Source organism: Camelina sativa, chromosome 6 (assembly GCF_030686135.1).
Source record: "Camelina sativa cultivar CO46 ecotype springtype chromosome 6, ASM3068613v1".
Taxonomy (NCBI): domain Eukaryota; kingdom Viridiplantae; phylum Streptophyta; class Magnoliopsida; order Brassicales; family Brassicaceae; genus Camelina; species Camelina sativa.
In genome coordinates, this window is record NC_141885.1 from 12,007,322 (window position 1) to 12,149,090 (window position 141,769).

The 141,769-nt window shown below is 38.9% G+C and overlaps 12 protein-coding genes, 3 non-coding genes and 4 pseudogenes across 22 annotated transcripts in view; 11 read left to right on the forward strand and 8 right to left on the reverse strand.

The window, feature by feature from the left end:
- Positions 1-10,260: 10,260 nt before the first annotated feature.
- LOC147942466 (small nucleolar RNA R71) lies at positions 10,261-10,367 on the reverse strand. Its single transcript, XR_015560581.1, has one exon. It is a non-coding gene; the product is annotated as a small nucleolar RNA R71 (small nucleolar RNA).
- Positions 10,368-19,934: 9,567 nt separating this feature from the next.
- On the forward strand, positions 19,935-20,040 carry LOC147942467 (small nucleolar RNA R71). The gene has a single exon (XR_015560547.1). It is a non-coding gene; the product is annotated as a small nucleolar RNA R71 (small nucleolar RNA).
- A 9,156-nt stretch (positions 20,041-29,196) lies between these two features.
- On the reverse strand, positions 29,197-29,303 carry LOC147942468 (small nucleolar RNA R71). The gene has a single exon (XR_015560552.1). It is a non-coding gene; the product is annotated as a small nucleolar RNA R71 (small nucleolar RNA).
- Positions 29,304-53,208: 23,905 nt separating this feature from the next.
- LOC147942469 (uncharacterized) lies at positions 53,209-54,017 on the forward strand (annotated as a pseudogene).
- A 1,275-nt stretch (positions 54,018-55,292) lies between these two features.
- On the forward strand, positions 55,293-56,824 carry LOC147942470 (uncharacterized; annotated as a pseudogene).
- A 536-nt stretch (positions 56,825-57,360) lies between these two features.
- On the forward strand, positions 57,361-59,055 carry LOC147942471 (uncharacterized; annotated as a pseudogene).
- Positions 59,056-60,917: 1,862 nt separating this feature from the next.
- On the forward strand, positions 60,918-62,206 carry LOC147942472 (MutS2). The gene is made up of 5 exons (XM_087456068.1): positions 60,918-61,097; positions 61,504-61,582; positions 61,666-61,724; positions 61,821-61,946; positions 62,042-62,206. The coding sequence occupies exons 1-5, from the start codon at positions 60,933-60,935 to the stop codon at positions 62,204-62,206; spliced, it is 594 nt and encodes a 197-aa protein (XP_087312194.1). The 5' UTR covers positions 60,918-60,932.
- Positions 62,207-71,304: 9,098 nt separating this feature from the next.
- LOC147942473 (uncharacterized) lies at positions 71,305-72,729 on the forward strand. The gene is made up of 2 exons (XM_087456069.1): positions 71,305-72,162; positions 72,271-72,729. Exons 1-2 carry the CDS (start codon positions 71,305-71,307, stop codon positions 72,727-72,729), a joined length of 1,317 nt encoding a protein of 438 aa, XP_087312195.1.
- A 478-nt stretch (positions 72,730-73,207) lies between these two features.
- Positions 73,208-80,955, forward strand: LOC104790663 (endoribonuclease Dicer homolog 3). Of its 7 annotated transcripts, none has more exons than XM_010516443.3 (24): positions 73,208-73,555; positions 73,667-73,838; positions 73,939-74,052; positions 74,526-74,660; positions 74,758-74,827; positions 74,981-75,018; positions 75,097-75,228; positions 75,341-75,493; positions 75,596-75,725; positions 75,842-75,929; positions 76,009-76,201; positions 76,293-76,453; positions 76,533-76,855; positions 77,047-77,318; positions 77,413-77,933; positions 78,013-78,107; positions 78,215-78,444; positions 78,537-78,746; positions 78,836-79,303; positions 79,400-79,672; positions 79,752-80,078; positions 80,167-80,299; positions 80,388-80,499; positions 80,585-80,955. In XM_010516443.3, the coding sequence occupies exons 1-24, from the start codon at positions 73,410-73,412 to the stop codon at positions 80,805-80,807; spliced, it is 4,719 nt and encodes a 1,572-aa protein (XP_010514745.2). In that variant the 5' UTR covers positions 73,208-73,409; the 3' UTR covers positions 80,808-80,955. The 7 variants fall into 7 exon arrangements, 4 of the variants coding, with proteins under 4 accessions (XP_010514745.2, XP_010514744.2, XP_010514746.2 ...); XR_015558902.1 differs by having other exon boundaries at positions 73,219-73,555; positions 75,824-75,929; positions 79,752-80,043; XM_010516442.3 differs by having other exon boundaries at positions 73,219-73,555; positions 75,824-75,929.
- On the reverse strand, positions 80,795-83,574 carry LOC104790662 (uncharacterized). Its single transcript, XM_087452911.1, has 10 exons — positions 83,140-83,574; positions 82,896-82,988; positions 82,680-82,781; positions 82,402-82,601; positions 82,167-82,298; positions 81,969-82,076; positions 81,763-81,885; positions 81,466-81,671; positions 81,212-81,365; positions 80,795-81,129 (listed from the first exon to the last, which is right to left on the reverse strand). Exons 1-10 carry the CDS (start codon positions 83,339-83,341, stop codon positions 80,920-80,922), a joined length of 1,530 nt encoding a protein of 509 aa, XP_087309037.1. The 5' UTR covers positions 83,342-83,574; the 3' UTR covers positions 80,795-80,919.
- Positions 83,575-90,501: 6,927 nt separating this feature from the next.
- On the reverse strand, positions 90,502-92,808 carry LOC104698802 (putative cysteine protease RDL3). Its single transcript, XM_019246298.2, has 4 exons — positions 91,603-92,808; positions 91,278-91,516; positions 91,014-91,151; positions 90,502-90,909 (listed from the first exon to the last, which is right to left on the reverse strand). The coding sequence occupies exons 1-4, from the start codon at positions 91,931-91,933 to the stop codon at positions 90,607-90,609; spliced, it is 1,011 nt and encodes a 336-aa protein (XP_019101843.2). The 5' UTR covers positions 91,934-92,808; the 3' UTR covers positions 90,502-90,606.
- Positions 92,809-93,736: 928 nt separating this feature from the next.
- Positions 93,737-94,514, forward strand: LOC147942474 (uncharacterized). Its single transcript, XM_087452912.1, has one exon. The coding sequence runs from the start codon at positions 93,737-93,739 to the stop codon at positions 94,508-94,510; it is 774 nt and encodes a 257-aa protein (XP_087309038.1). The 3' UTR covers positions 94,511-94,514.
- Positions 94,515-97,722: 3,208 nt separating this feature from the next.
- Positions 97,723-98,751, forward strand: LOC147942475 (uncharacterized). The gene has a single exon (XM_087452913.1). It carries the CDS (start codon positions 97,992-97,994, stop codon positions 98,523-98,525), a length of 534 nt encoding a protein of 177 aa, XP_087309039.1. The 5' UTR covers positions 97,723-97,991; the 3' UTR covers positions 98,526-98,751.
- A 2,932-nt stretch (positions 98,752-101,683) lies between these two features.
- LOC147942476 (uncharacterized) lies at positions 101,684-106,017 on the forward strand (annotated as a pseudogene).
- Positions 106,018-110,282: 4,265 nt separating this feature from the next.
- Positions 110,283-111,832, reverse strand: LOC147942477 (uncharacterized). Its single transcript, XM_087456070.1, has 4 exons — positions 111,367-111,832; positions 111,174-111,224; positions 110,759-110,888; positions 110,283-110,586 (listed from the first exon to the last, which is right to left on the reverse strand). The coding sequence occupies exons 1-4, from the start codon at positions 111,830-111,832 to the stop codon at positions 110,283-110,285; spliced, it is 951 nt and encodes a 316-aa protein (XP_087312196.1).
- A 13,513-nt stretch (positions 111,833-125,345) lies between these two features.
- On the forward strand, positions 125,346-128,047 carry LOC104790664 (cysteine-rich receptor-like protein kinase 10). The gene is made up of 5 exons (XM_010516445.2): positions 125,346-126,400; positions 126,482-126,790; positions 126,880-127,117; positions 127,196-127,346; positions 127,433-128,047. Exons 1-5 carry the CDS (start codon positions 125,464-125,466, stop codon positions 127,739-127,741), a joined length of 1,944 nt encoding a protein of 647 aa, XP_010514747.1. The 5' UTR covers positions 125,346-125,463; the 3' UTR covers positions 127,742-128,047.
- A 626-nt stretch (positions 128,048-128,673) lies between these two features.
- On the reverse strand, positions 128,674-131,483 carry LOC104790665 (cysteine-rich receptor-like protein kinase 14). 2 transcript variants are annotated; one of them, XR_015558905.1, is made up of 7 exons: positions 130,531-131,422; positions 130,314-130,459; positions 130,115-130,218; positions 129,819-130,029; positions 129,479-129,716; positions 129,226-129,379; positions 128,674-129,145 (listed from the first exon to the last, which is right to left on the reverse strand). XR_015558905.1 is itself a non-coding variant. In XM_010516446.3 (7 exons), the coding sequence occupies exons 1-7, from the start codon at positions 131,303-131,305 to the stop codon at positions 128,828-128,830; spliced, it is 1,935 nt and encodes a 644-aa protein (XP_010514748.1). In that variant the 5' UTR covers positions 131,306-131,483; the 3' UTR covers positions 128,674-128,827. The 2 variants fall into 2 exon arrangements, 1 of the variants encoding a protein (XP_010514748.1); XM_010516446.3 differs by having other exon boundaries at positions 130,314-130,448; positions 130,531-131,483.
- Positions 131,484-138,946: 7,463 nt separating this feature from the next.
- LOC109133394 (small ribosomal subunit protein uS14z/uS14y/uS14x) lies at positions 138,947-139,864 on the reverse strand. The gene is made up of 3 exons (XM_019246469.2): positions 139,704-139,864; positions 139,255-139,354; positions 138,947-139,169 (listed from the first exon to the last, which is right to left on the reverse strand). Exons 1-3 carry the CDS (start codon positions 139,763-139,765, stop codon positions 139,161-139,163), a joined length of 171 nt encoding a protein of 56 aa, XP_019102014.1. The 5' UTR covers positions 139,766-139,864; the 3' UTR covers positions 138,947-139,160.
- A 1,147-nt stretch (positions 139,865-141,011) lies between these two features.
- LOC104698806 (ASI1-immunoprecipitated protein 3-like) overlaps positions 141,012-141,769 on the reverse strand; it is a 2,966-nt gene continuing 2,208 nt past the window's right edge. The window contains exons 5-6 of the mRNA XM_010414197.3: positions 141,500-141,586; positions 141,012-141,331 (exon numbers count right to left, since the gene is read on the reverse strand). Coding sequence (XP_010412499.1) covers positions 141,305-141,331; positions 141,500-141,586 — 114 coding nt within the window. The 3' untranslated portion in view covers positions 141,012-141,304. The remainder of the gene's footprint in view (positions 141,332-141,499; positions 141,587-141,769) is intronic.

Sequence of the window (141,769 nt, forward strand, 5' to 3'; positions counted from 1 at the left end):
TTAATGGGTTTCCATATATAACTCCCCCTCTTCTTCCTCTAGCCATAGCATGCCACATACCCTCAAAAGAGAGAGCGAGAGCTTCAGAGAGAGATCTTGAGCGACTCAAACACATTTCTATTTTGTTAGGATTTATTTTCATTTCTTTTTGCTATTCTTTTAGATTTCGGTTCTGTACTCTTCTACTCTACTTCTATTTTCAATACGATGCAATTCTCATTTATCTATGTTTTTGTGCTTCTTTCCATGAGATCTGAGTAGTGAAGTAAAGTTTCTAGGGATGGGATAGACGATTTTGTGTTCTTGATCGGTTAGGATGTCTTAGCTTGAATATTTGTGTTTTATAAATTCCCTTCTAGATTGGTGTTCTTAATGCTATCAACAGTCCGAGAGGTTGAGATTAGATCTAGGGTGTTTTACTATCGAGAGGTGTAGATGAAATGCTTGAATCAATCAATGCTAGAGATTTACTTACTTAGCCTAAGAGATTAGATGAATAAGGGGTTTATTGACAATAATGAATTGGTTTGTATTGCTTGCTTGATCATGTTTCTCCAACGAGAGTTGGGTAGGGGAGTGATTAAGGTTTATTGTTTCTATCACGAGAGTGTTTTAATAAGATTTTAGAGATTCATTGTCTAGGGAATATTTGCTTGAGGCATGTAGGACATCCATTCTGGTCAAGAACGCTTAGGAGTCAAGTACCCCATCCTTAGGAGCTTTAGTATTTAGATTGTTTACATTTTATTCATAACTCAATCCCTTACCTGAACAGGTACACGATCACCTACTTCGAGTATACTTTCGAGCTGTTCTTACTCGTCTTGCTTACTCAACCACCCCACCCGATCCTGTACTCGAATGCTTGCATCGAGTGCTTAGGTCGTGTGGTTCTTATTTATTTGCTTTCTTTTGTTTATTTTAGGATTGTTAGATCAAACCCATTTATTGCTTGGCTTGACTTGCTTGTTTCTAATTGCATCTTATCTGCTAGCATAACAACCATTTGGATTGATAACCCTTTGTACTACAACTGCATAGGGAATTGATACCCTGGGCGAAAATCCTATTATCAACTCGCTTGTTGGCTTGTTTACTGAAGTAGGGGTCTTCTTGGAGTTCCTCCAGAGTATCTTGATCAGCCTCTTGATGCTCCTCCATGTCCTCTATGTCTTGGTCTTGATCTTCACTATCTTGATCAGAGGTGTAGCTTGTATCAAACGTCTCTTGCAGATCCAATATCTTCTCTTGGCTGCTTGAGGTTCCTTGACCTGCCAAAAGAGGTTTCATACCTCGGGAACTGGTTTGATCCAGGCTCATTTGGGTGAAGGCTTCAGCAAGCTCTTCCTCAGCAATGTGGTCATCTCTGTTGTGGCGGCATGATGGTGGTACAGACCAGTTGACGTCCTTCAGCTCTAGGGAGATTACAATGTCTTGAACAGCTAGGTTAAACCTCTTTCTTAGCTGTTTAGCCTTTGATCGTGTCACAGGGTCTTCTCGTACTTCTGGTACGGGATGTGGTACAGGATCTGGTTCAACGGTTTGGGCGATAGGGTTGATGTCCGGAACACTTTGCAAATATAAAATATCTTTGCACAATATATCTTTTGTAGCGACCTAAAGATTGAGAGGCACTGAAACACTTTTTGAAAGCAATAGTATGGCAAACAACTTCCTTAGTAACAGTCCAAAACACCATGTACTTGCCTCCTTTATAGCTAAAATATATTCTTTGTCGTCATCCAATAATCCCAATGCAAAACAGGCATCTTTTAATTCCCCGTACAGTTTACCTTTAATCGTCTTTAAAAATTCAAAACTTGTGGCTCCTGGAACTGTATTATGTAAAACTCTCAAGTAATAGGCCTGCCTTATAGAAGGTGGTACATAAGTAACTCTACCTACTGCAAAAGTCTTTCTTTTCTTAGATCTTGGTTATCAGATTCTTTTACTCTTAACCCACACAAACATGTTAGGAAATTCAGCATAAGTGAGACTTCTACCTTCCGAGTATTTTTTATTGCATTCCATCCAAGCCAACAATTTAGATCCTCTGGCTGAACGCTTCATAACATCTGTGATAGGATCATCTTCGTTGTAAACAACCAATTCTTGTCCATGAAGATGAAACGTAAGTATTTCTATGGGTGTAGTACGATAACAAATCGGAAAAGCCAATATTCGCCAAGCTGCTTCACATGCGGTGACATATCTAATAAAAATAACAAAATTTTTACGTAAGTTTAATTTGGTTTTACATTTTTAAAATTTTTATAAATATACATACCTGCAGCTATAATATTTCTTGATCTCATTTTGCTCGTCTTCCTCTCCTACAGTAGCACTAATGTAATCCGGCTCTTTGGTGATGTTCGTGAAAAGATATTTCACTGAGCGTGATTGATTACACCACTCAACATTAATAAGAGCACGATAACGGATAGACAAATCCCGGTTGTACGCAATAACAAATTTGTTATCACAATCAAAACCTTTTTTATGCACAAATCTTTCGTCTTGTCTCCGTTTGTATATTGGATAACCAGCGTCGTCGACGACAGTGTTTTCCATTAATGGTTTTGGAAAAAATTTAGTGCACTTACCATTATTCATGCAAACATTTTCTTTGTGATGAATACCACAAGGTCCATGAATCATAACATCAGAAACAACTTCATATAAATATTTGTCCAGTACTTTATCAGGAATCTTAGCGCTAATGAATCTATCAATGTCTTCTGGTGTACGCATTTTATAGTCTGGATGCAGGAATAAAATCATGTGTGCATGAGGCAGACCTCTCTTCGGGAATTCTATTGTATACATAGCTGCACACACACACACACACAAAAGGCATTGTTAATAAATTAAGGTTTTAATACATCAACGGACAAAAAGTTCAATCTATTAATAATATGAAACATACCAGAATTTACAACACCTGTTCCATTAGTTTATATAGCTTCATCTTAAAGATTCGACAACATATATCTGGTCTATTTTTTTGCTTAAGACGATGCCTTGTTAGATAACGGACAATTTTGAGCCACTTGAGGTTGCAATTAATCGTTAGCACGTATGCATTAACATTGTTTTTGTTTGTACGAATGTATTTATGTGTTTCTATATATATTCTAAATTTCAATGTGATTGACCAAGTAATTTACGTTGTCAATTCATATATACATATATCATTCAAAATATATCAATTTCGTTGGTGTGATGTAAAGCGAACATGTGAAACTACACTTAATTCGACATATTAAAAGAGTATAAACCTATTACATGTACTATATATATAATACATCTACAATATGCTATAATTTACATATTGTTTACAATGTTCGCTTAAATTGAGCGTAGCACGATAAAACATCCCATATTCAACAAGATAGAGCGGACAAATTATTATTATTATTTTTAATTATTATCTCTTTTTTTTGAGCGGGTAAATTAAATACGAGGTAAAGTGTATAAGTCTATCTTTCCATCGTTAGGTAGTGATGATTACTTAAATCCACCGATATATACAATCTTTAATCTCCACAACATTCAACCAACATCTTCCCCTATATTGAAGGTGATAACTAAGTTGATTGGCCCTGCACAACCATGTTTTATTCATGTGCTAAGTAGTATTGTAGTGGTCCAGGAAGCAGTACATTCAATGAAATGGAAGGAGGGTCGCAAGGGTGGGATGCTGCTCAAACTTGATTTTGAGAAAACATATGATAGGATAACATGGGATTTTTTAGAAGACACGCTTATTGCAGCAGGTTTTTCTGATATGTGGATTAAATGGATCATGAGATGTGTTATTGGACATTCGATGCACTTGCTATGAAATGGTGAAAAGACTTTGCTGGCAAAATCTCAGGCCTAGCATCGCAGTCAGCTGTTTTGGGAGAAATTATTGAAGAATCAAAATTGGTAAAGAAGTTCTTAACAGGACTTCCAAGACACAAATATATTCATATCGTTGCATCGTTGGAACAAGTCTTAGATTTAAGGACAACTGGATTTGGAGACATAGTTGGTCGTATAAAAGCTTATGAAGAGCGTGTAGGGGAGGAGACCCAGAGTGAAGACCAAGCAAAACTTATGTTCTCAAATTCAAGCAATCAAGGAAGCTACGGTGGTTATCAAGGAAACAGAGGAGGCTATAAGAGAGGAGGTTATGGAAGAAGAGGAAGTAGTCGAGGAGGATATGGCCGTGGTGGATATGGTCGAGGTGGTTTTGGTCGTGGTAACTACAATGGAGATAGCTCTGGCAGAGGCAGGGGATGAGGAAGGTTCAATGGCCAGGGTCGTGGAGGAGACAATCCAGATCAAGTACAAAACCAGAATCAAAATCAGAATCAAAACCAGAAGAAGGATCTATCTAAAATAATTTGTTGGAGATGTGATAAACCGGGTCACTACGCATCTTCATGTCCTGCGAAAGAAGTTGCACATCAAGAGACAAATCTAAATGAAACTCATGAAGCTGATGCACTTTACGTTCATGAGGTGGTGTTCTTGAATGAGGATAAGGTGTTTCCCAAGGATTATGATACCAACAATGAAAGTGTATGGTATCTTGACAACGGTGCTAGTAACCACATGACGGGAAACAAAGAATTCTTCTCTAGTTTAGATATGAATATCACAGTGAAGGTTAAGTTTGGTGATGGTTCATTTGTCAACATAATTGGAAAGGGATCAATCGTTTTTGTGGGAAAAACGGGTGAGAGGCGATCACTCAAGGAGATTTACTACATTCCCAACCTGAAGCACAACATTATCAGTCTAGGACAAGCGACTGAGTTTGGATATGAAGTGAACATGAAGGGAGACATGTTAACTTTAAGTGATCCAGTTGGACGGTTGTTAGTACAAGTCAAGAGATCATCAAACCGTCTCTACAAGACGCCAATGGAAGTTGAGTTTCTTAAGTGTCTTTATATCCAAGACAACAACACTACTCTAACATGGCATGCACGTCTGGAACATGTAAGTGTTGGAGTAATGAACAATATGGTGAGACACGGTATGGTTGTAAGAATGCCACAATCGATTCATGAGAAGAATGTGTGTCTTGCGTGTTTAGTCGGAAAACAAACTGAAACAAGAATTTTTCTATCTTAACCTATGAATGAATGAATGATGACATGCAAACAAACAGACTTAGGCTAAGATGATCAAAATGTATGCAAGGTGTTTCAATACCCTTATGATGTTGTAGCATAAAGGATGTCAATCCATAAAGAGTGTGATATGTAAGCAGTCAAGATGTGATCAATGCATTCAAGTTAAGCCAAATATAATTATGATTTGTTTCTAACAACCTAATGACAATAATGAAATGCAATGAACTAAGGCAACTTAAGACAATACTAATGCTGAATTAAACTGTAGAACAAGTGCAATAAACAAGACTAAGCAGAATTAAGTAATAAGCAGAAGAAAACATGAATAGAACAATGCATAAGCAAGAAAGTAACATGGAGCTCGACCTAGCACTCAGTCGAGTGCATGGTCGAGTGGGAGGTCGAGTTGATAAGCGAATGAACAGAAACAGAGCAAATAATGAAAACTGAGCAAACAACAAGCAATTAACAATACTTAAACAGGGAAATCAATAAACAAATAAAATCCTAAGGATGGATTCATGGGATGGACTCAAGCTATGGCTATCTAAATTGGTCAACAAACCTCAATCAACAATGAGCTATCTCTAGACAATGATCTTCTAATACATGTTAATCCATTCTCATGACAATAACAATCAAGCCAAGATACTTCTTAGACCTAGTTCTCACTAGCTATTACATATCAAAGCAGGCATTAAAACCCAGATCATCAATTTTAAAAATCACTTTAAACATCTAATCTCTTAGCATGCTTCATGATAATCTCTAGCATTAAACTTATCTAACAACTTAGACATTGGTCTGATGCTAAGAAGCTTAAGATCTATCCTTACCCTCTCAGTATAAGAATAGCATAGAGCATATCTAATCTAGAAGAGATATATAACAATCAAGTTTGACCAATCTAAACAACCATAACCTTTACCCAGCCTAATCCATCCCTAAGATCCTAAGCCACTAATAAAATCTAAAAATCATCATGAAGAACACAAACCCAAAAATTAATGAAACTATCATGATTAGAAAGATGCGATAAAGATGAACAATATTGAACAAAGAAGTGAAAACAAATATACAACAGATTCAAAGTTATGAAGGTTACAAATCTATGAAAATCTAGAGAAAAGTAAGAGATGATGCAATAAAGTAAAAGAAGCTAAAAATGGCAAAAACTAGGTTATGAGGTGTCTACATGGTCTCCAGGGTCTCTATCTTCGGCCACAAGTGCCAGTACACATATATATAGTAAAGAGAGAGAAGTTCTAGTTAGCTAGAGGACAAAACAGAGAGGCGGCGGTCAGCTCGACCATGTGCTCGGTCGAGTGCATGGTCAAGTGGTTGGTCCGTCACGTAGCTCGAGTCTTCGATCTGGGATGATATCCGTTCAGTAAAATCGGGATAACTCTTGCACTACACCTCTGATTGCCTTTAAACCATCGACATTAGAAAGTTATCTCAATTTCCTACAACTCTCATGAAGGATGCGGAAGCTGAACCGCAACGGAAGATCTTTATTTGGATCGATCTTTGAGGAGCTCGTTATGAATCCGACCGAGTACTCGACCATGTGCCTGCTCGAGTGCTATGGTCGAGTTGCCTTGCGAATCCACTTCCTGATACTTTCAGTCCTCTTGTTTAGCTCCAGAAATAACACCAAGTCCTTTCTTACCCTTTTAGAGCTCCATAATACCTAATAATACTCCAAATGCACAAATGTATGCAATGCATGCTTCTAAACATCCTAAGTGTATATTTGGACATAAATGGCTATAAAACCTAAGGAATCATTTCTATATGATGCAAAACATGAACTAAACAAGGCCTTAAATATGGTAAAATATAGTAACATCAACACCCCCAAACTTAGTCTTTGCTTGCCCTCAAGCAAATAAACAAGACATAAGTAGGAAGGTGAGGTTTGAAAATGGGATCTTAGAACCTAACAACTTACTAATGAGCTACCTAGAATGAATGTCCAAGTTACTAGTACTATGATGCAAGGTGAATGAGCTGTACTTAAAAACTTTAGACAGACCTATCACAACCTCTACTCATTCAAGCCTTAGATATCCACATGCATTCAGATCAATCATTTTCTTTAACATTCATTAACCAAGAACATGAATCAGATTGTGCAATGTTTAAACTCATTTGTCTTGGAGATAAAGGTTTAGAGACAAGGATGGTCTCTCTTTAGAGTGGGGCTCATTAAGTCAAGGTTCTCTCATAAAAAATGGATTGAACTTTAGAAGAAGGCTAAAGGTAAGAACTAATAGACACATACAAGAACAAAACCTTGTCTACCCAAAGGCACCCAAAGTGTTTGATCCTAACATTCTAATCCCAAATGGTCCTAGTTCTACCCTTTGTCTTCTTCTCTTCTCAAGTACCCTTTTTCTCTTTTTGTTTTTAAGCCTTAGGAGAGGTTTCTTATTTGAATCAACTAGTGGAATGGGGACTTCTTTCTTATTGCTATGATTCCCTTTTCTTCTTAATCTTTAAGACATAAAAGCTTTTTGCTAGACTCTTCTTTTCTTTCTTTCTTTTCTTTGGTTAGAACCATCTTCAACAATCTTTATACTTCTCATTCTTTCACTAGAGGTTAAATTCTCTTAAACACATTCCCCTCCTAAAGACTCTAACCTTTTCTTTCTTTTTTTCTCTTTTCTTTTCTTTTCTTTTTCAAAACAACCAAGTCCCAAACCCAAGAATTAAACCACCGAGTCCTATCTAGTTTGAAAATTGCAAACTAGAACTACACAAGGCTTTACTCTTGTCAGCTCAAACCTAACACTTTATACCAAGCTCAATCCCAAAAAGGCCTTACACACTCAAGAATAAACATGGCTTGAAAGAAGGGTTGGTTAAGGGTTGGAGAAACTGATTTAAAAGTGAAATCAGCTACTTGGATCAACAAGAGTGGTAAAAAGGAAAAAGATGATCCAAATATGTGTATGGTATCCATGAGTTTAAAACAATACACAACCAGATAATTACAAGTCAATATTAGGTTCTTATAAGTAGGAAATGACATCAAATCACAACATGCTTCAATTTAGACCAAAATGCAATATAGGAATTCAAGGCTTGGTTCAATCTTATGTTTCTAGCTCACTCAACTAGCATCAAAGTACTATTAACTTGGGCATTGATCCTAGTCTAGTGATATGTTACGGTTTTGACTCACTTTGACCCCGTTTATTTGATAGTTTTGTAGTTGTTTGAGTCCTTTTCAGGTTATAATAAGAGGCTAGGAAGCTAAAAGCAAGGATTGGAACAGCAGGAGCAATCGGAGCAGAAAGGAGTTGAATTGGAGCAGAAAAGCTGATTTTAAACCCAGGAGCACATGCTCCCGATTTCCGAGCACATGCTCCCAACTCTACGGTTTCATGACGACACGTGGCAAGCATCTAGGCGCCGATTCCCTGCCTAATTCCCCTTATTTTAGGCGATCCTTTGTGAGAGAAAGAGGGCTGAGATCGCTTTTTAATAGGGAGATTTGAATTTGGAATCTTTCCTTATTTTTCTCTACTTGTATGCTATTTAACCTAGGGTTTTTAGGGGAGATAATATACCTTTTCTTTTGGTTTTTTGAGCGACGTTTTTGTGAGAGGGAGAAGAGCGGCTACCTTGTGAAGCATTCTCTGAACCCTTTTTTATTTTTATGTCATTGAATTTCTCATCTTTTGCTATGATTCATTTCTCTATGTCTGAGTAGTTTTCTTTGCTAGATTAGGGGTTTCAAAAGGGGTTTCATGGGTTAGCAACAGAACACAAATAGGGCTTTATATAATCGATTGTCTTCACTATTGTTAGACTTAATGCTTAGGTTGATTTGATCACCCAATCTATGATTCTAGGTTTATCTATTCATCAAAAGTGTAATAGGTTGCTAGAAAAGACATTAGTGGGCAAATTATCCTAGACCTGCGAAAGTTGATGTGTAGGTGATTTGTGAACTTATCATTCATGTTCTTTAATGCTTGTCTGCGATTCTGGGCTCAAACGACAGTTTAGGGTTTATGGACCGCCGAGCATGTGCTCCGGATGTCTGAGCATGTGCTCCGCGTTTCCGCACAGAATCGATCAGATAGAGTTATTGATACCACGACAGTGGATCAGTTTATATTTATGTTTGAGTTCTAGACTGATACTTAATCTATGCCCTGAATAGTTGTTTAGTTGTTATCTCTGAAATTCTCGAGAATTACCCCTGATCTAGTGTTTTGCTTATTGCCTTTTTATACCGTTTTAATCGCGTTATTGTTACCAAACAAACCCAACTTTGAATTGTCTTAGCTTGAAATTGAACCAATAGAACCATAGAGTAAAACTTGGTCTTCATGGGATTCGACCCCTAAGTACTACTTCTTTGCTGTGCACTTGCAGTAGGAAAATAGGGTTTAAAACTCTGTGTATCAAGTTTTTGGCGCCGTTGCCGGGGACCAAATTTTTACCTTTGGTTTTCGGCGAAATTACTAGACTAAGACCTTACTGATTTGTCTTTCTGCTTCTTCTTTGCGTGTGTTTCAGGTGCATGTCAAGAAGATCTACAAGAAGAAACAACACCGAAGAACTAGTTGCTTTGTCAGCCGCAGAGCTCTCTTTCGCAGAAAGAACAAACCGCAAGAACAGAAAGTTTCAATCCGTCAACATGGGTGACAACAGAAACAATGAGGATATGGCTGCCGAGTTGCAGCAACTTCGACAACAGTTGGGGCAGTTGCTCCGTGCTCAACACGAAAGAGCCGCGCCGCCACAACCGTCCATTGGGGACAAGGACAACCCGCATGTGTTCTACACCAACTGAGCGGCGATTGTTCCTCCTACCATCCCGAGACAAGATTTTGAGATCAAGCCACAGATAATCTCTCTAGTGAAGCAGCACCTATTTCACGGTCTCCCAGCTGAGATTCCGATGGACCACATCGAGAATTTTGAGGAGATATGTAGCACCACTGGTTCAAATGGGATACCGCAAGACTTTCTGAAGTACAAGCTCTTTCCCTTCTCTCTTGCGGATAGAGCTTCACGTTGGCTGAAGTCATTGCCACCTGGGTCTCTGACATCATGGGAACAGTGTAGATCTGCGTTTCTGGACCATTTCTACGCCAAGGCTAAGACCGCTGCCCTGAGGAACAAGATTTCATCGTTCCAACAGCACATTGGAGAAGCCTTCTGCGAGGCTTGGGAGAGGTACAAAGAGTACCGTAGAGAGTGTCCGCACCATGGATTCAGTGATGAACAGATTCTGGGCATTTTCTATGATGGAGTTAACTGGGACTACAGAAACGCTCTCAACTCGGCCAACAATGGGGATTTTATGACAAAGTCTAAGGAAGGAGCATATCAGTTGATTGAGAACCTAGCTGCAAGCTCCAGCAACAAGGCTCCTGAGTATGACAGGTCCGTGAAGGTCAACAGTGTCGATACGCAAAAGATCGACGAGTTGACAGCCAAGGTGAACCTTCTTCTGAAGGGAAGCCAGAAAACTGTCCATTTTGTCGATGAGACCGGAGACATGACGCTAGCTCAGGAGATTTGTGATGGAGAGGATGAAACGATGGAGGTTAATTATGTAAGTGGGCAAGGTTTTATGCAGAACAGGGGTTTCAACCCGAACTACAAAAGCCATCCGAATTTGTCCTATAGAAGCACCAACGTGGAGAATCCTCAGGATCAGGTGTATCCGCAGCAAGGAGCTCAGAATCAGATGGGTTATCAGAAAACCTTCTCAAACAACTTCCAAGGCAAACAGTTTGTGCCCACTCAAAACCGTTTCCAAGGGGGGAACCAGCAGGCATATACAAGCGCTCAGCAAGCACCGCCTTTCACCAACCAGCAGTTGGGATCTTCACCTGCTAGCAGCTCTCAAGATGAGCTGAAAAACATGATGCAACAACTCTTGGTGAATCAACAAAAAGCTTCAGTGGAAATCAACGCTAAGGTCGATACCATGTACAATGACCTTAATGGGAAGTATGAGGCAGTAATATCACATGTGAAGAAGCTTGATCTTCAGGTTGCACAGACTGCTGAAGCCGTGAAAAGAACTCCTGGGACTCTGCCCGGAAAAGGGGAAGCAAACCCGCGGAACGACTATGTCAATGCGATTGAGCTAAGGGGAGGAAAGAAGTTACCCCCTAGAGAAGCACCATCCGCTAGGCTTGACAAGGGCAAGGGTATTGCTGAAGAATACCTTCCTCAACATGCTGCTGAGACTCCACCGTTTAGTAAAAAAGAAGCCGAAGCATCCGGCGAGCATGTGCTCCCACCCAGCGAGCACGTGCTCCCGACTCCCGATCAGACCGTTCCTACTGAGGTACCTCCTGCACGCGTGTACACCCCTAGGGTTCCTTACCCTGTTCCTCCTAAGAAATCTTGCAAGGATTTGGAGGATGCAAAGTGCTAGGAGATGTTGAGAGAATTGACGGTAAAACTACCCCTAGCTGATGCTGTTCAGATGATACCTGCTTTGAAGAGATATGTGAAAGGGTTAGTTTCTGGGAGAGTGTCAGAGGAAGAGAACGTGATGATGGTTTCAAGAGAGTGCAGTGCTGTGCTGCAAAACAAAGTGCTAAAGAAGAGAGATGATCCAGGGCGATTTGTCTTATCCGTGAGAATCGGTAAAACGATTTTTGCAAACTCCCTCTGTGATCTAGGTTCCAGTGTGAACCTTATGCCATATTCAGTGGCTAAAAGGCTGAGATACACGAAGTTCAAGTCTACACTGATTTTGTTAGTATTCGCGGATAGATCCACCAAGCGCCCCATAGGAGTGTTGGAGGATTTACATGTCCAGATAGGGGCCACGCTTATACCAGCAGACTTTGTGGTTCTGGAACTTGAAGAAGAACCACGTGACCCCCTGATCTTGGGTAGATCATTCTTATGCACAGCTGGTGCGATTATAGATGTGCAAGGGGGAGCGATCGATCTCCAGCTGGGGGATATGATCGCAAGGTTTGAGATGAATAAGCTGCTCAAGAAACCTATGATAGATGGTCAGACTTTTGTGGTTGATGATGGTTCAGAGGTTGCACATGAGGTTACCGATGAAGTTCTCACTCTCGACCCATTGGATGTTGCCTTGACAAAGGCAGAGGGTAAGTATGGATTCTTGAATGAAGAAGCTGATGGTTTTACACGCATTTTGGATGCAGGTACACGGTTCCAGCAACTGGTAGCTTACGCCAGCCTAGACGATGAGAACCAATCAGGGGAGGAATCCGCCGAGGGAGCACCTGCTCCGGATTCCGGAGCACATGCTCCGGAAAAGTCAGCGGACGGTCCTTGGAGCGAGTTAAGAGCTCCAAAGGTAGAGCTAAAACCACTTCCAGCCGGGCTAAGGTACGCGTTCCTAGGTCGTAACTCTACATACCCCGTGATAGTGAACTCTGAACTAAACAATGTAGAGACCGCTTTGCTCCTTTGTGAACTTAGGAAGTATAGAAATGCTCTAGGGTATTCACTAGATGACATCCCAGGAATCTCACCAGATCTTTGCATGCATAGGATACATCTAGAAGATGAATCAATGACTTCGGTAGAACATCAGAGGAGGTTGAACCCGAATCTAAAGGATGTTGTTAAGAAAGAGATAATGAAACTTCTAGATGCGGGTGTAATTTATGCTATTTCTGATAGTTCCTGGATTAGTCCAGTTCATGTAGTCCCTAAGAAAGGTGGATTTACAGTGGTTAAGAATGATAAGGATGAGTTGATTCCTACTAGGACAGTTACGGGACATCGCATGTGCATAGACTATAGAAAACTTAATGCTGCGACCCGTAAGGATCATTTTCCTTTGCCGTTTATTGATCAAATGCTTGAGGGATTGGCTAACCATCCTTACTACTGTTTCTTAGATGGCTATTCAGGTTTCTTTCAGATCCCAATCCATCCCGACGATCAAGAGAAGACCACATTCACATGTCCTTACGGCACCTTTGCTTACCGCAGAATGCCGTTTGGCTTGTGCAATGCACCAGCGACCTTCCAACAATGCATGATGTCCATTTTCACTGACCTGATTGAGGATATAATGGAAGTTTTCATGGACGATTTCTCCGTCTATGGGAGCTCCTTTTCCGTTTGTTTGTCTAATTTGTGCAGGGTGTTGCAGCGGTGTGAAGACAAACATCTGGTGCTGAATTGGGAGAAATGCCACTTCATGGTCAGAGATGGGATAGTGCTGGGACACAAGATTTCTGAAAAGGGGATTGAGGTTGACAAAGCCAAGGTTGAGGTGATGATGAGTTTACAACCGCCTAATTCGGTAAAAGGGATCCGCAACTTCCTTGGCCACGCCGGTTTCTATAGACGGTTCATTAAGGATTTCTCCAAGATAGCAAGACCACTTACCCAGCTGTTGTGTAAGGAAGTGAAGTTTGATTTCGATTCTGCTTGCTTGGAAGCATTTCACACGATCAAAGGAGCTTTGGTTAGTGCTCCAATTGTACAACCGCCAGATTGGGACCTTCCCTTTGAGGTCATGACTGATGCGAGTGACTATGCCGTGGGAGCAGTTCTGGGACAGAGAAAAGACAAGAAGCTGCACGTGATATACTATGCCAGCCGCACCTTGGATGAGGCTCAGTGCAAGTACGCTACAACCGAGAAAGAACTTTTAGCGGTTGTGTTTGCTTTTGAGAAGTTCCGATCATACCTTGTTGGTTCCAAAGTGGTTGTTCACACTGATCATGCAGCATTGAGGTATCTACTGACCAAGAAGGATGCAAAACCAAGGCTACTCTGTTGGATTTTGTTGCTTCAAGAGTTTGACTTGGAGATTAAAGACAAGAAGGGTATTGAGAACGGAGTTGCAGATAACTTATCAAGAATGAGGATAGAAGAAGAGCTACCCTTGGATGATAGCCTTCCTGAAGAACATGTTTACTCGATCAGCATCTTTGATCCCGCCGAGCACATGCTCCGCCTGGGAGCACATGCTCCGAAAACCCCGTGCAAGGCAATCGATACCAACAAACAGCCGAGTTTTCCCTGGTTTGGAGAGTATGCAAACTACCTAGCAGCAGAGAAAGAACCTACTGAGTTTGTGGGGAACAAGAAGAAGAAGTTCCTAAAAGACATAAGCCGGTATTTTTGGGATGAGCCTTACCTCTATAGGCATTGCTCGGATGGTGTTTTCAGGAGGTGTGTGACTGAGGAGGAGGTTCCTGGAGTCTTGTTTCATTGCCATAGCTCACCCTATGCTGGACACTTTGCTACTTTCAAAACCGTGTCCAAAGCTCTTCAAGCAGGTTATTGGTGGCCTACCATGTTCAGAGATGCGCAGCGGTTCGTGTCTACTTGCGACACATGTCAGAGACAAGGGAACATCAGCAGGAGGAATGAAATGCCTCAGAATTTCATTTTGGAGGTTGAGGTATTTGATGTTTGGGGAATTGACTTCATGGGACCTTTCCCGAACTCATTCGGCAATGAGTACATATTGGTGGCTGTCGATTACGTGTACAAGTGGGTAGAAGCTTTGGCCAGTCCCAATAATGGTGCAAAGACCGTGCTCAAGATGTTCAAGTCGGTTATTTTCCCACGGTTTGGTGTCCCATGGGTAGTCATTAGCGATGGTGGATCGCATTTCATTAACAAGGTCTTTGAGAGTCTTCTCAAGAAGAATGGAGTGAGGCACAAGGTCGCCACCCCCTACCACCCCCAAACAAGCGGCCAAGTTGAGATCTCTAACCGGGAGATTAAGAGCATTTTGCAAAAAACAATGAACACAACAAGGAAGGATTGGTCTCAGAAGCTAGATGAGGCTCTATGGGCTTATAGAACCGCCTACAAAACACCCCTGGGGACTACACCGTTTCACTTGGTGTATGGTAAGGCGTGTCACCTTCCTGTTGAGCTAGAGTACAAGGCTGCTTGGGCAGTGAAAATGCTGAACTTTGACACTAAGAGCGCCCATGAAAGGAGGAAGATGCAACTGCATGAGCTAGAGGAGATTAGGCACCTTGCCTATGAAAACTCAAAACTCTACAAGGAGCGTACCAAAGCCTACCATAAAAAGCGGATCCTCACTAGGACCTTTGCTCCTAATGATCAAGTCTTGTTGTTCAACTCTAGGCTGAAACTGTTTCCCGGAAAGCTAAGATCGGGATGGTCCGGACCCTTCACCATCAAGGAGATTAGACCATACGGGGCTGTTGTGTTGCTGGACACAAAAGGAGGAGAATTTGTGGTGAATGGACAGAGGCTGAAGCCATATCTTGCCGCCTCTGAGCACGAAAGGGGTGAAACCTTCGCCCTAGGCGACCCTCCTATTGCCTAAGGAGCTTTCGAGTCAAGCTAATGACTTAAAACAAGCGCTGGGTGGGAGGCAACCCACCAGGTATATATTGCTGAGTTTTTCTTTTTCTTTTTAGGGTTTGTTTCTTCTCTTTTCGGTTTCACGAATGTTGGAAGAAGACGCGGAGCACATGCTCGCAGGACGCGAGCAACCCGATGCACATGCTCGGCGAACTGAGAACAAAAGGAAAAAAAGAGAGGAGCGATTGGGCCAGGTAAGTTCAATACAATTCTTTGGCTCAGGCCCACCAGGCCCACTAGCCTACCAACTCGCAAAACCCTCCTCTCTTCTTCTTCTCCTTCTTCTTCTTGTCTAGGTCTCTCTTTGGCTTATTTTCACACCGGAGACGGTGTGAAGTAAGTCTGGGGGAGGGTCACCTATGACATTTGTTTTCTTTATCTTTCTTTTTATTGAGTCAGTTTGTCATGTGAGTCGAACCAAAACTTGTGGGAATTAGGACCGAAATCTGTGATGTTTTTAACCATTTGTGAGTTTGACCGTTTTTCCTTGTGACCATTGTTGCAGAACTAAGAGTACAGAGACGAGCTAATACCTCTTCACATTCGGACCCTTCTCCTGGCCAGAAAAGCTTCATCCCATTAAGGTTTCACCGGAAAGACTTAGACTCTACTTTATTGGAACATAACCGGATTTAAATTCTTCTCGTTTTGGGCATTAGGATAGGGAACGTGTCACATATTCAGGACTTCTTATTCATTTTGCCAATCTTGCTGATCCTGAATAGCTAGCTCATTTTAAGTAAGTACCACCCCGAGCCTAACCTCCTTTCAAACCACTTGCACTTGTATTTTTGTTTTCTCATTCTGTGCAGCTATGTGCAAAACGGTCGGGGAGAGCAGGACTGACACAATCTCTAACTCGCTCTTGCTGGAGAACCAAAGAGGAAAAAGCCGGACGGACAGAGCACGTGCTCGAACCCAGCGAGCACCTGCTCCGAAATTATATAAATCCGAGTCCGCGAGTTGTTTTGAGCAGAGAGAGAGCCTAGGATACGGTCCGCATGCTCCTGGGGCAATATCAGAAGAAGATCCCCCATCATCCTTCATATGTCTCATCAAAAAAAAAAAAAAAAACGTTTAAGGATGATGGAAAGGGACCAGAGCTAGTGTTACACGCCCCCGAGCATGCGTTGTACCCTGAGGAGAAAAAAGAGGCTGAGTTTGAGAAGACTGAGTTACGGTTTTGACTCACTTTGACCCCGTTTATTTGATAGTTTTGTAGTTGTTTGAGTCCTTTTCAGGTTATAATAAGAGGCAAGGAAGCTAAAAGCAAGGATTGGAACAGCAGGAGCAATCGGAGCAGAAAGGAGTTGAATTGGAGCAGAAAAGCTGATTTTAAACCCAGGAGCACATGCTCCCGATTTCCGAGCACATGCTCCCAACTCTACGGTTTCATGACGACACGTGGCAAGCATCTAGGCGCCGATTCCCTGCCTAATTCCCCTTATTTTAGGCGATCCTTTGTGAGAGAAAGAGGGCTGAGATCGCTTTTTAATAAGGAGATTTGAATTTGGAATCTTTCCTTATTTTTCTCTACTTGTATGCTATTTAACCTAGGGTTTTTAGGGGAGATAATATACCTTTTCTTTTGGTTTTTTGAGCGACGTTTTTGTGAGAGGGAGAAGAGCGGCTACCTTGTGAAGCATTCTCTGAACCCTTTTTTATTTTTATGTCATTGAATTTCTCATCTTTTGCTATGATTCATTTCTCTATGTCTGAGTAGTTTACTTTGCTAGATTAGGGGTTTCAAAAGGGGTTTCATGGGTTAGCAACAGAACACAAATAGGGCTTTATATAATCGATTGTCTTCACTATTGTTAGACTTAATGCTTAGGTTGATTTGATCACCCAATCTATGATTCTAGGTTTATCTATTCATCAAAAGTGTAATAGGTTGCTAGAAAAGACATTAGTGGGCAAATTATCCTAGACCTGCGAAAGTTGATGTGTAGGTGATTTGTGAACTTATCATTCCTGTTCTTTAATGCTTGTCTGCGATTCTGGGCTCAAACGACAGTTTAGGGTTTATGGACCGCCGAGCATGTGCTCCGGATGTCTGAGCATGTGCTCCGCGTTTCCGCACAGAATCGATCAGATAGAGTTATTGATACCACGACAGTGGATAAGTTTATATTTATGTTTGAGTTCTAGACTGGTACTTAATCTATGCCCTGAATAGTTGTTTAGTTGCTATCTCTGAAATTCCCGAGAATTACCCCTGATCTAGTGTTTTGCTTATTGCCTTTTTATACCGTTTTAATCGCGTTATTGTTACCAAACAAACCCAACTTTGAATTGTCTTAGCTTGAAATTGAACCAATAGAACCATAGAGTAAAACTTGGTCTTCGTGGGATTCGACCCCTAAGTACTACTTCTTTGCTGTGCACTTGCAGTAGGAAAATAGGGTTTAAAACTCTGTGTATCATCTAGCTAATTTAAACAAGTTAACAAGGCTGAACTCATCATAGATCCCTAATGCAAATATGAAACAGTCCTACATGAAACATACTAACAAGATCCTAATATGCAATGCAAACTACATGAACACTCTTTTTTTGTAAAGATTTTTGCAAAACTTTTCAAATTTTTAGGTTTTTCTATGCCATAGATGAAATACAAGTACTAACATGATTATGATAAAAATTTGAAATAAGAAATCAAAACACAACATCAAATGTCATCTCAAAACCTCCCCCAAACTTAAATTACACAGTCCCTTGTGTAAGAAAAATTTGGAAAAGAATTTAAGAATCAAGAAACAACATAAAAACAAGAAATGCAATTGTATAGACAAAGATAGAGTTAGAGTATTACTTGGGATGGGCTGAGGGTGGGATTCATTTATGAAAATGTTACCAAGTGCTTAAGCGCCCTCCCTAGTACCTGAACCATAATGCTAAAGAAAACAAGATCAAAATAACAAGAAACTTAAACCAATATGTACAAGGATACCTTTGGGACTTCCTCCCAAGTGAGCTTGTTTAAAGTCTCTAAGCTTGACTTTGCATACTTCTTATGCTTTGGAAGAGTCATAGAGAGGTGGTGAAGTCCCCTCAGTTCTTAGAGATTGTATTGCTCCTCTTATTCCTGGGTCAATGCTAAAAGAACTGTGTCTGCTAATAATACTCAGACCTTGCCTTGCTTTCTTTGGAAATGAACTTCTCACTCTACCATGAAGCTTCTTAATTTGACCCCTTATCTCCTCATCCTTAGTTGTTAACTCCATCACTGAATCATGCAGAATGTTGACAGTTTGAAGCTCAGACAAACCATCAGAGGAAGGATTTCTTGGCTCTTGTTGTTGGTGAAGCTTGGGGATGAAGTCTGGGCATTTTGGTTGACTTGGTACCACTCGGTCGAGTGAATTAAGGTGCTCGGTCGAGTGGTAGGTCGAGCAGTAGGTCCAGTTCTCTCTTTTTACCTCATTCACGCCCTCAAAGATTTCAGACTCAGTTTCATGACCTTTCTCTTTAATCCTGAAGGTCTGTCCATCAATAGTTGGCTTCTTCTCCTTTAGCTCTTTAACTTGTGGCTTATCCTTCATTTCAGCATCTTATAACAAAGGTTCATGACTCAAGACCATCATTTCTTGCTGATCAATAGAAGCCTTGTACTTTTTCAGCATTTGCTCTTTAAACCGTCCTGGAAATGGCAAAGGTGGCTGATAGGGAGGAGGAATGAACCGAACCGGCTTGCTAGATTCTTGAGCAATGACTCAATCAGGCACTCGACCTTGTGCATGGTCGAGTGTATGGTCGAGTTGTGTCTCAAGCTCAGTTCTCTTCTCATTCTGCAGCTCTGGTTGAAGAAAATTGTCCCCAACTTGGTTGTCACTGTCCTCAGTGAGCTTTGAAGGTAGTTCTTTGAGAGAGATAGCTTGGGCAGTGGCATCCTCCTTTAGATTTTCAATTGATGTCCCATTGAGTTGTCTAGAAGAAGAAGATTCACTCTTGCTCTCAAGGTGAAGGATTCTGCAAGTTAAAGCTTCAATCTTGATATTAAGGGCACCATATGTGGAGTCTATCTTGTTTTTCATCTTTGTGAACTTAGTACTTTTTTCCATATCTCCAATAGCTTGGCCTTGTAGCAGTTGTTGAAGCATACTCTTCATCTCTTGATCTAGAGCAGGAGCTTGTTGGAGTTGTTGTGGAGGATAGACTTGAACCATAAACTTCTCATCATCACAAACAACAGGTACTTGCTTTTGTTGGGTTAGAAGTAGTTTATCTAGCTTCTCATCTAAGGCTTGTAGTTCCTTTGTATGCCCTTCCTCAGAATCAACACCTGCCCTTAAGCTGCTATCATATTCCTCACTATAATCTCCATTATACTGAGCAAAGTTCTCTATTAATTCCAAACCTCCAGCTACATCTCTATTCATGAAGCTTCCATTGGAGGCTGTGTCTAGGAGCATCTTGATATTGGGAAGAACACCTCTATACAAAGTACACAACAAATATTCACTGCTGAATCCATGATGTGGGCATTGTGTTTGATATCCTTTGAACCTCTCCCATGCCTCACAAAAGGTCTCATTGTTCTTTTGGAGAAATCCTGAAATTTCATTCCTCAAATATGCAATCCTTGAGCTAGTGAAGAACTTTGCAAGAAATACCTTCTTACAATCAATCCAAGAGGTGATTTTTCCAGAATGTAGAGTCTTCTCCCACTGATGTGCTTTATCTCCTAGAGAAAAAGGAAACAACCTCAGCTTCAAGGCATCCTCACTAACTCCATTTATATTGGTAAGGCTACAGCGCCTATCAAACTCATCAAGGTGTGCAAGTGGGTCTTCAGTAGGCAGGCCATGAAATCTGCTGCTCTTAACCATTGAGATCAGACTAGTCTTGATTGTGAAGGTTGTGTTGTGGATAGGAGGAGGCACTATCCCATATCTCTGAGTATGAGTAGTGGGAGCATCATTATCACCAATCTTCCTTCTCCTTTGAGGTTCATGCAGATTCTGTGGAAGTTCCATTTCCACCTCTTTTTCTGTTTTTTTTGAGACTCTGAGCAGGTGCTCGACCAGGTGCTCGAATTTGCTTTGAGGTACTCGGCCGAGTGCCTAGTCGAGTGGTACCTGAGAATCAAAACACAACACCAGAGCAAGAGAGAGGTGAGTAATAGAATCAAAAGTAACATAGATTAATCTTGAAACAATGAAATCTCGACTGGAACATATAAACACCCTAATGGCAACGGCGCCAATTGAAACAAGAATTTTTCTATCTTAACCTATGAATGAATGAATGATGACATGCAAACAAACAGACTTAGGCTAAGATGATCAAAATGTATGCAAGGTGTTTCAATACCCTTATGATGTTGTAGCATAAAGGATGTCAATCCATAAAGAGTGTGATATGTAAGCAGTCAAGATGTGATCAATGCATTCAAGTTAAGCCAAATATAATTATGATTTGTTTCTAACAACCTAATGACAATAATGAAATGCAATGAACTAAGGCAAATTAAGACAATACTAATGCTGAATTAAACTGTAGAACAAGTGCAATAAACAAGACTAAGCAGACTTAACTAATAAGCAGAAGAAAACATGAACAGAACAATGCATAAGCAAGAAAGTAAAATGGAGCTCGACCTAGCACTCGGTCGAGTGCATGGTCGAGTGGGAGGTCGAGTTGACAAGTGAATCAACAGAAACAGAGCAAATAATGAAAACAGAGCAAACAACAAGCAATTAACAATACTTAAACATGGAAATCAATAAACAAAGAAAATCCTAAGGATGGATTCATGGGATGGAATCAAGCTATGGCTATCTAAATTGGTCAACAAACCTCAATCAACAATGAGCTATCTCTAGACAATGATCTTCTAATACATGTTAATCCATTCTCATGACAATAACAATCAAGCCAAGATACTTCTTAGACCTAGTTCTCACTAGCTATTACATATCAAAGCAGGCATTAAAACCCAGATCATCAGTGTCAAAAATCACTTGAAACATCTAATCTCTTAGCATGCTTCATGATAATCTCTAGCATTAGCCTTATCTAACAACTTAGACATTGGTGTGATGCTAAGAAGCTTAAGATCTATCTTTACGCTCTCAGTATAAGAATAGCATAGAGCATATCTAATCTAGAAGAGATATATAACAATCAAGCTTGACCAATCTAAACAACCATAACCTTTACCCAGCCTAATCCATCCCTAAGATCCTAAGCCACTAATAAGATCTAAAAATCATCATGAAAAACACAAACCCAGAAATTAATGAAACTATCATGATTAGAAAGATGAGATAAAGATGAACAATATTGAACAAAGAAGTGAAAACAAATATTCAACAGATTCAAAGTTACGAAGGTTACAAATCTATGAAAATCTAGAGAAAAGTAAGAGATGATGCAATAAAATAAAAGAAGCTAAAAATGGCAAAAACTAGGTTATGAGGTGTCTACATGGTCTCCAAGGTCTCTATCTTCGGCCACAAGTGCCAGTACACATATATATAGTAAAGAGAGAGAAGTTCTAGTTAGCTGGAGGACAAAACAGAGAGGCGGCGGTCAGCTCGACCATGTGCTCGGTCGAGTGCATGGTCAAGTGGTTGGTCCGTCACGTAGCTCGAGTCTTCGATCTGGGATGATATCCGTTCAGTAAAATCGGGATAACTCTTGCAATACACCTCTGATTGCCTTTAAACCACCGGTATTAGAAAGGTATCTCAATTTCCTACAACTCTCATGAAGGAGCGGAAGCTGAATCGCAACGGAAGATCTTCATTTGGATCGATCTTTGAGGAGCTCGTTATGAATCCGACCGAGTGCTGTGGTCGAGTTGCCTTGCGAATCCACTTCCTGATACGTTCAGTCCTCTTGTTTAGCTCCAGAAATAACACCAAGTCCTTCCTTACCCTTTTAGAGCTCCATAACACCTAATAATACTCCAAATACACAAATGTATGCAATGCATGCTTCTAAACATCCTAAGTGTATATTTGGACATAAATGGCTATAAAACCTAAGGAATCATTTCTATATGATGCAAAACATGAACTAAACAAGGCCTTAAATATGGTAAAATATAGTAACATCACAAACCAGAGCTGTGTTTTCAACTACAACATCTTTTCGAGCAGCTCAAGCTTTAAAGCTGATTCATGGTGACTTGTGTGGACCGATCTCACCACCAACACCAGCTAATAATCGGTATATCTTTGTCCTTATTGATGTTTTTCGAGATATATGTGGAGAATGCTATTGAAGGAGAAAAGCGAGGCTTTCGATCGGTTTAAAAGGTTTAAAGAAGGAATTGAGAAGCAGACCGGACTGTCTATCAAAACCTTTCGCACCGATAGGAGAGGAGAGTTTATCTCGCTTGAGTTTAACCGATTCTGTGAAGGAAGTGGAGTCTCTAGACATTTAACTGCACCATATACTCCTCAACAAAATGGTGTAGTTGAAAGAAGAAACCGCACAGTAATGGAGATGACAAGAAGCTTGCTTAAAGCTATGAAATTGCCGAATGAACTATGGGGAGAGGCTGTACGTCATTCAATATATCTAATCAATCGAGTTGCTACCAAAGCTTTAGCGGGTCAGACTCCATATGAAAGTTTCACGAAGAGAAAGCCTAACATCGAGCATCTACGAGTGTTTGGCTGTGTGCTTATGCTAAAATCATTGGACCACATCTTAAGAAGTTGGATGATAGGTCGAGAACTTTGATTAATCTAGGGACAGAACCAGGTTCGAAAGCTTATAGGTTATATGATCCAGTTACAAGAAAAGAGTTTGTAAGCAGAGACGTCGTGTTTGACGAGACAAAAGTTTAGGATTGGTCGAATGCAGAAAACTAAACCAATGGAAAACAAGGAAGGTTTAAGCTATCTCATAATGGGTTTGTAGAAGAAGGAAACGAAGATGAGAACAATCAGGATGACAATGTCGAGCATCAAGAACCGGACCAAGAACCTTTAAACCAAGAAGAAGAGATAGAAGATGAACAAAATGAAGAAAACGTGGATCAAGTAGATGAAAATCAGAAAGTTGTCACAAGATATGGACCTGATATCAACAAACCTCAATACCTCAATGATTATGTTCTACTAGCTGAGCTGGAGAGTGAACGACTTCTACTTACCATAGATGGTGAACCAGAGTCTGTTTCTGAAGCTTTAAGTTTGCAAGAATGGGTTAGAGCGATGAAGGCTGAGCTGGAGTCTATTGCTAGAAATAAAACCTGGGAGCTAGTTGAGAAACCAGATGGTGTTAAACCAATAGGGTTGAAGTGGGTGTATAAAATAAAGAAGAAAGCGGATGGATCATTGAACAAGTTCAAGGCAAGACTTGTAGCAAAAGGTTATGTACAACAACAAGGAGTGGACTTCAAAGAAGCGTTTGCACATGTAGCTCGAATGGAAACTATTCGACTACTCATTGCTATTGCAGCTTCGAAGGGATGGGAGATTCATCACCTTGATGTGAAAACCGCATTCTTAAATGGTGACTTAAACGAGCTGGTTTATGTGTGCCAACCAGAAGGTTTTGTTAAACGAGGACAAGATGATCAAGTGTACAGACTACATAAGGCGTTGTATGGTCTACGTCAAGCTCCTAGAGCTTGGAACGTGAAGCTTGATCATGTTCTGAAGAAGATGAACTTTAAAAGATGCATAAAGGAGCCTACTGTGTATCTTAAGAGTGACAAGAAAGAAAGTCTGATAGTGGCAATCTATGTTGATGACTTGTTTGTGACAGGAACTTCACAAAGAGTCATTGATCAGTTTAAAAAGGATATGTCAAGAGAGTTTGAGATGTCAGACCTTGGGAAGTTGACATATTATCTTGGTATTGAAGTAGTACAAGGAGCAGATGGGATACGAATAAAACAAAAAGGTTATGCTCAAGGGATTCTTATTGATACTAAGATGAATTCGTGTAATTCAGCTCACATACCAATGGAGCCTGGTATGGATATCTCAAAGGCTGAAAAACAACCAGAAATTGATGCCACAAGATATAGAAGAACGATTGGGTGTTTAAGGTATCTACTTCACATACGCCTTGACTTAGCTTTTGCTGTAGGAGTTTTAAGCCGGTATATGCAGAGTGCGAGAGAGGTACATGGACAAGCTCTTAAACACTTGGTAAGGTACGTGAGAGGAACCACCAACTTAGGCTTGTTCTACAAGCGTGATGGGTTGAGTAATGTTGTTGGATACAGTGACAGTAGTTACAAAGCTGATATAGATGATGGAAGATGTATTGGAGGTCATATGTTCTATCTTGGTTCATCGTTAATCACTTGGACTTCACAAAAACAACACACAGTGGCGATGTCATCTTGTGAAGCGGAGTTTATGGCAGCTACAGAAGCAGCAAAGCAAGCCATATGGTTGAAGGAGTTTCTAAGAGAAATACTTAGTCTAGATGAGAAGATCTTACTAAGGATTGACAACAAGTCAGCTATCTCTCTAAGTAAGAATCCATTGTTCCATGGAAGGAGTAAACACATACTCACAAAGTATCACTTCATTCGTGAGTGTGTGGAGAATGATCAAATAGAATTGGAACATGTTCCTGGTGAGGAGCAGAAGGCATCCTCACTAAACCACTAGCAAGGATAAAATTCAGAGAAATGAGGAATCTAATCGGAGTACAAGAGATTGAAGCACCCGGAATTCAAGTTGGAATTAACGGGAAGAATGTTGGATAATTCCAACTTGAGGAAAAAGCTATCTCCTAGGAAGTTGCCAAAAGAGATAGATTAGGAAAAGGAAAAGTTCCTATTATCATTAAGTTGTGTAATGGTAATTCTAATAAGTTTAGGAAAAGTGTAAACCTATAAATATAATAGTCCATGGAGAGGTGTTCCATAAGACTTGAAAGAAATAGTTATTTAGTTTTTGAAAGAATTTTCTAAATCTAATAAGAAAGGTGTTCTTATATTTTTCAAGTTCTTAATATTAGAATATAAAGTTGGGACTAAAAGATCGGGATGCGGAGGAGTGTTTCATGATATTCACAGCAGCTTTAAATGACGAACCTGAAAAAGTGATTCGAGAATGTTGAGTAAGGTGGCAAACTTTGCATCAAACTCTAAAATCATAGACTTGGCAGAGCTGAGAATAGATGCAAATTAATAAGTTGTTTTTCCTCGGTTTTACTATTTGAAATAGTAGTAACAAATCATAAACTAACAAACTAAACAGCCCTAAGTACATAATAGATTTAATTGACTTTTGAAGAAATGATACAGCTACAGATGGATGACGATCATCACATGACTTACATCTTGAGCTTGGATGAACCTATGGGAAGCTTCAACAGATCCTCTGTTTTTTTGGGACCTTGTGCCCAATTTTTATTTTTTTCCACAAAACTATAAGGTTCTATTTTGCAATATTTCAAAATTTAGGATCCTAAATTACAAATGCAAAAGCACCGCCCACACTGCCTCTAAGCCGACCCTTTCCATTGTAGGTGCAACATAAACTTTCACCAACTCCATTTTCAGTCAGAAATGTGTAATTTGTTTGAGCTCATTTCCAGTTCCTTGATACTCCATAATACTAAGCATATTTACTTGGTTATTTGGGGGGGGGGGGGGGGGGGGGGTGTATGTCAACCCCAACAAACCGATGTCTACGTCCAAATGTGTAACGATGATGCAGATCCTAAAGCATCAAGAGGATCAAGACAACTTTAGATATATTCATGCCACAGTAATACATCTAAATAAAAAAAAAAATTCACATATCACACTAATTTTTTTTTTCATTGATTGACAAAGTCAACATGACTTTGCATAAAATAGCCACTAAGTAAAATAATGACGAAAATATCTCTGTAACTAAGTAATTAGTTTTGGTTTGGTTATCAAATTGTTACAAAAGTTTCTATAAAATAATAAAAAAAAGAGATAAAATTAAATATTTAAAGTTAAATGTAAAATTAAAAACAAAGAAAAGTAAGAAAAGAGAGAGAGAGCAGAACTTGAACCGTCAAATTCATCGTCTCACCAAAATATTTTGGTTATTTGGGAGGAAACAAACCAATGCCTTCGTCTTCGTCCAAATATGTAACGATGATGAAGATTCTGAAGCATCAAGAGGATCAATACTACTTTAATTTCATGCCACAGTAATACATATAAATAAAAGAAAATTTCAGATAACACACTAAACGATCTTTTTCTTTCATGGATTGAGAAAGTCAACATGGCTTTGAATAAAATAGCTACTAAGTAGAATACTAACGAAAATACCCCGGTAATTGAGTAATTGTTACATTTTTTTAGTTTCTATATATATAAAAAAAAAGATAAAATTTAATATTTGGAGTCTCCATAATTTTCCTTACCCGAAGATTCTTCGGTCATCAAATCAGAAAGCATATTGTTTTGGTTGGTCTTCTTGATCGCTCTTTAAATATTGTTGGCCCAAATTTTTTTTAATAAAATAAATAACAATAGCAGATATAAATCATTATTAAACAAATAACATTCAATAACTAATAAACCAATAATAACTCATCCACACAATTCCAAATAACTAAGTTATCAATAACATTCAATAACTAATAAACCAATAATAACTCATCCACACAATTCCAAATAACTAACTGATAACTCTCTAATTTAAATGTTTTTAGAATCCTTTTTTGTCTATATATTGCATTGTTTTTATCTTAACCTTAGCATTTTTAGGTCATTTACTGTAGTATTCCACATTTAGGCCATTGGGGGTGTTGCATTCTTGCATTTGCATATTTTGGACGAAAACAGATACTTAAGAGCCGAAAATGGGGAAAAACAAGGTCAAATCCGAGCATGTATCCAAAGGAGCTATGGAGCAGGAAGAACAATCCAAACACCAACCCGATCGAGGAGGAACTAAGAACAGAAAGAACAATCCAGGGACCTACCCGAAAAGCAACCCGAGCACATCCTCGTGCACCTCATCGAGCAGACCCTCGGGCAGGTCTGGGAGGCTAGGAATAATGGGTTTCCAAATATAGCACGATGTAGACCCTCAGAACAGAGAGCGAGAGCTTCTGGGAGAGATCGAGAGCGACTCATACTCTTTTCACTTTTGTTAGGGTTATTTTTATTTCTTTTTGCATTTTCTCTTAGATTTCTACTCTATACTCTTCTACTCTACTTCTACTTTTAATATAATGAAATTTTCGTTTATCTATGCTTTTATGTTTCTTGCAATGAGATCTGAGTAGTGTAGTAAAGTTTCAAGGAATGTGATAGACGATTTTGTGTTCTTGATCGGTTAAGATGTCTTAGCTTTTATATATATATGTTTTATAAAGATTAGTGTTCTTAATGCTATCAACAGACCGAGAAGTTGATATTAGATCTAAGGTGTTTTACCATCGAGAGGTGCAGATGAAATGCTTGAATCAATCAATGCTAGAGATTTACTCACTTAGCCTAAGAGATTAGATGAGTAAGGGGTTTATTGACAATAATGGATCGGTTTGTATTGCCTGCTTGGTCTTGTTTCTCCAACGAGAGTTGGGTAGGGAAGTGACTAAGGTTGATTGTTTCTATCACGAGAGTTTTTTAACAAGATTTTAGAGATTTATTGTCTAGGGAATATCTGCTTGAGGCGTGTAGGACATCTGCACTGATTAGGAACACTTAGGAGTCGAGTACCCCATCCTTAGGAGGTTTCGTATTTAGATTGGTTGCATTTTTATTCATAACTCGATCACTTACCCGAACAGGTACACGATCACCTGCTTCGAGTAGCCCTTTGAGCTGTTCTTGCTTATCTTCTTTAGTCGATCACCCCACCCGATCCTGTACTTGAATGCTTGCATCGAGTGCTTAGGTCATGTGGTTCTTGTTCTTTTGCTTTCTTTTGTTTATTTTAGGATTGTTAGATCAAACCCAACTATTGCTTGGCTTGACTTGCATAGTTCTGACCATATCTTATCTGCTAGCATAACAACCATTTGGATTGATAACCCTTTGTACCACAACTGCATAGGGAATTGATACCCTGGGTGAAAATCCTACTATCAATTTGGCGCCGTTGCCATTTGGTTGACTTTAATTTGCTACGTTTAGGATTTCAGCACTTGCTAGATCAAGTTCTATTTTCCACTTTTGTTAGTTACTGACTTGTTTATTTTCGTATTTGTTTGTCTTGCATTTCAGGTACAACCCGAGTACCCACCCGACCCGTCACTCGACCACCTTGATCGAGTTGACCCTCGTGTACTCACTCGATCAACTGTTTGTGCATGCAAACATGATCCAAAGGTAGCCAACACTTGAGTCCTTTCATCGACAACATCAACAGACCTAGGCTACTACGACAACAACAAGTCCAACAACCATTAAGGAGGATATGAACGGTCCACCAGCTCCTCCAGCGAGGACCAACATAGGAGCAGGAGATGCTCCATCTACTCACAATCTAAGAAATGGCATTGTGCCACCTGCTATCCAGAACAACAACTTTGAGATCAAGAGTAGTCTCATCCAGATGATACAAAGCACAAGTTTCATGGATTGCCAATGGAGGACCCGTTGGATCATCTAGATGATTTTGATAGGCTCTGTAGCCTCACCAAGATAAATAAAGTTAGTGAAGATGGATTCAAGCTCAGGCTTTTCCCATTCTCTTTGGGAGACAAAGCACACATCTGGGAGAAATCACTCCCCAAGGAGTCCATCACCACCTGGGAAGCATGCAAGAAGGCGTTTCTAGCCAAATTCTTCTCCAACTCTAGAACTGCAAGGCTGCAAAATGATATCTCCGGCTTTGTTCAGAAGAACAATGAGACGTTCAGCGAAGCTTGGGAACGTTTGAAGGGATACACTACCTGATGCCCTCATCATGGTTTCAGCAATGCTTCATTGCTAAGTACACTATACCGAGGAGTGTTCCCAAAGATACGGATGTTGCTGGACTCCACAAGCAATGGAAACTTCATCAACAAGGATGTCGACGAAGGTTGGGATCTAGTGGAGAACTTGGCTCAATCTGATGGGCATTACAATGAGGAGTACAATCGCACTATGCGATCCACTGGAGAGGAAGATGCCAAGTACAAGAGGGACATGAAAGCCCTAAATGACAAGTTGGATAAGCTCCTAAGCTAGCAGAAGCATGTCCATGCCATCTCAGAGGAAGAGCAGTTTCTGCAACAAGATGGGGAAAATGCTCAGCTTGAGGATGTGAACTACATCAACAATCCAGGAGGATACAACAAGGGGTACAACAACTACAAACCAAACCCGAACCTGTTCTACCATAAACCCAACGTTGCTAATCCTCAAGACCAAGTCTATCCATCTGGAGTCCAAGGGAACCAAGGCCATCAAAAGCCTTTTGTTCAATACAATCAAGGCTACGCTCCTAAGTAGCAGTACTCTGGCAACTACCAACCAATTGCACCACCCGGATTCCGACCACAATAAGGCCCACAGAACCAATCCCAAGAAGCTGATCTACGCGGACTGATTCAACAAATGATACAGATTCAAGCATCGGCTGCAATGGACAATGCCAAACGTTTTGCCGAGAAGAGCAACAAGATCGATTCTGGATACAACGAATTGACTGCTAAGTATGACTCTCTCAACACCAAGCTGATATACCTAGAGGGCCAGCACAACAAGCAAACACCTCCAAAGATCAACCAGTTTCCAGGTAAAGCTGTTCAGAACCCAAAGGATTATGCCACTGTTCAAGCCATTTTCCTTGATGATGATTATGAGGACTACCTAACTGAGGACAGTGATGTTCAAGATGGGAAGGCTATGGATCACTATGAGATAAATGAGGCCAAGTACTACATATCCGAGCACGAACCCGAGTTATTTCCCGATGAGAGTGATCAAGTTGATTATCGAGCACTGGTTCGAGAATCACAATCTGAAGAACTATTTGAGGCTGAACCCGATGACACACCCAATAGTGGTAATCGGATGATACATCTTGTAGATGTTCAGATGGCAGACCAACCTCAACTGCTTGGAGCTGCAGAAGGGAAACTAGAGGAAAGTTTCAATGCTGCTCTTGACATCCAATTAGAAGCGCTTGCAGAACTTATGGCCAAGCGAAAGGCTCCACCTCCTAAGCTCTTGCCACCACATGAACTTCGAGAGGAAATCATCAAGGAGGTTGCTCAGCTGGAGATTGAGGTTAAGGAAGCTGTCAAGGAAATTGGGTATGAAATTCTCAAGAGTGGAGTGTGCTTAGACCCTGAGCTTCGAATCGAGGAGAAATTGGAGGATCCTGGCTCTTTTACTTTGCCATGCTCGATAGGACTTCGGATTTTCAAAAATTGCTTGTGCGATCCGATAGCTTCAGTCAGCATCATGCCGCTATTAGTTTCTAACAAGATGGGGTTCAGCAGTTTTAAACCGAATAGTCTGTATTTGGTTCTAGCTAATAGAACAATCAGATATCCGATTCGGATCCTGGAAAATTTGCCTCTCAGGATTGGAAGGGTGGAAGTCCCTACTGATTTTATGATCCTTGATATGGATAAGGAACCAGATGATCCACTGATCCTAGGGAGACAAATCTTGGCAACAGTAGGAGCAGTGATTGAGGTTAAATAAGGCAAGATCAGAATTGAGCATGGGGAGCATTTCAAGATGGAGTTTGATGTCAAGAAAGGAATTAAAAGGCCAACCATCGATGGTCAAGCCTTTTCCACTAAGACAAAGCAGAGAAAAATCAAGCATTTTGAAGAAGTCAACACTACATTTTCTGTGGAACCTGGACAAGCCTTGGAAAATCCATTGAATGAACCTCCTACATAGGAGATGATTCCAGAACCTCTCCCTCCCAATACCCATGCTTAAAGAGCATGAAGAGTCAAGCTTAGTGACTTAAAGCAAGTCCCAAAAGTATATTTTTATTTTCTTATTTTTCTTTTAATTTATTTATTTGTTTACTTTGCATTATTTTCGATTTTTACATATTTATAATAATAAAAAAAAGATGAAAGAGAAATTTTGGGGAACCCGAGGTTCTACCCGAATCCGTACCCGATGCGCCTGGTCGTGTTCCCCATCGAGTGGCGAGTGGAGTCGGAATTCCACAAAACCCTAGCCCAATCTTGGTGAAGCCCAAGAAGCCAACCTTCCTTATTTAAGGAGACTCAACCTCACAGCTCCATAACTCCCAACATTTTCTCTAAACCCTAAACTATTTGTCTTCCAAACTCCTTCTCTCTCTAGAAATCGAGTTTTCTTTGTTTTTGTGGACTAACCCTACTAATCTCGGCTTAGTCTATGTTCTAAAGTTCAAAGATCCGACAATGGCACCAAAGATGAAGACCTACCAAAAGAAAGGGAGGAGATCAACCTCTGCCGCTGCTAGAACCAGAGGTGATGCCGCCGAAGCTCACGATTCACAAGGAAGGGGAAACGTTCCTGATAACTCTCTAATTTACATGTTTTTAGCATCCCTTTTTGTCTATATCTTGCATTGTTTTCAGCCTAACCTTAGCATTTTTAGGTCAATTACTGTAGGAATCCACATTCAGGCCATCTAGGGTATTGCATTCTTGCATTTGCATATTTTGGATGAAAACAAGTGCTTTAGAGCCTAAAATGGGCAGAAACAGGGACAAATCCGAGCATGTACGCAAAGGAGACATCAAGCTGGAAGAACAGTCTGAACCCCAACACGATCGAGGAGGATCCAAGAACAGAAAGAACAATCCGAGAGCCTACCCAAAGATCAACCCGAGCACATCCTCGTGCACCCCATCGAGCAAACCCTCATGCAGGACTGGGAAGCTAGGGTTAATGGGTTTCCATATATAAACCCACCTCTTCTTCCTCTCGCCCTAGCACGCCGCAGACCCTCAAATAAGAGAGCGAGAGCTTCTGAGAGAGATCTAGAGCGACTCAAACTCTTTTCCACTTTTGTTAGGATTTATTTTACTTCTTTTTGTTATCATTTTAGATTTCTTCTTTAAACTCTTCTACTCTACTCTATCTTTGATATAATGCAATTTTCTTTCATTTATGCTTTTATGTTTTCTGCAATGAGATCTGAGTAGTGTAGTAAGGTTTCTAGGGATGGGATAGACAATTTTGTGTTCTTGACCGGTTATTATGTCTTAGCTTTGATATTTATGTTTTATAAATTCCCTTCTAGATTGGTGTTCTTAATGCTATCAACAGACCGAGAGGTTGAGATTAGATCTAAGGTGTTTTACCACCGAGAGGTGTAGATGAAATGTTTGAATCAATCAATGCTAGAGATTTACTCACTTAGCCTAAGAGATTAGATGAGTAAGGGGTTTATTGACAATAATGGATCGGTTTGTATTGCCTGATTGGTCATGTTTCTCCAACGAGAGTTGGGTAGGGAAGTGATTAAGGTTGATTATTTCTATCACAAGAGTGTTTTAACAAGATTTTAGAGATTCATTGTCTAGGGAATATCTGCTTGAGGCCTGTAGGACATCCTTACTGGTTAGGAACACTTAGGAGTCGAGTACCCCATCCTTAGGAGCCGAGTACCCCATCCTTAGGAGCTTTTGTATTTAGATTGTTTACATTTCTATTCATCACTCGATCCCTTACCCGAACAGGTACACGATCACCTGCTTCGATTATACCTTCGAGCTGTTCTTGTTCATCTTGTTTTCTCGATCACCCCACCCAATCCTGTACTTGAATGCTTGCATCGAGTGCTTAGGTCGTGTGGTGCTTATTCTTTTGCTTTCTTTTGTTTATTTTAGGATTGTTAGATCAAACCTAAATATTTCTTGACTTGACTTGCTTGTTTCTGATTGCATCCTATCTGCTAGCATAACAACCATTTGGATTGATAACCCTTTGTACTACAACTACATAGGGAATTGATACCCTGGGTAAAAATGTTGTTATCAGTTCCACATTCCCCATTGTCGGCTGGACGTTTCTCCCTAAACCGATGCACGACCCGATCCTCCACCCGAGAGGATGCTCCAGCAACCGATCGTGTAGAGACTCGTGTTCTCTGTCCCGATCCTGTAGCTGTCGCAGTCTGCCGATCTCCTTGACGTAGGGACCTGTCTACGTCCGAGAGAACCGTTACCGATCCTATGGAGGTCGATTCTGATGCCAATGTAGGAGAACCAGAGGAGATCCAAACCTCGCGGTTAAGGAGCAGAGCTGCGGTTGCAAGAGGGAAGAGACCAGCCTCTAAAAAGGCTGAGAAGGTAGCCGAGAGAGAAGATGAGGAAGAAGATTGAGATTGAGAGGAGGAGAGCCGTGAACAAGAAGAGGAGCAGAGAGAACTAGATTGCTTCATATAGGATTGTTGCATATGCATTTTAGGGGACAATGATTAAAACAACCTTGTTTAAATGCCAAACCTTAGGATTGAACCTATAGCCCTTAATCACTGTTCATTGTTGCTAGATCAATCTTTGGAAAAAAATGAAAAATATCTGTTTAGAAACTTGCATCTTTTGAAAGCTTCCTCCACTTTCTTGAACATTGCATCATCTCTATATTATTGGACTTAACTTGAACTTAAATTGTCTTGCTTATGGAATTTGAATACTTGCTCATGGTAACTCTAAATCGGGTTAACACACCATTTTTACCAACCTTTTCGTTTAACCCCGATTTGTTTTTCCGTACCCTTGAACCCAAACCTTTCTTTCAAGCCTTGTTGTGAATCGTTGAGTGAGGCCTTTTCATTGTGCTATAGGTTGTGAAACCTTGAGAGTATTGAGAACGACAAAGAACTGGCTCTTGTTTTAGCTAAGTTTAGAATCATTGGACTAGCTAATAGGATCGGTTTTGAAAGAGAGGTGGTTAGCATGATTATTTGAGGTTGGGTTGAAGAATAAAAGAGAAATTAAAGAGGAAAGTCTCTAAGAGTCGATTCAAGCAGCTCTAAGTCTCTAAAAAAAAAAAAATCTTCCTATAATCTCCTAAAAAAGAAAAAAATATTAATAGGAATATTATTAGGAGTTTAGCTAAGAAAGAAAAAGAGAAAAAGAAACAAAAAAAACAGGGAGAGAGAGCTAGATATCTAAAGATTAGACCTTAGGGATTATTATTAAAAAAAAAAAGGTTAAAATCAAGTATGTGGGTAGTTTTATTCTAGGGGGTTTGATTAAAAAAAAAAAAAAAAAAAGTGAATGAGAAAAGGGGTAGATTATCAAGAGCTAAGCTTTGTATGCTCTAATTGTTCTCAATCTTAGATAGTTTTCACAACTGTCTAGCATTCCTTCTTTTGAGAGTAAGCCACCCAAAGAAATTGCTTAAAACCACTCTACCAAAAGCCTTACCCTTGAAATCGATTGAGCTTGATTCACCTTCCATTTGCAAAAATTCGTCAAACACTTTAATGAATGTGAAAGAGATGTTCTTTAGAATTGCAAGTCTTTACTTTTAGTTCGGGGTTGAACTAGATCGATGCATGGTGATAAGCATAGAAAAATATTTGTAAGTATGTTGATTGATCTTAGCACCATTAAACTATCTTTAAGGACTATAGCTTGAATCTTTCGCTTAGCTCAAAAGGTTATGAGTCCCATTTTAGAACCGCACCCTCCTACTTCCTTGCTAGAGGACTAGCAAGATTTAAGTTTGGGGGTCTGATAACTCTCTAATTTACATGTTTTTAGCATCCCTTTTTGTCCATATTTTGCATTGTTTTTACTCTAATCTTAGCATTTTTGGGTCATTTACTGTAGGATTCCACATTTAGGCCATTTAGGCTGTTGCATTCTTCCATTTGCATATTTTGGATGAAAACAGGTACTTGAGAGCCGAAAATGAGGAGAAACAAGGTCAAATCCGAGCATGTACCCGAAGGAGCTATGGAGCAGGAAGAACAGTCCGAACACCAAACCGATCGAGGAGGAACTAAAAACAGAAAGAACAATCCGAGGACCTACCCGAAGAGCAACCCGAGCACATCCTCGTGCATCCCATCGAGCAGACCCTCGGGCAGGATTGGGAAGCTAGGGTTAATGGGTTTCCATATATAACCCCCCCCCTCTTCTTCCAATCGCCCTAACACACCGCAGACCCTCAGAACAGAGATCGAGAGCGACTCAAAACACTTTTCACTTTTGTTAGGATTATTTTTATTTCTTTTTGCATTTTCTCTTAGATTTCTACTCTATACTCTTCTACTCGACTTCTACTTTTAATATAATGCAATTTTCGTTTATCTATGCTTTTATGTTTTCTGCAATGAGATCTGATTAGTGTTGTAACGTCCGCGAACCAAAACTCTGTGTTTTAGGGGTGGGTGTCGATCGACACCCATGTTGGTGTCTGTCGACACCACTTATTTCTGGTTTGACCAGATTGATTTTACTTGTCGATTTTGGTCGGTTTGGTTTAGGGAAAACCATATAACCAAGGTATTTAAGTGAGAAAACGACCTAGGTCGTGTTGGATTTTTGTCTCAAGCTGTTTTTGAGAGATTACAGAGAGAAAAGGAGAGAAACTGTTCTTGAGGTTTTAGAGAGAGTTTGTGAGATTTGAAGGTGTTTTTGGAGAGATCTTGCAGTGAGAGTGAAGACCCAAGGCTAGGAACGAGGTGGGAAGGTTTCTGTGGTGGTAGCTTCGTCTTTTGGGCTTAGATCTCTTTGTTGACTGAGGTGAGTGCATGACCATGGCTTATCTAAGCTAAAATCTCTTATTCAGTGATATTGTGTGTTGTTTGGTTGTTTGTTTTAGTTGTATGTGAGTTTTTCGTAGCTCCTGAGGCTTGGATTCGTTCCTGAGATTGTGTGGGACGAAAAGGAGCAGTTTGGAGGCGAGATTCGGAGGTTATGTTCGAAGGAAATCATTGCTCGACGGTGGTGTCGGTCGACACTAACGAGAGGACGGCTCGGGAACTTAGCGAGTGTCGGTCGACACTAACGCGAGGATGGCTCGGGAACTTAGCGAGTGTCGGTCGACACCATGTGGAGGTGTCGGTCAACACCATGTGGAGGTGTCGGTCAACACCATGTGGAGGTGTCGGTCGACACCGTTAGGGTTTCGGAGGTGTCGAACAGGTGTTGGTCGACACCCAAGTGGTGTTGGTCGACACCAGATAACCAGTGTCGGTCGACACCTTCTGGTATCGGTCGACACTCTTTTGACAGTAACCGGATCGTGTCGGGTCACTTGTTCATGTTCCTGGTTTGCTTTGTTGTTGTTGTTTGTGGAATGAGAGATGTTATTGCTTGTGTGTATAGCCCAGTAGATGGGAGGATTGCCTCACTGAGTATTTATCAAATACTCATGCATCTCAATTTGTGTTTGTGGTGCAGGTAAAGGCAAAGTGTGATCTTGGAATCAAGGCAATGAAGAGGAAGATGTTCTAGGGACTCGATTGGATGTTTTCTGGCATTGCTAGGTTGCTAGAGTTGGGTCTTTAGAACTTGCTAGGTTGCCAGTTCCTTGGTTTCCTGTTGTTTGACATTGAAATGGTTAGGACTGGTTATTGGTTATTCTATTATGGATTATTCTTGGATTATTGGTTCTGGTTGTTATTTAATTGGTATTGTTATTCCACTGTTGTTTGTGATTGTGGTTAGGTGGCTAGCGGATATGGGACCACTAGTCATAGATATTTATTATTAAAAAAAACGGGTCAGGTCGTTTCAGTTTGGTATCAGAGTCCTTACAGTTCTAGGTTTGGGTTCACTAGGTTTCTGTTGTGTTGTCTGGGATTGCATGTCTTGATTGATTATGTGAGTTAGTCAATTGTGTGTGGCATGGAGTCCTAGAACATCTTCTTCGAGCCTACATTGTGATTCCACGGTGAGTTTTGTTTTTGTGTTTTGTTTATTGTGTGCTCAGCCTTCTGCTCATGGTAGTGCAGATGGTTAGAGAGGATGCTGTTGCTGATCGTGTTCGTGGACGTGGACGTGGCCGTGGACGCGGACGTGGTCGTGGTAGGGGCAGAGTCCTAGTGGTTAGTGAGACTGCGGACCAGAGTGTGACAGCAGAGGGTGTTGGCGAGTCGCAGGGTGTCCAGGGGGATTCCGTGAGTGTGGCCGGAGGGGGCGGTGTTGATGCTCCAGTAGCCGGTGATGTTAGGGCCCCGGGTGCGGGTGTACCAGTGGGTGGAGTCCCGGATGTCGACCTTGCGGGTTTGCTGGCACAGTTGTTTGAGCGGTTGCCACCTGTGGTACTGGCTCAGGCTCAGGTAGTGCCACCAGTGGTGACAGGGGAGCGGCAGCCAGTGGCTGCGGATGTGGGAGTCCATTCTCGTTATATCAGCATGCTGACAGAGATGGGCCGTATTGGTACCGAGCGGTTTTTGGGAGGTACAGATCCTACTGCTGCGGATGCGTGGAGGAGGAGTGTGAAACGTAACTTCCATACTCTGAGGTGTCCTGAGGGGTTTTGGGTGGACATTGGGGTCCACTATTTGACCTGTGATGCTCAGTTGTGGTGGAATTTTGTGGCAGCCAGGAGAGTGCAGAGGGAGATGCCTTAGGCTCATTTCGTCTTAGAGTTCAACTGCAAGTATTTCCCTAGGGAGGCACTGGATAGGTTGGAGGTGCAGTTCCTTCAGCTAGCTCAGGGGACTCGATAAGTGCGGGAGCTTGACTTGGATTTTAGTCGAATTTTGAGGTATGGGGGTCGAGATATGGAGTCTGAGGAGGCTCAGATCAGAAGGTTTTTGAGGGCCCTACGAGATGACTTGAGGGTTCATTGTAGGGGGCGGAGTTATGCTTCGCGTGCAGAGCTGGTTAAGACTGCAACAGGGATTGAGGAGGATATTCGGGCACAGTCAGTGGTGGCTAGCCCAGCAGTCCAGCTTAGTAGGGCTCAACATCAAAGGAGGTTCTAGCAAGGCGGTAAGCCTGCGCAGGGAACCAAGAGGAAGTGGGAGGCTAGGCAGACGTCGAGTGATGCGAGTTGCTTCAGGTGTGGGAGCAAGGATCACAAGTTTTCTAGCTGTCCCAAGAGGAGTGCCCCGTCGACAGCAGATCGTGTATGCTACTATTGCAGGGAGCCAGGACACATCAAGCCCTATTGTCCCAAGTTGCAGCCGGTAGCAGTAGCGGCGTTGCAGCAGGTGCAGCCGGGAGGGCAGCAGGTGGCACAGATTGAGCACGCACCACGGGTGTACACGACTGTAGAGACTGATGGGACTAGTGTCGGGGCGATCGCACGTATAATTTCTGGTACTGTATCTTTGTGAATTCTTAGTAAGTTCAGATTTTATGTTGTCCTGTGATAATGTGTTAGGTTCTCAACACATGAGGTTTGGGTAAGGACCTTGTTGGTGGGCTGGTTTAAGTCCCACGTTATGTTTGATTCTGGAGCTACTCATAGCTTCATTACCCCGGAGTGTGCAGAGAGTGCGGGTATCGTGGGAGATCCCGGAGAGCGTGCAGGAGTTATCAGAGTTGCTGGAGGCAAGTTTCCAAGACTGATTGGTCGAGCGAGCGGTATCGATATTCAGATCGCGGGAGAGTCTCAGCCTGCGGATTTTCTTATCAGCCAGTGGAGCTGTACGATGTTATCTTGGGGATTGACTGGTTGCATCGGCATATGGTTCATCTGGATTGTCATCGGGGTAGAGTGGAGTTTGAGCGTTCCAGAGGGAAGTTGCTTTATCAGGGGATTAGACCGACTTCGGGGAGTCTCGTGATCTCGGCCATTCAGGCTAAGAAGATGATCGAGAAGGGCCGTGAAGCTTATTTGGTTACTATATCTATGCCAGAGTCAGTGGGGAAGTCTATGGTTAGCGGTATTCAAGTTGTAGAGGAGTTTGAGGACGTGTTCCAGTCGTTGCAGGGAGAATCCTATGTGGTTTATACAGATGCATCCATAGTTGGTTTAGGATGTGTGTTGATGCAGCATGGGAAGGTGATTGCCTATGCTTCGCTGCAGTTGCGGAAGCATGAGGACAACTATCCTACTCATGACTTGGAGATGGGTGCTGTGTTTTTTGCCCTGAAGATTTGGAGATCTTATCTTTATGGTGCACAAGTACAGGTTTTTACAGATCATAAGAGCCTGTAGTATATATTCACTCAGCCTGAGCTAAACTTGAGGCAGAGGCGGTGGATGGAGCTGGTGTCGGATTATGATCTTGAGATAGCCTATCATCCCGGTAAGGCTAACTTGGTTGCAGATGCTTTGTGTCGGAAGAGCAGGATATGGATTCTCTGGTAGGAGAGATCAGTGCGTTGAGCTTGTGTGCGGTTTCTCAGGAGCCGTTGGGTTTGGTTGCAGCCGATAGAGCAGAGGGCGGTTGGCTTAGGAGTCAGATTTGGGGCTGGTAAATGCCTCAAAGGATGTTGACTCAGAGTATCAAGTTTCGGCTAATGGTACTATTCTGGTGCATGGGCGGGTCTGTGTGCCTAAGGATGAGGAGTTGAGGCAGGAGATTCTGAGAGAACCTCATGCTAGCATGTTCTCTATTCATCCAGGAGCGACTAAGATGTACCGAGATCTCAAGAGGTACTATCACTGGGTCGAGATGAAGAAGGACGTGGCTAGTTAGGTTACAAGGTGCTATGTGTGTCAGCTAGTGAAGGCTGAGCATCAGGTACCAGGTGGTTTGCTATCAACAGACCGAGAGGTTGAGATTAAATCTAAGGTGTTTTACCACCGAGAGGTGTAGATGAAATGTTTGAATCAATCAATGCTAGAGATTTACTCACTTAGCCTAAGAGATTAGATGAGTAAGGGGTTTATTGACAATAATGGATCGGTTTGTATTGCCGGATTGGTCATGTTTCTCCAACGAGAGTTGGGTAGGGAAGTGATTAAGGTTGATTATTTCTATCACAAGAGTGTTTCAACAAGATTTTGGAGATTCATTGTCTAGGGAATATCTGCTTGAGGCTTGTAGGAGATCCTTACTGGTTAGGAACACTTAAGAGTCGAGTACCCCATCCTTAGGAGCCGAGTACCCCATCCTTAGGAGCTTTTGTATTTAGATTGTTTACATTTCTATTCGTCACTCGATCCCTTACCCGAACAGGTACACGATCACCTGCTTCGATTATACCTTCGAGCTGTTCTTGTTCATCTTGTTTACTCGATCACCCCACCCGATCCTGTACTTGAATGCTTGCATCGAGTGCTTAGGTCGTGTGGTGCTTTTTCTTTTGCTTTCTTTTGTTTATTTTAGGATTGTTAGATCAAACCCAAATATTGCTTGACTTGACTTACTTGTTTATGATTGCATCCTATCTGCTAGCATAACAACCATTTGGATTGATAACCCTTTGTACTACAACTGCATAGGGAATTGATACCTGGGTAAAAATGTTGTTATCAGTTCCACATTCCCCACTGTCGGCTGGACGTTTCTCCCTAACCCGATGCACGACCCGATCCTCCACCCGAGAGGATGCTCCAGCAACCGATCGTGTAGAGACTCGTGTTCTCTGTCCCGATCCTGTAGCTGTCGCAGTCTGCCGATCTCCTTGACGTAGGGACCTGTCTACGTCCGAGAGAACCGTTACCGATCCTATGGAGGTCGATTCTGATGCCAATGTAGGAGAACCAAAGGAGATCCAAACCTCGCGGTTAAGGAGCAGAGCTGCGGTTGCAAGAGGGAAGAGACCAGCCTCTAAAAAGGCTGAGAAGGTAACCGAGAGAGCAGCTGAGGAAGAAGATTGAGATTGAGAGGAGGAGAGCCGTGAACAAGAAGAGGAGCAGAGAGAACTAGATTGCTTCATATAGGATTGTTGCATATGCATTTTAGGGGACAATGATTAAAACAACCTTGTTTAAATGCCAAACCTTAGGATTGAACCTATAGCCCTTAATCACTGTTCATTGTTGCTAGACCAATCTTTGGAAAAAAATGAAAAATATTTGTTTAGAACCTTGCATCTTTTGAAAGCTTCCTCCACTTGCTTGAACATTGCATCATCTCTATATTATTGGACTTAACCTGAACTTAAATTGTCTTGCTTATGGAATTTGAATACTTGCTCATGGTAACTCTAAATCGGGTTAACACACCATTTTTACCAACCTTTTCGTTTAACCCCGATTTGTTTTTCCCTACCCTTGAACCCAAACTTTTCTTTCAAGCCTTGTTGTGAATCGTTGAGTGAGGCCTTTTCATTGTGCTATAGGTTGTGAAACCTTGAGAGTATTGAGAACGACAAAGAACTGGCTCTTGTTTTAGCTAAGTTTAGAATCATTGGACTAGCTAATAGGATCGGTTTTGAAAGAGAGGTGGTTAGCATGATTATTTGAGGTTGGGTTGAAGAATAAAAGAGAAATTAAAGAGGAAAGTCTCTAAGGGTCGATTCAAGCAGCTCTAAGTCTCTAAAAAAAAAAATTCTTCCTATAATCTCCTAAAAAAGAAAAAAATAATAATAGGAATATTATTAGGAGTTTAGCTAAGAAAGAAAAAGAGAAAAAGAAACAAAAAAAAAGAGGGAGAGAGAGCTAGATATCTAATGATTAGACCTTAGGGATTATTATTATAAAAAAAAAAAGTTAAAATCAAGTATGTGGGTAGTTTTATTCTAGGGGGTTTGATAAAAAGAAAAAAAAAAAGAGTGAATGAGAAAAGGGGTAGATTATCAAGAGCTAAACTTTGTATGCTCTAATTGTTCTCAATCTTAGATAGTTTTCACAACTGTCTAGCATTCCTTCTTTTGAGAGTAAGCCACCCAAAGAAATTGCTTATAACCACTCTACCAAAAGCCTTACCCTTGAAATCGATTGAGCTTGATTCACCTTCCATTTGCAAGAATTCGTCAAACACTTTAATGAATGTGAAAGAGATGTTCTTTGGAATTGCAAGTCTTTACTTTTAGTTCGGGATTGAACTAGATCGATGCATGGTGATAAGCATAGAAAAATATTTGTAAGTATGTTGATTGATCTTAGCACCATTAAACTATCTTTAAGGACTATAGCTTGAATCTTTCGCTTAGCTCAAAAGGTTATGAGTCCCATTTTAGAACCGCACCCTCCTACTTCCTTGCTATAGGACTAGCAAGATTTAAGTTTGGGGGTCTGATAACTCTCTAATTTACATGTTTTTAGCGTCCCTTTTTGTCCATATTTTGCATTGTTTTTACTCTAATCTTAGCATTTTTGGGTCATTTACTGTAGGATTCCACATTTAGGCCATTTAGGGTGTTGCATTCTTGCATTTGCATATTTTAGATGAAACCAAGTACTTAAAAGCCGAAAATGAGGAGAAACAAGGTCAAATCCGAGCATGTACCTGAAGGAGCTATGGAGCAGGAAGAACAGTCCGAACACCAACCCGATCGAGGAGGAACTAAGAACAGAAAGAACAATCTGAGGATCTACCCGAAGAGCAACCCGAGCACATCCTCGTGCATCCCATCAAGCAGACCCTCGGGCAGGATTGGGAAGCTAGGGTTAATGGGTTTCCATATATAACCCCCCCCCCTCTTCTTCCAATCGCCCTATCACGCCGCAGACCCTCAGAACAGAGAGCAAGAGCTTTTAAGAGAGATCGAGAGCGACTCAAAACTCTTTTCACTTTTGTTAGGATTATTTTTATTTCTTTTTGCATTTTCTCTTAGATTTCTACTCTATACTCTTCTACTCGACTTCTACTTTTAATATTTTCGTTTATCTATGCTTTTATGTTTACTGCAATGAGATTTGATTAGTATTGTAACGTCCGCGAACCAAAACTCTGTGTTTTGGGGGTGGGTGTCGATCGACACCCATGTTGGTGTCTGTCGACACCACTTATTTCTGGTTCAACCAGATTGATTTTACTTGTCGATTTTGGTCGGTTTGGTTTAGGGAAAACCATATAATCAAGGTATTTAAGTAAGAAAACGACCTAGGTCGTGTTGGGTTTTTGTCTCAAGCCGTTTTTGAGAGATTACAGAGAGAAAAGGAGAGAAACTGTTCTTGAGGTTTTAGAGAGATTTTGTGAGATTTGAAGGTGTTTTTGGAGAGATCTTGCTGTGAGAGTGAAGATTCAAGGCGAGGAACGAGGTGGGAGGGTTTTTGTGGTGGTAGCTTCGTCTTTTGGGCTTAGATCTCTTTGTTGGCTAAGGTGAGTGCATGACCATGGCTTATCTAAGCTAAGATCTCTGTTTCTGTGATATTGTGTGTTGTTTGGTTGTTTGTTTTGGTTGTATGTGAGTTTTTCGTAGCTCCTGAGGCTTGGATTCGTTCCTGGGATTGTGTGGGACAAAAAGGTGCAGTTTGGAGGTGAGATTCGGAGGTTCTGTACGAAGGAAATCGTTGCTCGACGGTGGTGTCGGTCGACACCAATATGGTGTCGGTCGACACTAACGAGAGGACGGCTCGAGAACTTAGCGAGTGTCGGTCGACACTAACACGAGGACGGCTCGAGAACTTAGCGAGTGTCGGTCGACACTAACGCGAGGACGGCTCGTGAACTTAGCGAGTGTCGGTCGACACCATGTGGAGGTGTCGGTCGACACTGTTAGGGTTTTGGAGGTGTCGAGCAGGTGTCGGTCGACACCCAAGTGGTGTTGGTCGACACCTGATGACCAGTGTCGGTCGACACCTTCTGGTATCGGTCGACACTCTTCTGACAGTAACCGGATCGTGTCGGGTCACTTGTTCATGTTCCTGGTTTGCTTTATTGTTGTTGTTTGTGGAATGAGAGATGTCATTGCTTGTTTGTATAGGCCAGTAGATGGGAGGATTGCCTCACTGAGTATTTATCAAATACTCATGCATCACAATTTGTGTTTGTGGTGCAGGTAAAGGAAAAGTGTGATCGTGGAATCAAGGCAATGAAGAGGAAGATGTTCTAGGGACTCGATTGGATGTTGTCTGGCATTGCTAGGTTGCTAGAGTTGGGTCTTTAGAACTTGCTAGGTTGCCGGTTCCTTGGTTTCCTGTTGTTTGACATTGAAATGGTTAGGACTGGTTATTGGTTATTCTATTATGGATTATTATTGGATTATTGGTTTTGGTTGTTATTTAATTGGTATTGTTATTCCACTGTTGTTTGTGATTGTGGTTAGGTGGCTAGTGGATTATGGGACCACTATTCATAGATATTTATTACTATTATTTATTATTAAAAAATAAACGGGTCAGGTCGTTTTAGTTTGGTATCAAAGTCCTTACGGTTCTAGGCTTAGGTTCACTAGGTTTCTGTTGTGTTGTCTGGGATTGCATGTCTTGATTGATTATGTGTGTTAGTCAATTGTGCGTGGCATGGAGTCCTAGAACATCTTCTTCGAGCCTACATTGTGATTCTACGGTGAGTTTTGTTTTTGTGTTTTGTTTATTGTGTGCTCAGCCTTCTGCTCATGGTAGTGCAGATGGTTACAGAGGATGTTGTTGCTGATCGTGTTCGTGGACGCGGACATGGTCGTGGTAGGGGCAGAGTCCCAGTGGTTAGTGAGACTGCGGACCAGAGTGTGACAGCAAAGGGTGTTGGCGAGTCGCAGGGTGTCCAGGGGGATTCCGTGAGTGTGGCCGAGGGGGGCGGTGTTGATGCTCCAGTAGCCGGTGATGTTAGGGCCCCGGGTGCGGGTGTCCCAGTGGGTGGAGTCCCGGATGTCGACCTTGCGGGTTTGCTGGCACAGTTGTTAGAGCGGTTGCCACCTGTGGTACCGACTCAGGCTCAGGTAGTGCCACCAGTGGTGGCGGAGGAACGACAACCAGTGGCTGCGGATGTGGGTGTCCATTCTCGTTATATCAGCATGCTGACAGAGATGGGCCGTATTGGTACCGAGCGGTTTTTGGGTGGACATTGGGGTCCACTATTTGACCTGTGATGCTTAGTTGTGGTGGAGTTTTGTGGCAGCCAGGAGAGTGCAGAGGGAGATGCCTTAGGCTCACTTCGTCTTGGAGTTCAACCGCAAGTATTTCCCTAGGGAGGCACTGGATAGGTTGGAGGTGCAGTTCCTTCAGCTAGCTCAGGGGACTCGGTCATTGCGGGAGCTTGACTTGGAGTTTAGTCGAATTCTGAGGTATGGGGGTTGAGATATGGAGTCTGAGGAGGCTCAGATCAGGAGGTTTTTGAGGGCCCTACGAGATGACTTGAGGGTTCATTGTAAGGGCCGGAGTTATGCTTCGCGTGCAGAGCTGGTTAAGACTGCAGCAGGGATTGAGGAGGATATCCCGGCACAGTCAGTGGTGGCTAGCCCAGCAGTCCAGCCTAGTCGGGCTCAGCATCAGGGAGGTTCTAGCAAGGCGGTAAGCCTGCGCAGGGAACCAAGAGGAAGTGGGAGGCTAGGCAGACGTCGAGTAATGCGAGTTGCTTCAGGTGTGGGAGCAAGGATCACAAGTTTTCTAGCTGTCCCAAGAGGAGTGCCCCGTCGACAGCAGATCGTGTATGCTACTATTGCAGGGACCAGGGCACATCAAGCCCAATTGTCCCAAGTTGCAGCCGGTAGCAGTGGCGGCGTTGCAGCAGGTGCAGCCGGGAGGGCAGCAGGTGGCACAGATTGAGCACGCACCACGGGTGTACACGACTATAGAGGCTGATGGGACTAGTGCCGGGGCGATCGCAGGTATAATTTCTGGTACTGTATCTTTGTGAATTCTTAGTAAGTTCAGATTTTATGTTGTCCTGTGATAAAGTGTTAAGTTTTCAACACATGAGGTTTGTGTAAGGACCTTGTTGGTGGGCGGGTTTAAGTCCCACATTATTTTTGATTCTGGAGCTACTCATAGCTTCATTACCCCGGAGTGTGCAGAGAGTGCGGGTATCGTGGGAGATCCCGGAGAGCGTGCAAGAGTTATCAGAGTTGCTGGAGGTAAGTTTCTAAGAGTGATTGGTCGAGCGAGTGGTATCGATATTCAGATCGCGGGAGAGTCTCAGCCTGCGGATTTGCTTATCAGCCAGTGGAGTTGTACGATGTTATCTTGGGGATTGACTGGTTGCATCGGCATATGGTTCATCTGGATTGTCATCGGGGTAGAGTGGAGTTTGAGCGTTCCGGAGGGAAGTTGGTTTATCAGGGGATTAGACCGACTTCGGGGAGTCTCGTGATCTCGGCCATTCAGGCTAAGAAGATGATCGAGAAGGGCCGTGAGGCTTATTTGGTTACTATATATATGCCAGAGTCAGTGGGGAAGTCTACGGTTAGCTGTATTCAGGTTGTAGAGGAGTTTGAGGACGTGTTCCAGTCGTTGCAGGGATTACCACCTTCTCGGTCTGATCCTTTTACGATTGAACTGGAACCAGAGACAACACCGTTATCCAAGGCTCCTTACAGGATGGCTCCAGCAGAGATGGCAGAGCTGAAGACGCAGCTAGAGGATTTGTTGAGCAATGGATTCATCCGTCCTAGTGTATCACTGTGGGGAGCGCCGATGTTATTCGTTAAGAAGAAGGATGGGAGTTTCCGCTTGTGTATTGATTACAGAGGTCTCAACCGGTTCACTGTGAAGAACAAGTACCCTCTTCCGAGGATCGATGAATTGTTGAATCAGTTGAGAGGTGCTACTTGGTTCTCCAAGATAGATCTGGCGTCAGGTTTTCATCAGATCCCGATAATGAGGCAGATGTGAGGAAGACTGCTCTCAGGACGAGGTATGGGCATTATGAGTTTGTGGTGATGTCGTTTGGGTTCACTAACGCACCAGTTGCGTTTATGAGATTGATGAACAGCGTGTTCCAGGAGTTCTTGGACGTGTTTGTCGTCATTTTCATCGACGACATCCTGATTTATTCTAAGAGTCCTGAAGAGCATGCAGTGCATTTGAGGGCAGTTCTGGAGAAGCTGCGGGAGCAAAAGTTGTTTGCTAAGTTGAGCAAGTGTAGTTTCTGGCAGCGTGAGATGGGTTTTCTGGGTCACATTGTGTCTAGAGATGGGGTTTCTGTAGATCCGGAGAAGATTCGGGCTATCAGGGATTGGCCTAGACCGCATAATGCCACGAAGATCAGGAGTTTTCTCGGGTTGGCAAGGTATTACAGGAGATTTGTGCAGGGGTTTGCGAGCAGACCACGTCCTATGACTAAGTTGACGGGGAAGGATGTTCCTTTTGTCTGGTCACAGGAGTGTGAGGAGGGCTTTGCAAGCCTGAAGAAGATGTTAACTACAGCTCCGGTGTTGGCTTTGCCTATGCAGGGAGAATCCTATGTGGTTTCTACAGATGCATCCATAGTTGGTTTAGGATGTGTGTTGATGCAGCATGGGAAGGTGATTGCCTATGCTTCGCTGCAGTTGCGGAAGCATGAGGACAACTATCCTACTCATGACTTGGAGATGGGTGCTGTGGTTTTTGCCCTGAAGATTTGGAGATCTTATCTTTATGGTGCAAAAGTACAGGTTTTTACAGTTCATAAGAGCCTGTAGTATATATTCACTCAGCCTGAGCTAAACTTGAGGCAGAGGCGGTGGATGGAGCTGGTGTCGGATTATGATCTTGAGATAGCCTATCATCCCGGTAAGGCTAACTTGGTTGCAGATGCTTTGTGTCGGAAGCGGGCGGCTTCGGCTCAAGAGCAGGATATGGATTCTCTGGTAGGAGAGATCAGTGCGTTGAGCTTGTGTGCGGTTTCTCAGGAGCCGTTGGGTTTGGTTGCAGCCGATAGAGCAGAGGGCGGTTGGCTTAGGAGTCAGATTTGGGGCTGGTAAATGCCTCAAAGGATGTTGACTCAGAGTATCAAGTTTCGGCTAATGGTACTATTCTGGTGCATGGGCGGGTCTGTGTGCCTAAGGATGAGGAGTTGAGGCAGGAGATTCTGAGAGAACCTCATGCTAGCATGTTCTCTATTCATCCAGGAGCGACTAAGATGTATCGAGATCTCAAGAGGTACTATCACTGGGTCGAGATGAAGAAGGACGTGGCTAGTTAGGTTAGAAGGTGCGATGTGTGTCAGCTAGTGAAGGCTGAGCATCAGGTACCAGGTGGTTTGCTGAAGAGACTTCCCATTCCAGAGTGGAAGTGGGATATGATTACTATGGACTTCGTGGTTGGTTTGCTAGTGTCAAGAACGTTTGATGCTATTTGGGTCATTGTGTACCAGTTGACTAAGTCGGCACATTTTCTGGCCATTAAGAAGACTGATGGAGCAACAGTCTTTGCTAAGAAATATGTGAAGGAGATAGTCAGGTTGCATGGGGTGCCAGCGAGTATTGTGTCTGATAGGGATTCCAAGTTCACTTCGGTGTTCTGGAGGGTATTTCAGGCAGAGATGGGCACTAAGGTGCATATGAGTACAGCTTGTCATCCCCAGACAGATGGGAAGTCAGAGAGGACGATCCAGACGTTGGAGGATTTGCTGAGGATGTGTGTGTTGGATTGGGGTGGCCATTGGGCAGATCAATTGAGCTTAGTAAAGTTTGCTTATAACAACAGTTACCAGGCGAGTATTGGCATGGCTCCTTATGAGGCTTTGTATGGGCTTTGTATGGGAGGCCGTGTCGTACACCGCTATGCTGGACTCAGGTGGGGGAGAGGAGCATATACGGGCATATTTTGTTCAGGAGACCTCGGAGAAGATTCGGGTTCTCAAGCTGAACATGAAGGAAGCTCAGGATCGGCAGAGGAGTTATGCCGATAGGAGGAGGAGAGATCTTGAGTTTCAGGTTGGAAATAGAGTGTACGTCAAGATGGCCATGTTGCGGGGTCCGAACAGGTCATTAACAGATACTAAGTTGAGTCCGAGGTATATGGGTCCGTTCAGAGTGATTGAGCGTGTTGGACGAGTGGCATATAGGCTGGAGTTACCTGAGGTTATGCGTGCATTCCATAAGGTTTTTCACGTGTCTATGTTGCGGAAGTGTCTCCGTGAGGATGACAAGTTGTTGGCTAAGATCCCTGAGGATCTTCAGCCCAACATGACTTTGGAGACGAGACCAGTGAGAGTTCTCGAGAGGAGGATCAAGGAACTTCGGAAGAAGAAGATTCCTTTGATGAGAGTCCTGTGGGACTGTGATGGTGTTGAGGAGCAGACTTAGGAGCCTGAGGCGAGGATGAAGGCAAGGTTTAAGAAGTGGTATGAGAAGAAAGCCACGACTTGAGCTTGCCTAGCCTGGTCCCATTTGCAGTCCGTGGCTGGAGCGGGAATGGAGTATTCCAGCCCATCTCTCTTGTTACTCGGTCTCTTGGGGTGGTTGGTTGTGCGACTCAGTAACAAGATGAGGTGGTGTTTGGAGTACAAAATTTCCGCAAGGCAGTGTTTTGGAGGAAAGTTTCCTGAATTAGAAGTTTCTATAAGTGGAAAGTTTCCAAAAGTGGTAAGTGTTAAAAATGGAAAGTTTTATGTGAGTTATAATTCGTCCATTTTTTGTGGCGGAGAGCCTGGGAGAGGGCTTGTGTGGCCTTTGTGGGGGGGCTGTTTAGCCATTGTGTGGACTTTGTGGCGGGCTGCTTAGCCATTGTGTGGCCTTCGTGGCGGGCTGTTTAGCCATTGTGTGGCCTTCGTGGTGGGCTGTTTAGCCATTGTGTGGCTTTCGTGGCGGGCTGTTTAGCCATAGTGCCTGTTGAGGCGGTCCTTCGGGACAGATGGTCTTCGTGACGGTCCTTCGGGACGAGTGGCCTTGGTGGCGGTCCTGTTTAGGACATTTCTTTGGCTTTTGTAGCGGTCCTGTTTAGGACATTTGTTTGGCCTTGGTGGCGGTCCTGTTTAGGACATTTGTTTGGCCTTTGTGGCGGTCCTGTTTAGGACATTTGTTTGGCTTTCGTGGTGGCTCGTGGGGCAGTGAGATGATCCTTGTGTGATCATGAGGTATTCCAGTGAGGGATATGTGGTTGGTAGGACATTGTGTTGTCTTACGGGAGCCACGGGAAAGAAACTCTGATAGGGATAGGACTCAGACGTGTTCAGAATTGTTTGCTCGCGACTCTTGGGGGACTTTAGTTCTCCTAGTACCGCCATATTCTAAGACTTTGTAGCTTGGGACTTTGGTTGATATATCGACTTCGGATGACGATCCGAAGGCGCGCTGTAGGGTGACGACCTGAGAGACGAATATTGGATTTCTCCTAATATATTATGGCATGCGGGTTTAGGCCCGATGAGGAGCCAACATTATGGCATGCAGACTTAGGTCTGATGAAGAGCCAATAAAAAACTCAAGGTTTAGGCCTGTGAGTAAAGGAAAGTCCAAAAGTCGAGAGCAAATAACGCCTGGAGCGTGAATCTATCACCTAGAGGTGACCTTTCGTATATCGGTCGGAGGAGTGCGGGCCGTGGAGTCGGTAGCACATGAGTCCTTGGCTGAGTGTTGTTCGAGATTTGAGGACGAATCTATTTTGGTGGGGGAGAATTGTAATGCCCGCGAACCAAATTTCTGCGTTTTGGGGGTGGGTGTCGATCGACACCCATGATGGTGTCGGTCGACACCACTTATTTCTGGTTCGACCAGATTTATTTTAATTGTCGATATTGGTCGGTTTGGTTTAGGGAAAACCATATAATCAAGGTATTTAAGTAAGAAAACGACCTAGGTCGTGTTGGATTTTTGTCTCAAGCCGTTTTTGAGAGATTACAGAGAGAAGAGGAGGGAAACTGTTCTTAAGGTTTTAGAGAAGGAGAGAAACGACCTAGGTTGTGAGATTTGAAGGTGTTTTTGGAGAGATCTTGCTGTGAGAGTGAAGATCCAAGGCTAGGAACGTGGTGGGAAGGTTTTTGTGGTGGTAGCTTCGTCTTTTGGGCTTAGATCTCTTTGTTGGCTAAGGTGAGTGCATGACCATGGCTTATCTAAGCTAAGATCTCTGTTTCTGTGATATTGTGTGTTGTTTGGTTGTTTGTTTTGGTTGTATGTGAGTTTTTCGTAGGTCCTGAGGCTTGGATTCGTTCTTGGGATTGTGTGGGAAGAAAAGGAGCAGTTTGGAGGCGAGATTCGGAGGTTCTGTTCGAAGGAAACACTGCTCGACGGTGGTGTTGGTCGACACCAATATGGTGTCAGTCGACACTAACGCGAGGACGGCTCGGGAACTTAGCGAGTATCGGTCGACACCATGTAGAGGTGTCGGTCGACATCGTTAGGGTTTCGGGATTGTCGAGCAGGTGTCGGTCAACATCGTTAGGGTTTCGGGATTGTCGAGCAGGTGTCGGTCGACACCCAAGTGGTTTTGGTCGACACCAGATTACCAGTGTCGGTCGACACCTTCTGGTATCGGTCGACACTCTTTTGACAGTAACCGGATCGTGTCGGGTCACTTGTTCATGTTCCTGGTTTGCTTTATTGTTGTTGTTTGTGGCATGAGAGATCTTATTGCTTGTGTGTATAGCCCAGTAGATGGGACGATTGCCTCACTGAGTATTTATCAAATACTCATGCATCTCAATTTCTGTTTGTGGTGCAGGTAAAGGCAAAGTGTGATCATGGAATCAAGGCAATGAAGAGGAAGATGTTCTAAGGACTCGATTGGATGTTGTCTGGCATTGCTAGGTTGCTACAGTTGGGTCTTTAGAACTTGCTAGGTTGCTGGTTCCTTGGTGTCCTGTTGTTTGACATTGAAATGGTTAGGACTGGTTATTGGTTATTCTATTATGGATTATTATTGGATTATTGGTTCTGTTGGTTATTTAATTGGTATTGTTATTCCGCTGTTGTTTGTGATTGCGGTTAGGTGGCTAGTGGGTATGGGACCACTAGTCATAGATATTTATTATGATTATTATATTATTATTATTTATTATTAAAAAAAAGGGTCAGGTCGTTTCAAGTGTAGTAAAGTTTATAGGGATAGGATAGACGATTTTGTGTTCTTGATCGCTTAGGATTTCTTAGCTTTTATATTTATGTTTTATAAATTCCCTTCTAGATTGGTGTTCTTAATGCTATCAACAGACCGAGAGGTTGAGATTAGATCTAAGGTGTTTTACCATCAAGAGGCGTAGATGAAATGCTTGAATCAATCAATGCTAGAGATTTACTCACTTAGCCTAACAAATTAGATGAGTAAGGGGTTTATTGACAATAATGGATCTGTTTGTATTGTCTGCTTGGTCATGTTTCTCTAACGAGAGTTGGGTAGGGAAGTGACTAAGGTTGATTGTTTTTATCACGAGAGTGTTTTAACAAGATTTTAGAGATTCATTTTCTAGGGAATATCTGCTTGATGCGTGTAGGACATCCGTACTGCTTAGGAACACTTAGGAGTCGAGTACCCCTTTAGATTGGTTGCATTTTTATTCATAACTCGATCACTTACCCGAACAGGTACACGATCACCTGCTTCGAGTAGCCCTTTCTCTATTTTACCCGAACACATTACACTACAAAATTTGATTTTACGCTTCTTTCTCTATTTTAGATCTTCAAGGCATATTTTTTTTTTTAGATTTTGTTATTCTTCATATGTTGATTATTGATTGACACTGTTGATGTCGATGGTAAATAAAGTGCTCGATTTCAAAGTAGATTTATTTCTAACAATTATATATATATATATATATATATATATATATATATATATATATATATATATTTGTGTTTCTAAATTTTTTTGTATGTATTTGTGACTTTATTATCAGGAAACCTAAGATACAAGCACAAAAGATGTGACACTTAAGTTATTTTGATATCCCAAAAGATTTTGAAATTGGAGTTATGTCGTGTCTATCTCGCCAAAGAAAAACGGATCAACAACTATTGTAACCTGTGTATGTATATATTAATGTGATATATTGGTGAAAATCGGAAAATATCAAATTATATTGATATAATTATTATATATAAAATAATAAAATCATGAAAATACTAACGAGAATTTTAGTTATTTAATTTGATCTCTCATGTATCAAATAAGATATAGATTTTAATGAAACATTTAGTTGTAAAAGTTATATTTTACTTGATAAAAATTTGAAAAACTGATTTGATACCTTCTCTCTGGAGGCCTACAACAGATGTGCTATATCTTGAGGAAGCTGTGGGATGCAAAATACCTTGGCCAATGGAGAAGGTGCTTTTGTATAAGGATCCAGTCGCTTCCGAAGATGTATCCATGGTAAAGTGATACATATCTAATCATTTATCTTCTTACATTTCTAATCTTCTTTTCTTGTGATGAAGTGATATATCTCTAATCATTATCTTCTTACATTTTAGCAAAAAAAGGAAAGTGAAATATATGATTGGACTAATGAAGACGATGAGGTTATTGCTGAAGGTGTTGTGTGCTCAACTAAATCCAAAGAGAAGGTTAACAATATACCTCTAGGTCCAAGTGCTGTTTGTATTGAAGTTGTGAAGGTTTTCAATGATAATGCTCATTTGTGGAGGCTAACTACTGAAGCTAGTTTAATTGGTGATGCAATTAACGAGAAAATCGCATGGCCAGTCCTAAAGATTGACGTCACGGCTACAACCACCTACAGATGCAACACAATTGGTATGTTATTTCATTTGTTTGTCTGTTGATTGATGTTGGAACTATCATTGATGTTGGAACTTGCTTCTATTATTTGCTTTGAGTTGTAGAGTCCAGGCAGCAATAGTTCCACCAGAAGTTCAAAGCAGAAGTGTTATCTTTTAGATTGCAGCAACTATGGATGTAAGGTAGCTGAAGGAAGAGTAGTTTCAACAGATCCGAACGACTCCTGCCATCATGTACTCATAGGTCCAAATGCAAGCAAGGTCTCGGTTGAAGTGGCTAAGATTTGTATAGCAAAGGTGTGGAGGCCAAATTCAGAGATTGAAACCATTTCTGATGCAATAGGTTCAGTTGTAGCATGGCCAAATGATAAAATAAAGTTTGTGTGAATGGATGGGTTATGATGTTACAATTGTTGGAATTTTTATTTTAATTTGTATTGTAATTGTAATGGATTTTTATTATGGTTAATGACTGATTAGCAATTGTTGGAATTTGACCAGTGCTCGGAATTTCAAAAATTAAACTGGTCATTGCTAATTAAACTGGTTTGGAGATTTCAAAAATTAAACCGGTTTGGAGATTTCAAAAATTATGGCTAATTAAACCGGTACTGGAAATGTCTTTATTAATCCGGTTTGGAGATGTCTTAAACCAGTTATGGAGATTTCGAAAATGTAACCATTTTGGAGATTTCAAAAATTAAACGGTTCGGAGATTTCGAAAATTAAACCGGTTTGGAGATGTCTAAATTAAACTGGTGATGGAAATTTCGAAAATTAAACCGGTTTAGAGATGTCTAAATTATGTCTAAATTATGTTCAAACCGGTTTAAGATGATATAAGCATCATCCCATCGATTATGTCTAAATTAAACCGGTTTCAATTATGTCAAAACTAAACCGGTTATGTCTAAACCGGTTTGCTAAAAATTTGTATTTTTGTGCTTCATTTGTGCTCTATACTCAAAAACATATAGTTAAAACCCTAAACTTCAAACATTATAGTTTAATTTCTAAATCCTAAAGTATAAAACATAAACACTAAACTCCAAAGTCTAAACCCTAAACCCTAAACCCTAAACCCTAAACTAAGACTTAGTGTTGGAATACTAACTTATACTAATTGTTCTTAATTATACAATTTATAATTATAAGAAATAATATTCAGAAACATTGAAAACCTTATTTTGATATTTTTTTAAAAAATAATTTATTTTATATGCTTATTTTTGTATTTAAAATGAAAAAACAACTCTTAACCAATGAGAATTCACCTCCTAGATTATAGGAAGAATCCTACACCGTTGGATAGCGCCGACTATGATCTCAGCCGTCCTTTCTTATTGTAGACGCAATTAATGTACACCATTGATCTGTCTTGCTAACTTTGATCTGGCCCGTTTATTGTTCTTACCCAATAAGCAGTAATCACCGAGATTGCAATCTGGGTGAAACCTACACCGTTGATCTGTCTCGCTAACTTTGATCTGAGCCGTTATTATTCTTAGCCAATGATCAGTCATCACCAAGATTGCAATCTTGCGAAACATACACCGTTGATCTGTGTCGCTAAGCTTACAGAACACAACTCATCTTTAGGGTTTACCAAAACTTCCCCATCTCTTCCTTTGTGTTCACCAAATCGTTTCAGAACGGATCCAAATGGATAAGACGTGGATTTTGCTGCCAAGGAATAGCATCGAGTACTTAGAAGGAGCAACGAAATTCGCCAATTGATCAGCAAGAAGATTGGGCAATCTGTCTGAAATGCTATGCCCATGTAGAGATTGCCGCAATGTATGCCATCAGTCGATAGATGAAATTGTTGAGCATCTAGTGATAAGGGGTATGGATAAGAAGTATAAGACTTCTTGTTGGAGTATTCATGGTGAAAAAAGAGCGTCTACAGAAGACAGTGGTCCTCAACACGAAACAGAAGCATTTGACTTGTTTAAGACAGTATTCATGGTGAAGGTGAACCAAATCTGAGGAATGATGATGAAGCATTAGAGGGAAACGATGGTGAAGCAATAGAGGATACTGAGTTTAGGAAAAAGTTAAGAGAAGCTGAAACTCCATTGTACTCTGATTGTATCAAATACACAAAGGTTTCAGCAATTATGGGACTTTACAGATTCAAGGTTAAGAGTGGTGTGTCAGAGAACTACTTTGATCAGCTGTTGTATTTAATTCAGGATATGTTACCTGAAGACAATGTACTGCCGAAGAGTTTAGCTGCAATCAAAAAATTTCTGAAGATATTTGGTTTCGGATACGAAGATATTCATGCTTGCAAGAATGATTGCATCCTATATAGGAAGGAGTTTGAGAAGTTAGACAGTTGTCCAAGATGCAAAGTTTCAAGATGGGAGAAGGATAAGCACAGTAATGATATGAATGCTACATGGGCACAAGTGAATGCTACATGGCCAGACTTTGCTGCTGAACCAAGGAATCTTCGACTTGGAATTTCTACAGATGGGATGAACCCTTTCTCCATGCAAAACACCAATCACAGCACATGTCCAGTGTTGTTGGTGAACTATAACACGCCTCCGACTATGTGTATGAAGGCTGAAAATATAATGTTGACTTTGTTGATCCCTGGTCCAACAGCTCCTGGGAATAACATAGATGTTTACTTGGCACCACTAATAGACGATTTAAAAGATTTGTGGGCTGAGGGTATTGAAGTCTACGACTCATTTGCGAAAGCGAATTTCACACTTAAAGCCATGCTGCTTTGGAGTATCAGTGACTATCCAGCCTTAGGAACATTGTCTGGATGTAAAGTGAAGGGGAAACAAGCCTGCAATGTATGTGGAAAAGATACACCTTCCAGATGGCTAAAGTTTAGCCATAAGTTTGTCTATATGAGGAATAGAAAGAGACTACCGCCTGGCCATCGTTATAGATATAAAAAAGCTTGGTTTGACAACACTATTGAGGAAGGGAATGCTAAAAGGATAGAAACTGGCGATCAAATATATGAGACACTACAAGCTTTTAGGAATGATTTTGGAAAACCTCTAGAGAAGGAAATTAAAAGAAAACGAACTGATGTGGTGGATCAAGAAGAGTGTGAAGAATCAAATGATCTATGGCGGTGGAAGAAGAGATCAATATTCTTTGAACTACATTACTGGAAGGTAAAGTAAAGTAATTGAACTATATTGTCTAATTGTTGGATCTGAATAAGCTAGCCTAACAGTTTATTCCTTCATGTGTTAGGATTTGCCTGTTCGTCATAATATTGATGTTATGCACGTAAAAGAAAATGTGTCGGCTGCTATATTGTCTATCTTGATGCAAAGTGCTAAGTCAAAAGATGGTTTGAAAGCAAGAAAAGACTTAGAAGATATTGGAATCAGAAATCACTTGCACACAGAGGTTAGGGGAAAGAAAACATACTTACCTCCAGCAGCCTACTGGTTATCCAAGAAAGAAAAGACCATTTTCTGCCAAAGGTTATCTAAGTTTAGAGGTCCTAATGGTTATTGTGGTAATATTGCGAATAGTGTTTCAGTTAACCCTCCAAATATAGGTAGTTTAAAGTCGCTTGATCATCATGTCCTAATACAGAACTTGTTACCGGCTACATTAAGAGGGTTGTTACATAAGGGTCCTAGGATTGCCATCAATAGATTATGCAATTACTTCAACAGGTTGTGTCAACGCATCATCGACCCGGAGAAACTAATGACAATGGAGACAGAGTTTGTAGAAAACAATGTGTCAACTGGAACGCTTCTTCCCTCCATCCCTTTTTGATATCATGTTCCACCTTCCAATTCATCTATCAAAAGAGGCACGTTTGAGAGGACCGATACACTTCCTCTGGATGTATCCCTTCGAAAGGTTTATGTACTCATTTGCTTCAATATATGTATTCCTGCAATTATGTTCAACTAATATTCATTTCTTGACTAAGTTATAGGTACATGAAAACACTTAAGGGTTTTGTTAAGAATCATGCAAGGCCAGAAGCATGCATGGCTGAGGGGTATTTAGCTGGAGAATGTGTTGCCTTTTGTTTAGAGTTCATTAATGATTCAGTACCAGTTCTAGAAACAGTTAATTGCAATGAAGATATTGAGGCTGATAGAGGCGTGGTTGAAGGTCGACTTCTGCATAAGGGTATAGAAGTTACCCTATCAGATAAAGATAGAGACACTGCACATCGCTATGTGCTAATGAACATGGCATCTGGATCCTTATATTGAGTAAGAGGTAACCCTTTATGTTTCATCTACTAAGTATTATTATAATTTCATTCTCAAAACTGTTGTTTAATGTAAAATCAGGATGCATTTGGAAAAATTACAAGGTAATGATGCTCGATGTGCTAAAAATGAAACTTTGTTATGGAAAAAGCATATTGAGCAGTTTGCACAATGGCTTAAAATAAAGGTTTCCAGATGCAACTTGTCTTCTTGATTATTTGTTATACAGCTTGTTAAATTGACTGATTAGCTTGTTAGCTTCATGATAATGTTTTGCTTGATGACTGGTTAGCTTATCTTGTAGCTTGATGGCTGGTCTTCTTGGACCAGTTTGTTAGCTTATCTTGTAGCTTGATGAATGGTTTCTTGGGACAGATTGGTAGGTTCATGATCATGTTTTGATTAATGACTGGTTAGCTTAGCTTGTAGCTGGATGACTAGTTTTCTTGGCACAGATTGTTAGTTTCATGATCATGTTTTGCTAAGTGACTGGTTAGCTTAGGTTGCGTCTTGATGACTGGTATTCGTGATTATCATTTTAGTACTTCAGCTTGATGATCAAGGATATAATTTTACTGTGGCAGATTCATTTAGACTCAACAAAGAGTCATTCTAAGGAGATAAGGTGGTTGGCATTTGGACCAAGAAATGTTGCTTTAGCACATAAAGGATTTATCGTTAATGGGCAACGGTTTCACACAGATGCGGTTAAGCGGAAGACAGAAAATAGTGGAGTAACTTATGAAGCATTTAGCATGTGTAGATCAAGTGCTCGAGATATGAGACAAGTCGCTGATATGCTTACATATTTTGGAGTGATAAAGGAGATTTTACTTATGGACTATCACATGTTCAAAGTGCCGCTGTTTAGATGCTATTGGGCCAACACAGGGAATGGTGTGAAGGAGGAAGATGGTTTCACTCTTGTCAACCTTCATATGAACCAAACAGCCTATTTGAAAGATCCATTCATTCTACCTTCTCAAGCAAAACAGGTTTTCTATTCTAGGGAAGATGATAATTCAAATTGGCATGTTGTTATGAGAGCACCACCTAGAGGCTATCATGAGTTGGAAACATAAGAGGATTTAGGTGTTGCACCTTTGCCTGTCCAAGAAGTCGATGATTTGTTTGATGAAGCTTGTGATGATGATAGTGTTTATGTTAGGGATGATTGTGAAGGCTTGTTAGTGGTAGATTGATAGGTGTTTGTGATTTTTGTAAACAATGAAATTTGTTATGGTTATCTAAACATTTAAATATATTTAGATATTTTGTATTAATTAATTTGGTTTTTTTTTACAAATATTCAAAATTAATTAATTATTTTAAATAATTAATAATTCGTAATTCATTTTAATAAATAAATTTTGAATAATTTCAAAACAAACTAATAACACCAAATATTTTCTATCTTTGCTATAGGTAAAATCCAAGTAATGGGTTTTAATAACATTTGTATCACGTTATTATAAATATTAACAATTGCACAGTATACAACGTTATCGTCGTATATTTAACTATAGCAAACCAGCTAACCGCTATTAAAAGTGTCTAACCTACTATAACGGGCGATCTCAGAGCGTTTTAGGAAACGCTATAATTGTAAACTCATAGCGTTTAACTGCCGCTATTAATACCCACATTTCCTGTAGTGAAAGTGATTTTTAGCCTCACATACTATTTTTACTTTCGTGGGTTTTGTATGATGAGTTTTTGCAGATTAAAAATCTTCGAACATGTTGCGTGATCCACCTAGAATGGCGGGTTTGGACTATAAAACCAACACTAAAACGATTAGTTTATTTCATATACTATAAATTTGTAATCATAGTAAGTATTTTAAAATTTTATATTCTATCTATTAACAAATTTAATGTAATTAGGTTCTAAACTGTATAAAACGTAAGAAGAAGAAAAAACATTCTAAACAAAATTATAAATTAATTTGACAAAAGTTAATTAACTAGGAATTGGAAAACTAAATAAATTAAAAATTATTATTTAAAATACAATAATTTATAATTTAGTCTTGCGGTGGACCGCGGGTAAAAACCTAGTTTTTAACTTTTTATTAACAATTTCAAAACCTTAAATTATGTGGAATCTATTTATTTTGACAAATAAAGAGGTTTTTTATAAAAAAAAATCCAAAAACTGAATACTCCCAAGATTTGGATTTTTGGATTATATGGTTAGTATCCAGTTTTTGGATTATATGGCTAGAGTTTTAACCTTGATACAAAAACTGTATAACCACTGTATACAGTTTTTGGATTTTTGGATTATATGGCTAGAATTTTTACATTCTTTCGCTGAAAAAATAGTTTATAGTTAACCACTCCCTAGCTTACTTTGTTTGCAGTTTTTTATCTTTAAAAGTTAGTTGTCCACTACCTAATTTTTATTTCCAGTTCTTAAAAAAATATGTGATGCCAGTCAATTCTTATTTCAAATCTTGATACAAAATGATGCTCTTATTTAACTCATAATATATTAAATCCTGTATTCGATCTTTTTTTTAATGTTTATCTTCACATGGATAAACTTAAAGAAATATACTATTTTTAAATGCAACATCAAAGAAGACTCGTTTAGTTACTTCAGATAATATATGTTAGAGATAAGAGATGCTGTTTTAAAACCCCAATTTCTCTGATCACAATAGTCGATTTCATCAATCGGTAACAATCTACGCATGATCAAGGTTTATGTTTGGTCCAGAAAACTTTTGTTGAAGAGGAAACAGAAATAAGTTCTTGTTCGTATAGTTTCCTTTGAGTAATAAAGAATTTTTGGGAGAAGTAAGTTCCTTTAGGCTCCATGACTATCTTCATGACCTGTTATATAAGGAAGTTTTTATGAATCTGTGACTTATTGTACAAGACATGGATTGGTTACATGACTACATAATGGTTTCTCAGTTCTACGTCAAAATCAAAAGAGAAGTGTGGTCCATTATTCTTTACACTTCCATGCTTCTTGTAGAGAAACTAAGGGCGATGACTCTCACCTCTAAGCTCGAATCCTCCGTTCTCGATATTTCTCCCGACGTGGGAAGGCCAAAGAAGAGGCTTTGATGAAGCAAAAATTGTTGGATCCTCTCTCTTTTTCGTCAACAAACTATGACGAGGTGATTCAAGAGGAGTTTAAACCACACTGGATCATTGGGATTGACCCTAACTTTTCCGGAGCTTTGGCCGTGCGGAAATTCGACAAAACAGGATCTTGTTGTTCTGCTCAGGTGAATGGCTACTTTAGTTTACTTTTTTCATAAGAAAATTAAGTTTCTTCTGAAATCCTAGAGGTGTGATATTAAAAGATTCTAGGGTTTATGAAGTTTACTTAATATATTATCATTATTATGTAGGGTAATCTCAGGACATGCACTTGGTTAAACATAATTTTTATTTAGAAGGTTCGATTGGTATCTTTAGGAATTATATGAATGGAAATAATATATAAAAGATTTACGATTAACCTTTTTGTAAGTTGTAACTATTGAGCTGAGTGCGTTTGTTATCTATTCCTAACCTTAAAGTATATGATACAGGCTTTGTACACTGAATAAAATGAAAATTATATTGCACTTTAGTCAATTTGATATATTCCTCAAAATTGACCGAGTTTTGTGTGTTAAATCTGTATAGGTATATGATACCCCTAGGTTAAAGAGTTATTACGATGCAAACTCAATGGTACAACTGATTCGTACTCTAGGTGTTCCATCCCATAAGAATGATGTTTCATTGTGCTTTTGTTGTTGTCTTCTTTGCGTTAGATTCAAAAACAATTTGGTCCCTTCAATGATGCAGGAACCAAGGCATTTATGTCGCACTGGATTCCCTATTCACGAGAGGAAGGTGCCATGGTAAAAAATTAAACCATCTTTGTTTCTTCTCCTTGAATATTTATGATATGCAGTATTCAATAAACTTAAACATGTTTGTCTCTTTATCTCTTATAGGTTGCCTATAATGGAGGATATGGATATAGACTATGGAGAGGAATACTTCTCACTTCTCACATTTCTGTTAATCCGGTTGTTCCTTCTACATGGAAGAATCATTTTAGGCTTAGTTTTTGGAGCCTGGTACTAATGAAACATTCACTTTCAAACTTTTATGATTTCATGTCTAACCTCTAGCGCAGTTGCAATAATTCTGTTTTTGATTTCTTTTTTCATAGGATGCTAGCAGGAAAAGGGCATTGGAAATGTTTCCATCACTTCGTTCCCAACTCTCAAGGAAATCAGTGGACTGTGCTCGAGCTAATGCACTACTCACTGATGTATATGGTCAAGCTAAAAGTATAACAAAAATGAACTCATTTTCTCAAAATTTAGTGACATAAAACTATGTGAAAATGAGTAATAATATATATATATTGTAGAGCTGAAGGCTTAATTATATTATTGAGAGTGATTACAATATATATAGAGAGCATACAAGAGAGAATTAGGGATTAGTTAATGACTAAACTATCCTTTACATATTTATACTCTATATGCCCCATCAAGATGGAGGGAGTTGTTGAACACCAATCTTGTTGAAGAGGTGAAGAAAACGTGAGTGAGGCAAAGGTTTCGTTAGTGCATCTACTAACTGATCGTGAGTAGATAAATTATAACAAATGAAGTGGTAATCTAAGGCAAGATGCTTCATGCGTGAGTGAAAAACTGGGTTGGCACAGAGATAGGTGGCTCCAACATTGTCACAGTAAATTATCGGAGGAGCTGGTAGTCTAACGTCGAGTTCATGTAGCAGAGAGCAGACCTAGAGAACTTCAGACGATGTATTGGCCACAGCGCGATACTCAGCCTCAGTAGAAGATCGAGCAACACCTTTCGGTTTCTTGGAGGTCCAAGCAATAGGGGAAGTGCCCAAATAGAGAATATATGCATTGGTTGAGACATAATCAACCATGTCACCAGCCCAATCAACATCAGAGTAAGCACGAAGAGCAAGAGGAGAGTGGGTGTGCCTGCAAGATACCGGAGGACACGCTTGGCAGCTTGCCAATGAACATATGTGGGACGATGCATAAATTGTGACAACTTATTAACTGAATAGGCGATATCCGGTCTTGTAAAGGCTAAGTATTGCAAGCTACCAACCACCATGCAAAATTCAGATGGATTACCCAATACCGTGTTGGAGGTAAGAGAGAGCTTCGGGTAACTTGCCATGGGTGTGGATACAGGTTTGGACTCGTCCATCTTAGTGCGACAGAGGAGATCGTATATATACTTCCCCTGCATAAGGTGAAGACTGCGAGATGTATGAGTCGCCTCAATGCCAAGGAAAATGTCAAATCTGTTGGATCCTTCAGGGAGAAACAGCGAGACAAAGCATTTATGAAGTTTGTGACCCATGCGGTGGTATTGCCAGTGATAATTATGTCATCAACGTACACCAAAAAGTAGAGTGCGTGAGAGCCGTGAATGTAAATGAAGACGGACGTATCGGCAACAGAATTGGAGAAACCCATAGAACAAAGAAAATTCTTCAGTTCTTGATACCAAGCGTGTGGAGCTTGTTTGAGACTGTAGAGAGCCTTGTTTAAACGACAAACATGATGAGGATGATCAGGATCAACAAACCCCGGCGGTTGGGAGACGTATACTTCATCAGTCATAACACCTTGTAAAAATGCGTTGTTGACGTCCAATTGCTTGATCGGCCATGAATTTGAAACTGCAAGTTGTAGAACCATCCGAGTAGTGATAGATTTGACAAAGAGGGTGAATGTCTCTGAGTAATCCACAGCAAATTGTTGAGAGAATCCACGCGCCACCCATCTTGCTTTATACCTGTCAAGAGTGCCATCAGGAAGATACTTTAGGGTGAATATCCACTTAGTAGGAATCACATTTTGATGCGGCGTTGGGGGAACCAAATCAAAAGTGTGATTACAATTTTGAGCATTAAACTCAGCTCATATAGCACCATGCCATTTATCATCACGTAAGGCCTGGTTCACCGTCGTAGGAATTTGAGGTTTAAAGGTGGCTAAGAGACTAAACTTTGTTTTGGGTTTGGTGATATTGTTCTTGGCCCTAGTACGCATGGAATGGACATTTGTCGGAGGTTGTGGCGGGTTAGGTATGATGGGTTGAGGAGATGGGCTAGGAGTTGGAGTGTGAGAGGAAGAAGATATCGTGGGAGTTAAGGAGATGGAGGGATTCAGATTTATTGGACTGGTGGGCGTTGGGCTGGTGGTTTTTGGGCTTGTGGCTGTTGGGCTTGTATTTGGTGGATTGGGAGATTATGGAGAGTTGTGTGATGGACTTTGAGTATGGGCCTGAGTATCACTTACCTCATGTGTAGGGCCTGGAGAATTATTCATGTGACCACTTGTGGATTATCGTTTGATAACCCAGCATCGGAGGTCGCCGAAGACGACAACGATGGGATTTCGGTTGATAACCGGCGGTGAGAATCAGAGCTTGGGGGCGGCAGCGGAGCTTGGACGAGTGGCGACGGGGGAGATGAAAGAGGAATGAATTGAACAGAATTTTGTTGGGGAGGAGAAACCTGGTCAAGGTCGTGAGACGGTGGTGACGATACAGCGAAGGGGAACTGATCTTCAATGAATTGAACATGGCGGGAGACGTAAATGCGACCGGAGCTCCGCTCTAGACACAAGTACGCACTCTGGGTGAGTGAGTAGCCAAGGAAGACACATGTAATGGACCTTCAATCTAACTTGTTGACGGAATAGGGACGGAGCCACGGGAAGCAAGCACAACCGAAGACACGAAGCTTGAGATAGTTGGGAGATTGTTTGAACAGCTTCAAGTATGGCGACATGTTGTTTAGAACAGCGGTGGGTAAGCAATTTATCAAATACACGGCAGTGCTAAACGCATAGGTCCAGTACGATGTTAGAATCGAGGCTTGATGAAGCAGGGTGAGACCCATCTCAACAATGTGTCGATGTTAACGCTCGGCAAAACCATTATGTTTGGGTGTGTGTGGAGGAGAGGTGAGATAAGTGTGAAGATCAACAAAGTCGTCACTATTGTCGGAGTAGAGTGTTCAGATCTTGACTTGAAAACGATTTTCCACCAATGATTTGAATGAAATGAACGTATCTCGAACTTGTGATTTATGCTTCAACGGATAGAACTTGTGATTTATGTATAATGGTCAACAAAAATGAGATAATACTTGAAGTTGTCGACAGAGTTAATTTGAGAGGTCCAAACATTGGAATAAATATATTCAAGGGGAGTGGTAGACGTGATTGTGTTTGAAGAAAAGGGAAGTTTGTGACTTTTATTAATAAGACAATGAGAACAAGAGTTTTGTTTATTCGAAGAATTTGAATGTGGTAAGGAGGACAGAGAAATAAGAGTTTGCAAAACAGAAAAAAAGACGGATGACCAAGACGAGAGTGCCAAGAGGAGTAAGAGGTCTTTGATGTGGGTGAAGCAAAGAAGGAGGTGGGTATATCGGATGGAATTGGCCACTCGTTAAGCACGTTTTTAGTTCTGCCTTGGAGTAACCGTGCCCCCGAGCTGAGATCGTTCACCTGAAAGTAGGCATAAAAGAATTCCATAGACACCTGGTTAGCATTACACAATTGGTAAACCGATATCAGGTTCTTATGGAGATTAGGAACATAAAAAATATTGCGTAAAGCAAGAGAACGTGAGGCTGTAGGGAGGATAGATGAACCAGTATGTGAGATAGGTAGGCTTGAGCCATCCGCTATTGTAACCTCTTCACCCTCTGTTATAGGGCAGATGGAGAGTGAGATTGCTCAAATCAGTGGTAATGTGGTGAGTTGCACCACTATCAACAACCCATTGATTGGGATTGTAGGACATGGCAGCAATGTTCGTATGAGGGTTCTAAGGAGCAGATAGAGAGGCATATGACTGTGGCAGGGTCGAGTCAGGGCGATGTAGTTTCGGACAACGACGAGCACTGTGCCCAAACACACCACAGATTTAACACTTACCTTGGTAACCACGAGAGACTTGATCGGAACGAGGATAATACTGCGAGTGATGGGATTGCGAGCCACGGTAGTTGGTACGACCAAGTGAAGAACCCGAATAGCCTTGCTTGTTATGGCCATGAGCGTTAGGAGGACGATGACTAACCACATGTGCCGAGATTGGGATGGGTGAGTCAGGCGACACCACAACATGAATCTTGACTTCGTAGTTGAGGAGTTTTTCATGAACCTCAGTGATAGACAGTGTAGTATCACGATATTGGATCTGATCACCAATCTGTTTGAATTCATGTGGCAGGCCATCAACAATGAAATTGATCTGTTCCTTAGGATCCATCGGTTTGCCAAGAAGCACAAGTTGATCGAAGCGAGTGACAAACCCTTGAACAGATGCATCAATAGACTTGTTACCTTTCTTCCAGTGTTTGATCTGATGACGGATTTGTTGACAGTGTCCTCGACTCGGATTCGCATAGGTAGAAGAGAGTTTGGACCAGATCTCAGCAGACGTGGTCGTTGTGGAGAGAATAGGTTGCACCGTAACAGAGATAGCACCCAACAAGGCACTATAGATGAGTTGATCCTGTCGTTGCCAGGTAACATACTTTGGATTATGAGCAACGACATGATTAGATGTGACTGTCGGAAAAGGAGCAGAGATCGAGCCATCGAGATAGCCTGCAAGGCCGAAACCATTGAGTAAAGCGTGGACCTGACGACTCCACATGAGAAAATTATCGGCAGTGAGTTTGGTAAAACATTTGTCATGTTAACGCTAACAAGAGTAGTTTTATCGGGAAGGGAAACAGTTATGGAAACCATGACCGCTAAGAACAAGAAGAGAAAGAACAAGAAAAAGGGAAAGAAAGAAGAGCGGCTAGGTTATTTTGGGATTGATATAGCTCTGATACCATGTAGAGCTGAAAGCTTAATTATATTATTGAGAGTGATTACAATATATATAGAGAGAATACAAGAGAGAATTAGGGATTAGTTAATAACTAAGCTATCCTTTACATATCTATACTATATATATATATTGGGTGGTTTCTCTTATATATATATTGCCTCTCTTCTATGCTCCTTTGGCGCTGATTTTTTTTGGGAAAACTTTTCATTATTTTAAAAACAGTATTTTTAATTCTTATGTTGAAGTTCCCTCACAATCATTGTCTGCTTTTTACATTTATATAATTTTCAAGCACATTATGTTATATAATTAGCATGGTAATGAAATTTGAATTATATGTTGATAATGCCGGCCTCATAGAATATATGTTTGCGTATATATGCTTAACCAATTACAAAAGTGGTCAAGTGAGGATCGGAATTAAGTATAGAAACCATAGGAGATTATGACTAATAAAATCATATAACCACAGGAAATATATATATATATATATATATATAGATATACTTATAAATTAGTTAATTTTTCAATTAATCTATCTATGATTGTGATTGGATAGGCTGGAGATATAGATGGAGGGTTGATACGATAAATAACCATGGGGCTGGGAGAGAACCAAAAAAGTATGGTTTCATATACTCATGATGTTAATGGTGAGCATCGAGATCGGCTTGATCCTCATCTTCCCTTTGTTCATCATAAAGACTAGTGTGACACGGACTTCTACCAGTAATCTCTGTATAGACATAGTTTGAAATTGAGAAAAACATAAGAGCATCATTGATGGGAGAATTCTTCCATGTTTCTCAAAAAAAATAAAAAATATTTTATTTTATAACTAATAGAAAGGTGACAGATATAAAATTAAGGTGACAAACGTTTCTACTCCGAAAATTAAAGTAACAGTTCTCTTTTCTTCTCTTTTTTTATATTATTTTATTAATTTTCAATAAAAGAATTCTAGGAAAATAACGACCACTAATGATAATCTAATAACATTATATTCTATTTGTATAGCGGCCAGGCCGACACAAATTAGTTGGATGCCTAAAGCAAAAAAATAAATTATTCGAAACATGCATATTCGAGGTTCAAACTCGTCAGGTCCTGCATGTTTGAGAAGGACAATAACCACTGTACCACAACAGCTTTTCAAATATGATGCCTATAAATTTTAGTATATTATCTGCTGCTTAAAGCATGTGCTTTACAAGCTTTAGCTACGGACCAGGTCTGAATTGGTGGCCATACACAGTTTACGTGAATAAAAGTGAGGTGATCGTTCTATATCCCTCACATGACATTTTGATTATTCTACTCCCAACAAGACAGATAGTTTGGGCCTACAGATTTAACACAAAACTTTTCAGCCAATTAATAACCACACCAATACATTTATTTTCGAACAAAAACTACTTTTTTTTTTTGTTAAAATGCTTTCAATTTAAATTGTAGGGTAGGAAAAGTTTTACAGGGCCGAAGCCCAATTCGGAAGCCCGATAAGAAAATAAAGTTACTAGCCCATAGTTAAGAAAGAACCAAGTGTTGAACCAATAGTTGAAAATGAACCAGATTTACGGTTGAGAATAACCACCTCAAATCAGTCTCCTTTATTGCTTCTGAAGACAGACGAGAGGTCAATCAATGCAATCGTGAATCACGACAAGAGTTAGGTTTGTGAAGTTGTTGTTATCATCGCTCCTTTTCCAGAGAACCAGAGGTGCAAGAGAGATAGAGATTGTTCCAAGTTTGTGTCTCGTAGGCTGGATGCTTTGTTCCGGATGATAGTATCGATTTGACGAATAAGGAGATCAACAGTCGTGAAGCTGTTACGGTGAAGCCGTTGATTCCTCTCCGTTCAAAGCGTGTAGATTGTTGCTTGCCAACTTAAAAGCGCAAGTTTCCTTAAGTCGCGGGGGCCTCTGAATTGTAAGAGACTCTGAACTGTGCTGGACCAGGATCGAGAAGGGTGGATCCTGCATCGAGTCGCTATGGTTGACCATACCGTCCAGCTGAGAGAGCATTCAAACAGTAGATGGTCACGAGATTCAGGGAAGCTTCCACAGAGTAGGCACAGCGGATCAACCTGCAAACCCCAGTTGAGCAAACTCTAGTGGGGGATCTGTTCAACATGAATAACCAGGCCAAGAACATATGTTTGGGGATTCCTCCAGAGAACCACATTATAGTATGCCAAGGGACAGTTAGGACTATTTCCTTAATCGATGAGCAGATGGTTCCCGTATTATGGCGACCCTTGTAGGTGTCGTCAATCCAGCAAATGTAAGTATCCGGATCCTCTGTCAAAGTTAGAGTAGAAAGGTCTATATGGAGATTAACCTGTGTGTCTGATCGTGCATGTGGAAGGTTCCAGGTCCCTTGTCTCCACAGATTCGAGAGATGAATTCCTCGACGTATGCCCACCTGATAGATTCCATCTCGTTGGAGGTAAGTTGTCATTTTCCCCAGTTTGCTCCAGTGGTCAGTCCAAAACAAACACGATTTCCCATTTCCTGGTTTCATCTTAATCCAATCATAAGCCATTTCCCGAATCTTTAATAACTTTTTGGTTAACCAAGAGTGCTTGTTGTTTGCCTTTCTTGTACAGAAGCTACTAAGGTTTCCAGAGAGGACAACTCGCCTGAACCACGCTACCCATATTGAGCCAGATCGAAAGAAGATTAACCAGATAAGTTTTATCATACAAGCAGTATTCCATGTTTGCAAGTCCCGAATCCCTAAACCACCTTTCTGCTTTGTTAGAGTAACTGCCTCCCATGCGACTCGCGCAGAATGATGCCCCTCTGTTGACCCCTTCCATAAGAATGCACTTGACAGAGAATTGATGGTTCTAATACATTTTTTTGGCAAGACAAGACCAGAACACCAGAAGTTGGATATCCCAGCTATAACTGAGTTTAAAAGTTGGAGTCGACCTGCGAAAGAGAACGTTTTAGTTGACCATGCGTTGAACCGGCTCTTTACTCGCTGGATTAATGGCGCACAGTCCAACAAGGTGAGATTTTTTGTGCACAATGGTATTCCTAAGTATCTTATAGGCAGCTGACCATGAGTTATTCCCGTAAAGGTAATTATTTGGTCTATTTCAGTTTGGGAGAGTCCCGAAGTGAAGAAACTCGTCTTAGGAATGCTGATAGCAAGACCCGAGATGGCTTGAAACTCTTTCAGAACTTGAATGACATTGTGCACTGAGGATGCCGCCCCATCTGTGAAGATAAGCAAATCGTCAGCAAAACAAAGATGTGTAAGCTTCATTTCCTTGCATTTATGGTGGTAGCCAATCTTTCCTTCTTCTGCTACTTTGTCCAAGCAAGCTGACAACCATTTCATGGCTAGAACAAACAGATATGGCGAGAGGGGGTCTCCCTGGCGAAGTCCTCTTAGTCCTTTGAAGTAGTCGTGTACATGCCCATTGAAACCTACCGAGAAGGAAGGAGTGCATATGCATGCTTTAAGCCAGCGTAGGTAAGTCTCCGGCACTTCAATGCCTCTAAGGCAACTAAAAATGAATTCCAATCTAACCATGTCAAAAGCCTTAGCAATATCCACTTTAATGGTTATTCTTTTAGGCCCTTTTGCGTGATGATAACCATTTACCATCTCAGCAGCTAACAGAGTATTCTCCACTAACAGGCGACCTTTGATGAAAGTTGTCTGCTTTTTTTGTACCAGGTCAGGGAGAATCGGCTTCAATCTCGCTACTAGCAACTTAGAAACAATCTTATACAGTGTGTTTAAGCACAATATGGGTCGGAAGTCGGAAATGATAAAGGCTCCAGGTACTTTAGGGATTAGAGCAAGGATAGTCGCATTGGTCACCGAAGGAAGGAAAGAAGTGTGAAAGAACTTGAGAATGCTGGTCGTCACATCTGCTCCAAGAATGTCCCAAGAAGCTTTGTAGAAAGCTGAGGTAAACCCGTCCGAACCCGGAGCTTTGTTTACATTAAGTTTGAACATTGTCTTCTTACGTATATAAGAACATTGTCTTCTTAAGTTTGAACATTGTCTTCTTTACCCGTCCCTCCTACGTGTTCTCACTGCAAGGAGATTGGACATGTCATTCGCTATTGCCCTCTAGTTACACCTTCATGGACACAGTCGCAGAAAACAAAGGAAACAAACGAAACTGAGTCAAGTACGGATAAAGGAGCAGACACTACCAAGCTAAAAGGGAAAGGAAAGTCTGTATCCACTGCAGCTGCAAAAGCAAATAAACAAGACTCAAGTCCCCCTTCCTCCTCTTGTGCTCCTACCTCACCTAAAAACAAACCTTCAAACCAACCTTCAAACCAAACCAAAAACGTTAAACCAAAAAAACAATCAAACGATGCTCCCTCTCTTCTGCCAACCCCAGTTATCCAAACCTCTAACCCATATGACGTCCTAGCACCTTCTAACCAACCCCCTGTACCCATCCCTGAGCCCAATACCACTAACAACCTACCTTCTGATATGGTCATTGACCCGATCACGCCCCTTTGTCTTATTTCTGGAGATTCTCCTTCTACTCAAGGAGGGGAACCTCAAAGCTCCTAACCCCTTACCCGTTCCTATGTATATAAAACCTTTTTGTTGGAACGTTCGAGGTCTGAATGACTCGGATAAGCATCGGCCTTTTGCATCATGGCTAGCTATTAATAAGCCTACTTTTGGTGCTCTTTTAGAAACCCATGTTAAGGAACCAAACTCGAACCGAGTTATGAACCAAACTTGTCCTGGTTGGAGTTACACTTCGAATCATAACTCTGATGAGGATGGTCGAATTGTACTTATCTGGAAAGCCCCGGCAGATGTAACTGTCCATCATCAGTCAAAGCATCTCCTCACCTGTGAAATCACGATACAAGGTGGCCATCGCTTCTACTTCACAATTGTCTATGCTCCAAACTTTAGTGAAGAGAGAACTGACCTTTGGTGCGAACTCTTGAGACTACATCAAAGTTTGATGCTCGATAGTTTGCCTTGGGCACTTTGTGGAGATTTTAATCATATCATCCATCTAGCAGAGCACTCCAACCCGAGCATCAACCACTTCACCTCTCGCATGTTAGAGCTGCGAGATTGCTTCCTGCAGTTAGAGCTCTTTGACTTGCGTTTTCAAGGGCCTCTGTTCACCTGGACGAACAAAAGCACCACCAATCCGATAGCGAAGAAGCTAGACAGAGTTCTTGTTAACAATCACTGGCTCACCTTTTACCCTGATAGTGTGGTCTCCTTCCTAGCTCCAGACTTCTCTGATCATTCTCCCAGTCTCATAAATCTCCATGCTCCCCTTCCCACCTCAGGCACCAAACCTTTCAAGTTTTTCAACTTCCTCACCAAACATCCCAAATTTCGTCCCTTGATTGAAACTGCTTGGAATCTGATTGGAAGTACATCTCCCTTGGAGCCCTGTTTGTCCACATTGAATGCAAAACAAAAAACACTTAAAAGAGAGTTAAAAACACTTGCGAGAGAAAATTTCTCGGATATCCAAAACAGAGTTTGTGAGACTAACTGTTTACTGCAATCTGTGTAGGTTCAGGCATTGATGACTCCAACACCTGCACTATATGAACAAGAGAAGGAAATTCATGAAAAATGGATTTTTCTTAGAACAATCGAAGAGGCGTACTTCAGGCAAAGATCAAGAATAAACTGGCTCAAGGAGGGTGATCTCAACACTACTTACTTTCACAGAGTAATGCAGATGAGAAACGCGTTTAATGCAATCTGCTCTTTCACTTCTCCCTCGGGCTCCGTGATTGATGATCCCCTAGAGATGAGCTCCCTTGCGGTTAATCACTTCAAGACGCTACTAGCACCGTCAGTCCTGCAACCTGTGATTGTGCCCTTTGATTGGATCCATAATACTATCGCTTATCGATGCTCTCCAGACCTGAAGCAAGCAATGATCAAGATACCAACAAAAACTACTTGCGTTTTGGTTTTGACGTACGGTTTGATTTCAACTGATCTAAAATCAAAATCAATTTAAACCAAATATAATTAGTAACAAAAACGACTTGATCAAAAACCCCGACTCTACGACAAAAAAGGCAAAAAGACTTATACATAACAAATTCAATTCTCGCGGTTGAAAGTGACAGAATTAGAATAGTAGATGATCTTACAAACATAAGTCACTCTTCCACAGTTATACACAACAAGTTCATACGCACAGGCTCTCTCATCCTTTGGTGTGTCAATTATTAATTTCCATAGATCACAAAAGTAAAGTTACTTGTAGTGTGTACTACATCCTAGAACTGCACACATTGAAAGGTGATTAAAAGTTATAAAAATCAGCAATATCTGGAATCTAATCAAATATTATAAAATCTGTAACAAGAAAATAAAATGTGTCAGGTCCACTGGGCTTTTTATTGAGGCCTCTAAATATTTGAAGAAAGAGAAAATCCAAAAATAAAAAATCGAAAAAGGTAAAAAATTAAAAATAGTTTGACTAAAACAATATGGTAGGATACAGAAGAAACCAATAATCTCATAAAAGTGTACAAAGCCCCAGTGGCAGTGCAGGTTCAGAAGAAGAAAAAAAAGAGAGAAGGGAATCACTTTTCTAAAAGAGTCGAAGCTGATTCATTCAACCCCAAAACCCAAAATTCGAAATCCCTCTCTACCTTAACTGAAGTGTGTTCCTTTCTTTCTCTGTTCGTCATGCATTCCTCGTTGGAGCCGGAGATAATGGAGGAAGATTCACAACAACAAGGAGGCGGTGGAGGAAGCAATTCGCTCAAGAGAAAATTCTCTGAAATCGATGGAGATCAGCAGAGTCTTGCTCCTATGATGATTGACTCTAATGGGTAGAAGAATCTTCATCTTCCTCTCTTTGTAACTTACTTGATTTTAACAAGGGTTTTAGGACAATTCAGTTAAAGTTTACTCTTTTTCCTTCTTGTGTGTGTTTTTTGTAGTTATGAGTTGAAGGTGTATGAGGTTGCAATGAACAAGAATGTAATTGCTGTTCTAGGGTCTGGAACTAATAAGTCAGAGATCACTAAGATGCTTATCAAAGCCATGGGTTCTTCTGATACATCCAAAAGATTGATAATTTTCTTGGCCCCTACTGTAAATCTTGTCAAACAGGCAAGTCCTCCTTTTCATTTTAGATGTTTCATTGATGTATGTAAATGAATCGCATTGGGAGCTCAATTTTTTAATGTATTATTGTTGTGTATGGTTTTAGCAATGCTGTGAGATTAGAACATATGTGAGTTTGAAGGTAGAAGAGTACTTTGGAGCTAAAGGAGTGGATAAATGGACTTCCCAACGCTGGGAAGAGGAAGTTAGCAAGCACGATGTAAGTTTTTGTTTCTGTTTGGATCTACTCTGCTAGTTATACGCCAAACTAGTGCACTTCCTAGTAGTTTTGGTGAAATACGTCACAATTTCTTTGTGTCGTTACTTCAAGTTTGGCAGAATGTTGCAATCTACCTTGACCTGCTCAATGTTGTCTCTGATAATGAAAAAATGCAGAAGTTCTGGAGTATCACAGGCTATGCTAATATTTTGAGTCATGGATGGTCTTTGTGTTTGGTACTTTGTTTGTTTACCTGTTTATTTAAAAAGCCCATTCCAATTTGTTAGCACATTTGCTACCTAGAGTTCTAGGGTTGGTTCTTCTTCCATTGTTGACTCTTTCATCATCATTTTGTTTTTAACTTGTTTGCTCGAGCCCTTAGATAGATCTGTGATTATATTGACCGCACTAAACAATCGAATACTTATTTTTTGTTGCCAAACCCCAATGAAATTGTGTTTCTTCTGGTTCAGGTTCTGGTTATGACTCCTCAAATATTATTGGATGCCCTTAGAAGTGCATTCCTGAAACTAGAGATGGTATGTCTTATAATAATAGATGAATGCCACCGCACCACTGGCAATCATCCCTATGCGAAGTTAATGAAGGTGTGTTTTCTAAGTAATGATATGCTCTATTAGTTTTTCATATAACAGAGTTTCCATAATTTGTTAACAAACTAGTTTCTTTCTTGTTTTCATGAAGGAATTCTATCACGAATCTACTAACAAACCGAAGCTATTTGGATTGACTGCGTCAGCCGTCGTTAGAAAAGGCATGTTATTTAAATGTTTTCTTATTTCCTCTGTATGTCAAACCGGATCTGTTACTAGTTTTAATGTTTCAACCTCATGTAAGTAAAATAAACGTATTGCTAAGAGTTTCGTTAGCCGTCTCTGAAATGTTTACTCTTCCTCTAACTATGCAGATCAAGTATCAGAACTTGAGAGACTCATGGAATCAAAGGTACCTTGTTTTTGCGTAACAAGGAAGTAGATATAGTTTTACAAATTAATGTTATGCAACTTTTTACTTTAAATTCAGATTTTTAATCCTGAAGAGCGGAATGGGGTGAAAAAGTTTGCTACAGCAGTAAAAGAAGGTCCAATATTTTATGACCCACCATCAATCTGTAGTTTGGAATTGAAAGAAAAGTTGAAAACTTCACACCACAAGGTATATATACTATATGCTCGCTGAATGTGAGCCGTACATGACTCTTTCATATCATGTTTCAGAGTGCTTATAAAAAGATTCTGCTTTTTTTTGTTTGTGTTTGAACCTGCAGTTTGATGCTTCTCTTAGAAGTCTCCAAGAATTGGAAAAAGGCAGTTTTCTCAACATGGAGAATAAGTTTGAGACATATCAAAAGCGATTGTCCATCGACTACAGAGAGATCTTGCATTGCCTTGACAATCTTGGCCTGATTTGCGCGCACTTGGTATTTTTCTAACACATTACTACCAATTTTGGTTTCCTTTGGCTAGCACTACCTGCTGTGCTGATTAAAATTTGATTCTTTTTCGTCTTGTTTTCGGGATAGGCGGCTGAAGTCTGCTTGGAGAAAATCTCAGATACGAAAGAGGATAGTCAAGCTTACAAAGAATGCTCAATGGTGTACAAGGAATTTCTTGAGGAAATTTTATCCACAATTGGGGTGTATTTGCAGCAAGGTACTGTATTCAAAGCTCAATATATTGCATTGAGGAGTCCACTTCTAGTCTAATAATTTAATCTTTTTTCATTGTGCCTCGTTTGTATTATTTAACAGAAGATAAAAATTTGGTAGATTTGCAGCAAAACCATCTGTCAGCAGTAAATTCCGGACATGTATCTTCAAAGTTAAAAGAACTCTTCCATCTACTGGATTTATTTAGGTAATTTAAATTGTTTTACCAACTCCCAAAATTGCAACAATAATCTCCATATGTTCTGATGATTTCAAGTTGCTGGCAGAGGGGAAAAATCTCCATATGTTCTTATCTTTGTTGAGAGAATTATAACTGCCGAAGTGATCGAAAGATTCGTGAAGAAAGAAGCCTCTTTAGCTTACTTTAATGTTTTGTATTTAATCGGTAAAAACTCCTCCACCGATACATCGGCACAGAAATCACAAATTAAAATCCCTGATCCATTTCATGTTGACAAGGTTAGCATAATCTTCATCACAGTCAGACGTTTAACAGTTTGAAAAAATTGCTTTTATTCTGTCTTCTCTGAAAGCTTTTTAATGAGTGCAGGTGAATCTTATATTTATCACTGATGTGGTTGAAGAGGGAACACAGGTTCCAAATTGCTCATGCATGGTTTGTTTTGACCTGCCCAAATCAGAGTGTAGTTACTCGCATTTTCAAAAACATGCCAAACAGAGTAATTCTAAGTCTATCATGTTTCTTGAAAGGTAGGAGGCAATCTCGTTCAAAATATTTAATCCAGTGCGCTCCTTTGTAGTTCAATTTCTGAAATACTAATTATTGTAGGGGGAACCCGAAACAAAGAGACCATCTGGATGACCTTATGCGAAGAGAAGTCCTAATTCAAGATCCAGAAGTTCCAAACTTAAAATCGTGTCCACCTCCAGTGACAAGTGGCCATGGCATGCAAGAGACTAAAGCCATGGTTATTCCAGATTCTAACATAACTGTATCTGAGGAAGCAGCTGCCGTACAAACTGTGATTGATCCTCCAAACAGAAATGAGCAGTTAACATGTAAGAAGTTACGTTTCGATAAAAATCTTTTGCAATGCAGTGCCAAAGTGAAGGCTGCCTCTTCTAAAAGTAAATCATCTTCATCATCTGCAGGTATGTTTTATTATTTTCTTAATTCCTCAATAAGTTGGTGTCGGTGATTCTGGTCTTAATTCCTTCATCAGCCGCTGGTGATTCACACACACATACACATCAGACATATGTATATCATATGTCTATGTCTAAGGTCATGGAGCTTGTCTTAATTTGTTTATATATGTATACATCTTTTTTTCTCTTGACAGGTTCGAAAAAACGTAAGGAGTTGCACGGGACAACCTGTGCAAACGCATTGTCAGGGACCTGGGAGAAAAATACTGATGGCGCCAGCTTTCAGGCTTATAAGTTTGACTTCTCTTGTAATATTTCTGGCGAAGCATACACGAGTTTCACTCTTTTGCTTGAGTCAACCCTCGCTGAAGATGCTGGTAAAGTTGAGATGGATCTTTACTTGGTCAGGAAGCTTGTGAAGGCTTCCGTCTCACCTTGTGGCCAGATACGTTTGACTCAAGAGGAGGTACCCAACGTTGATCCGTAGGATTTATACAGTTTCTTGTTTCATGGTTTGAACAATTGAACTTAATGTCTTCTTCTTTGTGGTTTGGATGCAGATGGTTAAAGCAAAGTGTTTTCAGCAGTTTTTCTTTAATGGCATGTTTGGAAATTTATTTGTTGGATCTAAGTCATCGGGAACAAAGAGAGAATTTTTACTTCAAACTGACACAAGTTCTCTTTGGCACCCTTCCTTTATGTTTCTACTGCTACCAGTTGAAACAAAGGATCTAGCTTCGACTGCAACAATTGATTGGTCAGCTATCAACTCCTGTGCCTCGATAGTTGAGTTCTTGAAGAAAAACTATCTTCTTGAGCTTCGGGTTAGTGATGGGAATCAGTGCAACACCTCATCCAGTCAGGAAGTCGTACTCGGCGATAAAACGGAAGAAAGGAATCTAATTCATTTTGCCAATGCTTCGTCTGATAAAAACGGTCTCGAAGAACTTGTGGTCATTGCAATTCATACTGGAAGGATATACTCTATAGTTGAAGCGGTAAGCGATTCTTCTGCTATGAGCCCGTTTGAAGGCGACGTCTCATCAGGATATGCTACTTATGCAGAATATTTTAATAAGAAGTAAGTGATATTCTAGCTATGGATGTTCTTTCAATCTACTTATGATAACTCTCTAGTTAATGTTATTCCCTTGAATCAGGTATGGGATTGTTTTGATGCACCCAAACCAGCCGTTGATGAAGTTGAAGCAGAGTCACCATGCACACAACCTTTTAGTCGACTTCAATGAAGAGAGTAAGTTGATTCTTGAGAATTCCTCTAACACATGGATACGTTGTGTATGTTCTCAGGATATTGTACTGTATGAGGTCTAAGATGTTTTTTCCAATGTAAATGGACAGTGGTTGTGAAGACAGAACCAAAAGCTGGCAATGTTAGAAAAAAAAAACCAAATATCTATGCGCATTTGCCTCCAGAGCTTTTGGTCAGAATTGATGTACCACGTGCTGTGCTAAAATCAATCTACTTGCTGCCCTCAGTGATGCACCGCCTAGAGTCTCTGATGTTGGCCAGTCAGCTTAGGGAAGAGATTGATTGTAGCATCGATAACTTCAGTATATCAAGTTCTTCGGTATAGTTTTTGACTCTATCTGTTATTTAGAGATGAAAGTAGAAGATATCTTGATTGTCATTTAACTCTTTGTAGTGGTTTAATAAATTCAGATTCTTGAAGCACTAACAACACTTACATGCCCCGAACCGTTTTCCATGGAACGGTTGGAACTGCTTGGGGATTCAGTCTTGAAGTATGTTGTGAGCTGTTATCTATTCCTTAAGTATCCTGACAAAGACGAGGGACAACTATCACGGCAGAGGCAATCGATTATATCTAACTCGAATCTTCATCGCGTAGCAACTAATCGCAAACTACAGGTATCTTTTAATATTTTGTAAGTAAATCATGTCTTATATCAATCAGAACACTAATGAAATAACTTTTATATTGTGATTGGTTTTGATAGGGATACATAAGAAACGGCGCTTTTGAACCGCGTCGCTGGACTGCACCTGGTCAATCATCTCTTTTTCCAGTTCCTTGCAAGTGTGGGGTTGAAACTAGAGAAGTACCATTGGACCCAAAATTCTTCACAGAGAACATGACTATCAAAATAGGGAAGTCTTGCGACAGGGGTCATAGATGGACAGTTTCGAAATCTGTATCAGACTGCGCTGAGGCCCTGATTGGTGCCTATTATGTAAGCGGTGGACTGCCTGCTGCTCTCCATATGATGAAATGGCTTGGTGTTGACGTTGATTTTGACCCGAACCTAGTCGTTGAAGCCATCAATAGAGTTTCTCTACGGTGTTACATCCCTAAAGACGAGGAGCTCACAGAGTTGGAGACAAAGATCCAACATGAGTTCTCTGCAAAGTTCCTTTTGAAAGAGGCTATCACTCACTCCTCTGTTCATGAATCCTATTCATACGAGGTATAATGACTTCAATCATTTTAACACCTTGCGTTATTTGGCTAACTTATTCCAAGTTTTCTAATCTCATGGCTATTTATTTTGTTCCTCAAACAGAGATTGGAGTTTCTTGGCGATTCTGTACTGGATTTTCTAATCACCCGTCACCTTTTTAACACCTACGAACAAACTGGGCCTGGAGAGATGACCGATCTTCGTTCTGCATGTGTGAATAATGAAAATTTCGCGCAAGTTGCAGTGAAAAATAATCTGCACACCCACCTTCAACGTTGTGCTACGGTTCTTGAGACTCAAATAAACGAGTATCTGATGTCCTTTACAAAGCCAGATGAGACTGGTAGATCAATCCCTTCAATACAGGGCCCTAAGGTAAAAACGTACTTGCTTGACCATTTAAAGTTCAGAAAGAGAACAAATAGGTTGACATACTTTTCCTGTTTTGGTTTAGGCTCTTGGAGACTTGGTGGAGAGTATCGCTGGAGCGTTGTTGATCGATACAAGGTTAGATCTCGATCAAGTGTGGAGAGTCTTTGAGCCGTTGCTTTCTCCACTTGTAACTCCAGATAAACTTCAGCTTCCTCCGTACCGGGAGCTCCATGAGCTTTGCGACTCTCTTGGGTATTTCTTCCGAGTGAAATGTTCTAATGATGGTGTTAAGGCACAAGCTACGATCCAGTTGCAGCTGGACGATGTTCTTCTAACTGGAGATGGATCTGAACAGACAAATAAACTGGCTTTGGGTAAAGCAGCTTCACATCTGCTTACGCAACTTGAGGTGTATATATATATATATATGTTCTGATGTTTCGACTTGCTTGTGTATTTAATGGTTTAATTTGCTGAAACTTGCTTTGGTTCTTCAGAAGAGAAACATTTCACGTAAGAGTTCGATCGGAGATAATCAAAGTTCCATGGATGTCAATCTTGCGTGCAATCATAGTGGCGGAGAAACTTCTGTTCCAGATTCTAGCGAAATCCAAAGTATAGTGATTCCAGGTGAGAGTTGCATACACTGTTTTCTACTTTAACAGATTCTTCTTTTTTCGTCTTCAGTTTCTTCATTTCTTGATTTAATGATTTTCAGTTATTGGACCTATAAACATGAAGAAAGGGGGGCCTCGTGGAACTCTACATGAGTTCTGCAAGAAGCATCTCTGGCCAATGCCTACTTTTGAGACCTCCGTAGAGAAATCACGGTGAATTCATCATCACTTGTGTCTTCTTCTGGTTAGGTGTTTTCTCTGCCGATCTTAAACTGATAATTTTCTTGTGTCTGCACAGAAATCCTTTTGAATTCACAGATGGAGATGAGAAGCGAACTAGCTTCAGCAGTTTCATATCAACCATAACGCTAAGGATACCCAATCGTGAGGCTGTGATGTACGCCGGAGAAGCTAGGCCCGACAAGAAGAGTTCCTTCGACTCTGCAGTCGTGGAACTGCTCTATGAGCTCGAGCGCCGCAAGATACTCACCATACAAAAGTATACTGATTTTGGCTGTTAACAAGTTACTACTGATTCACATTAAGTAAAAAGCTTACTCATCAGGAAATGTCTAGTGTGTCGACTAGTTCCGGATTGTTCTGTATGTAAACCTCTAATGTATCTGTTAATTGTTATGCCTTAATGATAAGCTCGTAGATGTTACTACAGTTGAAGCTACTAACACGTTTAAGCATCTCGAAACCTTTCCGGGATCCGAGAAACTCTATACGTTTGAAAACAGTCTTGCCATCTTTCATCACCGAGTTTGCTGCTCGGAGCTTTTCACTGTGCCTTGAGTTGGTGTGGATTGCCGCTTTGATTTCCTCCTCGGACATGTTTTCCTGCGACAGTACATAAAAACATTAACTACTTTGAAAATTGGTTTCGACAACGCGATCATGACATATATGAGGACATTGTTACCTGATAGAACGCATAGATGTGTTGGAGAATCTGCTGACATGTAAAACCGGTTTCACTGAAATACGACCTGGAAGAAGGTCCCATCTCACCATAGCAATCGACTGGAAGAAGTAACGTAATAAAATGGTTTTTGTATACCAATTTCGTTCTCTCACTGTCATGACATAACAACAAAAACAACATAAGCTTTAATATACCTAAAAGGGTAGCTTGCATATCAAGTTAAATACAGAGATGAAGAATAACATGGGAACCTTTCAGTAAGAAGTCTCATAGAGCGAGTGAATGTTTCATTGGTTTTCGCATCAAAGAAGACAGATAAGGACTTTCTTTCGTTATCTTCGTTGTTGCTGAAACTATCTATGATAACACTAGCAGTTGAGGTTGGTTCAGATATTGTCCAGCAAATAGAATCTAGAAGGCTGCTCAGATTTAGCGGCTGGATCAGCGTCTTTCCGATCTGTTTGAAGAACAAAGAAGATAGAATACGGTTTAGCGATAGCTCGGTTTCCGAAGATGAAATATATAGAAAGAGAATGCAATAATAATGCCTTTGCGTGGCGATTTGTGACAGCCTTTTTGGCGGATTCCACAATTTTCTGTCTTTCTTTTTGTGTTGTAGTCCTGTTTGCTAACATAGAGTCATTTTCAAGAACACATTCCGTGTGGGATTCCTGTAAGAACGCAACAACGTAAGATTAGAGGGCTAGAGACTTCAAGATACTTCTCCAAACAGGTAAACACAACTAGAAGATACCTTCCCCAATTTCTCAAGCATTTTCCTAAGATCTCTTGCCAAATCAGCTGACATCCGAACTAGAGTTTGCATTGGTTTCTCTTCCAAACTCTTCTGAAACCAGAGAGGCTGAACAGGCGACCATTTTATATAAGCAAACAAAGGATAATATGCCACAATATTTAACAAGTTGGCCAAACGAGTTCTCAATTAGCTTACTGTAACAAGGTTGTTCGAGTGACCTAGATATCTTAGAGCAGAACCAGCTTCACATACAACATGACTTGCATTACATCCAATGAACCATTGATTCATAAGCTTGGCACCTCTTTCAAGAGTTACCTGTGAAACCTGCAAGGCTTGGAATGTAGCCGTTGATCATCCACAGGCATTGCTACTTGCTACAATCGTTTTAAGTCTCGTAGTCATAGGGTGTTGAGGAGTGAGGACTAACCCGGCATCTTACTTCCTCCGAAATATCGGGATCGATAAAAACCGAACATCCTGAGAAAGCCAAGTCCTTGCTTCCTGTGAACTCTGTTCCTTGCATGCTTCTACGTAGTTTTTCAACTGCGTATACCGATTTTGACCCATCCGCATTCGCTTTAGTGTCTCCCGGATTTTTGACGGCGTAGAAAGACTCACTCAACTTAACTGCAGCCAGATCACAACTAGTATGGTAAACCTCATGATAAAGAATCAACAAACTCGGTTACATATTGACATACTCACCGTTTCTACGGACACTGTCCACAAACCACCCAAGAGTAACAATATGCAAACTCTCTCTTCTCCCATGTTTCAAGGCATGCTCAAACTTGCGACCATCATAGCTGTAAACTCCTTTTTTTAATGTTAAGGAACTAACACAAAACTAAATAAATGTTCATGTTTATAATTTCAAATGATAACTCAAACTTCTATAGTAACATAAAGTGAAAAAGGATATCTGAACAACCAAATGTGTACACAGAGAATTCAAAAGAGAACTGTATTCACCACCAAGTCTCTCTGTAGCTTCCTTAACCTGTTTCCTTGCTTCTACATATATACAACAACTGATACTCAATTCAAAAAATTAGCTCAGATTTCATCGATTCATTTTGGAAATTGGATTCAAATTCCGGTTCTAGCTAGGTAGCAAATAGTTGAATTATCGAGGTATTGATTTATAGAGGTTTTACTATCGTACCTTTAGAGAGACCAGTTACGCAAATGATTAGACCGGAGAAAGGTCCGTCCGATTGAACCGGTGGTTGGAACCGGGATGAGGAAGTAGTGGCCGGAGAAAAAGGCTCCGATATGCGACTGCCACGTGGTGAGGGCGTGAACTCCACCCGCAGCTTTGAACACCTCTTGGTATCGATCACTTGTGCTCTTTTAACGCCTTCCATTTTTGTTGGACTTTTTTGAGTAGAAATTTGCAGAATCGAAGAAACAAGTTTGAGACGTGGACTTCAAGGAAGAAAAAGAAACTAAATAAAATATAATTGTTATAAAAGAAGAATCTTAAAGATTATGAGTATCTGCAGAATATATAGTAGAGGTGAGCATGATCGGTTTATGTTAGGAAAGTAATCTTTCTTTTTTTTTCCTTTGTCAACTAGGAAAGTCATCTTTCGTCATTACAATCCAACGTCTTCGTTGATATTTTGTATATTACCACAGTTTTTTTTGTCTATTCCCTTTATTTAAAATTTTAAATATAGAAACTTTAAAATAATTTTTTTTTGAAGAAAATAAATGATCATTATAAAAATTAGAGAAATCACATATTTACATAAATTTTGATTCAAACATATACAATAGTTCATATCCGAAAATATATTCATACCCATACTCAAATGTCAAATCTTTTGATACCCAACAAATCAAGAATTTAATCCCCGTATAACCTCTAGTGATAATAATAATAAAAAATCCTCTAGTGATAGAAAAATATATATTTTTAATTCGAAAATAAATCATATGAATCGTATTGACATGCATCATGCATACTCTAATCCGGTTACCCGGATCAACAATAATGTCAATATCGATCATATTGCACCTCTGTATTTGGCAGCTTCTGTTTTTTAACTATGATAACGTCAAGTCTATCGAACAAGATTAGTATTGGCAACGACTGTTCAAATTGACTTTTTTCTTTGATAGTGATCATTCGTTATTAATTTACTCACTTACATTAGAAAGTATATATCTTTACGTATTTATTGTCTTAAAATTGTGAATTATCTAGACAACAACAAAAAGACGTTTAATGCTAGAAACAAGAGTTAATTATATGAAAAAAATTATAGTAACAAGAAGTTTTTTATGTTCAAATCAAAAGAAACAAGGCGTTATTTATAGAATATAAAATGATAAATTTTAATATAAAGTAATATATATATATATATATATATGTATGCCGGCGTTAATACGTGAGTTAAAACAATAAATACATTTTAATGATTTTTTTAAAACGAATTTGAAATTCACTATATCTATTTCTAATATAATTTAACTATTTGTATCATCATAATAAACTATATTTTAATTTTTACATATTTTATCTTAAATAGTTACAAATTTATATTAAAAACAATCTATGCATATTTTAGTTTATGTCATAATAAGAATTATACTATTTGAAAATTAACAAAAATAATTGTTAAGAAAAAGGACAACTACTAAATATCTTATTATATAAAGTTGGGTTTTTGAAATTAGCCATTAACAAGATCATGACACGTGTCAAGTATATTGATGAGATGTTGTCATGTGTCAAAAATTATTAATTTTCAAAACAGTTAATTAAGATAATAATATTATCTTATTATATAAAATTGGGTTTTCGAAATTAGCCATTAACAGGATCATGACATGTGTCAAGTATACCGATAAAATGTTGACATGTGTCAAAAATTATTATTTTTCAAAACAGTTAATTAAGATAATAACATTAAATCTATATAAAATTTATATGTTTATATCTAAAAAGAAATTTCATAAATCAAAAAGAAAAATTAACAAAACTAATATATTTTTCATTATATGCTAATTATATTGTACGTGTTTTCTCAATTAGATTTTGACATGTATAAACAAAAAAATAATTCATTAAACATGTATATTATTATTAATCAATAAATAGGGAATAACAAATCTAAAAGATATAACATAAGTTATGTCAAAAGAATTATTATTTTTGAAACGTAATAGAATTGCTAATTAAGAAAATAACATTATTATATTTACATAAATTTACATATTTATATCGAAAGCCTAGATATTTGATTTTTGCTGATATAATTTTGCCAATCTATTGTGGGTCTTTGATTCGTGCAGGTTCTTCAATGGAAGCTATTATATGCAATGAAATGGAATCAAAGTATATAAAACCCGCTAAATTAATCGAGGATGAAGACACTGATGGAGGTTCCAAAAGTGATTCTACAGTCAGTAGCGTTATAAGTTTCGAAGATTAGTCGATGATTAATGTTTCTGGTCAAAATCTAGAGTATTCTCTTCTGGATAATGTCAATGATTCCGATACTGAAACAAAAGCTACTTGATCGAGTAATTGAGAAACAATTTTGAAATTTGGGAAGTTAGAACGGTAAACTGTTTTAAAATTGGTTTCAAACCGGATTTATGTGGTTTTTTTATCGGAGTTGATTCATAAACCGTTTAAACCCAGATATATAGAGAAATATATGAGAACTTTTGATTCGGGAAGAAATAAGTTGAGAACTTATGATTCGAGAAGATTTAAGACGAGGTCATAGTTCTAAGTAGTTTTGATACAATGCGATACTTATGTGGAGTAAACATGTCATCCATCCTTTAACGTGATTATGACATATGTCATGATTATAATTTTCAATTTTTTTTATTATGTTATATGAACTTTTTTTCAATTTCTCAATACAAAAATTTTATTGGGTTGGTAATAAAATCATTGTACTCGAGTAGATAATTTTCACCAGTTGTTCATTTAGAATATCTTTGGAGTAAAAAATTCATGGCTAAAAAAATTATGTCACAAAACAATTTTAGTAATTATAAGAACTATAATTATGCCAAAATGAAAGTAAAGCAACATAAAATTTGTTTAAATTGTTTAAAAGACATTATAGGTGGTGATAAAGAGCATACTTTAACAATAAAATAATTTTGGGTGTAAGAGCATATTTTTAACGGTAGAACATACAGTAAAATTGAACGTGGTTATTAATTATATGTTGTTTTGATGAATTTTTTGCATGTAAAATATTTTGTAATAAGTTGTGAAATGTTCTTGAAATTTGACATTAATAATATTTGTAATGATGAGTATTTGACAAAATTTTTGGTGGGATAAAATTTAGCTTTAGATTATTGTAATAATTATTATAATATATTTTAAATATAAAAATAGAAATAAGTGTATGAAGGTAAATATAAATATGATTTTTCCTCTAACTAAAATTATTTATATATTTACTTCAGGAAATAAAATTTCTTTTTATATTTTTAAAAAATTATTTAGGGTTTAAGATTTATTTTCTTCAACAATTTTAAAATCCGCACATCGTGCGGACCCTTATCTAGTTTTTTAGAAAACCAACATTGGCTAAAATACTTATATATATATCGTTGTCCTACGTAATAATTTACCTCATGTCAAAAAAGTTAAATATATATATATATATATCCATAATACGTTAACATATGCTTTGAGTTACGTAAAACACACACATATAAATATATAGATTAGCTTGGTCTCATGATAAAAATGTTGAAAATATGAGATCGTTTCTACAATTTTTGTGTAGTTTTATTTTATAATATGAAACATCATCATAAGAATAATACAACCTCATAAGAAAAAAAAACAATAGCTTTACCAATATGACAAAGTTGAAGAAATTACATTGTTAGGTGAAAAAATATTAGATAGTTTAGTTGTTGGATAGAGATGAGTCTTTATAATCCTTTTTCTTTTAGGAATAGTAATTTACTATTAATTATTCTATGAATTAATTGTATATCCTTAATCCATTTTCTCTTTTTAAGAATAAAAGTAATCCGTTTCCTTGTAGAAATAGTAATTTAATTAAAATTACTAGCTAATCTTATAATTTTTTTTTGATCTATATAGTTATTTTAAAAAGTTACAATTTTAAAATTTTTAAACACTTTTTTTTTGTTTTTTTTTGTCAACCATTGGGTCCAAAGGCCTTACCATTGACCATTGCACTAAGGTCACTTCACATATTTTTTGTTTTATACGTATTAAAATGAAAATTTATTAGAAATGCCCCTTTTGAGATACCTCTTTTCAAAAATATTCTTTTCTTGAATAATTTCATTTTTTCTCACTTTTACACCATTACAATGTGTTAAACTAATTTTTAGAATTTTTTAGGTTTAGATTTTATATTTTATATTTAGGGTAAAGTTTTGAGGGAGTAGGGTTTAGTGTTTCATGTTAAAGCTTAGAATTTAATCATTTTATACATAGAAAAGAGTATTTTTGAAATAGAACAACATGAAAAAGTATTTTTGAAAATTAATGTAGGAAAAGAATCAAAATAAACTTTTTACATGTTAAAGTTTATTACAAAACAAACTTATTATATACATATTAGAATTATTTTTTTCTATTTTTAAAATGTTTAAATTTATATTTTATAGTTATATTTTTAAAATATAAAACATTAAATGTCTTATATACATATTAGATTTAAATTTTAACGTTTCAAGAGTTTTTAATTTTATGTTTTTTTTGTTGGTTTTATAAGTATTAGAGTTATATTTTTTAAAACTTGTAGAAAATAATTATTTTCTCATAATTATCTTTATACTTTTAAAAAACTGTTAAAACTAAGTTTTTGTTTTCTACATAACAAAATCTCTAATCGTTAAAATTGACACATGTGACAATCTTGTGAGTTAATAACTTTGAAAACCAAACTGTATATAATAAGATGTATTTTTATAATAATTATAAATAAAAAGAATGAGATAAAAGTCTAAAAATATCAAGAAAAAGATTCCCACCAAAGGGAAAAAAAAAATTTGACAACACCACATGCTTCTAATCTTGTTTGGCAGTCCCATCCTTTCATTATTCAAAATTCATAATTTTTTTTCAAGCCCATTTAATCCAAATAGATTCAACACTCCCAATAAATTAACTTTTTTTTTTTAACATCTCCATTAACTCTCTTAGCAATCGAGTATTTTCACGAGCCACTATCCTACAATATACTGTAGTAACATTTTTGAGTCTTGTGTGTTATATAAAGAAAATATCCAAAATTTCGTTAATCAAAAATTAATCATAGTTTTATTTTATAGTTTTTGCAAGTCGTCGTTACTAATTTATCTTCTTTCTCCTCAAGCTAGAAATCAAATGGCCTATCTCCTACCTCATCAATTATCATTAATGTTTTCCTGAACCTCCATAAGATCGATTTTTTTTTTTTTTTTTTTTTTTTGCTGAGAAACTAGTTGTGGATGCAAAATATTACGTACACCCATCAAGAATTTCAAAAATAACATGTCCGCTCTGGTTGTCTTTCAGTTTCGATAATTTTCAAAATGATAATTGTGACTGTAGATGCAAAATATTACTCATCTTTTTTTTTTTTACTTCAATTACTCATCTTTTTTTTATTCTTAGTGTTTTGTTTTCTTTATATCAAAGGTTATTTGCCATGAGTGCAAGACATTCTAGGTGTGGGACTTTGAATCTACAACTTTTACTTCAGACTTCATACTAATGGTGTGCTGATTTGACAAACTTCGCTGGAAAGGGCAAAAACATGATAGATTGATTTATTGATGTACACATACAGTATTTGCATTTCACCTAACAAAAGCACAAGAGAATAAGAGATCAAGACTAAAGAATAGTGAACTACTTTGTGTATGCAAACAAAAAGAATAAAAAAAAAATTATATAACTTTATCTCTATGATTTACACATGCACGCAAACAAAAAGAATAAAAATAAATTTTTATTTTTTTATATAATTTTATGATTTAGGTTCTATCAACTTTATCTTTAATAGAACTGTTACTTTGTTTCATGTGTAATTTTTTTTTTTCAGCCTAAAGTTATATAAATTAGGGGCTCACTTGATCCGATTATATGTAAAAATATGTTTTAGTTCATGTAAATGATTAAAGCACTAATAACATATTTTGTAATTAGTTAGGTGATGACACCTTTTTCCCCAAGTTTGATTATTCCAAATGATAATATTTTTGCTTTAAATTATTTATATATTTGTTTCTCGAGTTTCCTGAAAATCACCATATTTTTGGTGGTTAGTATACTAATACTTTTTAAATTATAAATAAAAATGAAAATTTGATAACTTATGTATGTTAACAATTTTATTTAGCGTTTCTGTAATGTAATTCGAAAGATATACACACGACATAATGTTTTCAATTTGTTTTCTTCTAATTATGACCTAAATAAATAGAAACCTAAATAGAGTTAATCTTATTGCTTTTGACTGTACAAGTAGAATCATTAGTTGTTTCTTGTTTTAAATTAATAAAGGATATGATATGTTTTTCAAACCACAATTCATTCCATATGGAGTGAATGAAACAGCAGGAGACATGGCGAACAACCGTCCCCGACATGCAAGCTGGTCAAAATGATATGACAAAAATATCCGAAACAGGTTAAGCATACTAAACAGCGGAGGCCTGCCACTCTATAGACGAAGATGGAATCACTCGATAAATGATCTTTGTTTGAATTTTTTATAAAACAGTTTTGCATTCATATGTAACAAACGTTTTTTTTTTCTTTTAAATAGAATTAAACATTAATTCAAAAAAATATGTATATTCATCTCAAACCTCTTGCTTGAACTAAGCCCTCCTTGTAGCTCTAGTGAGATTGTTTTTGACGAGAACAGCTAGGTTCTTTAGAACTCTACATTTCTTGTCTTTAACGCTTTTAACTTGCTGCAAAATTTAGCCAGTCCTCCGAGAGTTTTTTTTGGGGTATAATATGAATATCCACCAAATCGTGTGGTTACATCATCAGATGAAGGAGATTATTTTGTGTTTACAGTACGCGGATTTGCAACGTGAAAATATAGACGTTTTCAATTTCCAAAGATTTGGTGCATTTCCAGTCAATAACAACCGCAAACACATCTCTATACTGTCAGCAGAATAGCTGAGCTATGTCAAGTTGTTACAATAAACATGAAGAGCCTTAAAATAATCCCGAAAAAACTCTTTTGAGAGGATTGGCTAGCTAATAATTGTTGCAGCAAGATAAAAAAGCTTTTGGAAGGCAAGAAAGCTAGGATTCTAAAGAACTAAAATGAGAGCTTAGTTCAAAGTGAGAGGTTTGAGAATTGAGACAAATCTTGTTTTGTTTGCTTAAAAAAATAAACAGCAAACAAGAAACAACTAACAATTCTACATATACAGCTGAAAGAAACCATTAAGATCAACTCTAGAAAAAACCCGCAGATAATAAAGACCACCCATCGTTATCATTATTATAGACTAACCGAAGCTAAAACTCATATACTTGGCAAAAGCCGAAAGAACAAATAAAACGAAGCTCAATGTATTAGTAGGCGCTGCGTCACTAAAAAAGTAACAACACAGACCCTTGTAGGATCGAGCTTGAACACCAATAAAGTCTATCTCAAAGCAAGACCAAACTAATCAACTGAAAAGCAAATAAAAGAACCAATTTAAACACACTTGGGGACAACAAATCAGATGAAGATTTCCACTTGATTGGGTATACAGGGGCCATTGCGACCGAACATTTCCCGGTTGGTTCATGGAAGTTGCGTTGGAGCCTAAGGTATCCGCCTTCTCCCCATCCTGGTCCCCATGAATTACGAATAAGCCGGTAGTCTCCTTCGTCTGATGATGTTCCATACCCCACGATTATCACATTATGGTCTCCCCCCAAATTACTACATGGTCCTTTATACACACCCTGAGAAAAAAAAACCAAGAAAATATGATCACAACTTCTTAATATTGGGTTTTAAAGATTAAAAAATCAAGCATTTTGGTGCCAGCAGTGTCAATTGAAATTACTGATGTGTAGTCGCTCATGTTTGCTGCTGATGTCATAACAGTAATAGGCTGATGAGCAACAGCTTTCTTCAAAGACATCTCATCATTTACTGGAACAACCTCACGACCATTAATGGTAACAACACGAGTGGCAGGCATCTGCATAATCAAAACAGAGATGAAAAAAAAGATTAGTTGAAATGCTAAAGACAAATGGTAGAATCAAGTTACCAAAATTGAGTTTAAAAATAAAAGATCATCATCTATGTTTGGTTTTTCACAAACCTCAATGGCCTTGCACGCTGCAGTATCATTGCCAGTGTAAGGATAAACTTCATCTGTTACTATACCATCGTTGCTAACAATGAAGTCAAAAGCCCATACTGCTCCACCTCCAATATATCCAAAGTTGTCGGTCCTGTCACAGTCAAGGAGTTCTTGTTCCGACAAAGATATCAATTCTCCGGTTGTGATCTGGTTTATACTTTCCACCGCTCCAGTCGCGGCAAACGCCCAACAGCCTCCTACATATTTATCAACCGCTAATTATATCTCAACCACAATGGCAATATAAAATCAAAATAATGCCAAGAAAAAATTAAAATCATACCACAGTCTCCTTGTGTTTTGACTCGTGGAACCACTGCTCCTCTCTTTCTCCAATCGACTTCATCAGGCAAAATATCTCCTTCTTTGTACTGATACCTCAACGCTACATCTGATACGCTCTTCTTGTCCATCTTTCCTCCTAAGTAAATAGATCGAAACTCATCAGCGGTCAGGTCTGAAAACTGGTTCAACCCACGTTGGCAACTGTGGTTCGGATCCGAGTTGTGTTCTTTAATGCGTTTCAAGTTGTCTTTGAAGACTATGAACCGTCTCTCCTTCTCTCCAAGACCGTTATAGTTCTTCCCATTCTCCACAAGCCAGTGCTCGAACATCTCCGCTTCATTCCGCTGTGAATTTGTTGCTGTTATGCCGCCGAAAGACAATGAAATTATTAACACCAAGAGGGTCAAAAAAGCTAGGTTTATAAAACTTATAGTCGTTGCTCTTCTGCTTTTCTCTTTCTTGTTTTTTTATGTTTCACTTGATATTTCTGGAACTGTTAAGTCAAAAGTATTTATAGAATGGGAAATTTTGGTCGTTGAGAGAAGTGGAAATATATAAAACAACCAGAGAAGTGGAGAGCGAGAGGTTGGATAGCATTTTCCTCGTATTCGCGTGCTCTAAGAGCATAATTAGCGGCAGAACGGATCACGTTGCTCAAAAAAAAAAAATTTAATATATAACTAATAAGAAATCGCGTGAAGAAAAGTTTCTTTCCCAAGTACTGCCGTTCTGCCGTTCGCGTGAAGAAATCGCGTGAATGAACCACTGATGTGATCATGGATGGGGCTAAGGAGGATGAGCTTGTAGCTGAGTTTGAAGCTGAGGAACATGTAGCTGAGCTTGAATCTGAGGAGCTTGTAGCTGAGGAACCATTGCTTGTACCTAAAGGACCAATGACTAGAGCAAAAGTTAAGAAGCTAAAAGATGCACTAAATGGGCTTATTCAAGAGCTTATGGTCAAAGAGAGCATTGGAAAATCTATTGGGGATGATACCTATCAAGTCCAGCCCACTTTGAACCTAATTCAAGTCCAAGAAAGTCCAAAATAATCACTTTATTTTGTGGTCAAAGAAGAGTGACGAAAATTGAGATACATGCACCTAGAGTCACTTTGGAGGAAGGAATACATGCACAAGAATTGGGTCTTCATTCAACCAACTATCTTAATTGTTTTTTTATTTTTAAGACTAGTTAATACTTGGCTTTGTTACCAAGTTTTCTTATCCTATATAAACTCATGTAAGATCATTGAAATAACAATCCAACTTTTTATCAAAACCTTTTCTTTTTGAGAGTGATTCTCTTCTGTTCTTTGTGAACAAAACCGATTGCTTGGTGTGATTCCAATAATCAAAACCGACTACTTGGTGTGATTTCGATAGTCAAAATCCCGATCTCTTTGGTGCGAGGCTGAGAGATCCGATCTATTTGGTGCGAGGCTGAAAGATCAAACCGGTATATCAAGAGTCTTTCCGCAACTCTTGTGCGACCATTCATTCCACCATCCTTATTCTTGAGGCTTCGTCGTCTTTAGAATCATGGTGTCTCTATCAACCAAATCGAAGGTGCCGAATCCTTGGGAGGATCATATCAAGTGGTATCAGAGCACACCCTTGAGTTTGGTATTATATCATTCTATCATCTTCTAACCGTTCATCTTCTTCCTATCATTTTCTATCTTTCAATCTTCTATCTATCATCTTTCTATCTTTCCATTTTCTTTATTTTCATCTTCTCATCTTTTCATCTTCTTTTTCTATTTATTTTATTTAAAAACAAAAAAGCAAAAGAAAAAAAAAAAACAAAAAAAAAGGAAAAAAAAGAGAGAAAAAAGGTTCTTTTCTATTCAAAAAAAAAAACAAAACAATTCTGTTCTTTTCAAAAAAAAAAAAAAATCTACTCCTATTAATCGGTTCTATTTTATCTTTTGGTATCTCGCTGAGTTTGATTCTGTTCGACTGTTTTGGAAAAACATTGGGTTTGATTGGTTTCTGTTCTATTAGAACCTTTGAGAGTCACTAGAACACACTTTGAGAGTTGAGAGTAAACACTTGTGAGTGAAACACTTGAGAGTAAACACTTGTGAGGATTTTGTTTTTGTGAGTTTGTTCATCTTGCAGGTTTCTTCAAATATGGCTGACGGAGAAAATAACAACCATGAAGTAGAACAACCCGGGAGATTTCAAAATATTCAGATGGAAGCATTGTTGGGAGAAATGCGGAGGATGATGAGGGTTGAGATGAATGCAGTCTATGAGAGGTTGGACGAAGTTCAAGCAGAAGCACAACAAAGGCAACCACAAAACTTGCCTAATCAACATAGGAGAGTAGGAGAGGAGTTAAGAATGCGAAGAGATGTAGCAGCTGAAGATTACTACAGTCGTAGTGGAAACTCATCTCAAGGAGGCCGAAGGAGACCTAGACGTGTGCGAGAAGGTAGAGAAAGAAATGATGATAACATTGGAGGGCTGAAGTTTAAAATTCCACCATTTATTGGGAAGAATGATCCAGATGTCTACTTGGAGTGGGAGAAGAAGGTAGAACAAGTTTTCAATTTTCAACACTATTCTAAGATCAATAAGGTGCGAATGGCGGCTGTTGAGTTTAGTGAGTATGCGCTTAGCTGGTGGGATCAGTTGGTGACTTCACGAAGACGTAATGGCGAATATCCAATTGAGACTTGGGCTGAGATGAAGGCTATCATGAGGAGAAGTTTTGTTCCGGGCCATTACCACCGCGATCTGCATCAAAAGCTAAGGAGACTTACTCAGGGAAGTCGAAGTGTGGAGGATTACTATCAAGAGATGGAGATTCTTTTGATAAGAGCTGATGTGGTTGAGGACCGAGAAGCTACTATGGCTAGATTCATGAGTGGGTTGAACCGAGATGTCCAAGATAGGCTTTAGATGGAGCATTACGTGGAGCTTGAAGAGATGTTACATAAAGCAATCTTGGTGGAAAAGCAACTCAAGAGAAGAAGTTCTACGCAGATAACTTATGGTGCTGGTTCATCTAACCCAAAAACAAGTTACCAGAAGGAAGAAAAGCCAGTTGTTATTCCAAAGGCTGAAGCGAAGCCAATTGTTGCCAATCAAGTTACCAAGGACAAAGCTGAGGCTACCAGAACCCGAGCTCGTGATGTGACGTGTTATAAGTGTCATGGAAGAGGACACTATGCGCATGAATGTTCCAACAGAAGAACCATGATTCTCTTGGAGAATGGAGAGTTTGAATCAGAAAATGAAGAGGTGGTTTCGGATTCACTAGAAGAACTTGAAGAAATTCCAGCAAAGGGTGAGATATTGGTGGCAAGGAGATCACTTAGTGTTCAAACTGTGATTGTGGAACATGAGCAAAGGGAGAATCTATTTCATACAAGGTGCCATGTCCGAGATAAGGTATGTTGTCTCATAATTGATGGCGGGAGTTGTACTAATGTGGCGAGTGAAACAATGGTCAAGAAGCTTGGGCTAACTACGGAGAAACACCCGAAGCCATATAAGCTGCAATGGCTTAATGATGATGGTGAGATGAAGGTTAGTATCCAAGTAAAGGTTCCTATTGTCATTGGGAAATATGAGGATGAGGTTTTGTGCGATGTTCTACCTATGGAGGCAAGTCATATTCTTTTGGGAAGACCATGGCAATCTGACCGGAGAACAAGCCATGATGGTTTCACCAATCGTTATTCTTTTGAGTTCAAAGGCAAGAAGATCATTTTAGTTCCGTTGACACCTCATGAAGTTTATCAAGATCAGTTGATTCTCAAGAAGAGGAAAGAAACAAACACCATGAGCAACCCCACAAACACAATTCACCAAAAAGAGAACGAGAGTTTGAGAAAAACCAAGTCAAAGGCCTGTGAGAGAAAACCTGTGAGGCATTCAAATTTCTTTGTGAGAAAAGGAGAGGTTAAGAGAGCTTTATTTTCAAAACAATATTTGATCATGTTTGTTTTCAAAGAAACTCTCATGAATTTTTCTGACCTTGCACCGGTGTTACCGAGTGAGATAACCTTTCTTTTGCAGGATTTTGAGGACGTATTCCCGGAGGACAATCCAAAAGGTTTACCACCTATCCGTGGTATTGAACACCAAATAGACTTTGTTCCTGGTGCATCACTTCCAAACAGACCAGCTTATAGGACTAATCCCGTGGAGACATTGGAGCTGCAAAGACAAGTTAATGAGCTCATGGAGAAAGGACATATTAGAGAGAGCATGAGCCCATGTGCAGTCCCAGTCCTGCTTGTGCCCAAAAAGGATGGAAGTTGGCGCATGTGTGTTGATTGTAGAGCTATCAACAACATCACGGTAAAGTATCGTCATCCTATTCCTGGGCTTGATGATATGCTAGATGAACTGCATGGTTCTTGTGTCTTTTCTAAGATAGATCTCAAAAGTGGATATCACAAAATACGCATGAAAGAGGGTGATGAATGGAAAACTGCTTTCAAAACTAAGCATGGGTTGTATGAGTGGTTGGTTATGCCTTTTGGGCTAACAAATGCACCCATCACTTTTATGAGATTAATGAACCATGTTTTGAGAAAGTTCACTGGAATCTTTGTTGTAGTTTACTTTGATGATATCTTAGTCTATAGCAAGAATCTGGAAGAACATGTTCAGCATCTAGAAGCGGTTCTTACAACTCTTAGAGAGGAGAAGTTGTTTGCCAATCTTAAGAAATGCACTTTTTATACGGATAGCCTTGTCTTTCTAGGTTTTGTTGTTAGTGCAGATGGCATTAAGGTTGATGAGGAGAAAGTTAAAGCTATAAGAGACTGGCCAAGTCCTAAGACTGTTGGAGAAGTAAGAAGCTTTCATGGACTAGCTGGATTCTATAGGCGTTTTGTGAAGGACTTTAGCACTATAACTGCACCACTTACAGAAGTCATCAAGAAGGATGTTGGATTCAAATGGGAGAAAGCACAAGAAGAAGCGTTCCAAGCCTTGAAAGAGAAACTTACAAACGCCCCACTCTTAACTCTGCCTAATTTCCTTAAAACCTTTGAAATTGAGTGTGATGCTTCTGGTGTAGGTATTGGAGCTGTTCTGATGCAAGACAAGAAACCCATTGCATATTTCAGTGAGAAGCTTGGAGGAGCAACCTTGAACTATCCCACATACGACAAAGAGCTATACGCGTTGGTTCGAGCGCTGCAAACATGGCAACACTACCTATGGCCCAAAGAGTTTGTGATTCACACTGATCATGAGTCCCTCAAACATTTGAAGGGTCAGCAAAAGCTCAACAAACGGCATGCCAGGTGGGTGGAGTTCATAGAAACGTTTCCCTATGTCATCAAGTATAAGCAAGGTAAGGAAAATGTTGTTGCTGATGCCTTGTCCCGAAGGTATGCTCTAATCTCTACTCTTGATGTTAAACTGATGGGATTCGAACAAGTTAAAGAGATGTATGAGAAGAATCCTGACTTTAAGGATGTGTACAAAGCTAGTGAAAAGTTTGCTGCAGGCAAATACTATAGGCATGATGGGTTCCTTTTCTACGACAATCGTTTTTGTGTGCCTAATTGTTCTCTTCGAGAATTGCTTGTTAGGGAAGCGCATGGAGGAGGATTGATGGGTCATTTCGGAATAGCAAAAACGCTTAAGGTGATGCAAGATCATTTTCATTGGCCGAACATGAAGAGAGACGTCGAAAGAATATGTGGAAGGTGTGTCACTTGCAAACAATCTAAGTCAAAGGTACAGCCCAACAGTTTGTACACTCCCTTGCCTATTCCTACTCAGCCTTGGCATGATATTTCTATGGATTTTGTGCTTGGTTTGCCTAGAACTAGAACTGGTAAAGATTCAGTTTTTGTGGTTATTGATCGATTTTCAAAAATGGCGCATTTCATACCTTGTCACAAAACTGATAATGCTTTGCATGTTGCTGAGTTGTTCTTCAAGGAAATTGTTTGTTTGCATAGAGTGCCTAAGTCAATTGTTTCTGATAGGGATACAAAGTTTTTGAGTTACTTCTGGAAAACACTTTGGTCTAAACTAGGGACTAAGTTACTATTCTCCACTACTTGTCATCCACAAACTGATGGTCAAACTGAAGTAGTTAATAGAACTTTGTCTACTCTTGCGAGCTTTGATCAAAAAGAACATTAAAACTTGGGAAGAATGTTTACCACATGTTGAGTTTGCATACAATCAATCAGTTCATTCTTCAACTAAGTTTTCTCCATTCCAAATTGTTTATGGCTTTAATCCTTTATCTCCATTGGATCTAATCCCTCTACCTTTGAGTGAAAGAGCTAGCTTGGATGAGAAAAAGAAAGCTGACCTTGTCAAACAGATCCATGAGAAAGCTAGAATAAACATTGAGAAGAAGACAAAGCAGTATGCAAAACAAGCAAACAAAGGAAGGCGCAAGATGGTTTTCAAACCAGGAGACCAAGTGTGGGTTCACTTGAGAAAAGAACGGTTTCCAGCTGAAAGGAAGTCAAAACTGATGCCTAGAATCGATGGGCCCTTTGAGATCACAAGAAAGATTAATGACAATGCTTACCAACTTGATCTTCAAGGTAAGTACAATGTGAATTCAAGCTTTAATGTTTCTGATTTGGTTCCTTTTGTGGCAGATGATCCAGATTTGAGGTCAAATCCTTTTCAAGAGGAGGGGGATGATGTGATCATGGATGGGGCTAAGGAGGATGAGCTTGTAGCTGAGTTTGAAGCTGAGGAACATGTAGCTGAGCTTGAACCTGAGGAGCTTGTAGCTGAGGAACCATTGCTTGTACCTGAAGGACCAATGACTAGAGCAAAAGCTAAGAAGCTAAATGATGCACTAAATGGGCTTATTCAAGAGCTTATGGTCAAAGAGAGCATTGGAAAATCTATTGGGGATGATACCTATCAAGTCCAGCCCACTTTGAACCTAATTCAAGTCCAAGAAAGCCCAAAATAATCACTTTATTTTGTGGTCAAAGAAGAGTGACGAAAATTGAGATACATGCACCTAGAGTCACTTTGGAGGAAGGAATACATGCACAAGAATTGGGTCTTCATTCAACCAACTATCTTAATTGTTTTTTTATTTTTAAGACTAGTTAATACTTGGCTTTGTTACCAAGTTTTCTTATCCTATATAAACTCATGTAAGATCATTGAAATAACAATCCAACTTTTTATCAAAACCTTTTCTTTTTGAGAGTGATTCTCTTCTGTTCTTTGTGAACAAAACCGATTGCTTGGTGTGATTCCAATAATCAAAACCGACTACTTGGTGTGATTTCGATAGTCAAAATCCCGATCTCTTTGGTGCGAGGCTGAGAGATCCGATCTATTTGGTGCGAGGCTGAAAGATCAAACCGGTATATCAAGAGTCTTTCCGCAACTCTTGTGCGACCATTCATTCCACCATCCTTATTCTTGAGGCTTCGTCGTCTTTAGAATCAAGGTGTCTCTATCAACCAACTCGAAGGTGCCGAATCCTTGGGAGGATCATATCAACCACAGTCTAAGGTGTCATCAATTATTATTATTAGAACGCATAATTAAAGAAAAAAATCTAAATATTGTTTCTCAATTAATTGGCACGTAAAAACCCCCATACATCACATTAGGTTATCCCCAACAGAGGTTTTAATGTAGGGTATTAAGGGAAAAGAGATAAAAAAATAAATCAGAAAATGGAAAAAAATTGAAGAGCTCCTCTTATATAGTAACCTCAATTTCACATAAGAGACTGTGATGTGTCGCTCAATCGTTGGTTCCGTTTAATCCAGAGCAATTTTTTGGGCCCGATTGTGTTCTTTTTCTTCCTCTCCCTCTCTCTCTATGTTGCGAATCTCTCAATCAGATGAGATGAGATCGGTTGGAATCGTAGGAGATTGGAATCGGAGGAAGAGATTGAATCGATTCTGAATTGGCAGTTATTTAACTACCACCGGAGGAAATATACAAGATACAAAGAGAAGATGGGTGCTCCGTTAGTGTGCGACGGGCATTCTCGTCCCGTCGTCGATGTGGCTTATAGTCCGATGACTCCAGATGGATTCTTTCTCATTAGCGCAAGCAAAGGTATGATCAAGCCGTTTCTACATTGGCTGTTTCAAGATGAGGTTCTCTTTCAAGCCGTTTCGAGACATCTTTCGAGAATCATTTTGACAAAAAAGGATCGGTTTTTAGCTCTTGGATGGTGTTTGCTTATCCGAAGTCTAGTCGAATGCGAGGATACTGGCGATCAAGGTTTTATGCATGGTGAGCATTATAAATTTATAATCATCCTTGTTACTAATTATTCAATAATGGTTATCTATCTCTCTTGAGGGAAATAAACTTTACTAACTATTCTTTGTTGACAGGAATTAGGGAGAAACTTTATATGTTTGTGGAGATTGTTTCATCTTTTATTTCACTTTTCTTCTAAAATGGCATCTTCTTCACACAATAATGTTGATGACACCATTGATGAATGCTTAAATCAAGTTTGTGACCAAATTTCCAATCAAGTTTGACAATCTCTTCTCACTCCACCTGTTCACCATCAACAACCACCCAAACCAATTTGGTTTGATTGAGAATAATTGGGCAAAATTTGGAGAATACAATTAAGCATTTCTTTTTTTTAATGAATTTTACATCTCTTTTATTATGTTTTAATGTTTCCTATGTTTAAAATTTTATGAAATACAATAATTTTATATACTATATCTCAAATACAATAATTTCGTATTCATATTTAAACTTTTAATTAACAAACCCAAAGTTCTTAATCATCTCAAACTACAAAATATATGAATAAACAATTTAAGAGCCTCTAAAATATATCTCCATTGGGGTTGCTCTTAATGAATAACATTATTAGAGCATTTGAGTGGTGATAGACTCCCACAATCTCTCAACTATAATATTTTTTATTAATTATTTAATTTAGTTCTTTATTTAAAAAATTTTTTAAAAAAATTTCTATTAATTATATGTTGCTATGTGGATATATTAATTATATTAAGTCTCATTTGAGAATCGATTCCACTCCGCTTCATTCTGATGCCACTCTTTTGCTGTGACGACGCCGAGAGACAAGGAAATTAGTAACATTGAGAAGGTCAAAAGTGCTATGGTTATGTAAATTAGTAACATTTTGGTCGTTGAGAGAAGTGGGAGAGAAAATGTAAAAAGATAGTGGGATAGATATGTTTCTTTGTACCTGGGTGGCATCATATTTTATAATACTAGATCTATACTATTTATGAGAACTGAGAAGTATTATTTTAAAATATATTGTTTTTTTTTGTTTAGGCGTTATTACAAGAAAACGACATGATAACCCATGTGATACATCAGAAAATTAATGATTACAAAACTTGGTAACTATGTACTTATAACATTGTATAGTCTATTTTTTTTGTGCACAATTATATTGATCTAATATTTACGATAGTTCCAATGGAAAAAATGTTTAATAATGTCCAAATTATATTAACTTTTGCTTTTAACATAAATCTTTTTTATCAAATAAAAGTGGTTCCATAGTTAAGTGTGGTGATATAATAATTAACGAGATTCAAGTCTACGAAGAAAGCAATGTACTTATGTACCCGTGAAAGTAAATATATCATTTGCTGTCTATAAAGTTCCGTTTAGAAAGAAGGAAATATGTTTAATTTTCTTTATTTGTTTTAAAAAATACGTTAGAATGGTTTTGTGTATCATGTAAAAATTTGATAATATATTATTGATTTACCGTGTTGAAAAAAAAAATTTAACTAGATTACGTATCCATTTTAAAAATAATTAATAATCTTCCGCATCCGCTATATTTTCAGTTTATTGTTTGCAGTTTCTTTTCTCCACATTAAATTTTATTCATATTCAGAGTTCTTCTTAAAAAAAATTTTCACTCCAAATTCATAAAGAAACTCTTAAAATTGACGAACCACAAAGATGGTTTTCACCGAAAATTCAATCCATGATGCATGCTTTATATCTATTTTTTTTGTCAACCATTGGACCACAACTGGTCGGCTCATTAGCCAAATCCCTACATTCGTAGGAAGCGGAACTCGATCCCTGGTGTGATGGTGTCTTCGACAATTAGACTTACCTCCTACCACTGCACTAATGTCACTTCACCCGCTTCATATCTATTATCCAAATTTATTCTTGAATCATTCCATCCACAACCATATATATTTGGTTTCGACTTCAGAGAGTCATGTTGCAGAGCCACTCCCTGAAACCTTAAAGATGGACCAGAAGCCTTGTCATAGTTGGTATAGTAACCACACAAAAAAAACACTCAGGCTTTGTAGATATGCTATTCTCTCTTCCATAATTATGCCATTATTTTGTCTATTTGTAGCCATTTATATCTCTTGTACAACGTTTTTTCAGTGTTTACAATTGTGTTATTGTCGGTCTCCGATTGCGTCTCATCTTCTTCTTCCTATAACCAATCATTGATCATTGGCTCAAGAATGAAAGCGTCGTTTTCAGCAGTTGTTATTTCCCTCCATCAAATGGTATGGAGATGTAATTTGGATTTTTGATTCTGGCATCATTGGGGATTGGATTGGCAATACATGCGAATTTAAGAGATGTTTATTGCAGACATCGGTTCATAGGACCGGTTTGAGAAAGTGGCTAAGGATATGGTGGAAAGAGATCATGTTGTTTTTTCTTTTACTAATATTCCTCGACAATTTCCTATGTGTAGAGATGTTTTGTTGGGATGTGATGTAACAGATGGATCGAAACCATTGATCGTTTTAAAATTTATTAGAATTTTGTGACACTCCGGTTTCAGGGACTTATGGAGAGATTTAAACGAATTACTTGGTCACCTATGTTACCAAAGTGCACTTATTTTTTCGGTCAAAGGTCCTGAAAGAACTCCAAAGTTAAGCATGCTTGAGCTGGAGTAGTTTCAGGATGAGTGACCTTCCGATAAGTTATTTTCGGAACTGTGCGAGTGAGGACAAAGCATGGGGAAAGATCATCTGGTGATTTGTAGGGATAGAAAACAAGTCTTTAAAGCCTCCTTATAGTAGGATTTTCACCTAGAGTATCAATTCCTTATGCAGTTGTAGTACAAAGGGTTATAAATCCAAATGGTTGTTATGCTAGCAGATAAGATATGATCAGAAGCAAGCAAGTCACAAGCAATAATTGGGATTTAATCTAACAATCCAAAAATAATCAAAAGAAAATAAAAGGCAAGAACCACACGACCTAAGTACTCGATGCAAGCATTCGAGTACAGGGTCGGGTGGAGTGATCGGATAAAGAAGAAAAGTATGAACAATTTGAAGGTGTACACGAAGCTGGTGATCGAGTACCAGTTTGGGTAAGGAGTCGAGTTATAAATAAAAACGTAAACAATCAAGATGCGAAAGCTCCTAAGGATGGGGTAATCGACTCCTAAGTGTTCCTGACCAATATGAGATGTCCTACATGCCTCAAGAAAATATTTTCTAGACAATGAATCTCTTAAATCTTGCTAAAACACTCTCGTCATAGAAACAATCAACCTTGGTGACTACCCTACCTAACTCTCGTTGGACAAACATGACCAAGATAGGCATTACAAACCGATTCATTATTGTCAATAAACTCCTTACACATCTAGTCTCTTAGGCTAAGTGAGTAAATCTCTAGCATTGATTGATTCATTCAAGCATTTCAACAACATCTCTCGATGGCGAAACACCCTAGATCTACTCTCAACCTCTCGGTTTGAAAATAGTATTAAGAACATCAACCTAGAAGGAAATTTATATAAAATAAACATTCTAACTGATCAAGAACACTTATTTGTCTATCCCATCCCTAGAAACTTTATTTCACTACTCACATCTCATGGAAAGAAACACAAAAACACAGATAAACGAAAGTTGCATTGTATTGAAAATAGAGTAAGAATGCACAAATGCAAGAATGCAGCACCCGAAATGGCCTAAATGCAAATTCCTTCAGTAAAGGACCTAACAATGCTAAGGCTAGGGTATATATAATGCAAAATATGGACAAAAATGGGTGTCTAAAACATGTAAAGTAGAGAGTTATCACCTCCTTTACATAGCAAACCGTCCGTCGGATATGGATGGACCCACAAGCCTAGTGAGAGGATGTGAGGCCTATTAAGGAAAGTGGGCCCATGGTCTGGGAGAGGATATGGGGACACTAAGAGGTGGCGATCGAGGCGTTACACGTGGTATGAGAGCCAAACCCAGACGAGTGTGGAGTCAAGTGGGATCACACCATCGGGGATGACGGTTTTGGTGCACAACGAGGATGTTGCAATCTGTTAGTGGGGCTGAATTGTGACACCTTGGTTTCAGATACTTTTAGAGAGTTTTAAACGAATTGATTTTTGGCCACCGATGTAACCAAAGTGCACTTAAATTTTTGGTTAAGGGTCCTAAGATAACTCCAGAGTTATGTGTGCTTGAACTGGAGTAGTTTCACAATGGGTCATCTTTGGGAAGTGATTTTCGGAACTGTGGGAGTGAGAAAAAAACACAAGGAAAGATAATGTGGTGGTTTGGATGGACGGTAAACATGTCTTTAAAGCCTCCCGGATGTAGCAAACAGACCGTGAGATATGGATGGGCTCACGGGCCTAGTGAGGGCCCATGGACTTGGAGAAGACATGGGCCCACTAAGAGGTGACGGTTGGGCGCGACAAGTGGTTTCAAAGCCGACCCCTGATGAGTGTAGAGTTGGGTGGGCTCACACCTTCAAGGGGTGATGGTCTTGGTGCGCAATGAGGACGTTGCAATCTGTTAGTGGGGGTAAATTGTGACACCCAGGTTTTCGAAGAGGCTTAAAAGAATTGATTTGACAATCTATGTCAATAAAGTGCATTTATCTTTTCGGTCAAGAGTCCTGAGAGAACTCTGGAGTTAAACATGCTTGAGCTGGAGTAATTTCACGATGGATGACCTTCCAGGAAGTGATTGTCGGAACTGTACGAGTGAGGACAGAACACAAGGAAAAGATCATCTGGTGATTTGTAGGGACGGTAAACAAGTCTTTAAATCCTCCCGGATGTACCAAACCGACCATCGAATATGGGTGGGCTCACAGACCTAATGAGAGAACGTGAGGTCCATTAAGGAAGGTAGGCCCATGGACTAGGAGTGGACATGGACCCACTAAAAGGTGGCGGTCGGGAAGGACTTTTGAGTTGTTATGTGGTCTGTGTGGCAGTCTTTTAAGACATTGTGTGGCTTTTGTGGCAGGATCTTTAGCAAACTGTGTGGCATTTGTGGCGGCTGTTTAGCTAATTATGTGGCATTTGTGGTGGGTTTTTTAGCCAATGTTACCGGTTTAAGGGATCCTTTGGGATGTGTGGCCTGTTTAGGTGGTCCTTCAGGATGTGTGGCCTGTTTTGGCGGTCATTTGGGATGTGTGTTCTTTGTGAAGATCCTTTGGGATATGTGGTATTCGTGTGGTCTTTCGGAATGTGTAGTCTTGGTGGCGGTCCTTGTTAGGACATTTGTTTGGCCATGGTGGTGGTCCTCTTTAGGACATTTGTCTGGCCAGTGGCGGTCTGTTTAAATATTTTTTTGGCTTTTGTGGCGATTCTGTTTACGATATTTGTTGGCCTTAGTGGTGGCGCTTGTGGCATTTGATGATCCTTGTGTGGTCATTAGATATTCGAGTGAGATAATATGTGGTTGGTAGGACATTGTGATGTTTTACGTGAACTATGGGAGAGAGACCTGGTTAGGAGAGAGGATTCAGACATATTCAGAATTTTTTACTCTAAGGATGGTTGTTTCTGAACGACTCTTCAGAGAGCTTTAGTTCTCCTAGTACTGTCATATTCTAAGACTTTGTGGCTAGAAAGTATAGTTGGTATATCTACTTTGGATGACGATCCACTGGTGCGTTGTAGGGTGGCAACCCGAGAGACGAATATTAGACTTCTTTTTTTATTATGGCATGCGGGCTTAGGCCCGATGAGGAGCCAACACGATGGTATGCAGGCTAAGGCCTGATGAGAAGCCAATAAAAACTCAAGGTTGAGACCTATGAGTAAGAAAAGTTCAAAAGTCGAGAGCAAATAATGCCTGAAACGTGAGTCTATCGCCTGGAGGTACCCTTGCTAGATCGGTCGGAGGAAAGGCGAGTTGTGGAGACGATCACATGGGAGTCTTTGGCTGATGGTTGTTCGAGATTCGAGGACAAATCTATTTTAGTGCCTTATTGGACGTGAGGTCCATTGAGGAAGGTGGGCCCATGGACCGGAAGTGGACATAGGGCCTACTAAGAAAGATGGCGGTTGAGATGTTACAAATTTCATCAAAAGCATGATAAACAAACAAGTCGATCATGTCTAATTAAGGAAGGAAACAAATAAGGAAGATAATAGATTATCAAATCTATTAGTGTGTAAGGCTCATGAAAGAAAGCAGCGCTTAATTCACTTGTGTGATTGTGTTTTATGAGCTCTATTAAAGAAGGACAGTCCCGACATAGCAGGACAGTATCGAAGCACACGTAATAAAGATTCCTCACCATTCTTGCTAACCTGGCAAATCCCATTATCACAAAGGTGTCATCGTTGATGCTCCTTATATGTCATCACCACATGGTGTATTCCCAACCATATAAACATTTTGATCCTTTCAGTGGCGACAACCTTCCATAGACAATCATAGATCAGCTTCAAGTTATGTCTTGGCGTATCTTCCCGTGTGAGAAGATGATAAGCGGAGCGAAATGAGAACTTTCCATCCAGATCCTCTCCCTAATTAGATAGCCTATCCTGCCCACCATTCACATTTTCCACCACCACAACTGCTAGGCGCAACCTAATATTCTCTGAAACATATGGAGCAATACAACTCCACTGTCATCCTGTACCATTTCTCCACATATCACACACCCACAAAGATTCAAAACCTGTTCGAACCAACCCTGTAACACACTCACGAAGCGAGATATTCAACAGCCACTTGTCCTCCCATAAGCGAATAATCTTACCATCACCCGAAACCCAACTTATTCCTGATCGTATAACATCTATACCACAAGTGGTGTCGATCGACACTCTAACCAAAATACCAAAAAAATGATTTGCGGGTGTTACAATCAACCTCTCCAAATCACGAGTCACATTATCAGAGAAGAAGATATTAGACTTTTCTAAACTAATATTTTGTACCGACGCATAACAAAATCTCTTCATCACCCCCGAATCACTTGACTCTGAGATACCAAAGCTTCAGCAAAGAGAATGAGATCATCTGCAAAGCATATGTGTGAAAGTTGAGGCCCTCCCTGAGATAATCTGATAGGCTTCCACTCTCTTGCACCAACTGCTATATCTATTTGATGATACAACCTCTCCATACAACCTCTCCATTCTCTATCTCCATAGAACAAACAAATATGGAGATAGAGAATCTCCTTGGTGAAGCCCTCTTAACGACTTAAAGGAACTTGTTATCTCACTATTCCATTGAAGGACCCGTCACACACTGCATAATCCACCCTATCCACTCCTCCGGGAGTTAAACTGCTCTAGGAGTATCTTCAAGAAAGTCCAACCAGATGCGATAATTTGCTTTCTCCAGATCAAGTTTCAACAACATCCACCCCTTTCTACCCTTCTTACGGCTCACTGAATGAACTGCTTCTTGTACCACTACAATGTTGTATGTACTCAATCTGCCAGGTATGAAACTAGACTGATCTGGACCAATCAAGTTTGATATCATTTGCTTTAATCGCATGACCATCGTCTTTGTAATTATTTTAAATTAAACATTACACAAGCTTATTGGTCGGAATTGAGCTATCCTCTCTGGCATCTCTACCTTCGGAACTAGAGCCACTAATACATCATTTGAGCCACTCGGTAGCTGACCCGTTTCAAAAAAATGTAGGACAAAACGATTTACAGAGTCCCCAATAGTATCCCAACAATCTTGATAAAAAATGACCTGGAAACCATCAGGCCATGGAGCCTTGAAATTGTCCATACTTCTGATTAAAGTCTCCACTTCCATTAATAAGAAAGGTGTAGTAAGTGATGTTAAGCAATACAAGGAAAACTATGAGGAGACAGAGCCTCAACAACATCCTCACCGTCGTCCATAAAGTAGAGGCGATTATAGTAACTCATGGCCAAATTCTCAAATTCTTATATATCAGAGACGCACCTATCTGTATCATCTTTCAACTATTCAAATTAATTCCTATGTCTTCGAATAACAGTCGAAGTGTAGAAATACTTTGTATTTCGATCCCCAAAAACCACCCACTTCTCTCTTGAATTCTAAAACCAGAGCATTTCTTCCTGCTCCAAAACTGCATCAAACTCCTTAATCAATCCATCTACTTTACTCAAGAGATCATCTATCTGACTCACCTCCAGTAGATTCGTCACCATTTTGATTTCATTCACATGTTTCTCTTTTCGTTGTTGTATATCTCCAAAAACCTCTTTATTCCAGAGCTTTAAAAGTGACTCTCAGCCCATTCATCGCTTGACAGGTAGACAGTGCCTGATTCCAAGAGTTTAAAAGCAACTCTTTAAAACTTGAATGTTGTAACCAAGCCGCCTCAAAGCAAAAAGGAAGATGAGACACTGAAGCCTCTTGCCATTTCAACCTTGTGGATGAAGAACAAAGCATCCTACCAAATCGTTTGGCCACATAATTCTCCCTCAGACGCCATCGTCGCCATGTAAACCGAATCCTATTGAACCTCATATCAATGAGTGTAACGCCCGTGTCCCGGGTAATTATATGATTTGAGTTTATGTTAGGAAATTGGATTGGAATCTGTTTAATTCCAGTTGGTTTAGCGATTAGTCCGGTTGGTTTTGAAAGTGTTTTATTAAACCAAGTTCAATTATTTATGTGCTCATACGGTTTAATTGAGTTTTGCTTATGGAACCAAATTAAACCAGCTTAAACCAAAAAGCTAACCAAAAGCCCTAATTTGCTCTTTAAAAAGAAAAGGACGAGCTGGGGTTGGCCGTCACGTACGAGGAGGAGAGCGGAGCTGTTGGTAATGACGTGAGAACGGAGGGTTAGTGTTGTTGGTGTAGCGTGAGAGGAGAAGAGAAGGCGAGGCGTCGTAAGTGGTAGTGTTGTCGCGGGTTTTAGCTATCGTTGCCGTTGTTGTCGTTCATCACCACGTTAGATCTAATCAATGTTTGGGTAAAGAGATAAAAGGCAGAGAACCTGGTTTGGTGATGGTGTAAGGAGGTGAGGAGTGAGCCGTGTATATATATATGTGTAAGTATCTCCTTCTCCATGGAGTTGTTGTTGAGTTCGTGTCGTCTTCCGACTTAGGAGGAGGATAAGCAACGTGAGTCCTGGAACAAGGGTTGTTGTGCTGTGGGTAGATGTTGTTATCGGAAATGGGAGGGAGGGTGATGGAGAGAATAACGATGGAATCGTGACGAGAGGAGAGAGTTGGAGTCGTGACGGAGATGAGAGAGAGACGTGGCGGAGGTGGGGAGGCCTCTTGTGGGTCTAGTTAGTCATCTCATGGATGTGGGAAGCTTCATTAGCTGTGGGAGAACAAAGCCGTAGTGAACAGAGGTGAAGAGGAGAAAGAAAATGAGAGAAGGTTGGAGATAAAGACAGTGTGGAGGAGCCGACTTTGGAGGCTCGCCGGCGCCGGATTTGACATTATCTCGGAATGATAATGACACTGGCGTGATCAAAAACAAGCCAAGATTTTATAGCAATTGGTAGATTGTTATTCGGAGTTAAATTGAAGGAGTTATGCTCGTTACTTCTTGGTCAAGTAATTGTTGGAAAGGTGGGAAATTGCTGGTAAATGGTGCAATTTATGCTAAGTATAGATCTTGAACGTTTTCGAGATGGGATTATGAGGACACCGTTTGGAGGGCGTAACGATTTCCGATCGAGCTGAAGCTTTGTGGAGACACTCGGGATAGTACAGGATCCATATCCAACGGTAGGACTGCCAATTGAATGGTTAGTTTGTGTTTTAATCGAACGACAATATGAAGGTTTTGTATGGTTTATATTGTTGTAAATTGTATTGTTGGGTGAGTCCTCAAGCTCGATATGAGCTGGAACCTTGCGGGAGCTTTTATGGCTTATGGTATTAGATCATGGTGGTTGGAGAACCAGGTTATAGCTCAGCAGTGCGGGATTCAAGCTAAGATGGTGAATCGAAGGGTTCATCGGAAAAGGGTTTCCGTGGCTGGACGGAATAAAGTATTCCAGCCCACCTCTCTTGTTACTCGGTCGCTAGGGGTGGTTGGTTGTGCGACTCAGTAACTAGATGAGGTGGTGTTTGGGATACATGTTTAAGTGGCTTGTTCGGGTGGATCACGAAGTAGCCAGTTGGAGGAGTAATAAAAGTCTATAAATGTAAAATGTTTTGTGGAGCTGAAGTACATTTGTATGATTACTGTTAGTAGCTGTAGAGTATGAAATAGTTTGCTTAGCTAGTATTTGTGGAACTTTTTGTAAGAAGTGGTTGACACCGGTTGTTTGTCGGAATTATGGGGTTTCAGCAAGACTGTTTCCCGTGTGTCCGGTGTAAGGATTGGGAATCCGGGTGCGGTCGTTTCAATGAGAAACATCTAATTAATCCAGTCACCAAAAGCAAGCGAGTCTGCGGATAATCTACCATTACCACCGTCTCTCTCATTAATTCGGACAATGGTGTTAAAATCACCACCCACAATTAGTGATTCTGTGATTCCTTGTATTTCATCCTAAATCTCAGCCCAAAGACCACTTCGACGACTAAGAAATGGTGCAGCATACACTACTATAACATGTAAAACTTCTGCACCATCAACAAGCTTAACATGAATGAACTGATCCGACGAACTAACTATCGTCACATCCCCTATTACTGACCTCCATAATAGCCATAATCCTCCTCTATGCCCAACCGCATCCACTCTAAAAGCATTATCAAAATCCAAACCTTGAAAAATACGTTTTCCTCTATCACCACCCGCATGTGTCTCAAATAGAGCAAGAACATCTGCTCTAAGTTTCTTCAGAATGTATCTAATCGATATTCGAAAGGTTGGTTTATTTTCCCCGGCAATTCCATAACAAACAATTCATCTTCCTTATTAAAATGATTACATTCACACAAATTACCGGGGCAGCCTGTTATGCGCTCCCATCCTCCGCCACTTCCGCCGATGGAGCATTCCACACAACAATGTCCTGATACCTAATATCTATTGCCAATCGACGGGAATCAACCACTCCATCCTTCCCGATAGACCCACCATTGTTCAGCACAATCGCCTTCTCACCATCATTCGCAAACACACTACCGGGTCGACAAACTCCCTCATCCTCTATACGTAATCACTTCCCCAAAACAGAAAATTCAACATCACTCTTACTCAGACAAAAAACCAAACCCCTTGCAGGCCTATTTGGTTTCTGTTTGGGCTTAGGTCCACTAAGATTCAGCCTTTTTCTTCACGGATTTGGACTTTCTTCGGCTTGTTCTTCCTTAAACACCCCCTTAAAATATCCCAATGCTTTTTCGAATTTTCCCCCAAATAGCTTCTCCTTTTCTTGTTCAACAACCTTCTCCTTATTGAGATTTGCTTAGATATTTTCGTTTTCCTTATTGCCATCCAACGAATCCACAATTCTCCTTTCCTCACGCGATCCTGCATCAGCCTCTAAAGTACCAAATTTATTAGATATTCTCAAACACCTTGTTAATTGGGATCTCCCTAAGATTGCGTCCTTGATTCCCATCCTGGTTCTTCTGAACCACCCCCGGTTTAGCGAATCTCGCTCGTTGTCTAACTACCATGAAACCATCGTCTACCAGTCTGATCTCATTTGACTCTACACCCACCGCCTCCGGCACTACAACCAACATTCTCTCTTGAACCGCCTGAGGACATGTATGGACCAAGTGACCATACAATCCACACTTAGAACAAATATTAGCTAAACCCTCGTATGATACATAGTACCGCTCCCCATTGACCATCACAGTACCTTTCAGAGGTTTTCTCAAGTCAACCTCCACACATACACGTGCAAACCGAGCCTTCTCAAATTTTAGAGTTATCAAATCTACCTTAACTGGCTTCCCCAAACCTTTCGCAATAGCCATCAAAATCGATCGATAGTAGAAATTCAAAGGGAGAATAGACAACCTAATCCACATCAGTTTCATAGTTATCTCATCCCGTAGCGGATCAAACTCTTGTGACCAAGATTGCGTGAGAAGATAGCTCCCAAACACTCTCCATGGACTTCCTGTAAGACCTGCCATGTATTCATCCCCCCCGCCCCTCTCAAAACAGATCATAAAAAATTGAAGCGGAAGATCCATGAGAGACATCGCCCCAACCGGTTTCCACATCTTTCGCAACCTCCTGCATACACTTATGCAACAAGCTATTCATGACCGCCAACCCCTCAGTTCCAATCGTGACCATTGGCTCCCCACTGACACCCTTTCAGTCACAAACTTATCATCCAACAGATCCTCCGAATTCGACATTCCACCGGTGCTATTAACCCGCGACCCGGTGAACTGGTTGACCCGGCCGGTTAGCGGTTCAAAAGAAATCTACTTGATTTTTCAAAAAAAAAAGTATAGGGATTCACAGTTTCAATTATTTTAAGAACCTTTTATTCTTTTATAGATTAGATGGCAATACACATGACTCATGACACACCTCTCGTCTTCAACTTCTTTATCATCTCTCATACTTTGCGTAAGAACAATTGGTTGATTTGGAGATATTTAATTAGTGTTCTTTATTTTTTTATTTGGATTTAAAAGTTTAAATCATTTTATTATTAATATTAAACTTCATACTTTGTTAAACATGATATTCTTTTTTACAATATTTTTAAAAATATTTATTTTATATAAATGCATTAAACATATTTTACTCAATTGACCCGTGGTCGAACCTAGTTGACCCGATGACCCGAGAGGTAGTCCGGTTCACAATCCGTGTTTGGTTTCAAAACATTGGTTATATATTATCCATTTTTAGCTGAACATTTGTTCTTTGATAAGTGGATAGTATTTTTATGGATATAATATTTTTATGGATGATGTGTATATGTTTTAGATTCAAGCTTTTAAATGTTTAGAGTTCAAGGTGTAAGATTTAGGGTTTACCATATAATTCATGGATAATAGTAACATATCACTATGTGATTATTTAGGGTTTAGTGTTTATAGTTTAGGGTTCATAGGATAGGATTTTGGGTTTTGGGTTTTGGATTTTTGGAAAATTCATGGTTTAGGTTTTCGTGTTTAGGGTTTTATAATAGGATTTATGTTTTAGAACTGATGTGGATTATATGTCAATGTTTAAGACCAAAACACTAAATACTAGACACAAAATGCGAAAGCCTAAGCATGTATATTAAAAAGTGAACATTAATACACTAACTCCGTATGGATTCGAATGTACTATCCACATGTGGAACTTGTATCAACGATTTGTAATAGTATCCACATGATCATGGTCGTATGGATTCGATGTGTCGTTTTACCGAAACCATAATCATGGTCGTATCCACATGATCATGGTGGTATAGATTCGATGATCTTTTAAAACTAATTTCAAGGGAGTGGCAGTGGGTATACGAATTCTGGTTTTTTTCTAAAATCATGGTCGTCAAATTTTTATTTTTGCAATCGAGTTCTTCCCAAAACTTTCTGGGTTTTATGTTAAATGGAGCTTTTAAAATTAATTTCAATGGAATGGTAGTGGGTGTACGAAATCTGGGTTTTTTTTTAAATCTTGTTTTCAATTTTTTTTTTTACAATACAGTTTTTCTCAACAATTACTGAGATTTGATGTTCAGTTCAGTTTTTTTTGTCTTTTAGAATTTCTAAAAAAAAAAACAAGAAAAAATGAGGTTAGATAAGAAAGAGAAAGATGGAGGAGCAAAAAGGGAAAGGGAAAAGAAAAATATTTATTGTTTGATTGAGAAAAAAAAGTGAGGTTGGATAAAAAAAAAATTAGAAGAGAAAAGGAAATGAGAGTGATACATATAGAAAGTGAGAGTTAGGTCCGAATGGTGATGTCGTAATTGACCGTGCGTCACAAACAGTTTTACAGTGGTATACGGTTCAACTGCGATATGTGCAGGAAAAATATATCTGTGGAAAAAGTGCGGTTTATGAAAAATAAGCGGTATAAAATAATGTTTGATTGCTGAAAAATTATTTGAGGTATAGAATAAATGTGGGAATGGTAAAATAAAAATATCAGTAAAATTACAGACTATATATATGATAGAAATTAAATATATGAATAATTAGTATAATTGTAAATTATGATATGTTTTGTGTTTAAGAAAAAATATATCAATAAATTTATGAATCTTAAATACCTAAACTGATCTAAACTAAATTTTTTAATTATATATATATATATATATAATTACAAACTATATATATCAAGTAAACCGTACAAGTATTCAGTCACAAAAAATTACAACACAATAGAAAATATTATCGAGTAATTTGAAATATGTAATCCCACATTACCACTATTTTATAACTTTAACATTATATCTTGGAAAATCAGAAGTAAAATTCTAAAATAAAAATTATTAACATAGAGAATAAATTTATAAATAATTTAAATCAATCTTTAAAATTTGAAATCCATTAAATTATTTAAGAAGAAAGATATTAAAGAAATGTCTAACAAAAAAAAATTACCAATAGAGAGAGAAATATGGGAGGTCTAGAGAAACATACCAAATAAATAAAGGTAATGAATGGTGACATTAAAAACCGGAATTTAGAAAACAAAAACATAAAAAACGTCATTTGTTACCGATCAACAAAAACATGAGCAATTAGTGGTTTTTGAAATATATATATATATATATATATGTTCTGCGGTTTTGCATATTGCACAATAGAGTGGACCGCAGTTTCAACTATTATCTAGCGAATTTGTACGGAAATGCTTTGTCCAGCGTATTATAATTGTTTTTTGACTTTGTCCGCTGTGTACTATATAGATTAAACATATACCATGTAAGTATATCTAATGTTCATAATTGTATGAAAATGTTTTTTGATTAACACAAAAAAAGTAATTATTTCTTTTCAAGTTATAAAATAATTAGTTTTACTAAGAAAAAATAAATAAAAATTTTAAGCACAATATAGGTGACATGATGGAACAAAGATAGGAGATGAAGAATATATGACGTAAATAAGATACAATACTGCAAATATATGTTATGGGAAATTCAAAGTATTAGATTATTTAAAATAATATGTAGTATTTTCTATGGTTGAACTTTATAATAATTTGTATATCAAAATTAAAATTTTATTTTTTGATCAATTCTAGTATTTAAGGTTCATAATTATTATTATTTATACATTGATACTAATTATTAATTTATTTACTTATAACATAATTGTTTACAATATGTAATCTATACCGCTTTTTCTTTTTTTACCATTCATGCATTTAACAGTGAACCGCAAATACTTTTTCACTAATCAAATATTGACTCCGATTGGTAACCACGTTTGCAAATATATGTTATTGGAAAATCAAAGTATTAGATTTTTTTAAAATATGTAGTATTTTCTATGGTTGAATTTTATAACAATATGTATGTCAAAAAATTAAAATTTTATTTTTTGATTAATTCTAGTATTTAAGGTTCATAAATATAATTATTTATACATTGATACTAATTATTAATTTATTTACTTATAACATAATTTTTTTGTTTTTTTTTGTCAACCAAACATTAATCTAGAAAATAACTCGAAGAACTAGCAAGACAGTCTTTCCGTACATTTGACGTCTGTGGGATCCACAAAAGCATGAAAGAAGGAAAGGATGGTCGAGAAGCTGAAATTATCCAACAGGTTGGAGAAAGCGGGCCATTCATCGGGAGACTGCACCATCGCCACTAAGTCTGCACAATCCGTCTCAAAACTCTTATAGTCAACACCCGCCGCAGAAGAGATTCCATCGCCCAAATCAAGGCCTGAAGCTCTGAATGTAGGGGAGAAGGACTGCATCGCTGGCTCCGTCCTCCCAGAAGCAACGTGGTATCCTCACTATTAGAAAACCACCAACCCAACCCTACAAGAGGATCTGAAGCCTTCCAAGATCCATCGATTTGATACCGGGGAGAAGGTTCCCTAGTCTCCACAGACAAAGGATCTAGGGCATCCGAATAGAAGGATTTTGCCTCTTCCCATAACAATTCATCATTGGCCGCCTGATTAATAACATCAATTGGCTCCGGCTCAATTCCTTGGAAGAATTTTTTATTCCTATCCTTCCAAATTGACCATACAAGCCATGGTAAACGGAGACATACATCCGAGACATCCGACTGGGAGGACGCCCGCCAAAAAATAAAATCAATGTTCAAATATATTGATCCATAGGAAATACCCCGACACTTAAGTCAATCGGGGACAAATTCCAGATCCGACGCGAATGGGAACACTCAAAAAGAGCATGATTTATAGTCTCCCTCTTCGAATCACATCGTTTACATAGGGTATCGCACCGTACACCCCGATGAGCCAGGCATTCCATCATAGGGAGGGAACCAGAAGCAATCTAGCAGAAAAAATGTTGAAACTTCAGGGGAACCTGCACGTCGGCCCATATTCAACCTCTTTAATTAATTCACGAGCGATCCGATAACCCGATTTGACCGAATATTTCACTGATTTGGTATAGTGCCAAATCAGTTTATCTGGTTTAAATACTTTACTAGTCTCCATATTTTGAATAATCTGGATATCCGCTGGGTCCACAAACTCCTCGAGGATTGGCATATGTCACTCCTTAGTAATTGGATTAATCAAATGATTAACCATTAAATTGGGATGTAACAATCTCCCTCGACCATTAGCTGGTCTTGGCCGATTATCCGGTATCCAAGGATCTCGCCAGACATAAACATCGCAGCCCGAACCTATCGAACCAAGGTTTGATCTATGTTCCACCAAACCTTTAGTTGAATAAATACTCCGCCAAGCAAAGGAGGGGGAATATGGCTTCTTGGCCTGTAAAGGATGTTTATTTCGAAAATATCTACCTTGCAAGACCCGAGCCATCAGGGAATTCGGAAAATGTATTAACCGCCAATACTGCTTAGCCAGCATTGCGTCATTGAATTGTTCCAATGTTCGGAAACCCACACCACCATCATATTTATCCTTACACAACTTATCCCACGCTATCCAATGCATGCCTTGTGCCTTATCATTCGACTTGCACCAAAAATTTGAAATAGCGCTCGTTAATTTAGACGTTAGCTCCCGCGGTAATTTATAGCAAGACATGACATGGGTTGGAAGAGCCAACGCTACCGACTTAATCATAACTTCCTTTCCACTTTTCGATAAATACTTTGCAGACCATCCATTCACTTAATCATCCAAACGCTCATTAACATAACTAAAAACCATAGTTCTCGAGCCCTGAAGATTCTTGGGAATACCCAAATACGAACCCATACCACCTTCTTTGGAGATACCCATTACAATTGAGTCCTTCTATCAAACAAGACTTTCTAGCCAAACATGATGGAGGATTTCTCCAGATTTACCACTTGCCCCGACGCTTTCCCGTAGTCTCCTATAATTTCCATAACCGTAGTACATTCCGCCGCCTTTGCTTTACAGAAGAGCAGACTATCATCTGCAAACAACAAATGCTAGATAGTGGGACAATCCCAAGCAAAATTAATATTGGTAATCTTATTCTCTCTTTCAGCCTTCTTAATATTGGCAATTAAAACCTGTGTGAAGATGATGAACAAATAAGGAGATAAAAGATCTCCCTCACTTAACCCCCTCTGTGGCCTAATAGAACCCTGAGGCTGTCCATTAAGGAGGACTTGATACGAGACCGAGAAAACACACCACATAATCCAGGAGATCCATTTCCTATCAAACTCCAATTTAACCATAACCGCTTTTAAAAAATCTCATTCAATGCAATCAAAAGCTTTACTCATATCCGTCTTAAAGGCCAGGAACTCTGTTTTACAGCGAGGATTTGTATTTAAGCCATGAAACATTTCCTGGGCAACCACTATATTATCTGTGATTAAGCGACCAAAACCAAATGCCGATTGGGTTTCTGAGACAAGAGATGGGAGGAACCGTTTTAGCCGGAAGCACAAGACTTTAGAGATAATCTTATAACCCACATTACAAAGACTAATTGGCATAAATTGCGTCACCCGTTGAGGCCTTCCATTTTTAGGAATGAGACAAATATTTGTTTCATTTTACCGCGAATCAAAACGATCCGCACGAAAAAAAAATCTTTAACCAAAGCCACCAAATCTCCTTTTAATGAAGACCAGAACCGCTGAAAAATCAAAGCTGTCATCCCATCAGGTCCTGGTGTTTTCTCAGGATGCATAGCAAACAAAGCTTTGCGAACCTCTGATTCTGTAATTTCCTTTGTTAAAGTCATATTCATACTATATGTAATTGAAACTGACTTTCTTTGTGGTGTGGTGAAAGAAAGATGTATGGAATGATGATGTATGGAATGAATAGAAGTCAGGGTGTTTCAATTCCCCTTATGCAGTTGCAGTATAAGAGGTGTCAATCCTATCTGAGTGATTGTGAACAATTAAGATGTGCATATGAGTCTAAGTCAAGCCAATTGTAAAGATTGTTTGTCACTAACAATCCTAAAATGAGATAAGAAATGCAGAAAGTAAAAACAACTAGAACAAGATACTAAATGCAAACAGAACAGACAAATTAAAGCTATAATGAAACTAGAACAGAGATAGACACTATGCTAATGAACTAATGCAAGACAAATAATGAATAGGAAACTACGTGAATGCAATGGAAATGAAACAGGAATGAAACAAGACAATCACAAATCAAAAACACAAGTTCTGGGGATGAACTCAAGCAGCACTCGACCGAGTGTAGGTCGAGTACGTCGTCGAGCTAGACTTACACGTGAAAACAGAGCAACACAAGAAAAACAGAGCAATGCTAAAACTAATCAAACAACAAGCAAGCAATGATATTTAGACTAAGATTTCAATAAACAAAGAAGGCCTTGAGGAGGGATTCATGGGCTGAGCTAATCATTGTGGTTATCTAACTTGGTCAACAAATCTCAAGCAACATTGAGCTGATCTCTAGACATACTATTCTAATACATGTTTAATCCACTCTCATGGCAAGAAACAATCAAACCTATGCATTTCTAGACTTGTTCTCACAAAGAAAAGAATCTACACAAGCAGGCATTAAGCAATACATCTCAAACCAAACAAGACTCCTAATCTCTTAGCAAGCCTAATGGTAAGCTCTAGATCTAGTCTTATCTATGCTCCTTAGACATTGGTGTGATGCTAAGATGCTTGAAATCAAACCCTACCCTCTCAGATATAGGATCAGCATTAAGATCATCTAGCCTAGAAGAGATCTACAACAATCAAGCTTGACCAAATCAAACAAACCACAAGATCAACTCAGCCTAACCCATCCTCAAGGTCCTAAACAAACTACTCACAAGAACACATGGTGAAATATGTCAAAAACCCAGAAAATAATGAAACTTGCATCATTAGAAAGATGAAACAGAGATCTACAATATTGATGAAGGAATAAAACTCGAAATCTTAATACTTTGAAAGTTATGAAACAAACAAAATATAAGAATCTAGTCTTTCTCTCTCAAACAAGTACAAAATCTAAAAATAAAAGAAAAGTGCAAAAGGAATAATATCTAAAAAAGGTAAAAACTAGGTTTTAGACTCTCTAAAAAGCTCGACTCTTTGGTGGCTGCAGGTACAAGGGTTTTATATAGAGGGTGAGGTGGAAGCCCTAAAAATACAAAAAGTCAAAGTAGTCAACGGCTCGGTCAACTCGACCAGTGCTCGGTCGAGTGGCTGGTCGAGCTGGCTTCTCTCGTGCGTTCTCCACTCGGTCGAGTCCTCCTCAGCACACGGTCGAGTGGTGGTCGAGTGGTGCGGTCGAGTTGGACTCCGGACCTTGATTCTACAGCCTTAACTCTCTTGTTTTCTCCTCAGGATTGCTTCACTTCTCCTCAGCATTGCTTCCATGCTCCTTAAGCTCCAAAATCACCTGTTTATGCATGAAAAGATGCAAATGCAATGCAACTATACTCTAATGCATGATTAGTCCTAAAGCTACACAATAATTGCCTAAATGGATAGCAAAAGATGCAAAAGTTGTGAATAAACTAAGGGAAAACAAGGTAAAATATATGTACATCAACACTCCCAAACTTAGTCTTTGCTTGCCCTCAAGCAAATAATCAAGACAAAAGAAGGTAGGTGAGGTTTGAAAGTGGGATCTCAGCTCCTAAAGCTTGCAAATAGACTATCTAGAATCAATGTCCAAGTTACTAGTACTATGATGCAAGTTGAATGAGCTATACTTAAAGACTTTAGACAAGCATATCACAACCTTCATTGATTTGAGCCTTAGACATCCACATGCATTCAAATCAACCATTTCCTTTAACATTCATTAATCAAGAACATGAATCAATTCTATGCAATGCTTAAACTCATTTGGCTTGGCAGTAAAAGGTTTAGAGACAATGATGGTCTCTTTTTAGAGTAGGGCTTATCAATATCAAGGTTCTCTCATAAAAAAAAAATGAATTGAGCTTTAGAAGAATGCTAAAGGTAAGAACACTTAGACACATACAAGAACAAAACCTTGTCTACCCAAAGGCACCCAAAGTGTTTATCCTATCAATCTAAACCCAATTGGTCCTAGTGCTACCCTTTAACTTCTTTTCTTCTTTTTCACCCTTTTCTCTTTTGGTTTTAAAGTCTTAGGAGAGGTTTCTTATTTGATCTTTCTAGTGGAATGGGGGATTTTTACTTATTTGCTATGGTTCTCTTTTCTTCTTATTCTTAAGACATATAAGCATTTTGCTAGACTTCTCTTTTCTTTCTTTCTTTTCTTTAACTAGAACCATCTTTAAACAACCTTATTCTTCCCATTCTTTCACTAGACTTTAAATTTTCTTAAACACATTCCCCTCCTAAAGACTCTAACCTTTTCTTTCTCTTTTTCCTCTTTTCTTTTCATAATAGCCAAGTCCCAAACCCAACAAGTGAACCACCTAGTCCTATCTAGTTTGAAAAATGCAAACTAGAACTACACAAGGCTTTACTCTTGTCAGTTCAAACCTAACACTTTTTACCAAGCTCAATCCCAAAAATAGGCCTCACACACACAAGAATAAACATGGCTTTAAAGAAGGTTTGGTTTAGGGGTAGGGGAACTGATTCTTAATGAGGAAATCAGCTACTTGGATCAACAAGAGTGGTAAAAAGGAAGAAGATGATCCAAATATGTATATGGTATCCATGAGTTTAAAGCAATGCACACATTGATAATTGAAAGTCAATATTAGGTTCTTATAAATAGGAAATGGTTTCAAATCTCAACATGCTTCAATTTAGACCAAATGCAATGTAGGAATTCAAGGCCTGGTTCAATCTTATTCTTCTAACCACTCAACTAGCATCAAAGTACTATTAACTTGGGCATTGATCCTAGTCTAGTGAATAAACAAGCTAACAAGGGAATACTCATCATAGATCCCTAATGCAAATACTATACAATCCTACATGAAACATGCTAAACAAGATCCTAATGTGCAGTGCAAACTACATGAACACTCTTTCTTTTTATAAAGATTTTTGCAAAAAGTTTCAAATTTTTAGGGTTTTTCTATGCCTTAGATGCTATGCAAGTATTAACATGATTATGCTAAAAATTTGAAATAAGAATCACAAAACACAATGTCAAATGCTATCTCAAACCCTCCCCCAAACTTAAATCACACAGTCCCTGTGTAAAAGAAATTTGATTGAGGATTCAAGATGAAAAACAAAAAACAAAACACAATGTCAAATGCTATGATATCTACAAGGGAAGGTGATAGTGGTACCTTAGGGATTGTGGAAGTAGTTGTCCACATCCATCTGCATGCTGTCATAGGAGTAGTTGGGGTCTTGTTGGTGACTTGGAGGTGGAGATTGGGGCAGCTCGACGATGGGGATCGACCGGGACTCGGTCGAGTACGTGCTCGAGTGGGGGGGTCGAGCTGGACCACGAGTGTCAAAATGTTGACCTTGCTGCTGATAGAACTGCTGGTAGAGTGCTGGATCCATGAAGTACTGGGGTGGGATGGGAGGGTAACCTTGATATCCTGGATAAGCAGCTGGAGGTGGGAAACCATAGGGTGATCTGGGCTGGAACTCGGCCGAGTGCATTGGGGGTGCTAAACCACCACGAGACCCGCAGGGTTCAACATAATACAAATTATCATAACCAAATTTATTCTGAAACTTTTGCAAATAAGAAAAACATTTTTTTTTTGTTTCTGATAAGAATAAAATATCTGAATGATGTTTTTTCCACAAATCTCCCAAGTACTCTTCTATCAGGTCTGCCCCAATACCCTGACAGTTCCAACTCATAACCTTCATGTTTGAGCCGGTGGTTTCGGGAGCGCCACCATCGCTTGTGACCTTTTTGTTCTCCTAAAGTAATTGCAGACATAACACTACTAACTACACCCAAAGCAAGCTCAAGTGGGACAGAAGTAGAAGGAATACCTTGCTGACTAGCCTCTGCCTCACCATGAGAATCGGTCCCCTGATCAGATATAGGAGCATCCCTCTTTTCTGACTGAGTCGCAACCAGTCCCAAACATCCCCCCTCCGGATCTTCACCTTCCTCAAGCAGATCATATGTTTCCTCTATGAAATCTGGATCTACCAAAGCCTTAGCAGTCCCACTGTGTGAAGAACCGTCTGTAACCACAGCTAGCTGAGAATCCCTTGACTCATAAGCCATATGAGTATCATCAGTCACATCTTGAAGACTTGTGTTTGTTGAACCATGTTTAACCTTATACAATGGCTTAGGCCAAACCGGCCCAGCCCCCTTGCGGTTGAGACTAGATGATGGAACCTGTCCCAAAGACTCACCACCCAGCTAATACGACCCTCTTTGTCCCCCAACCCCACTTGATTCGACCACACTATGCTGTCTCTTCTGACCCCACACCAAACCCTGACACCTCTCTTGATGACGAGAACCTTAAGGACCCATATCAGCAGCAACAGTATCTTGAGACTGAAAGTCCAAAGCACTCTTCACATACTTTCTTGGTTTCTCCCAACCCTCTTCATTGTGATACCCTCCTTGTTTAGCTGGTGGATGTTGTCTCAAACCACCCCTCTAAATATTGGCTAAGATTGGTAACCACTTTTGAAAGAGGCAGTTAAAAAATTTATAGTGGTTGTAGAGAAAATGGTTAATTATATATATATATATATATATATAGTTACAAACTATATATATCAAGTAAACCGTACAAGTGTTCAGTAAAAAAAAGTACAATTCAATAAAAAATATTATCGAGTAATTTGAAATTATGTAATCCAACATTAGCCACTACCACTATTTTTCAATTTTAACATTTAATCTTGGAAAATCAGAAGTAAAATTTATAAATAAAAATTATTAACAGTTGAGAATAAATTTATAAATAATTGTTTGTCCCTCCCTACTAAATCAGTGGTTACTATTCGAAACCTAAGGCTTCGAATGGAAGCATGTCATTTGTGGAATTGACAAAAAGATTATGAATAACGCACATGAGTTATACCAATCACCACTATTGGTATAAATTTGTGGTTTTGCAAAAAAAAAGGAATGAATGCATTTTTTGAGAAGGAAAAATGCATTGGACCGATATAAATGTTCAAACATGTTACGCAACGGTCAGAGGAAAAATGCAGTAGCTGTTGTTATTTCTTATTATTTTGATTATTTTATTATTTTGATTATTATTAAAAATAATATGTAGCTGTTGTTTTTTCTTTCACAAATATACTTCTATCTAGGCTAAAATAATATTGTATTTTAATTTCACTATTATTGGATAAATATTGAAGGAACATGTGATATTTTGGTATATTAAAATTGTTAAAACATGCTATAAAAAAATTGTTTCTTAATTTAATAATTTTTTTGTCAAAAAAATTTTATAGCATTTTCCCTAAATATAAATAGCCATAACCAAAATGGAGCTTTCTATATTTTTTTAACATAAAAAAGGTTTTTTAATATAATTTTTACTAAACACAAATATTCATAAACCAAAATTAATCGTCTTCTTCTAATTGAAGAAAGAGTCACGTACATAGATGTTCAGTCTTTTCACATAAATATATAAGATTTTGATGAAGATACAATCATTTAGCAATATGTGAATCACTTTATCTTTGAAAAAATAAGCTATAAGAGATTTTACGTAAAGATAATTAATTGGTTTTCTACAAATTTTGTTTACTTACTTATGTTAAATATATTTTGTATAAAAAATATATTTACAAAATATATGAAAATTCATTACACATAATAATTTATAATAATATTAATTATTTATATTATTTTGTACTGCTTATTCTAAACCGCAATTATCTTTTTCACCAATCAAATTTTATTTTGGACCGTTTATTTTATATTAACCGCACTTATCCCCCAAATATATTTCTCCCGTATGAACTGCAGTTGAACGGTACCGTACTATTAAATTGCTTGTCCCGCACAACGAAATACTTAGTCATCGTTCGGACCCAAAATGTTTTTTCATATAGTGTTAGGTTTGATATAATGTAGGATATATAGAAATATCTTTTAGATGAGAAAAAAATACCTTAGTTTGTGCGGTTTTTGATAGCGGTTTTTTTAAGATAAGAGGACAAAACCGCAAATATTTTTTTTCAAAAACCTAAATTTCAGTTTTTGTTGTGATTGGTTAATGTGGTACGGTTTTAACAAATCAAAACTGAAAACCGCTTTTTATATGTCTTCATTCACTACCTTAGAGATAGTTTAGTTAGAGGGGGTAACATGTAATTTTATAGTGTCAAAGTATAGGAGTAGCAAAAAGAAAAAGGTAAACGGCTAAAATCAACTCCAACTATTTGCTAAACGCTTTTTCATACCTAGACTTCAATACCTTGCAAATAAAAACTTGAACCGTGTTAAAATTCAAATTTGTTACCTGAACTATATGAAATGTTGTTAATTTCAACATATGTTTGGACGATGTTAAGTCACATTTTAATGGTATTGAATCAGATTACACGATTTGTAGCGTCCATGTGGCACTGAGATTGATTAAAACAACATCATTTTAGTCATCTTCGGTGTTTTGTGGTTGCTATAAAATGACCAAAATGACATATGAAAAAGTGTTCAACAAATAGTAGAGATTAATTTTGGTCATTTTTCCCGAAAAAAAATAAATAAATGTATGTGTTATTAAAATTGAGAAAATTGGATATATATGCTATTAATTTATGAGTCTTTCAGTTTCATACTTTTTACTATTGTTTATATAATTTTGACGACAAAAAAAAAAAGATCAACATGGGAAGGATACCCAAATATGATTATTTATTTATTGAAAACAAGCAAAATTCCCTTGTTTTTTTCTCAAATCCAAATATGATAATCCAAAAGAGATATCGAGAATCTTAAATAATTCGTATAACTGCCACGATTTAATTATTCAATTCAAGTCTTCACAATTATTTTTTTTAAAAGCATCCATGCCAACATAATCATGGATATTTTTATTTTAAAAAACAACACAAACTTAAATAATTGAACTAGAGAATTGACTCCAAACTCAAATAATTGCAAGGTAAGTTGACTTTGACTTTTCTTTTCTTTGGTTAAACGACTCCATAGTCCATACCATAGTACTACTCTCTTGAAAATTATAACTTTTCTGTTGATCACATGGTCTTAGGATATATCTCTCTTAACACATTCACAAACCTCAACTACAAGAGAAAGAAACAGAAAAAAACAGAGCAATGTCAAATTACCCTGTTTTCATTTTCCTTAACTTACTCTTAACCATCTTCCACGCTTCAGGACAAGACCCTCCTTACATCGGTCACTTCTGTGGAAACAGAGCAAACTTCACAAGAAACAGCACTTACTTCTCCAACCTCAAATCACTCTTATCTACTCTCTCTTCCCCAAACGCATCCTACGCCACAGGTTTCCATAGCGCCACCGTCGGGAGTGGTTCCGACACTGTCACAGGCCTTTTCCTTTGTCGTGGTGACATCATCCCCGAAATCTGCAGCGACAATGCTCTCTACGCCGTCGACGATGCTCTCACCCGTTGTCCTGATCAGAAAGAGGCTACGATTTGGTATAACCCTTGCACGCTTCGATACTCCGACCGGAACATACTCTCTACGTTGGCGACTAGTCCTGGCGTTCTTTTGACCAACACCAACAACGTAACAGCTGACCTACGAGACCGGCTCGGAGAAGTTCTCAACTCAACCATGAACGAAGCGGCGATGATGGCCTTGAATAGTTCTCGTAAGTTCGGGCTAAGGAAAGCGGATTTCACACCGTCCAAAAGATTCTACGGGTTGGTTCAGTGCACGCCTGATCTGACTAGTGATGAGTGTAACGTTTGTCTTCGACGAGCCATTGATGGATTGCCTCGTGAGCAAGTTGGTGGAAGGAATCTTCTTCCAAGTTGTAACGTAAGGTACGAGCTTTACCCATTCTACTCAGAAACCTTAGCTCCACCACCACCGCCAATATCAGATACGGCCTCTGGTAACACACCGTTGGCACAACCGCAATCAAGACGTTACAGAAACTCGACTTTTTTAATCATCGCCATTGTTGTGCCAATTGTTGTTGCGTTACTTCTTTTCGTAGCTGTTCAATGTTACTTCTTAAAGAGATCAAAGAGAAGTTATGACGTTTCTGCTTCTGATGACGGTAATACGAGTTTTGTAGCACAACGAAAATTTTATATTTGTAAGATTACTTTTTCACAAGAAGTTGTGTATGGGTGCGCAGGGTCTCTACAGTTTGATTTTAATACGATTGAAGCAGCGACAAACAAATTCTCTGACAGTAACAGGCTTGGTCAAGGAGGATTTGGCGATGTTTATGAGGGTCTGTTACCAAATGGAACAGAAGTTGCTGTAAAGAGACTATCAAAATCATCAGAACAAGGAGTCGATGAGTTCAAGAACGAGGCTACTCTTGTAGCAAAGCTTCAGCATAGGAATCTCGTACGGCTTCTCGGGTTTTGTGTCGAAGGAGAAGAGAAGATACTCGTCTACGAGTTTGTCCCAAACAAAAGCCTTGACTATTTCCTCTTTGGTTGGTTTGCTTGATCACTTTATTTTAGAAGCTTAAGGTTAATTGGTCACATTAGATATATATTAATTTGTGTGTATGGATTGGTACAGATCCTTCAAAGCGAAGTGAGTTGAGCTGGAAAACACGACACAAGATTATTGGAGGGATTGCTCGAGGAGTTCTTTATCTTCATCAAGATTCACGGCTCACGATCATACATCGTGACCTTAAAGCTAGTAACATCCTCTTGGATGCCGATATGAACCCCAAAATTGCAGATTTTGGGATGGCAAGGATTTTTGGGATGGACCAAACCCAGTCTAATACAAGCAGAATCGTTGGAACTTTGTGAGTGATGATTTGTGTCGCATATTGATATTATCCTTGTTATATATCAAGGTTTATAAAAGTTTATTTAATTTGCAGTGGTTATATGTCTCCCGAGTATGCAATGCATGGACAGTTCTCTATGAAGTCTGATGTCTATAGCTTTGGAATTATAGTTCTTGAGATAATAACCGGCAAGAGGAATAACAACTTCAACCAAACTGATGGTGATTCCGACTTGGCCTCATATGTGAGAAACCATCAACTTAATTATATTAATCAAGTCTATTTCCATAATGATGATAAATAACATTGTGGGGTTAATCATATATGTAGTCATGGAGAATTTGGAAAGAAGGAGTTGCTGAAGAACTGGCGGATCCAGCAATAAGGGAGAGTTGTGAGAAAGATGAAGTTATAAGATGCATCCATATCGGCCTACTATGTGTTCAAGAAGATCCTGCAGATCGTCCAACAATGGGAACCATTGTAATGATGCTTTGTAGTAGAACAATGAGCTTACCAAATCCTCACCAACCAGGATATAGCTTTCCTAATCAAGATGAATCGGAAACCACCAATGCAGCATTTGTCTCAGAGTCTAATATTGACGACTCATCCATCACAATTACTCTTCCTCGTTGAATATTCTTGTTTGGGATTTAATAACATTGTATACTCTAGTCTTAATTTACTACCCTTACGTCTTGGTGTTTGACTATAACGCTGTCGACAAAGTTATGGATGCATGATGAAACATAGTTAATATATAAATCAATATATAATAGATAATGTTTCATCATGCATCCAGAACTTTGTGGACAGCGTTATAGTGTTAGACTTGGACTTTTTCAAATTGGTTGTTTCTTGGACTTTTTCAAATTGGTTTTTATTGACAATAGTTTATATTTTTTTCTTCTAGTATAAATGATCAAATTTACGATAGACAAATCTGATTCCTACAATTTTAACGGTTAGTGCTTTCACAGACGATTCCATAGTTGACATTTCTAAATGTATCAAAAAAGATAATGGTAGAAAGTTTTACAAGCACGGTTGACAATTCTAACCTTATAAGAAGGACCACGGCGAATGAGTCTCCAAAAATTTGCAATAATTCATATTAGGGAGATTTACTCCAAATTAGTTATTATTACGAGAATCACCAAATCTTTTATTTATTATTAGGATATTTCGGGTATTTTCAAAATGTTCAATGTGTCCTTGGTTTATGTTATCGGAAAAACGTAATTACAAAAATGTCATTGCCACGTCAGAAGTCGCTGACGTGTATTAAATAACTCAGCCGTAACGCTTTTACAGAGGCAATGACGTCTGAGTTATAGGTATGTTGCGGCTGATTTATGCAAAAAACATTTGAGTAAGAGCGGACGGCTGACTTAGAGCATAGCTCAGCCAAGCGTTACGGCTGGCTTAGTGAAATCCGGCTGAGCTAACCTTTAGTCAACCTAATACCGAATGTAGAAAAAGTAATTAACCTTTAGTCAACTACCAGACCAATGAGGCTCCTACATTTATATTGATACTTTTCATATTTTGATGAGTAGGACATAGTGTTAGTCAACTTATCTTTAGTGTGATTAATAAGATAACATTGAATCCCCTTCAATAGGAATTGTGCTTGGGTTAAGCGGCTAGATCGGATCTGCATCTTGAGTTGAAAAATGTAAAACAAAAAATGGAATAAGAGAGCTAATTCGTGAACGTTGATCAACGAGGATATATATCAGTAATAGTTGCATTATCCACAGAACAAGAGTTGCTTGATCCTTCACCCATAGACTCTTGATTTCGGTTAGTAGGTTTGCTCCGTAAGAAAAAACCTGGCTGTCGAGGCACCGGTAAACACATTGTGTTACTATCAAGCATAAGGATGATTGTTGACAAATTGGGACGGTGTGCAGGGTCTTCTTGAACACATAACAGACCAATATGTATGCATCTAATGGCTTGATGCCTCGGATAATTAGCTTCCAATGACTCATCCACTAGTTCAAGTGCCGTACCATTTCTCCAAAGTGTCCAAGCCTGAGATTACGATCACATATTTAGTTGGTGATCAGATATTTTAACTCAGTTAAAGCAACTTGATTTTATATATAACTCACATATGTGACCAAATTGTCAATGCCACCTTCACTCCTACTAAAGCTGCTATTCCTCTTTCCACTTATAATTTCAAGGACTAAGACTCCAAAGCTATACACGTCGGATTTCACAGAGAAATGTCCACGCATTGCATACTCTGGAGGCATGTAACCACTGGAAAACAAGATAAAACCAAAATTTAAATTTTAGGTTTACTTGCAGCAAAGATAAGTGAATTATGTATACTATGAATTTGATTCAGTAGAGCTCTACTATGTCCCAACGATCCGTCTCGTGTTGGCTTGAGTTTGATCTATTCGGAAGATCCTTGCCATGCCAAAATCTGCAATTTTCGGGTTCATATCAGAATCCAAGAGAACATTACTGGCTTTGAGGTCTCGATGTATAATCGTGAGCCGTGAATCTTGATGAAGATAAAGAATCCCTCGACAAATCCCTCCAATAATTTTGAATCTTTTATCCCAATCCAACTGATGTTGCTTTGTTTGATCTTTAAAAAAAAAGCACAAAGCTCAAAACAATACTCAAGACTGTGAACATCACCAAAATAATTTAAGATTATAAAAGAAGTTTTTGGCTACTTGCAACTTACCAAACAAGAAATAATCAAGACTTTTGTTGGGCACAAACTCGTAAATGAGTAATTTCTCTTCTCCTTCCACGCAAAATCCTAGGAGCCTAACAAGATTCCGGTGCTGAAGCTTGGCTACAAGAACAGCCTCGTTCTTAAACTCTTCATCGCCTTGTCCTGATGTTTTAGACAACCTCTTTACAGCCAGTTCTGTTCCGTCTGGAAACATACCCTATCACCAGTAATTAGCTAAGGTTAAGAACTTAACAATCTATAACTTGATCAATCTAGTTGATTCCATTAAAGAATTTTTTCACCTTGTAAACTTCACCAAAACCACCTCGACCAATCTTGTTACTCTCGGAAAACTTATTTGTAGCAGCTTCAATCGTCTTAAAGTCAAATCGAAGTGAGCTTGAAGCTGTGACATTTGAACAAACACAAGTATATTATTTAAGAGACTCTTTCTCGAAAAAATAAAACACCAATGAACTGATGAACAACACATGAACTCACTTCCATGTTCAGTTCCTCTAAGTAACTTTCCTCTCCTCCAAAAACAAAACCAAAGAAGTAGCAGAACCAGGACAACAAAGACAAACGATACAGTGACAATAACCGCAACTTTCCCAGTCGAAATCGTTGTTTTATCTGCGCAAACCCTGATTAAATCATTAGTAGTTACACAAAAGCAAAAACATCATCACAAAAATGTCTAAAACTAAGTTCTTACCTTTATCTGTCTGATTAGCGGGCGGAGATGAAGACGGAGGCAACAGAGTGTTTCTACCAAAAGCTCCAGAGAATGGATAAAGATCCCACCGGAAGTAACAGTTAGGCCGAGACACAACACCTCCTTGCTTCCCAAGGCAACATGACTGGTACTCGCTTAAGCTTCGGAGAAGACAAGTATTACAATCCTCTGAAGATATGTCCGAAGTACACTGCATCAGTGCATACACAACTTGAGAATCCCCCAAAGCTTTTGAATCAGCCGCATACGAATCAGAAGTTGTTGTTGCTATCATATGGTCAACGAGTTCAGTCAAATTCAAACCCTTGAATTCTCTCGAGTTGTTCACAACCAACGACGGCTCCAAATCCAAAGATCCAACAAATGAACGGTTGGAGTAGCGGACGAAACAGAGCGTCTCGTTGTCGTCACGCCACCAGAAAGCTTCCGTGTGATTACGACAGCTCTGTAACAACCCATCTGACGCAGCCTTGACGCAAACAGAACAGAGGTTGGAGTCAGAGCCAGGGATGCACATCCCTAGAGCATAAGATTTCTCCGGATCTTGACCAACAGAGGACGCGTAGAAGCCGTCTTGAGATGAGACTGTAGTGGGAAGAGAGGTGAGGATGAGTCGATGGTTAATACCGTAAAGGCTCTCTGGTCTGAAGTAACCAGTTTCCAAGCATGTTTGAGCACAGACAACACCAATGATGATTAGGTTGATGAAAAGCCATAAAGTTGATGATGAATCTTCAATTATCTTCTTGCTCATATTCTCTGAAAATATGTAACCATGGAATCAGTTGAATTTTTGGGGTCTCATCATCCTCATCTCACATCCTCGTTACAGAATTTGAGAAAAAAAGTCACAATGAATGAAGAAAAAGACAGATAATAATAAATTTTAATTGACAGAAAATAAAATAAATAATAATAATAATAATAATAATAATAATAATAATAATACATTTTTAGAGTAAATAGTTTATAGCCTCCATTACAGACTGTGTTGTTGATCATGGTTCTATTCGTCCACATGTGTCGTTGTAATAAAAATAAAAAATGCTGACGAAATATCCGTTACAATGATATCTGCAAGCGGTTAAATATCTTGTAGTTAATGTAGTATACTACTAGATCAGTGGCACGCGTTGACATTATTTTACACAAAATGGTGTATTTTTATGTGTTAAAATAGATTTTCTTCTATTTTTTTTTTGTATCATATTATCCAATAATAATATCTGTGTTATTTATTCACTTTAACATAAATAATTCACATAATATGATTTTTAGATTATTTTACAATTCCATTCTAATTATAATAAACTAAAATATATTTTAGTATATAAAATTTGTAAATCTTTATAGAGAACAAACTGAATACATATTTCGTTTACAAAGAAAGCTAAATGTATATTTAAAATTATACTTTAATTAGCTTAAAATTATTGTCATATATATATATATATAGTAATTTTGAAATTTATTTTTCAAACAAAAAAATCAGTTATTTACTCAAAATAAATTTATTTTATGAATATTCTCACATATTTTTCTAATTTACATATTCTATCAAATATTTTGTAACTCTCTTATAATTTATCAATTATTTAAGTCACTAAATTTTAGTTAATTGCAATTATGTAATTTTGTTTATGTTGATATTTTTGTCACATCCATAGTATTTCTAGCATTGAAATGAATTATTAATAACGATTAAAATTATAATAAATAATAAAATATATTAATATTTAATTATTGTATTTTTGTAACTCTTATATAGTTTACGTAACTCCTATGAATTGATATATGGGGCAATTGCAAAAATAAACGAATTGATATAATATAATGTTACGCAATAGCCTAAACAAGGTTAAAGTAGAATATCAAATTTTAATGGTATAATAGAAGTATATATATTATAGAATGAAAAGAGGAAACTTATGTTTTAGTTAGAATGTTACTAGCATGTTTTATCTTTACTATCAAAAATGCTAGGATGTTGACCTGTGCGTTGCCGTACGGGAAAGTGAAAATTTGAAATGACTAAATTGTTAATTTCACATTTCGACTAGAAACTTTATGGTAATTCTTTAACCGTATAATATAAAAATCAAAAATAATGACTAAAATGAATCAACCAAATTAATTAAATAAAATTTTTGTTATATATATAAAAAATAATTTAGTGACAATAAGAGAATAATGTTAAAGATATAAAGATATATGAATCAAGGCTTGCTGATCATACTCAGATAATCAATTTTGAAAGATATTCACATAAAATAAATTTTAAATTATTATTCTATCAAAATTTACAAAATATAATAAGAGAAGCAGGGAGAAAGAACTCATAACTGCAAGTCTGTGAAACGACCTGACCCGTTTTTTTTTTTAATAAATTTAATAATAATATAAATAACTATGATTAGTGGTCCTATACCCACTAGCCACCTAACCACAATCACAAACAACAGCGGAATAACAATACCAATTAAATAACCAACTGAACCAGTATTCCAATATTAATCCATAATAGAATAACCAACAACCAATCCTAACTATTTCTATGTCAAACAACAGGAAACCAAGGAACCGGTAACCTAATAAGTTCTAAAGACCCAACTCTAGCAACCTAGCAATGTCAGACAATATCCAATCGAGTCCCTAGAACATCTTCCTCTTCATTGCCTTGATTCCACGATCACACTTTGCCTTTACCTGCACCACAAACACAAATTGAGATGCATGAGTATTTGATAAATACTCAGTGAGGAAATCCTCCCATCTACTGGGGTATACACACAAGCAATAAGATATCTCATGCCACAAACAACAACAATAAAACAAACCAGGAACATGAACAAGTGACCCGACACGATCTGGTTACTGTCAGAATGGTATCTACCGATACCAGAAGGTGTCGACCAATACCAGAAGGTGTCGACCGATACCAGAAGGTGTCGATCGACACTGAACATCTGGTGTCGACCAACACCACTTGGGTGTCGACCGACACCTGCTCGACACCCCCGAAACCCTAATGGTGTCGACCGACACCTCCACATGGTGTCGACTGACACTCGCTAAGTCCCCAAGCCGTCCTCGCGTTAGTGTTGACTGACACTACTGTCGAGCAGTGATTTCCTTCGAACAGAACCTCCGAATCTTGCCTCCAAACTTCTCCTCTTTGTCTCACACAATCCTAGGAACGAATCCAAGCCTCAGGAGCTACGAAAAACTCACAAACAACCAACCAACACACAATATCACAGAAACAGAGATCTTAGCTTAGATAAGCCATGGTCATGCACTCACCTTAGCCAACAAAGAGATCTAAGCCCAAAGGACGAAGCTACCACCACAGAAACCTTCCCACCACGTTTCTAGCCTTGGATCTTCACTCTCACAGCAAGATCTCTCCAAAAATGCCTTAAAATCTAACAAACTCTCACAAGAACTCTTAGAAACTGTTTTCTCCTCTTTCTCTCTCAAAAACAACAAACGGCGACCAAGACAAAAATAAAAAATGTCCTATGTCGTTTTCCCACATAAATATCTCGGTTCAAAGGTTTTTCCCAAACCAAACTGGTCCAAATCGATAATTAAATCAATCTGGTCGAACCAGAAATAAGTGGTGTCGACCGACACTACATGAGTATTGATCGACACCCACCCCCAAAACGCAGGGTTTTGGTTCGCGGGCGTTACAATTCTCCCCCACCAAAATAGATTCGTCCTCGAATCTCGAACAACACTCAGCCAAGGACTCATGTGCTACCGACTCCACGGCCCGCACTCCTTCGAATTATATACGAAAGGTCACCTCTAGGTGATAGACTCACGCTCTAGGCGTTATTTGCTCTCGACTTTTGGACTTTCCTTTACTCACAGGCCTAAACCTTGAGTTTTTGTTGGCTCCTCATCAGACCTAAGTCTGCATGCCATAATGTTGGCTCCTCATCGGGCCTAAACCCGCATGCCACAATGTATAAGGAAAAATCCAATATTCGTCTCTCGGGTCGTCACCCTACAGCGCGTCTTCGGATCGTCATCCGAAGTCGATATACCAACCACAAAGTCTTGGAATATGGCGGTACTAGGAGAACCGAAGTCCCCCAAGAGTCGCGAGCAAACAATTCTGAACACGTCTGAGTCCTATTCCTAACCAGGTTCCCTTTCTGTGGCCCGCGTAAGACAACACAATGTCCTACCAACCACATATCCCCTCACTGGAATACCCCATGACCACACAAGGATCATCTCACTGCCCCACGGGCCGCCACGAAGGAAAAACAAATGTCCTAAACAGGACCACCACAAAGGCCAAACAAATGTCCTAAACAGGACCGCCACAAAGGCCAAACAAATGTCTTAACAGAACCGCCACCAAGGCCAAACAAATGTCCTAAACAGGACCGCCACAAAGGCCAAACAAATGTCCTCAACAGGACCGCCACCAAGGCCACTCGTCCCAAAGGACCGCCACCAAGGCCACTCGTCCCGAAAGACCATCACGAAGACCATTTGTCCCGAAGGACCGCCTCAACAGGCACTCTGGCTAAACAGCCCGCCACGAAGGCCACACAATGGCTAAACAGCCAGCCACGAAGGCCACACAATGGCTAAACAGCCCGCCACAAAGGCCACACAATGGCTAAACAGCCCGCCACGAAGACCACACAACGGCTAAACAGCCTGCCACGAAGGCCATACAATGGCTAAACAGCCCGCCAAAAAGGCCACACAAGCCCTCTCCTAGGCTCTCCGCCACCAAAAATGGACAAATTCTAACTTACATAAAACTTTCCATTTTTTAGCACTTACCACATCTGGAAATTTTCCACTTATAGAAACTTCTAATTCCGGAAACTTTCCTGCAAAAAACACTGCCTTGCAGAAATTTTGTACCCCAACCACCATCTCATCTTGTTACTGAGTCGCACAACCAACCACCCCAAGCGACCGAGTAAAAAGAGATATGGGCTGGAATACTCCATTCCCGCTCCAGCTACGGACTACAGATGGGGCCAGGCTAGGCAAGCTCAAGTCGTGGCTTGCTTCTCATACCACTTCTTAAACCTTGCCTTCATCCTCGCCTCAGGCTCCCAAGTCTGCTCCTCCACACCATCACAGTCCCATAGGACTCTCATCAAAGGAATCGTCTTCTTCCGAAGTTCCTTGATCCTCCTCTCGAGAACCCTCACTGGTCTCGCCTCCAAAGTCATGTTGGGCTGAAGATCCTCAGGGATCTTAGCCAACAACTGGTCATCCTCACGGAGACACTTCCCCAACATAGACACATGGAAAACCTTATGGAATGCACGCATAACCTCAGGTAACTCCAGCCTATATGCCACTGGTCCAACTCGCTCAATCACTCTGAACGGACCCATATACCTCGGACTCAACTTAGTCTCAGTCAATGACCTGTTCGGACCCCGCAACATAGCCATCTTGAGGAACACTCTATCTCCAACCTGAAACTCAAGATCTCTCCTCCTCCTATCGGCATAACTCCTCTCCCGATCCTGAGCTTCCTTCATGTTCAGCTTGAGAACCTGAATCTTCTTCGAAGTCTCCTGAACAAAATCTGCCCCGTACATGCTCCTCTCCCCCACCTGAGTCCAGCATAACGGTGTACGACACAGCCTCCCATACAAAGCCTCATAAGGAGCCATGCCAATACTCGCCTGGTAACTGTTGTTATAAGCAAACTCTACCAAACTCAAGTGATCTGCCCAATGGCCACCCTAATCCAACACACACATCCTCAGCAAATCCTCCAACGTCTAGATCGTCCTCTCTGACTGTCCATCTGTCTGGGGATGATAAGTTATACTCATATGCACCTTGGTGCCAATCTCTGCCTGAAATGCCTTCCAGAACACCGAAGTGAACTTGGAATCCCTATCAGTCACTATGCTCGCTGGCACCCCATGCAACCTGACTATCTCCTTCACATACTTCTTAGCCAAGACTGCTGCTCCATCAGTCTTCTTAATGGCCAGAAAATGTGCCGACTTAGTCAACCGGTCCACAATGACCCAGATAGCATCAAACGTCCTGGACACTGGCAAACCCACCACGAAGTCCATAGTAATCATATCCCACTTCCACTATGGAATGGGAACACTCTTCAGCAAACCACCATGTACCTGATGCTCAGCCTTCACTAGCTGACACACATCGCACCTCACAACCCAACTAGCCACATCCTTCTTCATCCCGACCAGTGATAGTACCTCTTGAGATCTCGGTACATCTTAGTCGCTCCTGGATGAATAGAGAACATGCTAGCATGAGCCGAAACCTGATACTCCGAGTCAACATCCTTTGAGGCATTCACCAGCCCAAATCCAACTCCTGAGCCAACCACACTCTGCTCAACAAATCTGTTCTATCAGCTGCAACCAAACCCAACGGCTCCTGAGAAACCGCTACACAAACTCAATGCATTGATCTCTCCTACCAGAAAATCCATATCCTGCTCCTGAGCGGAAGCCGCCCGCTTCCGACTCAAAGCATCTGCAACCAAGTTAGCCTTACCGGGATGATAGGCTATCTCAAGATCATAATCCGCCACCAGCTCCATCCACCACCTCTACCTCAAGTTCAGCTCGGGCTGAGTGAATATATATTTCAGGCTCTTATGATCTGGAAACACCTGTACTTTTGCACCATAAAAATAAGATCTCCAAATCTTCAGGGCAAAAATTACAGCACCCATCACCTTCCCATGCTGCATCAACACACATCCTAGACCAACACTGGATGCATCTGTAGGGTTCTCCTTGTTCAGGCAAAGCCAACACCAGAGCAGTAGTCAACATCTCCTTCAGGCTTGCAAAGCCCTCCTCAAACAACCAAAGAACACACAATATCACAGAAACAGAGATCTTAGCTTAGATAAGCCATAGTCATGCACTCACCTTAGCCAACAAAGAGATCTAAGCCCAAAGGACGAAGCTACCACCACAGAAACCTTCCCACCACGTTCCTAGCCTTGGATCTTCACTCTCACAGCAAGATCTTTCCAAAAATGCCTTCAAATCTCACAAACTCTCACAAGAACTCTTAGAAACTGTTTTCTCCTCTTTCTCTCTCAAAAACAACAAACGGCGACCAAGACAAAAATAAAACACGACCTAGGTCGTTTTCCCACTTAAATATCTCGGTTCAATGGTTTTTCCTAAACCAAACCGGTCCAAATCGATAATTAAATCAATCTGGTCGAACCAGAAATAAGTGGTGTTGACCGACACTACATGAGTGTCGATCGACACCCACCCCCAAAATGCAGAGTTTTGGTTCGCGGGCGTTACAGTCTGCAACCAACCAAATCGACTAAAAAGATAAATCTATGAAAAATTAGAAATCACAATCAATTACCTAAGTTAATACTTGAAAGATATTATCGATGTGGGTATTAGATGGAAAATGACACCAAACAAAAGTTAGATGAACAAATCAATAAATAAAACAATCTAAATTTTAACAAAGATGAGTGAATCAATGTTGATTAATAAATTGAAATAAAAAAATACTCAGAATTTTTAAATTTGGAGGTGTTATCAAAGAACAAAAACACTTTTCAAAGTTCATAAATATATATATAATTTGAGGTGTGAAACAAAAATGTGCGAAACAAACAAGGGCGAACATTGAAAGCTGTGAGTACGACGAAGAAACACAATTGATGGATCAAAATATTGCAATTTTGAGATTATTAACAAATCTAAACATTTATATGAGATAATAAAAACAATCTCATCCGTTAGATTTAAATTGAACCCTAAAAGTGGGTTTGCTATATAATATATAAACATATAAATCTATGAAAATTAGAAATCACAATCAATTACCTAGATTAATACTTGGAAGAGATGATTGATACGGTATAATGGAAAACGACACCAAACAAAAAAAATCAATAAATAAAACAATCCAAATTTTAACGAAGATGAGTGAATCAATGTTGATTAATAAATTGAAAAACAATAATACTTGGATTTTTTAAAATTTGGAGGTGTGAAACAATACTCAAAAAAAACAAAACTCTTTTCAAAGTCCATAAAAATCTGTATATACATAAAAATAAAAAGATGTGAAAACAAAGAGGTGTAAAATAAAAAGTTAGATACACTAAAATGATGAGGATGACTAATGGCCATGCTCTTAGGTCTTGATAAGCATATGGAAAAAACACAAAACAAAACGAAAAAGAACTTCAAACAACTCGCAAAGATGTGTTAGAATTTGTTCTTTCTTTCAGTTCAAATTTGGTGAATCAGACTGAGAGCAAGAGAGCAATTTTTCAGGCTAATCGTAAGTGTCTTTTCTCAGTTTATGATATTTTTAGGCAAAGTCTTATAAACAGAAACTGATCACACAGTAATGCAAATCTAAATCAAAACCAAAATACGACTTGATAAAAAGAAAAAAAAAAACAAGAATAACTTAAACATCATTACTCCAAATATTACAAAAGCTTTAATTAGAGACAAATGGCAACAACTTGAAAATAACAATAAATGCAACAACAACAACTTGAAAGCGTCTTTAAAGCCAATTCATGTTTGTCTATATTATACGATTCAATCAAAGAACTTAGGTGCCTCTCATTAACGGTACTGCAAAAACAAGAAAACGAAAGCAGAATGAACAATCATGTGAGATGCAAAATCAGTATATACATTCATAAATTGAATCTACTACCTTGATGAATCCAATCTCCTTAGCATTGCTGCGGAAGCACTGTCTACAGCAGTTCAATCCATACTTCCTGATCAGCCCGTGCGAGTTCCCGCACACACGGCTATACATAATAGCCACATACAATCATTTGCAAAATTACAAAGTCAGAGTCTTTCAAATGCCAATTATAACACATGGTGAACGCATAATCGAAATATAACAATCTCATAACACAAGCTAATCTTGCAAATAAGTCAAATGTAACAATCTCAGAACAGTTAGAGGAAAAACATAAAATGCGACTTAATAGCTGAGTTATACTATTCACTAAAATGAATCAATAGAGGAAACTGAACCCATAAACTAGTCAAAATCTGAATAGACTCTCATCAATAGATAAGACAAAATCTTGCATAGGTTCTATACATGTAAGAAGCAAACGAATCGGCGAGGAAGGAAGATGAATTTACCAGGTGCGGGATCCAGGGCCGTACTTCTTCGGATGAGAGTTCCACACATTGGAGTGACCCATTTCGCCGATTTGATCACAGAGGAAGAAGGAACGGCGACAAGGGAGAGACCTTTTTTAAAACCCTGGAATTTTTTTGTTCCAGACTTTTTTTTAATCAACACCGACTATATTATACTAAAGGGCTATAGGTTTTAGGCCCAATACGAGCCTTCTCTTTCGATTTAGTCGATCCAATATATGCAAAGAAGCCTTGATTATATTTACTTTTAATTACTATGGTCACTAGGACTCATATCGCCGAATGTAATAGAATAGTTTGAATATATAAACATTAAGCGCAACAAAAAATATTATGAAAAATAGGCGTAAATTTGCAAAAAAACATTTTCTAAAGTATTATAAATATATAAGATATTTATGAAGAATTATGGTAAATAGCTACAATTAAAAAAAATCATAATGACAAAGTGATCTTAACTGAGAATATTGAACTAATGGTTGTAATGAGTAAATGTAATTTTTATCAAATAATTATAATTAAAAAGACATGACTAGTTAAATAGACACACCTATTAGAATGTAAATAAAATATAATGAAAAGATACAACTCTATAATGAACAGATACAACCGTTTGAATTTTTTAAAAAGCATATAAAAACAAACAATTTACGTAAAGGTACTATAAAAAATCACAACTGTCTGCACTTCATTGTACCTAATAATCCATATAAACTGCTTTTAAATAGAAGACATCTTTATTACCATATTAAATAGGTCAAATTCAAAAAATCACTATATAATCCACTAACTGTTGGAAAAAAACTCTAACAATTTTTCTTAAATTTTTATATTTAAAATTAACTAAAAGTTGTAAATTAGATTCATCATTCCAAAAATCTTTTGTTAAATCAAGAATTGGAGGATTTTCTTTATTTTTAAAAGAGTGAATGCTAAAGAATAATTTAGAAAGCTGTAAAAACTGTTGAGATTGAAAATTTATATTGTTTTGTGTCATTGCAAAAAAATGAAAATAGTTTAAACAAACAAATATATATAGATTTCAAAAGATCTACAGTGAACAGTTGTAACTTTTCATAAATAACAGTTTTAATGAACCATCACAACTTTTCGGAAAATGTCCCAAAGATACGAAAATACAACTGTTGGTCGCATTTATTCGGATTGTTATTATGTATAGATTAAGATATTTCCTTGATTCAGTGGTTGGACCCATGGTTTATTAATGGTGAAAGTCTAATATGTACTGTGAATCTGTGATTAAAAAAAAAAAAAAACCAAAACACAAAACACAAAAAATAATATATATATTATTTGTACTTATAGTTCAATAAAATACATGCCAGCAGCACATGTAATCTGTTTAAACTTTCATACTTGAATTTTTAAATAATAGGTCTTGAAAAAAAGAAGTTATGATCTGCAACATATCTTGAAAGGAAATTGTACGGGAAAAAAACTCTGTCTAACAATTAAGAAGAAGAAGAAAGATACAACTAAATATGTTATTTAGTATCTTCATTAACCTTGGAGAAAATCTTTAAGCCCAACACTTTTGGAGGTGAATCCGATCCAGCATCTTACTCCAAATTTGGTTCAAAATCAGCCTATGTTTCAACAAAAGTTATATTAAAAAAAAACGCTAATCTCAGCAATTTAACATGTCAAAATCACATAAGATGTGATTAACAATAAACATTGAAATTCTGGTTCAGTGGGATTGCTATAATGACAGTAACATTCCATATTTACTAAAAGAAATTTGGGTATATTACCAGTGACAGCTCATAGCCTTTCATGTTTATAACCTGTTCAGGTTTTAATCCGCCCCTGAGAAGTCTTCTAGCTAATACTGGTGAGTTCTAGAAACAAACAATAAGATATCACAATTAAAAACATTCAAATACAAAAAGTAAAAATAACTAAAGAAAATAGAAGCTAACTTCAATGGTTGGTACACAATTTCCAATGCTCTCCAATATTTATAAAGAATATTAGTATAGAACTTAGCTGGATCATGTAATATTAGTATATATCATGTTTGA

Excerpts from the sequence above, each read along its gene's own strand:
- LOC104790665 (XM_010516446.3), bottom strand. The coding sequence starts at position 131,305 with ATGAGCAAGAAGATAATTGAAGATTCATCATCAACTTTATGGCTTTTC. Across the intron at positions 130,219-130,313 it reads TAGAGGAACTGAACATGGAA|CTTCAAGCTCACTTCGATTT; the intron begins GTGAGTTCATGT and ends CAAATGTCACAG. Across the intron at positions 129,717-129,818 it reads TCTTGATTATTTCTTGTTTG|ATCAAACAAAGCAACATCAG; the intron begins GTAAGTTGCAAG and ends TTTTTTTTAAAG.
- LOC147942477 (XM_087456070.1), bottom strand. The coding sequence starts at position 111,832 with ATGGCAGGTCTTACAGGAAGTCCATGGAGAGTGTTTGGGAGCTATCTT. Across the intron at positions 111,225-111,366 it reads GATCAGACTGGTAGACGATG|AGGCTGATGCAGGATCGCGT; the intron begins GTTTCATGGTAG and ends TTGGTACTTTAG. Across the intron at positions 110,889-111,173 it reads AATTGTGGATTCGTTGGATG|AGGATGAGGGAGTTTGTCGA; the intron begins GCAATAAGGAAA and ends GATTACGTATAG.
- LOC104698802 (XM_019246298.2), bottom strand. The coding sequence starts at position 91,933 with ATGTTCGAGCACTGGCTTGTGGAGAATGGGAAGAACTATAACGGTCTT. Across the intron at positions 91,517-91,602 it reads CAAAACACAAGGAGACTGTG|GAGGCTGTTGGGCGTTTGCC; the intron begins GTATGATTTTAA and ends ATAAATATGTAG. Across the intron at positions 91,152-91,277 it reads CAGCGTGCAAGGCCATTGAG|ATGCCTGCCACTCGTGTTGT; the intron begins GTTTGTGAAAAA and ends TTGATTATGCAG.
- LOC104790662 (XM_087452911.1), bottom strand. The coding sequence starts at position 83,341 with ATGGAAGGCGTTAAAAGAGCACAAGTGATCGATACCAAGAGGTGTTCA. Across the intron at positions 82,989-83,139 it reads CGTAACTGGTCTCTCTAAAG|AAGCAAGGAAACAGGTTAAG; the intron begins GTACGATAGTAA and ends GTATATATGTAG. Across the intron at positions 82,782-82,895 it reads TACACATTTGGTTGTTCAGA|GCTATGATGGTCGCAAGTTT; the intron begins TATCCTTTTTCA and ends AAGGAGTTTACA.
- LOC147942475 (XM_087452913.1), top strand. The coding sequence starts at position 97,992 with ATGGTTTTCAAACCAGGAGACCAAGTGTGGGTTCACTTGAGAAAAGAA.
- LOC104790663 (XM_010516442.3), top strand. The coding sequence starts at position 73,410 with ATGCATTCCTCGTTGGAGCCGGAGATAATGGAGGAAGATTCACAACAA. Across the intron at positions 77,934-78,012 it reads GCAGAATATTTTAATAAGAA|GTATGGGATTGTTTTGATGC; the intron begins GTAAGTGATATT and ends CCCTTGAATCAG. Across the intron at positions 79,673-79,751 it reads CTTCAATACAGGGCCCTAAG|GCTCTTGGAGACTTGGTGGA; the intron begins GTAAAAACGTAC and ends GTTTTGGTTTAG.
- LOC147942472 (XM_087456068.1), top strand. The coding sequence starts at position 60,933 with ATGAAGCAAAAATTGTTGGATCCTCTCTCTTTTTCGTCAACAAACTAT. Across the intron at positions 61,725-61,820 it reads CACGAGAGGAAGGTGCCATG|GTTGCCTATAATGGAGGATA; the intron begins GTAAAAAATTAA and ends TATCTCTTATAG. Across the intron at positions 61,947-62,041 it reads GGCTTAGTTTTTGGAGCCTG|GATGCTAGCAGGAAAAGGGC; the intron begins GTACTAATGAAA and ends CTTTTTTCATAG.
- LOC104790664 (XM_010516445.2), top strand. The coding sequence starts at position 125,464 with ATGTCAAATTACCCTGTTTTCATTTTCCTTAACTTACTCTTAACCATC. Across the intron at positions 126,401-126,481 it reads CGTTTCTGCTTCTGATGACG|GGTCTCTACAGTTTGATTTT; the intron begins GTAATACGAGTT and ends ATGGGTGCGCAG. Across the intron at positions 127,118-127,195 it reads AGCAGAATCGTTGGAACTTT|TGGTTATATGTCTCCCGAGT; the intron begins GTGAGTGATGAT and ends TTTAATTTGCAG.
- LOC109133394 (XM_019246469.2), bottom strand. The coding sequence starts at position 139,765 with ATGGGTCACTCCAATGTGTGGAACTCTCATCCGAAGAAGTACGGCCCT. Across the intron at positions 139,355-139,703 it reads GGCCCTGGATCCCGCACCTG|CCGTGTGTGCGGGAACTCGC; the intron begins GTAAATTCATCT and ends TATTATGTATAG.
- LOC147942474 (XM_087452912.1), top strand. The coding sequence starts at position 93,737 with ATGGCTGACGGAGAAAATAACAACCATGAAGTAGAACAACCCGGGAGA.
- LOC147942473 (XM_087456069.1), top strand. The coding sequence starts at position 71,305 with ATGTATATAAAACCTTTTTGTTGGAACGTTCGAGGTCTGAATGACTCG. Across the intron at positions 72,163-72,270 it reads CCTGTTTGTCCACATTGAAT|GTTCAGGCATTGATGACTCC; the intron begins GCAAAACAAAAA and ends CAATCTGTGTAG.